Source organism: Mesoplodon mirus (genome assembly GCF_964341445.2).
Source record: "Mesoplodon mirus genome assembly, chromosome: 7".
Taxonomy (NCBI): Eukaryota; Metazoa; Chordata; class Mammalia; order Artiodactyla; family Ziphiidae; genus Mesoplodon; species Mesoplodon mirus.
The window spans coordinates 70,667,253-70,807,732 of record NC_138983.1 but is presented as its reverse complement, the minus strand read 5'-3'; the positions used below and the strand labels follow the sequence as shown (position 1 = coordinate 70,807,732).

Below are 140,480 nucleotides of genomic sequence, written 5' to 3'. Positions count from 1 at the left end.
CGCACGTGTGGGTTGGGCTGGAGGCGGGCTCCGGGCGGGGCGGTAGAGAAGCCCCGGCGGCTCGCGCGCATCCTGAGGACCCGCAGGCTGACCGACCCACGTGCGCCGAGACATCTAAAGGGCTGTCCAGAGCCACGCTACCTCCGCACGAAAGTCCGGGCCAGAGTCATCAGCCGGGGTCAAGCCGACCTTCAATTTCCTCTTCCATAAAATGTGAAAGTTACTCTCAAGGAAGGCTCGATCTGAATTTTTGCCGTCGTTGCCCAGTGCCCAGAACAGCTCCTACCACGTCATAGACACTCGACAAATATTTGTTGAAAGAAAGAAAATGCCTAGCACACCGTCAGTCTGGTTACCTAAGTCGAGCGATTTCCAAAAATTGACCCTGCTTGTCCCCCTACTGCTAAACCTTCCAAGTCCCACAGTTCAAAAGTAAAGCCTCAGCCTCTCTGGTCGGCACTCCCTACTGCCCGCCCCCCCACCCACCCCGGCCCAGCACCTTGTGTCCCAGCCACGCCTAAGAACAGTCTGGGTTTTTTTTGTTTTTTGTTTTTAGCATATCACGTTAATTTTACCTCCAGGCCTTTGCTCACGCTGGTTCCCGGCCGGCCTTCCTCCTCCACCTCTTCCAGCTGTACCCATCTTCTGCTACTCCCCCGACTCCCCCCACTCCCCCACCACATACACTTATAGAGTCGGTATCTCCCTCCTCTCTGCTTCCACCACACAAGTCTATACATCCTTCAAACCTCTTTGCCTTCGAGGTGTGTGGGGCTCTGCTCTCCCACCTGCGGGTGAGTCTCTTAAGGGCATGGGTGAGTCTATTTCCTCCCTGCACCTGGGGCACCAATTTAGCCGCCAGCTCTGAGAAAGATCCCTAATCATGGCTTCCTTGGTTTTGAAGGGAAAACTCTAACCTCATCTTCAGAAAAACAGGGCATCTCTCTAGCACATCCTAACCATTTTCCCGTCCCTCCAGGAGGCCCGGAGGAGCCAAGGAGGCCAGGAGGTTTGGGGAGGACCTAGGCTGTCTCCCCAAACATACAGCTGGAGGGGCTGAGGGCCAGCCACAGGTTCTCCAGGGTTCCTCAGGGCAGGGAGGACTGCAACAGTGTCTGTGGTTCCTCAGTCTTTGCAACAATGTCCTCATTCAGTCAGGGCTGGGCCCCTGGCTTCCTATCAATGCAACCGCAGCTGTCCGGAGGAGGAAGGCAGAGCATGGAGAGCAGACATTAGGCTGGGGAGACAGGTAGGAACCTTCCGCAGGAGGGCTCTGGCACAACCTCTGAAGATAATCTAGGCAGAAAGTTTGCAATCCCCTAAATTAAGGCACCTAACAACAGCTCACTCCAAGCACAGCTTCCCTCTTTTCATGTAGAACAGGAGCTTCTATTTAACTCTACAAATACGAATCAAACACGTACCATTTACTCAGCACCTCCTGTGTGTTAGGCAGCAAGCTAGGCAATCCCCATACTCATCGTCATTTTAATTCTTTGGAGCAGGCATAATTATCCCCATTTTTCAGATAAGAAAATTGAAGCTCAAAGAGATTACTGACTTCGCCAAGGTCCTACAGCCAATAATTGATTTCAGCTGGTACTTTAACCCAGGCTGATGACTCCAAAGCCTGTGATTTTTCTTCTGTATAGGATGTTGTCTCTCCCCCACCCCTTACCCCCCAATTCCACAAAGTCAAGAAATTATATAGAGGGCCCAAGCCAGTCCCAGGCTCAGTTTTCAGTGAGAGGCAGTGGGTGGCAGTGGGTGTCTCTGCCTGTCTGCTCGACCTGAGATGGGTCTCCGCATCCTCAGGCTGGGACTTACACCATTGGCACTCTTGCTTCTCAGGCCTTTGGCTCGGGCTGGAATATATACCACTTGCTTTCCTGGGTCTCCAGCTTGCAGACAGCAGATCGTGGGACTTCTCAGCCTCCATAATCGCATGAGCCAATTCTTTATAACAAGTCTCATTATATATATATTTTTTCTTTCTCTGGAGAACCCTGAGTAATGCAGTATCCTGACTAATGCAGTCCAAACAGAAGTATTTCTATATAAAAGTCAAAGCCGAGGGTGGGGCAGGAAACTGTTTCAGAAGGCAGAACAGATTTCTCACCCTGACCAAATGTTTTTTTTTTTGGGGGGGTGGCCTCTTTAAAAGGGAAAATCTCACAGAGAGGTGGTTTGACCAGGGGACAGGCTGGCCTCAGAGAATGGGTGCTACTCAACATCCAACATAAGATTTTCCTAAAGTGACCCTGGCCAGAGAATGGTGTCTACCCAAAACACAGAGTCATTCCTTTATCCAGTAAGTATTTATTATCTTCCTCCTCAAGAACATTCAATGGCTCCTCAGTCAGTGTCCTCCAGGATAAAATTCAAATTCCTCGGAAAGGCACACTAGGCTTTCTATGATCCAGTGCCCACATCCCTCTCTGGCATTATCTCCTATTTTCCTTCATGCCAGTCCCAAGGGTACTTACCACGTTCCCCAAATATGCCACCCACTTCCACGTGGGCGGTTCCTTCAACCCACATGAGGCCCTTCGCACCATCCCTGCCCACCCATACCCCACACCTCCATAGATCAAATGCTGTTCCTTGGGCTTTGTATTAAATTAGTTCTTATTGCTGTGCATCTCTTTCTCTCGGTACACTGTAAGCTCCTAATGGACAGAAACTTTCTCATTCATCTCCACATCACCAGCATTTATTTGTTTAATAAATGTATTTTGAATTATGTACCTGCTGTGTAAAGGGCACCATTCTAGGTGCTAGGGATACAAAAATGAATATGACAACTTTATAAGCCTTCAAAGCTTTCTCCACCATTTAGTGGAGAAAACCAACAACATCCCCCTCTATAGTTAAAGTGCAAGATAGAATGTAAACTAACACAAAAGATGTAGAAAATATTGCTCTAGTATTCAGAGGAGAGAGAGGTCCTTTGGCCAGGGAGACCGGCGAAGGATTCTTGGAAGAGGTGAGATTTGAGCTCAGCCTAGAAAAAGAGTTCAATTAATGAAGATCAGGTGTTGAGAAAGCAGAGAACAAACACCTGGAGACAGGAAATTCAAGGTACGTCTGGTGAATCTTTAGCTTTAAATGCCAGGCTGAGAAAGTTGGGGGTTTGGGTTTTTGGTTTTTGGTGAACAGTGGATGTCACTGAAGTTTTGGGGAAATGGGAGAGATAGGGTGAAAGCAAGGTGGTTGAAAGGTGATGGTTGAGGGTCCTGAGTAAGGACATTGTTACACAACAGAAAGCTTCAGAACACACACAGCTCCAACCACCTCTGCACAAAACATACTCTTCTCTGACACACCCTACATGTCCCCATGGCACCTCTGAACACTCGCTGACAGCCTGACATTTTTTCACCTTTTCCACAGTTGCAAAGCTGATGGCTTTCCTAAGGTGCAAGGTCCAAGATGCAGATAGCCTCTTCCATCTCCATCCCTGATAGGCCAGGGCCTGCAGCGTATGTGCCAAAGCAGAGGCTCCTCTCTCTGGGAAGAGAGCAGGTACCTGCCCCTGGGAGACTTCTTCATGTCATCCCCCAAATCGCATCTTCTTCTCGCATGATGGGAGGGGATGCTGAAGACTCCAGCCCGACTCCTCAAGTTCTCCTGGGTGCCATCTCTTCTGCTATCCTGATGTCTCCTTGCCCCCAACTCCTTCTTCTCCCCTCCTCCAAGCTGGCTCATCCTCAGGCACTAGGTGCTGCCTCTGTTTCCCTTTTTGGCTTAGACTGTCATTCCCTCCAGAGTTCATTCCTCACATGATCCCCTAAGAATCCCCTCAGAAACTCTAAACTCCCTTTGCTGTATACTGAATGTTTGTGTCCTGCCAAAATTTATATGTTGAAACCTAATTCCCAATAGAATAGTATAATTTTTAGAGGTGGGGCTGTTAGGAGGTGATTAGGTCATGAAGGTGGAGACTCCATGAATGGGGTTGGTGCCCTTATAAAAGAGACCCTAGAGAGAGCCCTTGTCCCTTCTGCCATGTGAAGACACAGCAAAAAGGTTGCCATCTATGAACTTGGAAACTGCCAGCATCTTGGTCTTGGACTCCCAAGCCTCCAGAACCATGAGAAATAAATTTCTGTTGTTTATAAGCCACCCAGTCTATGGTATTTTGTTATAGCAGCCTGAACGGACTAAGGCATTACCCTTCCAGCCACTTTCTACCCCAGGAAAGAGATAAGACCTGTGCCCTTTTCTCTCCATCCTTCCCTGGCAGGGAGTTAGGCCTCAATCTTAACATCCCATTGACGAGTTCCAAGGCAAAGACTGCCACCAGAATATAAGTGGCTCCCAAACTGAGGCCTTCCAATATCAGTGCTGCAGAGGGAGTCCCAGGGCCTCTCCAAGCCAGACAATTCCCAGTGTAACAGAAGATATCCCTTATCTAATCACAGCAGGGGAGGACTGCGGGAAGCTGCGACAGCCTTTCCCTCTGACAGGTTGGGTGGCAAGGACAGTGACAGTAGTGGCTTGGCAAAGATGAGTGAGCAACCTGGTGAAGAGGCAACCCTGACCTGGGGTTCTTGCCCCAGCTTTGTCATGGACCTCTGGGTGACATTATGGCAGTCACATTCCCTCTGTAGTCTCAGCATCCCTGCTTCTAAACATAAGGGGGGGGCTTCCCTGGTGGCGCAGTGGTTGAGAGTCCGCCTGCCGATGCAGGGGACACGGGTTCGTGCCCCGGTCCGGGAAGATCCCACATGCCGTGGAGCGGCTGGGCCCGCGAGCCATGGCCGCTGAGCCTGCGTGTCCGGAGCCTGTGCTCCACAACGGGAGAGGCCACAACAGGGAGAGGCCCGCGTACCGCAAAAACAACAACGACAACAAACCATAAGAGGGTCTCTCTCTTCCGGTTCAAACACCCCGGGAGGCTCTGAGCTAGGGAGTTGAGCCTCCACACACACCTTCATGTTTTCAGTTTTGCTCAGGACTCAGTGGCAAAGGCTGCCCCCTACTTTGGAAAGTGATTGGGGCTACTATGGGGGTGGAGACAGACATCCAAGGCTCCTGGCTCCACCCATGGCAACAGGAAATCCATGCCTGTCACTCTCTTGTCCCCATATTAGCTCCAAAACGGGGTCCAAAATTCCCAAGGCACTGGTGGGTATTGGATTGTTAATAAAAAACAGTCTCACAGGGCTTTGAAAGTGGATTACTGATAATAGGAACTCATCTCTCTTTGATTCCTGTGTAGATGTTTCAAACCTTTACCAGATGGAGAACTACATTCCAAAGCCTAACTCAAAAAAGAAGGGCAATTTCCTCTACAAGTCCAAGAGGATCAAGCCAATTGTAAATATGAATACCACCAGGGAAGTGTATTGGTAATTTCCTGGGGCTAGGTGTGGGAAATGAATGGAAGTCTTCTTAGCTGTGCAACTGCTGACTGCAGGGCCCCCTCACTGAAATTTGGGTCCTAGGTTTTTGTTCAAGCTGGGGTACACAGGCACTCATCTAGCTGCACCTCACAATGCAGGCTCTACTGGAGAAGGAGGCCCTCTGCCCTGTTGTTTGAGCCTGCTCAGAGCACCCTGACCCAAAAAGGTAGCCCCACCTCATTTTTCCAGGGTACCAGAAGGGAGCCTGGGATTCTGTTAAGAGGAACAAAAGAGAGCTCCTTTGAACCCCAGGAGGGACCACAGGCTGTGATGGGTACAGACATGGAGAAGGCTTCCCTGCAGCTGGGTAAAGTTCATCGGGCCTTCTTTTATGTGTAGCTTAGGGGGGGTTTTCATATCCATTCTCTCAAGGCATTTTTACCTCAACCGAGAGAAGAAAGCAGAACAAGAATTTTGACCTCTGTTTTACTGGTGAGACTACCAAATCTCAAAATATGTAATTGCTTCAGGCTCCTCATAGCTGGAAAGCAGCCAGGTGGATTTTAAACTCCTGGTCTAGTTTTTCTTCTCCTATGCTACTCTGACCCTCTGTCTTTTTTTTTTCTTTTTACATCTTTATTGGAATATAATTGCTTTACAATGGTGTGTTAGTTTCTGCTTTATAACAAAGTGAATCAGCTATACATATACATATGTCCCCATATCTCTTCCCTCTTGCGTCTCCCTCCCTCCCACTCCCCCTATCCCACCCCTCTAGGCGGTCATAAAGCACCGAGCTGATTTCCCTGTGCTATGCGGCTGCTTCCCACTAGCTATCTACCTTACGTTTGGTAGTGTATATATGTCCATGCCTCTCTCTCGCTTTGTCACAGCTTACCCTTCCCCCTCCCCATATCCTCAAGTCCATTCTCTAGTAGGTCTGTGTCTTTATTCCTGTCTTACCCCTAGGTTGCCCCTCTGTCTTTCCTGGGGTGCCTCACAGCCTGGAAAGCAGTTAGCCCTTTGCTCTCCGAATATCAAAGGACAAATGTGATAAATACTCCCCAAGGTCCAGACAGCTCATCTGCCCACAGGGCTGCTTCAGGGCCCTATCTAATAATCTAATCAGCCTCCCTCTTCCTGGTGCTCCATTAGCTTGGCAAAGTCCACATGTGTGCAGGGCCAAGCTCTGCCCTCTGTACAAACATACTTGCAGTGTCAGGCTGTCTTAAAGGACATTTTAACTGAGCTGATCTTCCAGTTTTAGCCACAGAAGGGATGAAAGCCTAGGAGAGGCCCTCACAGCCTTGGCCCTCCTTTACCCACTGAATCAGTGAGGGAGATTAGCCCCTCACACCTGCCCCTGCTTTGCTTACACTGCAGGGCCTCTCTGCAATCCGATTCGACTGCAGGGCAGACGTCATTGCGCAGTGGGGAAGTAGGGCTGGGAGAAGGGAAGGGAAGGGAAGTGCTCTTGACCCTACTGTAGTGTTTCAGGGGTGGTGACTAAGAAACAGGAACCTCCCAACTAGTCTAGCGTTTTCTTCCCTGCACCAGACACCACGGCCTTCTCTACCCGCCTGGGCTGCTTCCTTGGCACTGTGGGTATGGCTGTACTCCCGGCTTGGCTTCTGGGGTTTTCCACTGTACCAGAGCCGCTTCGAACAAGCCCTGGCTTGGGACTGGCAGCTTGGCGGAGAGGCGTCGCTCTGCAGGAGGCCACACCCCAGCCACTGAAGCCACAGGATTGCAGGAGGCCGCCTCAGCAGAGCGCTGCTCTCACAGAGCTCCAGGCCTCAGCCTCCTCTGCAGCCCCCTCGGCTGCAGGCTCATGATGTCACGGAGCCTCCCCCCAGGCTGAGCTAGTTCTCCAGCAACCAAATTTCTCCTCCTCATTTCCTAAGGGAGGCTGCCTGGCAGCCATAGATGGGCATAGCCTGTGCCAAGATCTCCATGGTAACCAGGGGCCACAGCTTCCTGCCTTGGGTGACCGATCCAGAGCCAGCATCCTTGGCAGGGCTCCCTTGCAGACTCCAGTGGGGCTGACTGTCATTCGGGCCCATCACACCCCACTGTCGTGCCTGGAACTTAGGAACAGCCTAGGGAGGAAGCCCAGCTGGGTTTCCCTGGAAGACTTCAGACCCAGCAGGAGTTCTCTGAGAAAAGTCTTGAAATGGGGCAGGCTAGGAAGGCTCTTCTTTGGAGTCCACCCGCTCCCTCCCACATGGAATTGATTTCTCAGGGCAGGCTGTGGGGATCTGGTGGTAAACCTTTTTTAGGGTAATGGGTGAAAGTTGAAAATTGCACAGTGTGTTAGTTGCCTTTAGACTTTGCTCTCCCTGGCAGAGGGGGTGCTGGCGATGCAGGAGATAGTTTGCCATGGATTAGGCAAGAATCCCAGGTCCTTGTTACCCCTACCCCATAAAGTGGCCCCTGATGCATTTGAGGAGCTGGCAGGCTCTTAACCAGGGTGGGTGTTTATCAGTGTGGAGTCAAAGACTCCAGAGTGACAGGGAAGGTAGGGTGGGTGCCCCGGGAGCAGAGATGGAGCTAAAACTCACTGCCACAGTGTCAAGAACTGGGGCGGCCTCTTCAGAGAGATTCCGTTTCCAGGAGAAAACCAAATCAGAATGCCAAATGGAACTGCTCCTGGCATGACCCGCTCCTCCTCTCAGCCCTCTGGGCGCATCTCCGGGAGGGAGCCTGCAATTCAGTTGTGTGGATAGTGGACCGGACGAGGTTCATAGCCTTCCCTGTGCCCTGGGGTAGTCCTTCTCCTGTTCAACTTCTTTTCCCAGTCTCTGAGGGGAGTTCGGTTTTTGCTCAACTTGTGCCTTGGGCTTTTGAGATGCAGAATCAGTACCTGGTTGGGGAAGACTGTGTATTTGGACTGGTAGTGGAAGGGAGGATTTGGGTCTACAGGATGTTAATCTGTATAATAAAGAGGAAGAGAAAATGTCTCAAGGGAATTTTGGAGGCAGTGGAGGTGGAAGACTGGAAAAGAGTTGCCTTAACTTCTGCTGATGAAGGGAGATTTGAGAGTAAGGAGAATTCTTGGTCAATGCTTCTATGGACATCACTATCATCTCCACTCTCACTTTGCCAAAGGGCGAGCCTGGGATTTGAGCTATTTTGAAATTACTTGTGATGCTGAAGGGTGCTTCCTAGTCAGTGCTAGGACACCAGACCTTGCGGGTGCAGACTTTGTGAACATTGCAATAATAATCACTCCCATGTTTATTGAACATTTAATATGTACGTCCCCAGCACTCCTACTAAACCCTTTAAAAGCACTGTTTAATCTTCACAGCTGCCCTGTGGAGTAGGGCACATCATTACTCCCGTTTTCCAGAAACAGGAACTGAGTTTTGGGGAGGTGAAGGCACTTGCCCAAAGTCACACAGCCCGATGTGCTATAGCCAGGCTTCAAAGACATGAAAGCCAGGTGGCATCTGGGCAAGTTCTCTGCAGGGAGACCAGGTGCAGCTACTGCCCGTGATAGCAATTTCCTCTCAGGAAATTGCTAGGCCGCGCTGAAGAGGGCTCTCTGTGGAAGCCGCAGCCTCTCACTGACCTAACGAAGCAGAAAATCAACGAAGTTGACACCAGGCACCTCTCCATGGAGGCTGTTCCCTCACCGCTCTGAGCAGCAGGGATGCGCCGGGGGCTGGCGTGATCATCCCGGACAGCTTCTGTCAGCCTGTTTTCCTGCCATTTTGTTAGTCCTGGGACAGAGACGTTGGGGAAAACAAAGCCCAGATTGACCCTTTCCGAGGAGGGCCCTGTCTATCTTTCTGTCCAGGCCTTTCAGAAAACAGACATCCCTGCAAACTCCTCCACTTGGAGAGATACTCTGCACATCTCCTCAGGGACAAGGAGGGGCAGATGGCAGAGCCTCCATCTCTACTGCATTCCTCTGCTGCACCAGATTTACTGTCCTTCAGGAAGGGGGTCTCCATGGGAACCTCAGCTTTGGGAGCCAGTCAGGTTCAAACCCTGACATGACTCCTACTGCCTGTATGTTTCTGGGCAAGTCACTTTCTAAGCCTTATGCATCTTTGAAATAGGAAAAACAAGGAAATTGCTCAATAAACCATATTCCTAACTCAGGAAATGAACTGAGGAGAGAGGCAAGTTTGTGGTCACTGCTCTGACCGTTTGTTTTATGTATTTCAGACTCTAATTGGTTCAGAGCATTCTTCCTGGCCCTGCACCCAGGCCGAGCCTGACCCCTTCCTCAGGTGAGGATCTTCTAGAACCTGCACATAATGCCTGCTTTATCCAACCTTTTTTTTTTTTTAAAGATACTTTATTACCTAGTACTAAAATTGGTTGTATATACAAGGCTGGGCTGGTCAGGGAGGGGCTGCAAGTTTCCTAGTTTTTTATGGCATACTTACCTTATGATGTAAAGCTCATGGCTGTTTCTGGCCACCCTACGCTGGCTGGTCTCTGCCCCTTGCATGGATTCAGAAAGGCAGCCCCTGCCCACGAGACCCTGGCCTCCCTCAGTTTTGGTTCTCTCACAGTTTGGAAAGAGAGGCAGCCATGCAATGTCCAGACAGCAGCAGGGTGAGGCCCATGTTTCCAGGGGCCAGGCCTGCTGTTGTCTTTCCCTCAGTATGGCTCTTTGCTTTGGCCTCACACTGCTCTGGGTTTGACTCCTGATTTCCACCACTCACTATGAGAACTTGAGCAAATTACTTCCTCTCAGGGGGCCTCTGTAGAATGGGGATAATACCATTTTCATAGGTTGTTGTGAGGTTTAAATGTAAAGCACCCAGCACCCAGTAGGTGCCCAATAAATGTTAGCTTCCTTTTCAATCCCTGGGGGGCAATCCGGAATGTTGAAATGAAGATACTTCTGGGAAGCTCTCAAGAGCCCCAATCTAAGAAGAGGGATGGCCTCCAGGAGCTGGGAGAGACCTTTGATACTACCTGTTGCCCCACCTGCGCTGCCTCACCTGGGCTGGAGCTATGCCAGGGGCGGTTCTGAGACAAGCGAGTGGCCTCCCTGAGGCTGAGAACTGAACGCTCTGTCAGTGACCAGCCCCTCCCATGTGCTCACCCTGCATCTCAGAGCCGCAGGAGAAAACGTGCGAAGGAATGGGGGTCTCTGGTGGCAGAAATGCAGCTCTAAAGAGGGAGGCAGTTTCTAAAGGCCAGCTTTGCTCTTCTAGTGCCCACACTCTGCAACTCACAACTGGCTAACTCCAACCAGACCTGAAGGATTTCTATGTCCATTCCACAAAAACAAACAGTGAGATGCCCACACCGGACAATCCTTAGTTTCCATTCCAGCTGGGGGAAGAGCACAGGCCCTAGGGCTTTTTTTTTTTTTTTTTTTTTTTTTTTTTTTTTTTTTGCGGTACGCGGGCCTCTCACTGTTGTGGCCTCCCCCGTTGCGGAGCACAGGCTCCGGATGCGCAGGCCCAGCGGCCATGGCTCACGGGCCCAGCCGCTCCGCGGCATATGGGATCCTCCCAGACCGGGGCACGAACCCGTATCCCCTGCATCGGCAGGCGGACTCTCAACCACTGCGCCACCAGGGAGGCCCCCTAGGGCTTTTTTAGAAAGAAATGTGCTTCTTAAGTCTCCTTTCTGGATCATGTAGCACTAGCTAGCTGCAACTCAGCAGCATTGTGTTTAGCAAATATCAGTCATTGTCACAATGTTTCCCATTCCTGAATAGCACCCATGCTACTCTATTCAACATGCTTCTTTAAATTGACTCCCCATTTTACTTAGCTTCATCCCTAGCAAAAATGTGCCTGATATGCCAGTTACATTAAATATATATATATATATATATATACACACACATTAAAATATATAACTATACAATTAGAAATTTGAAATGCTCAGTCATCTGATATTTACTCAACCCCCTGGAGGTGTGCTAACCACACTTTAGAAAACACTGGGCTAGTGAACAGCTTAGCAGTGGGATCATGTGATATGCTCACACACACACACACCAGGGGGAAAAGCACGAGCTCAGTAACTTTGGCTTGCTCTATGACAAGGAACGGACGATAGCTACTAGGGGTTTGGGTTGTGGACAAAGAACGCTGCTGGACAAATCATAAACAAAGGATGTTGTGGCCATCAAGTCATCAGCCACTGCAGGGTGACCCCAACGGTGCACCCTGAGTGGATTCAGGATGGAAAAGAATAGTATGCTGGCCCTAGATAGTTGAGGTGCATATCAAAGGAATGATTTCAGTGAGTCCAGACTCTTGTACCTTCCCATACAGAGAAAAGCGCTAACTTCCTTAACTTGAGATGTTTGTTTTTTCTTTAATTAGCAGAAACCTTTTGATGTTCAACTACCTGGTTTGTTTTTGCAAAACTCTTATATATTCTGGCTCCTCCCTTACCTCTTCAGAAGGATCCTTCAGAGCTATATGAGAGGCTGTCTCCCGGGCTTAAGTCCTCAGTATGTCTGCCGAATAAAACACAATGCTCCACCTTTAGGTTGCGCATTTTTTTTCAGTCGGTTTAGAGCAGTCATCTTACGGGGCCTTTAGCCACGAAATAGTGAGCATTCACCTCGACACTAAAACAACCAAGATTCAACACTAGTGGGTCTCTGGTTAAACGCTGCAGATTGAACTCATATGTTTATCTTAGTTCCTTCCCCAAATCCTACTAAAATAATGGGAAAAGAACATACAAACATGTAATCACACAAAGACCAAGAGACTGGAAGAGGAGACAACCCCAGCTGAGGTCTGTCAACCACATTTTAGAAAGCTGAAATCAGTGTGACTAACATGAGAGTGAAATCCAAGTGGCCACAGAGGGAGGTGGTGAAGAGATGGAAGCTGATTTGCACTAGACGGACTCAGGAGCTGGAGGGAGCAAGTTCTGTGGAAGATAGGAGTACAGTGTGGGCCTGAAACAAGGGATCTAAGAGACCAGAGACTCCTGGATTCCTTCCCCACCTGCGCAACAAAATGACTGCCTCCTGCCTCCACCCTCACTGAAAGTAAGGGGTTTACTCTTTGGGGAAATGCAATCAGGACGCAAGCACAGTGGTGAGAGGCACTGGGGCATAAGAGAATGTCTATAGACAGAGAACCCCCTTCCTGAGGCAATTCCCAGAAAGCTAGTCTCCAGGCTTATACTCCCAGGTAGAGACACAGAGCCTCCTTCTCTGGAGAGACAGAATGGTCTCAGAGAAAAGTTCCCCAAATACTGACATGTGAGAGACCTGGCTGGTAAAGCGGCTTCCCCCGTTACCCCGGTGGACGTCCTCTATTCGACAGACCTGCCTGTGCACATGGAGCTTCTAATCCACGTTAAATAACTTGCTCAAATATAAGGGCCAGCTGAGGGGTTTTACAGTCTGTTCAGAGTTTGGAGTGAAGTGGCCATAGGAGTGTTAGAAGATCAAGCCAACTGGAAACTGTGGTGAAAGAAAAGTTGGTCAAGAAAGTTAAGGGAACATTAGTACCCTGCTCAGCTGTGATGCTGGATATCTTCTATTTGCCCTGCCGGTCCACTCTCTTCTTCTCCACCCTGCTCTGGGTTCTGAGGGGCTGACCTGAAGGAACCACACAACAACGGTGCCCCTATGCCCTCTGCCTTCCCTGCAGAGACTGGGGGAGAGGGAAAGTGAGATGGAGCCCTCCCTGTGGGACTGTGGGTGGGTTGTGTCCCTTAACTCCTGTCAGGGTCTCTTCTCTCCTGGTAACCACTTCTTTCCATCGTCTCATCAGGCCTAGGCCTGGTAACTAGGATACCGCACTATAACTTATGGTTTCTCTCTACTCTGCCTACACTTTGGAAAACTGTCCCTTTATTAAGCTCCTTAAATCACCCAATTTGAGGGTGCCATTTATTTCCTGCCAGGACCCTAACTGAAGCACCAAACAATATTCACATTGTCAAAATGTGAACACTGTTGATCATCAAAAAACTGTGAAATAACTATATTGGGAGGCTGGAGAGAGGGAAATGGGAATAATGATAAGAACACTAAATCCTTAGTGACCATAATAGTGGAGAATAACAAAATTGATAAATTGAGAATGGTATAATATAAGCTAAAAGAGTTGAAAGTGGTTAATTCTGTGATGAGGGAAGTTGGTGGATTTGATGTTTTGGTATGCACCTTTTAGTGTTTTTGATTTTTTAAATTATGAGCATGAGTAACTTTGCTAAAAAACAAAATTAATTAATTTTTTTTTTTTTTTTTTGCGGTACGCAGGCCTCTCACTGTTGTGGCCTCTCCCGTTGCGGAGCACAGGCTCCGGACACGCAGGCTCAGCAGCCGTGGCTCATGGGCTCAGCCGCTCCGCGGCATGTGGGATCTTCCCGGACCAGGGCACGAACCCGTGTCCCCTGCATCGGCAGGCGGACTCTCAACCACTGCGCCACCAGGGAAGCCCAAAATTAATTTTTAAAAAGTAAAATGTCAGGAGAAAACAGGACAGCGAAGGTCCGTTGAATTCTTCTGAGGACCCAGCACATAATAGAGGCTTAGGCACCAACAGCAGGGTTGGAGCCTGGATGGCCCTCCCTTAGGGCTTCAAATCCAAGAATCTGTGTCCGTCACTGCTCTTCAGGAGAATGAAGCAGTCTCCCAGCCTCAGAGCCACATGTGCTTGTCAGTGTGTGGCCTGATAGCACAGATCTCCCTTTTTCCATTATTTAGAGCAGGGAGAAAAGAAAGTTCCAACCTGCCTGAGCAGGGTGGGGAGACAGTAAGGCGATTAGGGAGAGAAAGGTCAATAGTTCGCAGCTGCACAGATTTGCTTTGAAGAGCTGAGCCTGAATCTTAGCTCTCCACTCTCAAATTGGAGTCAGGGTATTTAGGCAAGTCATTTCACCCTTCTGAGACTCAGTTTTATTAAGTTCCATGAAGGCACAGTCTATTTTACCCATCATCTAGGACAGTGCCTTTTCCTGACCTGGAGATTTTATACAGTGGGGTCTGTAGACTGATGTATAGTAGGAGCTTGATAAATAATTGTTGAGTGAATCCTAAGGATTAAGAATGTACATATAACATGGCAAATATCTGGCAAATAGATCTAATAAATATTAGTTTTTTTCCCTTACTCTCTGGTCCCTATCAATGTTGACATTTTATGCCAGCCTGAGTCAATAAGCTTTGAGCTGAAGCCAGGTAAAGGTAAATAATAATAAATGGTACGAAGAACAATTTTTGAGTGCTTAGTTTGTGCCATGCAGTATTCTAAGCACTTACATTTATTAGCTTATTTAACCTTCACAATAAATCTGTAAGTACTCTCATTACGCCCATTTTAAAAGTGAGGAAACCGAGGCATGAAGTGATGGAGTAATTGCACAACTATTAAGTGGCAGGGTTGGGATTTGAACCCAGGTCGCTCAGCCGTAGAGCTTGAGTGCTTTCTCGTTTACTAGATTTTTACTATTCATGTAACACAGAAAATTGATCACTATTATGTTTTTAAAGAAATTCCTTCTTGCCTAACTAAGCTATACTTGTAATATGCAACTGTCCAGATGACAAATCACCATGTTTAGGTCTGGGGATGTGCTCACTGAAGCCTGTTAGTGACCTTGTTTTGAAGAGAAACCCCTTCACCTGTTTTATCAAGTTTCAAGGTTGCTCTCCTGCTAACTCAGCATATTTTCAACCTGTTTTTCTTTGATCCCAACCTCTATTTTTTCTCTTAATTTTTATTGGAGTATAGTTGATTTACAATGTTGTGTTAGTTTCAGGTATACAGCAAAGTGGATCAGTTATACAGATATCCACTTTTTTAGATTCTTTCCCCATATAGGCCATTACAGAGTACTGAGTAGAGTTCCCTGTGCTATACAGTAGGTCCTTAACAGTTATCTATTTTATATATAGTCATGTGTATATGTCAGCCCCCATCTCCCAATTTATCCCTTCCCCCGCTTACCCCCAGTAACCATAAGTATGTTTTCTACATAGATCCCAACCTCTATTTTTAAGAAAAAATTTTAGCAAGTACTTAAAAGATAACAGGATGTGCTTCCCTTCCCCTTCTCACCAAAAAAAAGGAAAGCTAGGGCTTCCCTGATGGCGCAGTGGTTGAACGTCCGCCTGCCGATGCAGGGGGCACGGGTTCGTGCCCCGGTCCGGGAGGATCCCACATGCCGCGGAGCGGCTTGGCCCGTGAGTCATGGCCGCTGAGCCTGCGCGTCCAGAGCCTGTGTTCTGCAACGGAGAGGCCCCAACAGTGAGAGGCCCGCGTACCGCAAAAAAAAAAAAAAGGAAAGCTTTTTTCCCTAAATATCAAACATAAGATATGAAATGAAACATTAATTTCAAATGAATTTTGGATTCTAATTTACAGTATCTTTTAACTTACAGTTGTCTTTTGATCTGTATTTTACATCCCAGGGAAGAACACAGAAACGTTCTCCTCACGTTCTCAAAAGAATGGCATTTATTTCATAAATACTGCAACTGAAGTGTGAAATCAGTTATAAGCAATTTTATATGTATATTTTAAAGTAATTTGGAGAATGCAGGGCACCACAAAAAAGCGACTATTAATCCATCTATTAAAGATAAGCCATGAATATTAGATTTGGGCAGTTTTTTGGGGGTAGAAGTACAAACGCAAGCACCTTTACTGTTCTTTGAGGGAATTGTCTTCCATTTAGATTTCTACACAGTGAGATCGAGACGATGCTGCCTCTCACCGTGTGGCTCAGTGAAAACCTGTATCAGCATCAAGGACAGCACTCACCCAGCACGTCAGGTGTTGGACTCTGCTCCAAGTGCCCCATATATACTCTATTGGTTATCCTCACAGTAATCCTATCAGTTAAGTACTCTAACACTCACTTTATAGATGAAGAAGAAACCAAGGCACAGATGAAGTCAAGTCACACATCTAGGGAGCTACGCAGCTGGGATCTGAACCCAGTGTCGGTCCAGTGACTGCTCTCATGGCTCTGCTACACCGTGTCTCTACTGCTGCTGAGGCTGCAGTCGATCCCGGGAGGGCCTGTTCTAACACTACTTTTTCTCTACTTTTTATATCTGTGGGTCTACATGTTCTTGGGTGATAAGAATCTGATTGTACAAGTAAAATTCCAAGGAATTTTTGCATTCAGGCCAGACATAGCCTGTTCTTATGGATAACCAGGTGCCAGAAGTAGCACACTAATGGATAAGATCGAAATTCACAAAAACTTAGCTTACAGAAATGGGACCATGAATGGGCTCTCTATGGAGATAAGCCCCATTGTCAGGGTTTATCTTAAAGGGTATAAATGTGTGCACACGTGTTTCTTTGCTAGAAAGATCTTAGATTGTAGGTAAGAAAAATAATTTTAAGCACATAGAAAAATGTCCAGGAGAAAATACACTAAGCATTACCTCAAGAGAATGAGATTTGGGGGTAAGGATACAGAAACATTTTCTATTATTTTATATATGGCAGTACTATTCAAACCTTAAAAATATTATACTTTTGTAATAATTTTAAAAATGGACATTAATGGTCAGTGATTTTGTATTTGTCATTCCTTTTTCACTGCTCTGTTCACCACTTAGGTCCTCGAACCAGAAAGATATAAATTTGAGTAATAAAGGTCTTTGAATTCTAATACCTAGTGAACCTGAATTTGACATGAGGGGAGGGCAAATCCAGTGAGCTAAGTATAGACATTTCTGTGATTATAACTAGCATGTAGTTGAGTCTTGTTTTTCAATCCAATCTGACAATCTTTGTCTTTTAGAGTGTTCAGTCTGTTTTAATTGCTAGTAAGTTGGGTTTAAGTCTACCATCTTGCTATTTATTTCTATGACTACAGATGAGTAAAATTTTAAATTTAAGCCAGTTTAGGGATTTCCCTGGCAGTCCAGTGGTTAAGACCCTGCAGTGGGGATGCAGGTTCAATCCCTGGTCGGGGAACTAAGATCCGGCATGCCGTGCTGTGCGGCCAATAAGCAAATAAATAAATAAATTCAAGCCAGTTTATCTTATGCGTCAATCTCACCCTACTTTTCTTTTTAAAGATAATTCATTTTTATTTATTTATTTATTGGCCACGCACACAGCTTGTGGGATCTTAGTTCCCTGACCAAGGATCAAACCCGGGCCCACAGCAGTGAAAGCACCAACTCTTAACCACTGCACTGCCAGGGAACTCCCTTCGGCCTACTTTTGTTATCATTCATCCCAACAAACACAGCAGGTTACCAGGTGGCCATCGAGGGTGTAGGTTTTTCATGCTGTTTTGTTAGGAGGAGTGGAAAGAGCTGGATCGCTGGCTCCACCTCAACAGGTTTAATTCCATGTTTGTCATAAATATTAGGGATTCTGCAAAAGACTATGAAAACAGGGCTCTGTGGTTACAAAGTTTGAATTCCAAGGTCTTTTCTGTGACTTAAATACACACCCAATTGAGGATATGGACTACAAGCTAAGGCTGATCACCCCTGAACCAGGTTCTAGGCAATGCTCCAGCTCTGGACAGTTTAAGAGCTGAAAATAACTAAGACACCCCTGGCCTCAGGAACTGGGAAAACAGCTGAGTCTTGAAGAAGCTAAATTGGGAAAGGGCAGAGGTAATGCACTGAGGACTCCCATACAAGTTCTGACACTGGAAATAGCAAATCTAAGTTTAAAACAGGCAGCTTTCCATACCAGGGCCACTGTTGGCTCCAGATGATATATGCACCAATAGGAAATCACTTTCTGGATTAAACCCTCAGCCTGGATGCGTGGCTTACCCTCCTAAGTTACAGGTGTTTAAGCAATCTTTTGCTTTCCAGACTGAAGCAGATGTCACAAAGTATCCTACTCATTTTGCAGTGTTAAGTCCAAAGTAGACTAGCACTACTGATTTTGTTTTTCCAGGAGAAACTCATTCTCCTAAGGCATGACACGCTTTCACTATACTATTGTATTTTGCAGCCCTTTGGGCTAATGGGACCCACTAGGCAGAATAACCCCATAATGTGATTTGCCGTGAAAGAAGTACAGAATAGAATCGGAGGCAGGAATGACTGACGGGGCAGTCAAAGGAAAAACTATGCAGTGGAAGCCTGGGCTGGGGAATAAAAGCCTCCAACTTCACAAGCGTCTTGTCCCATCTCAGTGACTGCAGAGGCTTAGCAGTTTAGAGTAAGCTCTGACACTTACTGGGGTAAATTACTTAACATCAAAACCATTTCTAAAGGTGCTAGGAACACTGCTGGTTTATCGCAGCTCTCAATCACCAGCGGCTATCGCTTTCCGCAATGGGAAGGTGGGGCCATAGTAGGTCTAAACAGCTGCCAACGTTCATTTTGAAAGGACTCCAAGGATCAAATATTTCAAATGTAAGCTGGACTTGAAAGTTAGAGCTACCTCTGGTGAAATCTCCCTTAAGTCCTTCATTCCTTATGAGACTTAATCATACACCTTAATGAAAGTCTTTATTCAGTTCCCTCCTATTTACCAGAATTCCACTTTAATTTGGACCTAGTCTGGATTATTGTTCCAAAGCCTTCTAGGTTTTGGCATCCCCAACTGCTGGACTTTTAATCCAACAAACCAAACAGAACAAGCAAAATACCCTCAGAAAAACAACTCATGTGCTTAATATTTTCTCCAAGGTCCCCCGTGCCTAATGGGTAAGGTCTGAATTTACCTTGGCCTTACAAAGCCATCTGAAACCTGAATTAAACTGGTTTTCCCAGCCTCTTGTCACCTCCAACTCTCCAATCCAACAAACACTCTTGTCCCAACACGCGGGGCGGGGGGTGCCTTTCAAAGTCTTCACATCTTCATCATGCACTTCCCTGTTCAACCTTCAAGGCTTAGCTAAAATGTTCCTACTTTAGTGAAGCCTACCCAATTCCCCCAATGGTTTCTTCCTTCAGGTTCCATTTATCACTTAATCTCTAACAGAGCATTTTCTTTCTTTACGTCTGCCTTTCCCAACAGACGTACTCTTCCTTCTATTTCAAACATTTTTCTATCTGCTCGATTGCTATCGCTTATAGAGTAGTTGTGGTAATAATTCATTTGAAATGCACTTTGTAAAACTGTGAAGTGTAACACACCATTACTAAACTGATCTGAAGGAGAAATGGGACGACTGTAGCAGAAGAAAGATGTTGCTACTTTTCTTTTACTGGTTCAAAGTCTGAACAGGTTTTCAACCTGTTGTAGCCATTTTATGAAAGATAACCAGCTTGTATAATGGCTTAAAAAAGTAACGAGTGGCCCTCGAGCAGCCCACCCAAGTAAGCACCACACATAAGGAGAATCCACAAGATGTGTTACAGTTAAAAGAGTATCTATAAAAAGTTTTACTTTTTTCTGTAATTTTTAATACAAGACATCTAAAGTCTTAGATAAACGGTGAGTTGATACTATCAGGAACAAAATATGGCAGATTCCAAAAACAAGAAAATATCTTTTTTTTTTTTTTTTTTTTTGCATTTAGGCTTTGCAGTCACTATGCAATGATTATCAATTCGCCAAGGACCGTAACAGTCAGATACTGGAGAAAAAGAGATATGAGAAACATCTTTTATTTTTTCTAAAGAGGTGAAAATAAGTAAGATTTCTTATATCTCTCACTCATAAGATTTTTAAACTCTTAAAAATGCAATTTCTTTTCAAAGCACATGCCATCTTAAAAAAAAAATCTTAGCAATGTACATTTGCACTCAAAGAAAAACATGCAGCGCATTGTCCTCTGACAAAATTCTGCATAAAAACCCCACACGACTTTCTGCAAATATGTCCCCTCTTTATCTTTTAGGGACTCCAAACCACAAACATTCAGTGCAATATTTATTGTTTCTTATTTCCGTAGGAAACACAGGACCAATGATGTCTTCTGACTACAACTGTTTCTGGATGGCTGAGCAACAGTCTCCCTCTGCTTTATTTTAAAGTACTCTCTTTAACTTGCTGATGTAAGGTACAACTAGAATTCAGCAAAACTTGAGGATCCAAGTGGAAGATGGAGGAGAAATACTTAAGGTGTACCCTGTGCCATAAACTTAGGGAAAAAAATTTACACAATAACAAAACAAAACCAAAAATCCTCAGATTTTATCAATGCACCCTTTTAAAAAGTTTTTTTTTTTTTTTAGATTCCTGAAAGCAGCTTAATGTGAATCAAAAGCAGTTCCTGAGTAACTGCTGTAAACAGTGTCTTTTTAAAAAAAAAAAAAAAAAAATATATATATATATATATATATATATATATTTGCAACTTAGCTCATTTTGGTTCTGCCTTAATTTACCTCTCTAGCTTTTAGTTTAATCATAGTTCCCTTCTTTTCAGTTCTCAATGTGCAAGTACAATAGCATCAGCTCCGAGTCGGCATGGTACAGATGTTTCTTGTCACTTTCTTGTCACATGCAGGTGTGATCACCTGCATGTCTGACAGGCCAGGTTTCCAGAGTCACTGCAGGTCACAGTTCTCTCAGTCTCACAGAACCTGTGAGAGCCACGGACACTTCACGTTTTCTTCATCAGACGCCGTGACTGCCACGTGTGGAGCTTGTTGTAAGCTGTCTGGAGCATCTCCTCTATGTGACTTACCAACTGAAAAACAGAGCAAGACACTTAGGCAACAATGGTAAAGCCTGGGGAAGTTACTGCTTCTGATTCAGATCTGGCACATACTTCAGTGTTGTTCGCAAGCTCTTTTTTGTTCCTCCAATGAGGCAACACACAAGTCCTCTGTGAAGGTGTTATCAGACACATTTTGTATAGAAAGGTAAGAGGGATGGTGGGGTATAGTAGAGGCTGGAAATTCACCTGCTTTGCCTGCACTGTATGTCTGCCCTGTCATTAACCAGCCATAGGACAACATGAAATCCTGTGTTCTAGGCTTTAGTTTCTTTTGTCCAATGAGAAAGGTGAACTAAACTGGTGATTTCTAGGTTTACACATTAGTCTCTTGACTACGATCAAGGGGGTAGTAGCGTCAACACTGACTTAGAGAAACTTTGACAACTGCCCCACTGCCCCGACGATTCTGAGGCAGCAGGTCTAGGATGAGACCCAGCAATCTTCTGAGTTTCAAAAGCTCCTCCACTTAATTCTGCTGCACAGCCAACCTTGTGAAGCACTTTTCTATGTTCTCTAGGGTCTTTTCCCGGCCTAACACTTCAGGATTTCAATGTAACTCAGCAGATTACAGAAAAATCTAAATGGTCTCAAAGCTTCACACAAGTATGACGTCACGCCTTAGGTCAGGACTACGTATCTTGAGCAGAAAAAAATTTTACCCTCGTCACAGACATAACTAGAAGTCAACAGGACCACACTGATCTAAGCTGATAAAGACTCCTAAGGCAGAGTGTCTTTGGATTATCTGTTTCCTCGGAAGTGGACAGAGTAATTTACATGGTTGGAAGTAAAAGTCTTATAAAAAGTCTGCAAGTCAATTTTGGCAGTATGGGGACAGAGACCAGGAAGTCTTAAATCCTTGTAGCATGCCAGTAACTTAGATTCAATCTGAGGGAGTTAAAAACAAAATAAACTCTTATTTACCACACCTGTTATCACTGTGTGTGTGCATGCGTGTGTGTGCATGCGTGTGTGTGTGTGCACGTGCACAAGGGGGAGTGTTATGTTATTTACTTCTGTCTGGGAACTACACTGCTCCTTAGGCTGCAGTGGCTCCAGAGAACCAGTTAGAAGAGATGAACGCCACAGCCTCCTGTAAGGCTGCACATGGCCTCAGAATTCTTTTGACTATAGTGCTCCAGGCAGGTACAGTCAATTGAGAAGGCACATAAACTGAAACCTATTTTTCACCCTTGCTCTGCTGTGGGAAGACACTTCAAGCTTCTTTTCTGATTATAAATAACATTGTTATATTTTAAGAAAAACCACTTAGAATGTTTAGAGAATAAAAACTTACTAAAAATATTACTGATGAAGATTTTTCAACTTTCAACTGTAAAACTCTGTTTTGATTATCCTACTTACCGAAACACTGAACTCTAAATTTGTACCTACTACTTTTTTCCCTGTCATCTCTGAGAAAACTTGCATTGACACATAGAGAAACAATCTTGTGTGGTTGCTCTAGCCTTGCATTAAAAACAACGCTAAAGGGTTTCCCTGGTGATGCAGTGGTTGAGAATCTGCCTGCTCATGCAGGGGACACGGGTTCGAACCCTGGTCTGGGAGGATCCCACATGCCGCGGAGCAACTAGGCCTGTGAGCCACAACTACTGAGCCTGTGCGTCTGGAGCCTGTGCTCCGCAACAAGAGAGGCCGTGATAGTGAGAGGCCCGCACACCGCGATGAAGAGTGGCCCCCGCTTGCCACAACTAGAGAAAGCCCTCGCACAGAAACGAAGACCCAACACAGCAAAAATAAATAAATTAATTAATAAACTCCTACCCCCAACATCTAAAAAAAAAAAAAAAACTATTAAAAAAACAACTGTATTTATTAAAAAAAAACAACAACAAACAAAACCACGCTAAAAATCCTGGGCATAAGGTGACACTTCTCATTGCCTTACCCACTGCCCTGCCCTGCTGTCAACCAGGGAAGCTGAAGGCAGACCATAATCCAGGAACTGTTCAGCTTACTTTCATAGAATGGCAATTCTACCTTTCTTTGCATTGCTACATTTGTACTTGCTACTCAGGTTTTCAAAATAAATACCTTTAGGAACGTACATATAGGTTGTAAATCTATAAAGAAAAGCATGGAGGTGATTATTCCAAATCCTGGTTAGTCATGGCCTTGAGAGAGTGGGACAGGGACACTCAGGGTACTGGTTCTATTTTTACCATGATTGGTGGGTACACAGATACTTGTTTTACTATTTAAAAGAGCAAATGTATTTTATACACTTCTGAATGTATGACACATTTTACAATTAAAAAACAGTATTCCTGGGACTTCCCTCGTGGTCCAGTGGTAAAGAATCCGCCTTACAATGCAGGGGACACAGGTTTGATCCATGGTCAGGGAACTAAGATCCCACATGCCACCGGGCAACTAAGCCCGTGTGCGGCAACTACAGAGCCCACGCACCACAACTAGAGAGAATCCCGTGCGCCGCAAGGAAGAGCCCGCGGCGCCGCAACAAAAGATCCCGCATGCCTCAAAGAAGATCCCGCGTGCTGCAACTAAGACCTGACGCTGCCAAAAATAAAATAAATAAATGCTCTTAAAAAAAAAGAAAAAAAAGCAGCCTTAAAAAAACCAAAAAAAACCCCCCCAGTATTCCCAGCAACAGAAAAAAAACAACATATATACTCATTTACAGGAAAACAAAGTTAATGTCATCATTTTACCACACAGAGAAAAATATTAGGCCAAAATTAAATTGTTGCCTTACATTTGTGCTTAAATACTGTCTCCGAATTTTTTCTTGGAATGGGCAGAGTTTTGTAACTTGGAATCGTTCCAAATTACTTTTCATTTTCACTACCTAAAAAAAGATGAGAGAAATAATGAATTACAGACTCTCAAAGAACCTACAGGGATCAAGAGAAAAACACACATAAGGTTTCTTTTTCTTTCTTCTTCTTCTTTTTTTTAAGATTAACTGGCTCCACCAGGCAGAGAAGCAATATCAAATATATTTAGATTCTTTTGATTTATAATTCATATCCTTCCTGATGTTTTTTGTGCATGTGTATAAATGCATATGTAGAAAATATACAGTATACACTGTTTTAAAATTCCACTTGGTTTAACGGGAACATCTTTAAGTTATTAAATACTAAGTCGTCATTTAAAATGGATGTATCTTTAACCAATCCCCTTCTGGTAGATATTTAGACCATTTCTACACAGACAGTGGTAGAGAAACATCTCTATGGCTCAATATTTGCATACATTCATTCTTAATTATTTCCTTAGGTTAAATTTCTAAATGTTGAATTTCTGGGTCAAAGCATGTCTTAAAAAGGTAGTACCTGTAGTGGAAGAAAGGACTGTCTTCTTAGCAACTTGGCCATCACTGATCATTCTAAGTTTTTTATCCTTTTACAAATTATAGATGACACAGGCGTTTTTTATGTAGCTTTAAAGATAATTTATTTGAATACTGAGTATGAAAATTTCCTCTTAGGTTTATTGGGCCACTTGCATTCTTTAGTGAATCGCCTGTTAAAAGTGTTTTGCCTATTATTTTAAATGGGGTATTTATCTTTCTCTTAAAGATTGTTTATAAGAGCAATCTATATAGTAAAGCTATTACTACTTTTTTAAAAAATTGAATTATAGTTGATTTACAATGTTGTGTTAGTTTCTGGTGCATAGCAAAGTGATTCAGTTAGCTTTTAAGATGCACGATTGTTAAGTTGTAGAACTGGTCTGGATCTCAAGTTTCTTTGTATACAAAATGGGTGTCAATACCTACTCATCAGGATGCTGTGAGGCTTAAATGAAACAATATATGCGAAGTAGTGTTTGGCACACGGTGAACACTCACTACAATTTTCCAACTTCAAGGTAACACTTCACTAAGTTACGCTACTACAACAGCTGGCTCTGTTTGGAATCGGTTCTGACCTTTTCTTCTAGGAAAGGCGTATTAACGGGAAAGCAGGACCAGAAGTGCCGTAGAAGTTCCCCAACAGCCACATACAGGTGTTTCAATTCAGACTGAATATCATTTGGCACCATCTCTGCAAAAGAAAAAGCGGTCCATAGGATAAAAGCTATTTTCCCATGTGTGTAGTCTCTGAAAGAATGACAACTCAGAGAATAAATCTGAATGCGCACTCTACCAATACTAAACCAGGATGTGCTATTCTGAGACAAGTTACTGATTTTGTGGCCCACAGACCACAGGATTCAAATTTCCTTGGGGTTTTGGAGGAATTTTCAGGTTTTGCTTTAAGAGGTAGGAGAGGAAAAACAACGTGTGACTAGCAATGTCACACACTACTAGTGTGACACAGCAATGTGCCACTGTTTGTAATATTAAAACAACACTGAAACATAAACTCTTGTCTAAATATGCTTCAGGATCTGGATGCATAAGAGCAAAACAAAAATCCCAGAAATGTCCCAAAGAGAAACCAATAAAACTTAGCACTCTTCTCAAATTGCTCTTTTGAGGTTATTCAGGTAAAGGGACAGCAACAGGAGGTCCAGCACATACGGTTTATGGCTTGCTGTGTCCCTCCCTGCATCAGTGCTCCTCCAGGTGACAGCGCTGTGATGGTACTACTGGCAGCACCGCTCGAGAGAACCTGAAAGACATTGAGACACAAAACGTGGCTTCTCGTCTTTGGCCACCTGTTTACTTAACAGTTCAGTTCTACAGCAAAGTGTCCAATAAGTCCTCATTCCTGTATAAATACGTCAGTTATAGCAACCAGAGTGAAGGCTAGAAACACAGTATGTGTAGAAACAGAATACCCACCAATCTTCCAGGAATACCACGCAAGTCCATAGGTACCTCAAGATACACACACTTTTGTCTAGTCAAGCCCCCCGCTTTTGTGTGTGTGTGTGTGTGGTACGCGGGCCTCTCACTGTTGTGGCCTCTCCCGCCGCCGAGCACAGGCTCCGGACGAGCAGGCCCAGCGGCCATGGCTCATGGGCCCAGCCACTCCGCGGCACGGGGGATCCTCCCGGACCGGGGCACGAACCCGCGTCCACCGCATCGGCAGGCGGACTCCCAACCACTGCGCCACCAGGGAAGCACCCCTCCCCCTGCCTTTTTTAAAGTATAGTTGATTTACAATATTGTGCTAGTTTCAGGTGTACAGCAAAGTGATTCAGTTACACATGTATATATCTATATCTATATTCTTTTTTTGATTCTTTTCCATTATAGTTTATCACAAGATACTGAATATAGCTCCCTGTGCAGTAAATTCTTATTGTTTATCTATTTTCTATATGGTAGTGTGCATCTGTTAATCCCATACTCCCAATCTATCCCTGCCCACCACCCCTCCTTCTCCTTTGGTAACCATAAGTTTGTTTTCTATGTCTGTGAGTCTGTTTCTGTTTTGTAAGTAAGTTCACTAGTACTATTTTTTTTTTTTAAAGAATTGGAGTGAGTTATTTATTTATCTATCTGTTTATTTATTTATGGTTGTGTTGGGTCTTCGTTGCTGCATGCGGGCTTTCTCTAGTTGCCATGAGCGGGGGCTACTCTTCATTGTTGTGCACGTGCTTCTCACTGTGGTGGTTTCTCTTGTTGCGGAGCATGGGCTCTAGGTGCATGGGCTTCAGTAGTTGTGGCACGCAGGCTTATCAGTTGTGGCGCATGGGCTTAGTTGCTCCAGGGCACGTGGGATCTTCCTGGACCAGGGCTCGAACATGTGTCCCCTGCATTGGCAGGTGCATTCTTAACCACTGTGCCACCAGGGAAGTCCCTGTACTATTTTTTAGATTCTACATAGAAGTGATATCATGTAATATTTGTCTTTCTCTGTCTTAGCCAAGCCCTTAAGTATCAAGTATCAACTTAACTTAGGAACTCTTAGCACTGAAGGTAAAACTGAGTTTAAGGAAAGAAAAAAAAGACAATAAAACAAATGTTAAATCCTTACTGGCAGCTGACATAAGAAAGTCCAGCAAAGCAGAAATATATCATTTGTCATTTTTCAAGGAAGTGAATACACCTAGCCAAAAGGGGAAAAAACCCCACATTCCCCACTGTATCCATATCAACATTTAGGGACATAACTGATCTATCTCTTCATTGAGTGCCTAACAGGTACCAAGGGATAGCCATGGAGAGGAACAAATCATTTGCTGAATAGCTCAAGCACAGGTTTAGTGTGTCTCAGTGGAGTTTTTACAAGTAGAAACCTATGTGTGTATGGGCTGGATGAAAAAAATATTTAACTTGGTGTAAAGAGCACATTATAGGACAACTATGAGTCAAGGGGACATGAATGTTCACTTTATTCCTACTTCCTTTTGTTAGAAATGTTATAGTGCATTGTAATCAGAAGTTTCAGTGACTGCTGAGCTTGCCGGCTGGTCACTGGCTACACTCAGGTATACACATCTGAGGGCAGATGACCTCTTCATGTGTCTCAGATAATGAAATCACTTTTTTAGGGGTGTGAGGAAGAATCTAAATATTTAAGACTGACCACAGCTTAAAAAAGTTAGGTGGACCTACTTTGGCCCAAGGGCCAGATGTTGGAGAAGTATAGTCTAGAAGGAAAGATGTAGTCAAACAATCCCATATTGTTACGTGAGCATAAGTATGTACAACACGTACTGCCTTGCTCTGTCCACTGAGGGGACAATGAAACCAGTAGCAAATGACATCCCAACAGTAACGAGTACACCTAGTACTCGCATCTTTGTTTCTAAATCTAAACACTTAAAGGAAGATTCTGTGGCTGGGCAGGGAAAGGATAAGATGAATTTGGAACATCTATCTCACTGTGCCATAAAGTAAGGAGGTGCTCAAAAACTGATGAAGATATTGTCATAAAGATACCGGAGCCAGTGTAAATAGCATGGGAAGCATCTGACTACAAAGGGGCAAGGGTACATTTTTTGGGTTGACAAAACTGTTTTTTATCGTGTTGGTGATTACACAACTGTACATGCACACTGAAAATCAAGGAATAGCCTGAAAAGGTGTATTTTACTGTAGGTAAGTTATACCTTAGTTTAAAAAAAGAAAAAACTGATAGCAACAATTTCTAACCCATAGAATAATATAAAAATCCATGCTTATAAATAAATAAATGTAAATAAATAAATACAGGAGACAGGAAGGGAAGCTCAGAAGGTCAACTGATGGGAGGATAGAATTAGAAAATCACCATTTAACCACCAATATGGTAATAACTGTTTTCAGCAATTATCAACAGATTTAAAATGCTAGTGGGTAAAAGTTTGATGGGAAATAAAAAATTTAGTGTCTCCCCACAAGATACTTATTACAAAGGGAAAAATAGTAAGTTTTTGGCGGAGAAACCAGGTAGACAGTACCTTAACCAAGTGATCAAACGTTAATATTGCAAGTTAGGACAAATACATACGTGCTTCCTGATATGATGCATAAGGGACAACATATCACTTACACATCATTCTGGTGGTATTTTTGCCAAAAACGCATAACATGAAATACACTCATGAGAAAACAGAGAAGCTGAAAGTGAGGGCATTCTCCAGAAAACTGGCTTGTACTCTTTCAAACACCAAGGTCATGAAAGACCAAGACTGAAAAACCATTCCATTTTAAAGGAGACTAAGGAGACATGAGAACTGAATGCAATTCATGCACCTGACTTGGGAAGCTGGACCAAAAATAAAGGTTTTCTTTTACTATAGGGACATTAGTGGTACAATTGGTGAAATTTTTGCAAGACCTACAGGTTAGATAATAATACTTTATCAATGTTAACTTATTGTTTCTATAACCATACTGTGTTATGAGAATGTCTTGTTTTAGGAAATATGGACTGAAATATTTAGCTGTAAAGGGATCTACTCTCAAAATGCGTCAGAAAACTTTTGCAACTTTTTGTAAATCTGAGATATTTCAAAATAAAAAGCAAAAAGTAAGTCCCAATATGTGATAAGCACTACAATACAGTATGAATTCAGTGTCTCAGTGTTTATGAAAACAAAGAAAAGAGAAAAAATAACTCATTACTGGGCACATTGAGGACTGCTTTACAGAGGCAATGGAATTTGAGCCGTCTTGAATTATTATTATTAGTTCCCCAGACACAGGCAAAAGGGCATTCTAAGAAGAGAGAAAGCATGAGCAAAAGTACAGGAAGCATGAGGATGACATGATTAAAAAACTCTGGGTAGTTTATAGTGTGTTAGGTTGGAGTATAGGACTCTTGGTTATGTGGGGAAGGGAACGGTGGAGACATGGCTGGAGCTGGGACTGGAGATGTGGGTTACAGCCAGATTACAGAGTTTGGCATGTCAGACAAGGACATCCAGACAATTACTGTGGGAACAAAGCAAAGGGAGGCAGTAAAGGTTTTTAAGCTGCAGAGTGATGTGATCAGAATCATGTTTTTAGCAAGATAACTTGCAGTGGCAATGTAGAAAACCAGTCAGGTTTGCCTAAGTCAAGGTAATGGAGTCAAGAAATACTGAGTTGACAGAACTTGCTGATCCACTGAAGTATGTACAAGGGCAGGGAAAAATAAAGAGTATCTAGACAGTGATGTCCAGAAATTTGGGGAAATCTGGGAGATTTTTCCAATAAAACTGTGTATATGGAAGAAAAATCAGCAATCACAAAACTCATTATCTTACTTTTCATCATCATCTTATCTTCAGGTATGCCAAATACCTCTTTTCTCTACCTCTGACTTTTTCAATTTATTAAGCAGAAATATGTCTTTAAACCCCATTAAAGTATTAGTTGTACAGTTCAATTTGAATGTGCTCATAAACTGAGAAAACGGAATGGGAATTCTGTTTTTCAAACAGTACAAGTCACCTACCTGAGTTAATTTGGGTGTATAAGCTTCCATTTCTTGTCTAATACTTTGAAAAGAATTAATAATGTCCTGACTTGTTGCATACTGTAGTGACTGGATGGGAGTTGGACCATGATAATACCTGAAGATTAGCAAAGAAGAAATTACTAATCATACAGAATAAAGGTGCTCAACATTTGTCTTTCAAATATTTTAGCAGTCTCAAGACAACATTCTCCCCAAAGTAAAGAGTTAAAGATATTTCAATAAAATAATTTAATTCCTGTCAGGGCAATAGGAAGAAAACAGCACAGATAGTCAAAATTTATTTTCTTGGCTTCCATCATTTAGGATCCTTTCCTGAGATGCACAAAGTAAATTTTTAAGGAAATAAGATACTGTATTTTATGGTAACAAACTAATTAAAACTTGAGTTCTATACTTGCAGAATATATTCTGCAATGACTTGTAATATAAAACTATTCTGTCTCAAGTTAATTTAATATTAGTCACCAAACTTACCTATCTGACTTCTTGAGGTTTAGTGCAATTGTTTTTATGGAATTATTTTTTCCCAAGTCTTCATATTCAATGGACTCTTGTAACTTCGCCTATAATTATCAACACAACACTTTTTATTGTAAAATTCTCTTACAAAAATAATGAACACGACTGAAAAAGCAAAACTGTACAGAGGGTAAAATATGAAGTCTTCCCAAAATGTCTCACTTCCTAGACATGACTGCTCTACAAATAGCTGAACCCATTTTTTCACCATCCACTTACACAGAGCACCTGTCTTCCTACACTCTGACCAAACTAAGCATTACTGAACCTTTAATATTTGAAAATCTGGTAGATGAACATCCCCCAAATAAATAAAAATTAATGTTTTTACGTGTTGCAAGTACTTTTCTTCCAATTTGGTGTTTTTCAATTTTAATTATTCCCTTTATGCTTATTCTTTCTGTGGGTTAATTTTTTGCTTAAATCTTTGATCCACTTAGAATTTATTTTGAAATAAGTAGTAAGGTAGGGAATCTGAGGGTTTTAAAAAATATTAAATTATTAATCAGTCCCCCAACACCATTTGTAGAATGTCTTTCCCCACTGATTCTGAAATGTCATGTTTACCATATATGCGTTTAATCCCTCCATGTAAATATTTGGGTTTACTTCTGGATTCTTTATTTTGGTTTTACTAATGTGTTTTCTCCTGGACTAGTAACAAAATGCTATGTTTCTATAGCCTTATAATAAAAACACATTAATTATAAGACACGATGACAATCTATGTAAACATTTGGGAAAACAATTTTACAATATTTCATCCCTACAGAGCTATGGAATTCATCTGGTTAGCTCTCATTTGTAGCTTCCCAAACTAGGATCAAAACGTTTAAGATATTAAATATACCTCAAAAAAGATCAATCTGAAAACAGTATTTTAAATTGCCCCTATTTTAAGAGTCTGAATAGTCCTCTTGTAGTATAGGAACAAATCTGACCTCAGCATGCTATTCAGAGTAACACATCAATCAGTCCCACCTTACCTAGACTCAGCCTAAGCTTTTATTACTTTCTCAGCTCTATACCCTTGAGCCAACTTCAAAGCATACTGATGTCATTACCTTTCCCATATGTCAAGCTCATTTCTACCTCTGCTGTTGCCTTACCCAAGTCATGTCCCAACCTAACCTCTTATATAAATGCAAATCCTAAGCCTCTGCCAAGGCCTAGTTATTCACCTAACTTTCATACTTAACTGAAAGCTCCATGAACATAAAGACTCTGTCTATTAATACTTCTGGATCTCTCATTCTATAAATCGCTTGCAGAACACACAGCAGACAACTATTGACTTGAAAAAATATCTAGAGTCAGTTTATCATTGAATATTGTGAAAATTCACACAATGATTTTTGACAATTCTTTCACTACCAAGAATCACAGGTACTTAGTGCAATATTGCAAAGAAAAGCCTCACTTCCTAGATTTCTTCTTTAGCATCTCTAACTTACATTTTAGATTCACTTTGCTTAGTTCAGAAAAGAAATATCTTACTGACTTTGTTAATTTTAAAGGTGTATATCCCTGTAGAAACATATTAAGTGACTGAAATATATAAAAGACTCGCCCATAATTCCCTTTTAAAAATCATAAACTTAATTATATCATATTAGTCTGTTCTGCGAACTTTATCTACTTGCTCACTCTTTGGTTCCTATTGTAAATCACACAATTACTATACTTTAAATTGTTTTATAATTATTCTTTTGATTTTGTTTTACCTGTAGACACTAAATTCTTTGAGGAAAAGAACCCAATCTTATTCTTTATTGTTTCCCACCACCTAATATGGCATGTAAGGCAACTCAAAAATGGTTTCTTGAATTTAATTTTAATGAACTGAACTATCGTATGGTATATGTGAACTCTTTTTAATTCAACATATCATTAATCCTTTTAAAAAGCCATTAATTGCTGCATGCATCAATCTCCATTGTATGGATGTATCACGGATATTAGGATGGTTGCTATTTTCTCAATTATAATACTGCCATGAGTATTTGTATCTGAATCTTTGCACACATTTTTATTTTTTATAAAAAATAAATGTCCAAAGTGGAATACTATCCAGAAGTGGAATTAAGGGTATAAACCTTTAAAAATTTAATACATATTGCCTGATTGCTCTCTAAGGAAGCTTTATCATAAGTTATTTTTATAACGAGGGAGGGAGGAACTTAAACTGAGGGATACTGAAGCTTGGCAAAGTTGCAGGGAGAGAAGAAACATACAAGTAGGTAACTGTTCATATTCCCCCACAACCTCTTTTCAGTATTTAATGAAAGACATTTCCAGTTCTGAAATGCCAGGTTTAACATGAGAGCCAATCTTATCTTTTAAAATCACATACACTACCTTTAGTTTTTTCTTTCTGTCATATTGTCTTTGTTGAATACTCTTTCCCAGAAAATAAAACTGTATGTTAATATGTGTATGTGTCTACAGGTGAAGGAAAAAAATAAAACAAAATAATAAAAAGTTAACAGACTTGAGTCCATGGAAAGCAGGCTGGCAAGCCAAAACTGAGGAAGTACTCTTTAAAATGTTCTACAATTTAAGCCAAATGCTTAACAACTTGGTCAGAAGGAACTGAGTCATCTGAACTGATCAAGGGTCAACATAAGGTACTCGCAGTTACATAAGGTATCTGGAGAAATGTGAGTTGTAAATGTCCCAGACTTTTTACCCATACCCTTTTTACTGCTGGCTGAAAGCTATCTACATCTCCAGAATTTCCATCAATGCTGCTGGGCTCGCCATTTTGCTCATTTTGTGCTTCTCTGAAAACAAAGGAAAAAAAATTAATGTTGAAAACCACAGGCAGAACAACAACAAAACTCCATCTGGCTTTCATGAAAAACCCAGTTACTGCATCTTAGCATATGTACTTAACTGTTTCCTGAGACCTGCTGCCAGGACCATGGCACTGTGATGGTTAAATCTCTTGATGATGGCAGCATTACTATTCTCTCTTATGGATTTAGAATTAGAAGTAGACGGCACAGAGGAAATGCCATAGCCCTGTGAGAAACAATTTAGTAGATTAAAAATTAAAATAAACTTCTGGTTTTCTTATCTATTATGAGAGACATGCTGAGCCATAAAAACTTTCTGGATGACAGGACTTTATTAATTCTGAGCATTATCAAATACTTACAGGTAAACATATAAAAATAAGTGACATTATACACACAAAAAATGAAGAAATACTACTAACTGCTTTTAGTATCACAAAAATACCTTAACTGTTAAGTGCTGCATTTTCTTCCTAAAGAGCAATTTTGGATCTAGATTAAAATACTAGTTAGAGGGACGCTGGGCTGTTAAGCCAGGATACTTAGTTAAAACTCATAGGGGCTATGAAAGAAGAAGTGGTCACTCCCACCGGAGTGGGGTGCACAGAAGGTAGGGTAGGTTCAAAAAAGCTTCATGGAGCACCATAAGATGAATAGGTGCTTGCAAGGCAAAAACGGAGACATTTCAGGAAGAGGATTATCAAATAATTACTGAGTGCCTAATACCTCCTATGTGATGGGGACAGGCCAGTAATACGAACAGTCAGCCTCATGGAACTTACAGTCTACTGATAGAAGACTGACAACTGACAAGTAAAACAAGGTAAAAATAAGACCACTTTTGAAAGTGACAGATGCTATGAAGAAAATAAAGAAAAGAAATGGAGAAAATAAAGACATAGTGTAGTGACTGGAATGGGAGGAGATACTTTAGATAGGGAGGTTAGGGAACTAGGTCTCACTGAAGAAGTAACATTAGAACAGATGTCCAAAAGATGGGTAGAAGCTAGTTAGGTAGAAGAGCAGGAAGAAGGAACAGCAAGTGCAAAGGCCCTGAGGTAGAAAAGGCTTGATATGGACCTTAAAGAAGGCAATTATGTTTGGAGCACGAATCGAGTGGAAACAACCCCAACTGAGGGAGAAGTAGGCAGAGGCCAAATCAAGAAGAGCACAGTAGGAGTTTTGATTTTATTCTAAGTTCAATGAGAAACCACTGAAGAGTTTTACATAAGGGGGGCATTATGATCTGATTTGTAACTCTTACTGCTAGGGAAGAATAAACTATAGGGAACAAAAGTTGAAATACGAAGATCAATTAGGAGGTTAATGCAAGCAATGAAGCAACGGTACCCTAAAAGCAAGAAGGTGTAAGTGTCTACGGAGACAGAGGAGATGTAGACAGATCAGAGATGTGTTGTTCATCAATTGAATGTTGGAGATGAAGAAAGGGGAGGAATCAAGGAGACTCCTAGGTTTTGACTTGAGTAACTGAGTCCATGGTAATGTTTTTTTTTTTTTTTTTTTTTTTTTTTAAACTGACATACGGATGACCCAGGAAGGAATAGGTTTTTGAGAATCGGAATCAAAGGTTCTATTTTGGACATGTTATGTTGAAGGGTGTCTGTGAACTACCACAGTGAAGATATCAAGTAGGGAGCTGGATATATGATTTTGGAGTTCTGGGGTTAGACAGACCAGGACTAACTGGGAGTCATCATTACATAATTAGAATTTGAAGCAATGGAATGGAAAGAATGTATTTACAAGGAGGCTCAAGTCTGTATCCTGGGACAGAACTACCAGAGGATGATAGGGGAAAAAGAGGCATTAAGGAACAATTGAATCAACCAACATTTTAATTAAAAGGACTGGTTATATAAATTTTTATATATCCCTACAAGGGAACACTAGTTGTAAGTCTGTACCCTTAAACAACATCTCTCCAATTTTGCTACCCTTCCCCAAGGTCAGAACTATTAACCTCATTTTACAAGAAAACTTAGAAAAATGTTTCTAAACCACAGTTTAAGCCAGGTAAGTCTATGTACTTAACAACTGTGTGGTATATTTAGCTCAGACTGATAGTGATAACAGGAAAAGTGAAGAAAGGTATGCATAACACACCACCAATTTTATTAAAAAAAAATTAAATTCCCCCTCCATCATATTAAGCTGTATCTTTTTTAAAAAAATATTTTTATTTTATTTTTGGCCACGCTGCGCAGCACGTGGAATCTTAGTTCCCCGACCAGGGATAGAACCCACGGCCCCTGCATTGGAAGCGTGGAGTCTTAACCACTGGACCGCCAGGAAGTCCCTTAAGCTGTATCTTAAGCTTCATTTTCTCCAGGTGATTAAAGAGGGCTACGTTTGTAATGTGTTGAGATTGACCAAGGAAGTGAGTGAATGGTGAGAATTTTCAAGAAAACAACTGAATTTCATTAGGGAAATGACTCACTGGGACACCAAGGATTACTTTCTGTTAATTTAATAATTTAGACTATAGGACACAATTTTAACATTGGTTTTCTCACGTGGTGCACGCATACACTAAGAGGAAAAAGGGGGGGGTACAAAAAAGAAAGGAATGAGCATGTTTATATGGCCAACACAATAGTAGCCAAAGGAAGGGCAAGCAAATTGAAAGGTAACAGTGTCAAGAGAATACCTGAGGAAAGCAGGTTCCTTCCTAGCCTAGAAGATAGAGGCAGGGATAGAATTAGCCTTGATCAGAAGGGATCACCTATTTCTCAGTGATTGGATAAACTTCTCAGTCTGGAGTCAGGATGCTGAGGTAGGTAGCTCATACTTGATGGTCTAGCTGTTGAAACATATTGGGGCTAATATAGGGTAAGGGTCATGACCGTGCTCAAGATCTGGCAAATAGTGGGCAACCAACAATGTTTGTTAACTTTTCCCTGTATACTAATATTTAGTCACATTTATTTAGATTAATGTTAGATACAGCATAAAAAACATCGTGTTAAACCTTCATTAATACCTAGGCAACTGTTGATGGGGGAGCTAGAAAATTCTTTAAAAAAATGTTTTACCAACTCATATGGAAATTTCAGTTCTCCAAGGCAATCTTAATAATAAACAGTGCTCTTGAAAAGCACTTTTGATAAACCACTCCAAATAACAGTATTTTGTTTACCTTCTAACAAGTAGAATATCTATACTCAAGGCAATTTTAAAATTATACAAATGTTGAAGACTAGGAAAAGACTATTTTCTCTCGTAAATCCTTTTACTACTACTTACCTCATCTAATGGTTTATCTTCCAAAGCTGTCAAATCAAGTAGTGGGTTTTTCACTCCCAATGAAACCATTGTTTTTAACCCTAGAAAATCAATGAAACAAAAAGTTGATTAAGTTTTCCTTTCTCAGAAATAAAAAAATTCACTAACAGCATTAATGACGAGAGCAGCAAATTAAATGCTAGAGTGTGCTTTCTGCCCATGGACGCCGCCGAGTAAGCATCGTTGATGTCTCCCCCGCCTCCACTGCCGTCATGTCTAAGTCAGAGTCACCCAAAGAGCCCGAACAGCTGTGGAAGCTCTTCATCGGAGGTTTGAGCTTTCAAATAACCGATGCGAGTCTGAGGAGCCATTGTGAGCAGCGGGGAGCGCTCACAGACCGTGTGGTAACGAGGGATCCAAACACCAGGTGCTTCAGAGGCTTCAGTTTGTCACATATGCCACTGTGGAGGTGGATGCGGCCATGAATGCAAGGCCACACAAGGTGGATGGAAGAGTGGTGGAACCAAAGAGGGCCGTCTCAAGAGAAGATTCTCAAAGACCTGGTACCCACTCAACTGTGAAAAAGATTTTTGTTGGTGGCGTTAAAGACACCGAAGAACATCACCTAAGAGATTATTTTGAACAGTATGGGAAAATTGAAGTGATTGAAATCATGACTGACCGAGGCAGTGGCAAAAATAGAGGCTTTGCTTTCGTAACCTTTGACGACCATGACTCTGTAGACAAGACTGTCATTCAGAAATACCACACAGTGAACGGCCACACTGTGAAGTAAGGAAAGTGCTATCTAAGCAAGAGATAGCTGGTGCCTCATCCAGCCAAAGAGGTCAAGTGGTTCTGGAAATTTTGGTGGTGGTTGTGGAGAGGGTTTTGGTGGGAATGGCAACTTTGGTCGTGGAGGAAACTTCAGTGGTCGAGGTGGCTTTGGTGGCAGCTGTGGTGGTGGGGGATATGGTGGCAGTGGGGATGGATATAATGGATTTGGTAATGATGGAAGCAGTTTTGGAGGCGGTGGAAGCTACAATGATTTTGGCAGTTGCAACAATCAATCTTCAAATTTTGGACCCATGAAAGGAGGAAACTTTGGAGGCAGAAGTTCTGGCCCCTATGGTGGTGGAGGCCAATACTTTGCCAAACCCCGAAACCAAGGTGGTTCCAGCAGCAGCAGTAGCCATGGCAGTGGCAGAAGGTTTTGATTACTGCCAGGAAACAAAGCTCAGCAGGAGAGGAAAGCCAGAGAAGTGACAGGGAAGCTACAGGTTACAACAGATTTGTGAACTCTGCCAAGCACAGTGGTGGCAGGGCCTAGCTGCTACAAAGAAGACATGTTTTAGACAGTACTCATGTGTATAGGCAAAAAACCTCGAGGACTGTATTTGTGACTAATTGTATAACAGGTTATTTTAGTTTCTGTTCTGTGGAAAGTATAAAGCATTCCAACAAAGGGTTTTAATGTAGATTTTTTTTTTTTGCACCCATGCTGTTGATTGCTAAATGTAATAGTCCGATCATGATGCTGAATAAATGTCTTTAAAAAATAAATAAATAAATAAATGCTAGTGTGTGTCAAGGATAAACAGTTACCTTTTTCATCTATTTTGGCACATTCTGCAAAGAGGTCCTTTGACCCAGTATTCAGCCGGTCCCTGTGAAAATAATGGGACTGAAAGAAACGTGTCCAGAACTCCTTTTCTGTCATGTTGTGGGGAACATTTTCTGCGTATTTCATTTTTACTGTGAAAAAAACCCATAATAGTTACATAGTGAATTTCCAATTCTTAAAACCCCTCAAATTAGTTTCAAAATAGACTAATAGCAAAACTAGATTATGAAAGTATTCAACTTTACAAACTGTATATAATAATTGTCAACATAACTTGGGAGATTAGGTGAGGCACTACCTTTATGAATCTTAACAAATTACAAACAAAACCTTATTTTGAATATTTATTTATTTGGCTGTGCCGGGTCTTAGTTGAGGCACACAGGATCGTCGTTGCAGCATGCAGGCTCTAGTTCCCTGACCAGGGATCGAACCCGGGCCCCCTGCATTGGGCGTGCGGAGTCTTAACCACTGGACCACGAGGGAAGTCCCACAGAACCTTATTTTGTACCAAGAAAATTAACAAGTTTCAAAGTTTTAGTGGAAACACCAAGCTTCTTGGAGTGGGACTTGAGTCTGCTTATTTGATCACTTATAATATGGACACTTTTAATCCAAGGCACCGTATTAGGTGCTGGAGAAATAATAAATAAAGATCTCCATAACCCACTGGGCTATCAGTTCGGCACTCCAGATGCTTACATTGTTCAATAAGCAAAGAGATTAAGAGGTTTACGTCTCTTAAGCTAGAGAGCCTAAGTTTAAAATTCTAGGTCCGCCACTTACTGTCTGTGTGATGCTGGACAAATTAATCTTTCTTTATCTTGGCTTCCTCATCTGTAATATGGGGGTAATGATAGGTACCTACTTCATAGGTACTATCTGTGATGATTAAACGAGTTAATACACATAAAGGCCTTAGAATGGTGTCTGGCACATAGTAAACGCTACATAATTATGTTATCAGAAAGATAAGAAAATAATTACATTATAATGTGGTAAGACACACAGCCCTATGGAAGGAATGGGGAGGGGGCTTATATCTGCCTAAGATAGTCAGGATTTTACAGAAGTGGCAATGAAGTGATGCTTGAGCTGAGTCCTGTGGGAGAGGGATGTTTCCTAAGGACTAAAGGGGCAGGAGTGAGGAAGTAGAGAGAGAGAATAGTGTATGGCTTGAGAGCTTTGTTTAGTTAGAATGACTGAAGCAGCTGCTCTCAACCTTGGCTGCACATCGTAAATCACTAGAGCTAGAATCAAAACATTTATACTCTTAGGATGATTTCTGCAAGGGAGGCAGCATGAAGGATGATTTGAGTTAGTGCTGTAGAGACTCATTTATTGATGCCTCTGGAGCATGTCATCTTACTCATGTATGTTAAAGGGTATATAAAGTTTAGGAACTTCCCTGGTGGTCCAGTGGTAAAGAATCCACCTTGCAATGCAGGGGACGCAGGTTCGATCCCTGGCCGGGGAACTAAAATCCCACATGCTGCAGGGAAACTAAGCCCGCATGCTGCAACTACGGAGCCCGCACACCTCAACTAGAGAGCCGGTGTGCTGCAAACTACAGGGCCCACACACTCTGGAGCCCATGTGCTCTGGAGCCCACGCACCACAACTAGAGAGAGAAAAGTCAGCAGGCCACAACTAGAGAGAAGCCTGCACGCTGCAACGAAGAGCCCATGTGCCGCAATTAAGACCCAATGCAGCCAAAAATAAAATAAATAAAATAAATTTTAAAAATATATACATAAAAAATATTAAGTATTAAAGAAAAAAAAAGTTTAAGAACCACTGGTGGAAAGAATGGTAAAGTCATCATACCAATGGATTGATGACAGCACATTATATGCTAAGCCATTAGTATCTACCACATGTCAGGCACTGGATAACGTACTTTACATATTTTATAGCACTTCATCACAGGAATAAAGGTAAAGCCTTTTGCTTTTCAATGATACATTACTGAATTCATCCAAACAAATATTTTAACTATATGAAAGAACTGATTCTTCTTACCTGCTGGATAGGTCCTAAATATGGACTCAATGATATCAGTTGTTAAATTGTATCTCAGACCATTACATCCATCTGTTTGGGGCCGGACATCAGCCTAAAATAAAGACCACATATATATCTGTATTTGTTAGAATATTGGGGGAAGATGTCTAAGAACCCAATGGACACTGGACAAAGGTGGTAAAACAGACTCTCTGAATGAAATACAGAGACAGAGGTAAGTCCCTCACCTATACTTTTGGCATAGAGACAGGGCTCACAGAAGCCTGACCTGGTTTCACGTAATTTTAGTGAACTGTAAAATCTGCTTTTTGAAAATACAACATGGTCAAATAGGCACATTTAAGTGTGGCCAAAGGCAGATATCTAGTGGAGCTTTAACATAAAACTTATACAGTTACCAAATATTTAACTATTTGGTTACTAAGTAGTTAAATATTATCTGATTGGTTTCTTTAAGAAGGCCTTATTAATTCAATTCACTGCTAAGCACTCACAAAGATGCCAAACATGTAACTGCTACTCAAATTTTTGTTAAATGTATAAATACTGCTTTGGTTTTACCAGAGTATAGACTGAATTTCACTTTCTAATTCCACACATAAGGTAGTCTCAATTTTCCTCTTAAGATACATTTTACAAATCTTACTTTTTTATAACCTGGTGGTCATTATACATTTAAACTTTGCATTATAAGTAAAATATTGCAATCATTAAAAAATGTAGCTGAAAGCCCTAAATTTAAAAGTATTAGGGGAAATAAGCATTAGTCCAGTTGCTAAAAGATTCTTTTTCAAAAGTCCATTTGATTTCCAGCATACTAGGGTCAAGTCCAAAAAACTAAGAAAATATAACTGGCAAAAAATATATAAATTAAAAAAGATACTGTATGTATATTTAAAATTACTTTAGAAGAATACCATGGATACTGAAGTATCCATTAATTTACTTGACGAAAATGCTAAATTTTACAAAAGAAGTGGCATCGTTAACACATACACCATGGTTTTTTTCCCTTTAGAAATCCAGAAGGGTCACATACCAGAAATGCTGCAGAAATGCCAACATCCTGCTTATGATTAGATGTGGAAGAACTCTCTGTTGCATTCACATTTAAACGATTGGCCCAGAATTCCTCAGCACTGATCACTTGACTCACAACAAGGTCTTTATAAAGCTGAAACAAAACAGGATCTTCTTGCAGCATTCTGGTGATAGAATATATCGAACATATTGAACTTTTAGAATAAAACACCATTTAGGTAACATTCAAAAAAGACTTTAGCCATGTGAAACACCCAACTTTCATTTTGTGATGATTGAGCGGCAGAGGTCATTTAGTTCATTTGTCAGTAATTAAAAGCAAAAAAACATTTTTGGAGGAACAAATGTTAAGTGCAGATAAATAGAAGTCAGTCTGAAGAAGCAAAGGCTAAACTCTTTGAAGGCATGGATTTGGTCTTATTCATCCCTATATTCCAGTGATACAAAGGCTGTATTTGTACTGTACTGTATTCTCTTTCACAAAAAGGTGAATGGGGAAGAGAGATTTTCTAGCAACTAGTTTTTCATGGTGATAAGCACCTGGAGCCATAAGCACAGAAAGATAATTCATCTTATCAGAAATTCTCATTATTTTAGATGTTTTCTCAACTTTTTTACAGTATGACTACTTTCAGGTTTCTTATTCACATACACACTTCTAATGATTTAGTATCTTCTCTGTGACAGAGAACTAGAGAATTAAGGGACCTTATTAGCACCTTCGAATCGCAGTTCTGTTCCTCATCAGACGTTAGGCTTGAGGCAGTTTGTCTGAGTTTATCTCATCTGCCGAAAGCCAACGCTAGCAAGATGCTAAAGTTAATAACCAAACACAGAGGTAAAGATAACAAAGCCCGTATTTTCCTAAACTACACTGTCAAAGCACAAGTGGTGAGAAATAAACTATTACTTGACTGGTGAGAACCTAGTATCTCTTTAAAAGGCTGTTCTTTTCCTCCTTCACCTGTTTTTCTCTTCCAGTTCTTTATTTGCTTTCCTCTTGAATTTGGGCAGCAGCTGCTGAAGAAGGTCTTTCACTGCATCTCGCTCTTTCACTGCTGTGTTTTCATTGGAAAAATGGAAGTTAGTTGTGTCCCCTGCATGCAGGACCAGCTGAAGTTGAATTTTAGCTTTTCCTTCTGGACTGATTTTCTGGCCTAAAAAGAAGCATGAGGCTAGTTAGATAAGGACACTCACACTGTGGAAAGTCATACAATAAGTTACTTCTCTCAAGACTCAGGCTTCCTTTGGGCTTTAGTTGCCCTATTCCAATCTTGATGCTTCAGCAGAAATGTACAATTCTCAAATAATCCCATATAACCAGAGCATGGTTCAACAAATTCACTGCTAACACCTGGCTTCCTTCTTCAGTATCCTTTTTGTGTGGCACTTCTCACCCACTGCTTCCACCTATGGATACTAAAGGGCTTTGTTTTCCACTCAACTGGGCAGCTTTCTCTAAAGCTTTCTAAACAGCCAACTCAGAGTCCTGAATCCACCCTGAACAGCTGCTTCCAACTGACATTATCATTAATAAAAATGATTCGTCACGATTCAAAAAACTCCAAAACATAGCCCATGGCTTAATTACTAACTGCGAAGGAAAATACGTAATTTTACATTTGAGAGATCAGGTGTCAGCACTTTAACCAAGTGATCAAACTTAGCCTCATTAAAAATGGAACAACCTGACACTATGGGCTTTCTGAGGTGACAGAATAGCAACACCACCATTTATGTGTTGTTCTTGCTGAAAATGTCTAACTTGAGTATAATCAAGCCCGTAGACCTGACTTTTAATTTATAAGAAATACAGGTATACAGGAAAAAAATTAAAACCTTGAGGAGACCATCAGACATAATCAGAATGTGTGATATTCTACAAGTCCATACTCTTAAAGAACAGACAAAAGAGACTACAACTACATACATGAACCTAGACTAGGTATTGGTTAAAAAAAAAATCACAGCTATAAAAAACTTTGGACAACTGGGGAAATGCAACAGTGGTCTGGATATTTATTAAAATTTTCTTGGTGTCATAATGTCACAAGCAGTCAAAGTGTACACTCACATAAAAAAGCAAATATGGCAACATAACTAATATTTAGATGGTATACAATATACACGTATACATTGTACTATTCTTTAAAGTTTTCTGTAACTTTGAAGATTTTCATAGTAAGTTGGAGCTGGAAATGTCAAAATATACCTACACAGTAGAGATCTTATATTATTAAAAAGTGGGCCTCATGGCTTGTCTTCTTCATAAGGGAAACAGAGAGGAAGGGCCTTTGTCTCACTAAATGGGTGACTAATGGTAGTATGAACACATTACCTAGAAGCTCTCTGCTCCAAGCAACCTACTAAAACTTAAATAAACAGAAACTTTTCCAATGAAGATACTGCTTCCAAACCAACAGTTTAGATGAAATACCTTACTGCCAAAAAGAGCAATAGGAAGCCAGCCTGTTCCATTATTCCATACCTCCAAAACAAACTGTCACTCCTCTCTACTACCTTTTCTCAGTCACTGCTTTATTCTTGCTCTATCTTAGCTCATGCCTCTGAGAGGCCTACTTTTGAAGTTTAACTATCTAACTGCTAATTTTCACCTTAGTAATGTATTATTGACAACTTTCAATGGCTTCTTTCAGAAATGAGCATTCTTTCAAATATTCAGCTTAAAATGAAAACTGATCTGGTGCAATCTAAATTTGGGTATGTGCTCTCCTCCCCAATAGCTGAGAAGAATTGGTGAAATACAGAAGATGGGCATATTCTTTATTGCATGCTGTGAGTATCACATTATGTGTTTTGCAAAGGTATAAGGCTAGCTTCCCGTTTAAGAGAATTGCTAATACAGGCAGTTCCTAATTTATGAGGCTATTGTAGAACAAATGTTAGTTTGTAAGACTACTATTAGAAACTTGGTGAGGCATTTCTCCACAGAAACAAAGTTTTGAAAGAAAGTAGTGTTACCAGGAGGGTGGACAAAGACCAGATAGCTTAGGCAGTACTGAATTATGATGAAGTTTAAACAGTATTTCCTTTTGAAAATTAAGATTCTAAGTTATTTCAGTGGAGAAAGATGAGGATCTTGGTCGTTTCCAGCAGCAAATTAGAGGTTAAGTCCTTAGGGCAACTGTTCATACACAAAGGACATTTGTAAACTGACCACTTATAAGTTGAGGATTGTCTATGTTTTGAGGTGTCATGTTCCTTGAAATCTGTTCAGGATTTTATCTAGGAGAATCATCTCATATCTAGGAAAATAAATGAATCCATATTAATGGTCACAGTTAAGATACCACAATTTGTTGAGGGCTTTGTTGCCCAACTCCCCTGGGGTCCCTCCTACTCAAGGTCTTTTAGTTAGGTGAATTGCAGAAATCCCTTTCAGAGTAAAGGTTCTAAATCCCAGGATTCACTTGGTGCCTTTAAACCTAATTATTATTGAGCCACAAAGTACCATTTCCTTTGGGTAATAAATTCAAAGTTAATTTTGCAAATTTGAAAAGAGAAGGGGTTTTGATGTTAGCCTTCATACTTGAAAATCATAAAAAAGATATAAAAATATTATGCTCTTTATTCCTCCCATCTACATTTAGTATAAAATTAAGTCTATTTTCTCAACAGATGATGGATGGCCACATAACCAAAGATTAATTAGACGACTTTACTTAAAAGATACAATTTTATTAAGGGCAATCTGGCATCATCTATCAAGATTTTTTAAAAAATAAGTTAATTAATTTATTTTTGGCTGCATTGGGTCTTCGTTGCTGCATGCAGGCTTTCTCTAGTTGCGGCGAGCAGGGACTCCTCTTTGTTGCGGTGTGTGGGCTTCTCATTGCGGTGGCTTCTCTTGTTGTGGAGCACTGGCTCTAGGCGCACGGGCTTCAGTAGTTGTGGCACATAGGCTCAGCAGCTGTGGCTCACGGGCTCTAGAGTATAGGCTCAGTAGTTGTGGTGCATGGGCTTAGTTGCTCCGCAGCATGTGGGATCTTCCCGGACCAGGGCTTGAACCCACGTCCCCTGCATTGGCAGTTGGATTCTTAACCACTGCGCCACCAGGGAAGTCCATCTATCAAGATTTTAAATGCATGAACCATTTGAACCTGTAAGTCCACTGCAGGAATGTATCCCATACATAAAACCTCAAAAAGATATTAGTGCATAGATCAATACTGCAACATTGTTTTCAATAACAAAATTCTGAAAACCTCCTAAATGTCCTTCAACTGTGGACTGGTTAAATACATAAGTGTAAATCCATTCAGTGGACTATTATGCAACTTTTAAAAGAAGGTATGTGTGAAGATGTTTATGTGAGGTGGATTTACACATGTAAAGCTGTACATACTCTATTGTTGTAGAAAAGGCAGGTTACAGAATATATATTCAATGATCCTACTCTGTAATTATTTTTATACAGTTGATTTTTTGACATTATAATAAAAACCCCACAAAGACTGTAAAAGCAGTCTTCTTATAAAGTCACTAACAAATATGACATACATCAGACTTAGTATAGCTGACTTACATTTAATATCTGTATACATATGGCTGATGGTAAATCTATCTTTGCCTTCAGGTGCCCAAGCAATTCTTTCTGCCATGAGGTACAGAGCTCCATCCTGCTTCTTTTGTCGCACCTTCTTTACAATCAGCAAAACTTCTTCAGATGAAGTTGCCATGATGGCTAGAAGGCGCTAAAAAAGACAAAAAGATTTCACATCTCAATTAGGATTGGATCCGTTGACTTGAGTCCCTTCCAAATCTAAAATGAGTAACAAGGAGGGAAAAAACTCTTTTCCCTCTTTCAGAGTTGAAGATAAAGCTGTATGGCGTTATTCCTTTAAAATCAAATTTCATTTTGCTCATACCACAGGTATGAATTTACACAACACTGAAAGCTGACAACACCTGGCAGTTTTCAAACCATTTCCACATATGCTAATCAGAGTATTTTCAATTTATTTTTATTTTCCTGTTATATTATTAAATCTTAAACACATGATTTGACTACAAATATGTGGTCTGTAACCTATATTGCAGAACTTTAGAATTACACAGCACTCTTGGATATTTAGTTCAAATTTGTTTCAAATGAAAAAACTAAGAGCCAAAGGGTTTGTGTGACCTTCCTAAAACCACTCCTAGATCTAAAACCCGGTCTAATATGCTTAAAAATAAAACTGAAAGAATTTAACACTTAACACTTCAGATGCTATCTTCCCCATCTTTTAACAATCAAATGCCTTCAACTGCTCTCCAGTCTAGGCCGAAGATTCATTTGTATATGGCTAATTTGTTACCTAGGAAGAAACAGCTTGGAGCTCCCCCCAACTTCACCCCATCCTGGGAATCTTAACCACCCAACCCAAATCCTAGAGTCTTGAGTGTAGCTGTCTGGAATATGAGGCTGAAAAGGATTTTGAGGCTGTCTGGGCTCAACAGGAAAGATGCCATGATTGATGAAGTCTGCCATGGGCTGCGATGGGGAAAGTTATGGCACAAATGGCACATATATGCCATTTCTGGTGAAGTTATGACATTAGCTTTCATTCCCAAAGGAATGATTTAAAATATAACTTAAAAATATTTACTTCTTCAGGTACAAATTATAATTTCAGAGAAGTTGGCATATCTAGGTGTCATAAGAATTAAATCTGAGCAAACAAGTGAAGCTTTACTGTAACATTTCTTATTCACTGAAACAGTGATTTAAAAATCAAAAATACAAGTAAAAAAAAAAAGAGTGAAATTTTAATTTCTCTGAAGTCGACTACCTGAATTTTGAATAGCGAGATCTTCCCTTTTAGTTTCCTTACAGGCTACTCCACCCCAAAAATGGAAAGGAAAAGGGTCAGTGTGAACACATTTATTCAATAGTTCTGTACTGAGCCAAGGAGTCTAGGGATTACCCGAAGACAAACAAATGTCTGCCAGTAGTGATTTCTGCTTTCAGAAAGCTTCCAGTCTAGTGAGCGAGTGTGTGTGTGTGTGTGTGTGTATACACAAATTAGAATGTGTAAAGTCCCAAAAGGGAGACAAAAAACAGTTCTGAATTAGGACTCAGAGGCAATTAACTTCTTCACGTGAGAGACTTTGTCAAATATTTGTCACAGATATCTTAGGGCAATAAAAAAAATTCAGTTATAATTAACTGAACAAACAAAATGCAAATCACTAAATGCATAGTCCTTAGGTGTTCCGTTTGATGCATTTTGGCAACTGTATACACCCGTGTACGATTACCCAAAACAAGACAGAGAACATTTCCATCACCCCCCAAGTTCTCTCACATCCCCTTCTAGTCAATTCTCTACCTCCCACCCTCGAGCAACTGTTTCCTGATTTCTATCACCACAGCTTAGTTTTTATCTGTACTAGGATTTCATATAAATGGAATTCAGGCACTATGTATGCTTTTGTCTCTGGGTTTTTGCTTAACATGTTTTTGGAAATCCACCACATTATTACATGTATCGGTAGTTTCTTTTTTATACAGAAGTTAGTTATGAATTGGGTCTTGAATGAGGGTTTTGACAGAGAAAAGGCAATAAGCATTATAGGCAAAGATAATGGCTTAGGGCAAAGGCTCCAGACTCTCTGCAAATGGTTAGTAGTCCACTCTGGATGTAGCACAAAGTTCATGATGGGGATCAGTGGGATATGAAGTTGGACAGTTAAGATGGAGGCAGATAGTGGAGAATACCCCCACTATGTGGCAGACAACAGAAAACATCTAAAGATTTGAATAAGGGAGTGATTCGTATTTTAGGAAATTAATCTGAGGCAATATGAGAGAGACTGAAGAGAGGACCAGAAAGGGTCTGAACCAGGCTGGTGGCAGTGAGAGTGGAGAGGAAGAGACAAGCAGGAGTACTGAGGAAGCAAGATGAATAGACACTGTGCTGAAGGAGGTATCACAGCTGCTTGCTCATACCCCACTTTTAAGCCTAACTCACATGAGTACAGTGATGCCACTCACAGAAACAGTAACAAGGAAAAACAAGTTTGAAAGTGAAGGCAAGGAATTCAGCTCTGAAAATGAGTGTGAGGTCCTGTTGAGCCATGCAGGTAGAAATAGTCTGTATTATGTGGGCATTTATAAATGTTGGGACAGAGCCTAGTAAGTTCAGTTAACAAAAAGGGATTTAAAAAATGCCACAATCTCACAACTTTAACATCAATTTTCTTAATTTTAAATTGTGCTTATCTGTACCCACCTTACAAATGTAATCATGAAGTACAGCCAATTATCTTGTTTATTTGTCATTGAAAACATTTTCCCATGTTACTTTACTATCTCCACAGTTTTAATATCCATACATTATATATGGTAAAGGGTCAAAATTCTTAATATAGAATACCATCTTTTAACTGATTTACTTATTTGATGTCCTCCAAAGATTTTGATTAGAGGATTACTGTCGCTTAAAAAGTTTGAAAACCACTGTTTTAAAGGACTATTTTTTTTTTTTGGCTGCGCCGCAGCTTGTGGGATTTAAGTTTCCCGACCAGGGATTGAACCTGGGCCCTCGGCAATGAACATGCGCAGTCCTAAGCACTGTACCGTCAGGGAATTCCTTAAATGACTATTTAATGACATGAAAAGATAAACTGTTAGGTGATCAAAGCAAGCAAAAAAAGCATGTAGTTTGATTCCATATTCTTAAATTTTAAAAAACCTTCTAAAATTTATTGAATGCTTGTAATATGTGCCAGGCATTGGGCTAAGTTCTTTACAGGCATTAGCTCGTTCAGTCCCCAGTTAACAATCCTGAGGTAGGTTCTATTATTAGTTCTATTCTGCAGATAAAGGAAACTGGGTCTGAGAGATCAAGATGCTTTCCCAAAGCATCAAGAAGTAGAACTGGGTTTGAATCTGGGTCAGTCTGACCTTAAGAGTTTCATTATACTATTTTGCAAATATATATGACTAGAGAGACATACACCCAATTTAACAGTGGTTACCTATGGTGATAGGACTACAGATGATTTGGATGTTCTTTTTGTTTTCTGGACTATCTACAATAAATATGTATTTTGTAATGAGAAAAGCAGTTACTAAAAATGTCTTTCCAGGAGTTTATTCTCTATCAAACCACATCTATAAGGTAACATGGGAAGGTGTTAGGGTTGGTAAGAATTAAAACTGTTATTTTCAATTTCTGTAATAAGTATTATTTTTATTTAGTATTAAAACTTTAATTTATAATAATTTTTATAACATCTATGGAACCATTAAATATTTTAATATTAATTTTATAATATTCATTATAATAAACATGTAACTATTAAAAACATTAAAAAACCTGTCTATACTATGTAAAATTAAACTGCATACCTATGAGCCACACTTTATGAAACATGAATTAAAATCTGAGAAAGATAGGAGAGGTGTGTGTGGAGGGGGATAAGTAGATAATTACAGGATAATTTTAAATATGTCCATATATGGAGGAAACACAAGGTTACAGCTGACAGAGCAAGTCACCAACTAACTGGGCTTACGGGCACAAATAAAAAGTGTTAACTTTGGAAAAGAACAAAAAAACCTTTCTGAGATGGGAAGGTAAGGAAGAAAGATGAATGAAGACAGAGAAACTGTAAAGTGGAGAATAAATTAGATTAATAGAACTATTAGAGTTGGCTACTTTAAATCAATTGGGGAAAAACATAGCCTCTTATGCATAGCATGTAAAACCATTCATATTAAAATCTATTTAGAGGGAGCTTTAAAAATAAATCAGAGATAAGTTATTGAACACTGGGAATAACTAGTGAATTGTCTCACAGCTAACCTGCTTGGCAAATTTCCCTGGTCATCTGTAGCACCTCTGTTAATTGTACAAGGACCAGTTTTAGGAAGTTTGATAGAACCAGTAGGACCATCCTACAATGGCTTCTATGATTTCTAGATTTTTCTTGAAGGTGGCTCCTTGGGTGGCAAAAACTTCTTTCTAGTAGAACTCTGTAAGAGCCACAGAATATTTTATGCAAAACATCGGTGCAGTTATATTTAAACAAAGCAGCTTGATGAAGATCTAGCTTTACTCAAAAGATTATTTACTTTATGAAATAATCTGTCACAAGACTTCTTTAAACAGCAAAATCCTCCAGTAAAGGCATTTATTCATTTGCAGTTAAATATTTACTTGCTTGAGGCTAAAGGCACATGCATGCCTTGTGCGGAGCCTCTGCACATTCTCCTCCCTTTCCATCAACTAGCTTTTACTCATTTTCTGTGTACTCTAAGTTTCAAAGTTACCAGTATTCTCCCCTTTACAACACTTATCACTGCTGCAATTAATTAAATTTTTTTTTTTTTTTGCATTACGCGGGCCTCTCTCCGTTGTGGCCTCTCCCGTTGCGGAGCACAGGCTCCGGACACGCAGGCTCAGCAGCCATGGCTCACAGGTCCAGCCGCTCCGCGGCATGTGGGACCCCCCCGGATCAGGGCACGAACCCGTGTCCCCTGCATCGGCAGGCGGATCCTCCACCACTGCGCCACGAGGGAAGCCCTGCAATTAATTTTTTTTAAATTAATTTATTTATTTTTGGCTGCGCTGGGTCTTCGTTGCCACGCACAGGCTTTCTCTAGTTTCCACGAGCAGGGGCTACTCTTCGTTGCGGTGCACAGCCTTCTCATTGCAGTGGCTTCTCTTCCTGTTGAGCACGGGCTCTAGGCACATGGGCTTCAGAAGTTGTGGCTCACGGGCTCTAGAGTGCAGGCTCAGTAGTTGTGGTGCACAGGCTTAGTTGCTCCGTGGCATGTGGGATCTTCCTGGACCAGGGCTCGAACCCGTGTCCCCTGCATTGGCAGGCGGATTCCCAACCACTGCGCTACCAGGGAAGTCCCTGCAATTAATTTTTTTGTTTGTTTGTTACGCGGGCCTCTCACTGTTGTGGTCTCTCCCGTTGCGGAGCACAGGCTCCAGATGCACAGGCTCAGCGGCCATGGCTCACGGGCCCAGCTGCTCCGCGGCATGTGGGATCTTCCCGGACCAGGGCACGAACTCGTGTCCCCTGCATCGGCAGGCGGACTCTCAACCGCTGCGCCACCAGGGAAGCCCAAATTTTTAAAGAAATTCTTTTAATGCCTTTCTCCCCAAAAGACTGCAAGCTTCATAAAGAAGGGCAGAGGCTGCATGTGTTGTGTTCATGGCAATACAGAGCTCAGCAGCATATTTTAGTCCATAGGAATAGTCCAATAAATACCTATGACATCAAGTTAAGATCTGTTGTTAAAAGAATACAGTCTTGGTTAAGACATAACAAGAAACCATTGTACATACATCCTCGGCTAAACTCCAGGAAGCGCTAAAGCTCTCAACTCACAGATCACAGTACCATTCCTCACAGATTCCAATAACTGGCTTATAAGTAAACAGGGATAGGAAGATTCTGAAACTATTCAGGAGAAATCTTTAAATTTCCATTTCCTACATCTCATGTCTCTGCATTTCCATTACCTACATCTCCTTCTCCAATGTGCAGAGATAAATGGGGCAGACGAAAAAAAGGCAACAAGTGAAATATAAACTCCTTATCACTCTCTAAAAGGAGGATTGTTATTAGAGAAAGCGCTTCTGTGTCTGCCAGCATACAAAATGGAGACTGGAATGCTGCTTGCCATCGGGCAATCCTAAAAAATGCTAACAATTCAGCACTACAGGGAATAAGACCTTGGAAGTATGTAAAAAGTGACCAAAATGTACTGTTTTAAGGATAGATACACACATAAAGAAGATATTAAAGGGAATAACTAAGGTAGCAATTTTAAGACTGAGCACTTTTTCATTTTACAGCAGTGATGGGAGAGGCAGGAGGAGGAAAATGTGACAGAGACGCAAGATAGAGGGAAGAGTATGCTCATATTCACTAATAAATACTGCATGCTGACAAAGACTACGATACCAAAACTGAGAGAGGAGCAATCAGTTGGTAATCATAAATGGAGCAAGGAGGGACTATTAGACGGATGCCTGACAGTGTCACATTGCAGGCAGGAAAGAGAGAAAGGAGGAAGGGACAAAGACATTTCTTTTTTTTTTTTTTAATTAAAAAAAAATTTTTTTTTTGGCCGTGCCATATGGCATGTGGGATCTTAGTTCCCTGAACAGGGATTGAACCCGTGCCCCCTACAGTGGAAGCAGGGAGTCTTAATCACTGGACAACCAAGCAAGTCCCCAAAGCCACTTCTAGTAGCAGCATCCATGAAGTAGAAATAGTGGTCAAAATGCTAGGAAAGCTCAAGGTACACCTGACAACATTCTGATGGTAAGGGAAAAACCAGCAGCACAGAAAAGCAGGGCTAAAAGGTGTAAAGACAGCCCAGCAGGGATAAGATATAAGCCTTGAGAGCAGTTCGTACAGGAAGCAGCCACAACTGACTGAAGCTGATCGTTGGGTGCATTCTTTTTAACCAATTCCTCTTTTTGCACCAACCTTCCTAGTATTTTTGAAGAGCCCTCTCTGCATTTGTGTGGATTTTTTTTAACATTAGCACTACTATATGTATTTAATATCACCTAGGAGAGACTCAAAGCTCATCAGTCTGATGCACTGCCAAGTGTTAGATGAATGAGAGTAGCAGAACAGGTTTAATGCCTCCAAATTCTCTCTCCCTTCTTTCCAAATAACAGATTTCGGTTTGCTAAAAGGTACAAAGTTCTTTCCAGAGTCTAGATCTTTTGCAAGCCATAAGCCTGATACTAGAGGTTACCTTCCCCTCTGTTGTGACCTCTCCATCTCATTTGTTCTAGTTTTGATTTTTTAAAATCGATCTTAGGGTTGGCAACTTTGGCTTAGTTACCAAAGCCCAGTTCATGATATTCACACTGTGCTCCAAGAGGGAAGGCTGAGCGCTCCCAAACTCAATTCCACCTTGGCATGCTGCTTTCTATGTTGGGGTTTCTGGTAAGAATTCAACGGGAAAAATTGTTTCACTCTTTTATGCAATCAGTACTCACTGCAAGGTATATTTTAAACCACTTAGTTTTTGTATGTTTTTAAAATGGGGTCTTCTGATGGGCAAAAGGTTGTTTTTATCTCTCTCCTCCCGCCCCCCATTTTACAGACCCTAAAGCGGCCATTTAAGAGTCGACTGAATACTCTTCCTTAGACAATGTAGTCTCTGAGAACACTGGGGAATTTCTAAATTATTTATTTATTTCCATGTGTTGGTGCTTAAAGATGATCAAATTGGGCACAGACCAAAATGTGATGTGTGTGTAGGGGGATGGCCTGGCACACGTGTTAAGAAGCTTTTAAGAGTGGTAAGTTTGACAGGTAAAGCAAAAGGTGTGTGGACACTAGGATAAAAGCTTTTCCCTTACAGAAACCGAAAGACTCAACAGCACATTTTCTAACGGGAAGGGCTCCTCAGCCCCAGAGAGGCCTCCGCGTCCTTCATCCTCATGAGCCAAGTCTGATCCCGGCTTTGAATAAATCTTCGAGTCCCTGCTTTCGGTGGAGAGGTAAGGCTTCCTACAGACAAGGAGATTAGGGGTCGCCTCTTCCTCGCTTCAGAATAATAAAGGGCTACGAGACCGCAGGCTTGGGAGTTGTGGCAACGGCGACAGGGACACAGGAAAAAGGGGCAGATTACGCGCCGTCCTGCGGCCCCCAGGCCTGTCAGCTCTTCACCCGCCCGCCCACCCCCATTCTTCGGTCTAAACTTACCAGGTGGGAGCTACGGCCTTGGGCAAGGAGTAAGTTACTGAGTTAGGTCGAGTCCAGTTCCGCTGCGCTTCTTAGAGACGCTGCCGGGAAGAGGCTGAAACCCAGCAGCCGCCGCCGTCGCCACCGCCTCTGTTACCAGGGGGTCTCGCCTCCATCGCTGGCTGCGAGAACTCTGAAGGCACGTGACCGGAAGTATCAAGGCGGGCCTACGGGGCACGTGACCCCAGAGCGCGGCCGCCATGACACCTTCCGCTAGTTCCCTCCCTTCCCCGCCGGTGCCCGCCTGTTTCATTTCCTCTCGCCGGCTTTAAGCGGTGAAGGTCCCGGGATCCTGCCTGGCTCACCCCTTTGGCCTAGAGCTCCTCCGCTCCCGATCGGCGCTGCGTCTTCGGCCGGCAGCGGCCCGCTTACTGCAGGCCACAGAGAGCGTAATCCCGAGCGCGGCCCGAGGGGGAGGGACCACGCGCCAACAGGGGCGTAACCTGTCACGTGACGAGGAAGTACAGTTAACAGCTTTGTCCCAGCGTCCCCGGCGCTCTGGGATGACGTAAGCCAGGGAGGGGAGGAGCAGGAGGGGAGCCTGAAGCTCAGGTGCGGCTCTTAGTGCGCGGTGAGTGTTAACGGCACCCAGCCGGGAGAGAGGGTGTGACCCATTGGAATTTGGGGGCTACCGGCCTGGAGATGTTGGAGAGGGGCTGAGACCTACAGGCTGTGAGCCTGGCTTTGAAAACTTGATTACCGAGGCACCTTTCAAGAGATCTGAGTATAGTATTAAAGTTACTGCTGTTAAAAAGTTAGGAGTTCCGCTAGTCAGGGAGCTTGTGGTCAGGAACTGTCTGCAGTGGGGTGTGCAAGGCATGCTGAGTGCATGAATGAGTGAGTCGCCATTTCTTGGTCTGAGGTGGAGAGTTGTTCTATGTTACTTGGGTTTAAAGATCCCCGTTACGGGAATGAGGGAATCTCATACTTCCCCTCCGCATAATATCTTTAATTTTTGCTTCCTTTCTTTTCTCTTTTGCCTCCTCTTCCGTCCACGCCCCTAGTGGGGAAGAAAGAAAGCTGTGATTTGCATTGGGTGTTTGCGCAGCAAACACGAGTCCATTAAAATGAATAATTAGTACTAGGACGAAGAGAAAAGCCTTTTCTTGATCCTACTGCTCCTTTAGTTACCATCAAGCAGTGTGGGGAAATGGAAAGGTAATTAGATTTGGACTCAGGATTAGTGGATTCTAGTCTCAGCTCTACTTGTGAGCTCTGTGACCTTGGGCAAGCCAACACTTCAAAAACTTCTTTCATTGACTTTGGTAAGCATTTATGACCACCTTCTATTTGCTTAGTTTTTTGTTAGGCTAACAGTGTGACAGACTTAACAGAAGTAATAGTTAAACTCGGTTCTGCAGGAAGATAGTGTTTTGTTAGATGGAGGAAGATTCAAGGAACAGCATATATTAAACCATGGAGGCACAGAAAGTTTATAGAATGAAAGGTTTGTACAGAGCTTTTTGTTGTTAAACACGTACTTAACAAAATCTTGAATGTATATGTGTATGACGAAATCACTGTGCTGTACACTTGTAACTAACACAACATTGTAAATTAACTATACTTCAATAAGAAATCTTGTTCAAGAAAATTTAAAACATAGACCAAAGTAGACAGGATAATATAACGAACCCTCATGTACACCTAACCAAACTTTAACAGTTATCAGCATTATGCTGTTCTTGTTTGAACAGTTTTAAATTTTCTAGGTACTTTTTATATCCATTATCACATTTATTAATGGCAGCTTTCAATTTGAGCTCGGTTCTACTGTATCTAGGTACTGGCTAGGAAGATTATATTCATTTTATTTGAAAATTTCTTTGGGTTTTAGTTAACTGCTTACTCTGTTGAATCAAAAGTGTGACATGGCACATTGTAAAGCAATTATACTCCAATAAAGATGTTTAAAAAAAAAGTGTGACATGGCTACTTTAAAAACATATCTGGAAAAAAAAGTCTGATACTATTTTAGGATGTAACATAGAAATTTAGTGTCCAGGTCAAGGAATTTAGTGTTTCTACTCTATTCTGTGTATCCAGCTACTTAAGGAGTTTTATGTTCAGTTCTGGAGACCACATTTTTAGGCAAGCTAAAGCTCTGTGTGGAAGGCTGATCAGAACAGAGAGGAACTTGGAAATTGTCAGGTCAGGAAGAACTGGGGTTGATGAATTTTTAGAAGACCTCATAACACTTTTCAAATACTGAAGGACTGTTTTGAAAGGAGTGAACTTATTTCCTTAAACTGTAGAAGCCACAGTTGGAAATAAAAGCTCCAAGTCATCAGGTTTCAGCCCAATAGTAGAAAAAGTACCTTATGACAGTGAGAGCTGTGGAGGAGTGGAATGGGCAGCTTCATGAGAGGGAGCAATTCCTTTCCCTTGCTGAAAATGTTCAGGAATCCAGGGCAAGACTAATTCCTGAATTACGTGGATGTGTGCACTGAATTACCTATGAGTCTTCCACTTTGAGAATTCTGGGAAGTGGGACTTATGCTGGGCCTGAAAGGCTGGGCAGATTTTAGTAAGTAGATCTGGAGGGAAAGGAGTCATTTCAGAGAGTAACGCAAAGAAAAATATAAATTTGGAGTTGGCTTAACACTATCACTAGCAACTTCTCTTGAGAACTGACATTGTTTATGCTATTCCTTTTTCATTCTCATCTCTATTAAGTCTTTTTCAGAAAAATAGAAACTTACTAGGTTTTTTACCCTGTTAGGTCATAATTTCCAGGTCATTCTCTCTTCACTGAGATCGAGACCAAATGGTCTATCCATCTCAGAGATTGTTTTAAGATTGCAAGTGGAAGAGATAGCCGCTGTGGTCCTGATGTCATTCCTTTCTGTCTTCCTTAGGATCTTGTACAGTGATTTTATTTTCTTTTTCTTGTATCTTCAGTCCCTTTCTTTTTAAAAAAATTTATTTATTTATTTGCCTGCTCCAGGTCTTAGTTAGGTCACACAGGATCTTAGTTGTGGCTGTGGAATCTTTAGTTGCAGCATGCGGGAATCTAGTTCCCTGATCAGGGATCAAACCTGGGCCCCCTGCATTGGGAGCACGGAGTCTTAACCACTGGACCACCAGGAAAGTCCCTTCAGTCCCTTTCATTCTAAAGCCCTTTCTTTTAGCTGCTACCTACAAATCTGTTTGCGTCTCCCCTGCTCACAAGGTCGAGAGGTTTTCTCCTTCTCCACCAGATTTCTTGAGTAATTGAAAGGCCTTGTCTTTAGTTCCTCACCACCCCTCCCGCCTTTTCTCAAGTCTTTGTTTTCTAGTGTCTACCCACAGTGCTTCACAGAAATTATGTGATCTCCCAACACCAAATTCTTCAATGCCTTTCTGTTGCCTACCAAATTAAAATTTGTGCAGGTTCCTTAGTTTGAGATTCACAGTGCCTTGTACCTTGTGACTGAATTACTGTTCCAGCTTTATCTTTCATTTTTCTGTTGCTTGTGTCCTGTGTTTCAACCAAAGACTAAATTTGTATTCTCCAAATATATCCTCTGTATCTTTGCTTATTGCTGCCCTACCTGCTACCCTTTCTTTTTTCTTTGTGATAAAACCTACTCAGCTCCAGTGCTACTTCCCTTAGGAAGCTTTCTATGGTTACTTTTAACTCAGTGTGATCCCTGTCCTCTAAGTTCCGACATAAGACCTTGCTTACGTTTCCCTTATGGGTGGGTGGGGTGTGTGTGTGTGTGTGTGTGTGTGATTTGAGTTGTGAGTTTAAGTTTTATTCAGGGTCTTGCTGAGGACTATAGCCCGGCTAACAGCCACTCAGCCCTGAGGAAACTGCTCTGAAGAGGTAGGGGAGAAGAAGTTTATTTTATGTTATTTTATTTTATTTTTAAATTTTTATTGGAGTATAGTTGCTTTACAATATTGTGTTAGTTTCTGTTGTACAACAAAGTCAATCAGCAATGCATATACATATATCCCCTCTTTTCTGGATTTCCTTCCCATTCAGGTCGCCACAGAGCAATGAGTAGAAGTTTCCTGTGTTATACAGTAGGTTCTCATTAGCTATCTATTTTATACATACTATCAATAGTGTATATAGAGAAGAAAGTTTATATATGATTTTTGGCTAGGAAATAACTGCAGTTAAGCCTACATCTTGGTAAAAAATTACTGCTAATCACAAAGAATAGATATCTCAAGTTAATGATTTTAGTGCTTTTCTATGTATGGGAAGGTGCAAAAATCTGGGGTGATTAAAGTTCTTCCTGAGATATACATCTACAAAGGGCCTGCTTTGTCCAAAGCAGAGGGCCTCATCCTGTTGTTAATTTCCTCTCAGAGTGCACTGGTGGTCAGCAACTGTAGTGGGTTATGATGTAACCCTTGTAGAACTGGATGGTGAGCAAAACTGTCTTAGCCATCCTGATTTTTCTGTATCTACAGTACTTAATAAAATGAATGAATGAAAAGGATGAGAGAAGATTTTTCTTAGATTAGGAATTCTCAAATATTTGAGTATAGGAGGACTACTAAAGAATTTTGTTTTTTCAGAACACCATTCTCCTTACAGAGATCAGCTGTATTACCAGCAGAAAATAAGACTATATTACGTGTATGCAGTAAAAAGTATTGTAAGCTTAGATATGGTTTGCCCCTGGAAAGTGTGCTCCATGAACGTTAGGACTTTGTTTTGTCCTCTGTTTTATCTCTGGGACCTAGAACAATGCCTGGCACATAGTTGGTGCTAAGTATATATTTGCTGAATAAATGAGTGAGTGAATACATGTGTTTCTGAAAAAAAAAATTAAAACCACAAAGTATAAATTAAAAACAATTAAGCATAAACAATTGTTTCTGAATTTTTTTGTAGTATTTTTTATTCTCAATTTGGTAGGTAACAAAGGATTGAGGAAAAGTTAAAATTAATGGATAGAATTTTCTTAAATTCTGCTTTCTTCTGGAAACTGGTATAATTTGACACAAATGTACACTTGAGAGTCGTTGAACAGGTAAGAACTCTTGTATTAGTTTACAAAGTCTTCACTAGGTAGTTGGCATTTGGTACCTTGTATTCTTATTCCTATTCTTTCCTATCAGGCCTCTTATTGAAGCTCTTATTCCTCTCTCTGCCTAATTCCCTATGCCCGACTTTTCACTTATTCACAGGCTGGAGAAAGCTATCCAGAGGCCCTTTCCTATTAAGCACGGTTAAACTGTGGGCTGATAACCATTGAATTTAACAAGAGACTTAAAAACAGAAGATTTACAGCTCAAAGAATTGCAGCTGGAGGTGCTATTTTACCACAGAGGAGCTTGACAAAATTTCCCCTTATATCCTGCAAGCGTCTACTCTGTCTGTTCACACTGTTAGGTAAATAGAATGGGATAGGATTGTGGAGGGCCTTGAGAATCTGGATTTCATTCTCTGGGAGTTTTAGGAGTCAGGGAATAATCAGTACCAGCTGATGCTCACCTATAATGTCACCTGCAGTGTGTTTTCTTTCCATCTAGAGGCCAAGGAGCTCCAGAATAGGGATCCTTGTCCCTTTCTTATGTTTCCCTGTTTTCTCCACCTGTTCATTAAATGCTTGCTGAAGGAGTGGTGAGCTTCTTAAATTATATTTTTGCAGGTTTTATTCAGGAATACTGTGCCTATCCCTCAACGTAGTTTCATCTTTCTGGGTAAATGACTTTCGTGCCAGTGATACCAGAGTCCTACAACCATGTTCTTGCAGAATTTGAGTCTCTGGATCCATTACTTTCAGCCCTGAGGCTGGACTCTGCTCGTCTAAAGGTGATTTTCTTGATCCTTTTATCAGTTTTATTTTCACGTTCATATTTTTGTGTGCTCGCAGTTACGTGCCCCCCCAACCCCCCGTTCTTTATGTTTTATAGAATCTTGGGTGTTCTTACCTGTGCTAGTAATACTTCACATAGAAGTAGTATGTTCATAGTGCTTTCTTGATTTATTTCTCAAGCAATCGTTTGAATTCTTCTTTCCCATCCTTGGAAACTATGATTTAGATGACTGAATTTTCCCGCCTCTAATCTTGCTGTCTTCTCTCAGAAAGTAATGTATTCAATTGAAAATGAAATAGTATAAATGAGTATACCCCATTGCATTTTGAGCAACACGAACCATTGCTATTAAACTAAGTGCGTTCCAAAACAAGGAGTTTGATGTACCCCCTCTGTTTTAGGGAACAGAGCTAAAAATTAGCTTTACAAAATTAGCTAAAAATTAGCTCTGTGGGAAGGAGTATGTGCTTCCCTCAAACCCTGAATTCATTTGATAAACTCAGGAATAACATGGTAAAGAACAGTTTCATAACCAATTCCAAAATAATTTCATTCTTATCCTTTTGTTCCCACCCCAAAGCACCTTTCTAGCCTCTGAGCAAAGGGAGAATAGGAGGTAATAGGCAAAGTAATACGGACAACAATTAAGAGGGTTGATATCAGACGTGTTTTAGCTGCAAGTTACAGAAAACCTTCTCAATAATAGCTTAAGCAGTAAAGGTGTTTATAACCTGGTTGGAGGTTATCATTTCTGGGTTTAGTGTAGTGGCCTTTGATATTCCTTAGGACCCAGGCTCTCCATCTTTCCTGTTCTACCATCATCTGTATATTGACTGTTGGTCACAGTTGCAAGATAAGTGTCCTGGCTCCAGTCTTGATGTCTCCATTAGCATCTCAAGCAAGAAAGAGGTGGCCGAGGACAAAGGCTTTTTTTTCTTCAGCTTCGGCCATTTATCTGGGAGGGCAAAGCTTTCCGGGAAGCCCTAGTAGGGCTTAGTCTTATTAGCTGGATTTGAGTCACAGGGCTCCCCCTAGCTGCAAAAGAAACTGGGTAAGTGAAGATTTAGGTTTTCCAGCTTCTACAGTAGAAAGCAACAAGGTCGAAGAGGATTGGGAATGCCTGTTCGTTCACCAACCAGTAATTTTTGTTACAGGGTATTGGGCACAGCCTGGCCACTGCTTTCTCTGGTGGGTAAGGAGAAGAATCAGTAGGCTGAAGGTGTGGGGAGACGTAATGGTAGAGTGACTTGCATTTGCGTCCTCTGCAGTCTCACTTGCTCTCAAAGCTGTGGACATTTTGTGCTGATTATACAGACTAGAAGTGATTTATGTGAGCAGATGATTAAAGTGTTTGCTTTATCCCCTAGAGACTTACTTGATCTTCCATCATTGTGGTCAGTATTGGAATGACCTAGCTGAATCGCACAGAAGATGAATGGGCTAGTAACTGGCTTTTGCCAAGGGAAAATTACTCATTTATACAATTGAGCCTATTCAGCAATTCTGAGATTCAATTAAAAATTTAGAACCAAAATGTTCTTTCTTCTGTATCTATCACTATCTAGAATAAGAGCTCGAGTGCCATTATGTGGTGTCTAACTGGGCGGGTGGGGCGGGTGTGGGGAGGAACCTGACACAGATCCTCAGTATTTATTTCCAGTACATAGTTTATTTGTTAAATGACTGTGACAGTTTCACACTTGTCTGTTGCCATGTTTTTTAGTGCACGAGCATAGCTGTGTCTCGAAAATGGTTGGCTTTGGGCAGTTCAGGAGGAGGACTCAATCTCATTCAGAAAGAAGGATGGAAGCACAGGCTTTTTCTTTCGCACAGGGTAAGATTAAGGGTAGCCCTGTCATGTACCATCCAGAGTATCTTTCATAAATTTGAATTTCTCTATTATCAATGATCATTTGGACTAAAAGAAGAAGGTAAAACTTGAGATTTAAAAATAAAAAATTACCCATTTTTGAGGAGCTGCTTAATATTTTTCCTTTTGTGCTCTAGGAAGGTGCAATTTCTCAGGTCGCCTGTTGTTTACATGATGATGATTATGTTGCTGTGGCTACCAGGTAAGAAAGTGTTCTAAAACTCTCTGATCTTTTCCAAACGCATTTGAAGTTGACAAATGGAGTTGTGTGTTTGTTAGGGTGACCAGCCATCCCAGTGTGCCTGGGCCTGACCCTGTTTTAGCCCTGAAAGTCCCATGTCTTAGGAAACCTCTTAGACGCAAGCAAACCAGGACGGACAGTTGGTCACCCTAGGGTCTGTGGAAAACACTAATATGAGGCAACAACATTTCTGTGACCTTAAAAGAGAAAGGTAACAGGGATAATTTAGAACATCTAAGTTCTCCTATTAAATTGGATTGGTGGACTAAAGCAAGGAAATTAATACCTTGGCTTTCTACTTCCTCTTTTCTGAATAAGAATTTGCTTATATATTTAACATAGTTGATATTGTGATGCATTGAAATTGTACCTTTTTCACCATTGCCAAAAATTTGCTTTTGTGTCTCAATTCTTGCAGTCAAGGTCTTGTAGTTGTTTGGGAATTAAATCAAGAGCGTCGTGGGAAACCAGAACGAATTTATGTGTCTTCAGAACACAAAGGCCGAAAAGTTACAGCTCTCTGTTGGGATTCAGCTATTCTTAGAGTTTTTATAGGTGATCATATGGGGAAAGTTTCTGCCATCAAACTCAACACTTCTAAACAAGCAAAGGTGAGAACCAGTCCAGTTCTTTGTGTATGTAGGTGAGATATAAGGTGTTGTCTTACAGAATTTCAATTAAAGACACAATTTGACCTACTGTATCTCTTGGGGACTGATCTAGAGCTCAGACTATGAATTTTGAGAAGACTTGTTTGCATGTAGTACATATGGTACCCTGGTTTAGCTTGACACTGTTACAGAATGGCTTCTGTGAGCTAACTTCAGTAATTTGCAGTTGTCTATTATATTACTCCATAATTCACCTGCATGGCTCATTTAAGTAAAGCATTCTTTTATTTATTTATTTATTTATTTATTTATTTTTGGCTGTGTTGGGTCTTCATTTCTGTGCGAGGGCTTTCTCTAGTTGTGGCAAGCAGGGGCCTCTCTTCATCGCGGTGCGCGGGCCTCTCACTATCGCGGCCTCTCTTGTTGCGGAGCACAGGCTCCAGATGCGCAGGCTCAGTAGTTGTGGCTCACGGGCCTAGTTGCTCCGTGGCATGTGGGATCTTCCCGGACCAGGGCTTGAACCTGTGTTCCCTGCATTGGCAGGCAGATTCTTAACCACTGCACTACCAAGGAAGCCCAAGTAAAGCATTCTTTAATACTAGGCTGTTAAGAAAGAAAAGATGGCTGGACTTCCCTGGCGATTCAGTGGTTAAGACTGTGTGATCCCAACACAGGGAGCACAGGTTTGATCCCTGGTCGGGGAACTAAGATCCCTCATGCCACATGGCGCAGCCAAAAAAAAAAAAGGAAAGAAAGAAAAAAGAAAAGATGCCTGTTTATTAGTTGTGTGAATAAAATAGCAAACATAGAAATGGTACCAATTGCCCTGGGTCCTATTCTCCTGGTCCCTGGTTAGAAGAAACTCATGGGTCTAGGTATATTTTCTCAGGATGGATGTAACTTGTTGTGAATGGAATCTTAAAGACACCTCCTGGATTACGCTAAGCAGTGTGGGTCCCCAGGCTTCCTGCCACAGTTGTTGGAGTAGAAAAGTTGAGTCTCAAGTTATCCTAACAGAATGCTCCAGTCTGTCATTAAGGCAGAGCCAGCCTGCTCCTCACTGTCCCTCTCCTCCAAAGCTATGATATCAGAAATGGGGGACTTGTCTCTCATTGACTTATTTGCATGTAGGATCCTGGTAGAGAAGAAGAGATCTAACTACTATTGGCTAAGTTATTTTAATTAATACATCAGAATATTCTTGATGTATTAATTAAATATTCATGATGACCCATCAAGGTTACTACTTGATTCCTAACATATTTTTGATATACATTTGGAATTCTACACTTATTATAGCTCTAATTTGTCTTTTTTCCAAAGGGAGGAGTACTGTCTACAGGTGAAAAAATTGTCTCACATATTCTAAAACTTGCTTCATCTTTTTCTTCCCAACTTCTAAGAATAGATAATCACAAACAGAGCCTTAAGAATTCTCTTCTGCAGTTATGTAGCAGATTATTTCACAAAACTTAAATGAGTGAAACTTGATATTCTAACAGGCAAATTAATTTTGGCCCATTTAAAGTTTTTATTTTGCTGTCTAAGCTGTTTTCATGTAAAAGGTAAAGAGAAGGGGATTATGTATATACGTAAAGATAAATAAACTTTATTTCCTTGTCACATCCCCTTTAGGCGGCTGCTGCCTTTGTGATGTTTCCTGTTCAGACAATAACAACAGTTGACTCCTCTGTTGTCCAGTTAGATTACTTGGATGGAAGATTACTTATATCTTCACTTACTCGATGCTTCTTGTGTGATACTGAGAGGTATATTGACTAACCATGAGTCATTGGAAATACAGAATTTTAGAACTGGAAGGGACTTAGAAGTCATCTCGCCCAAACCCCTCAATTCAGTTATACAGATATTAATAAGGAACCAGCTGTGTGCAAGCTGATGTTAGTGAGTAGAGAGGAGGTAGAGGAGAGTGACATAGTCCAGTGGGTGACTAAGACAAATATTCAGTTAACTCTACCAAGAAGCCTGGTCTAAGTGTCATGAGGGAAGACTGAACAAAGGCCTGTTTCTATATGGGGAATTGGGAAGTCTTCCTTGATTGAGTTTGCTGTTGTTGAAATTTTTTGTGTATTTAATAGAATTTTTACTATAGGGTAAAATTGGATGAAAAATAAGAACTTTATGAAGCTGACAGATATTTAATGAAATCTCAACAGTGGAACCAAAGGTCCAGTGAATGGCAAAGGAGTATATTGGCGGTAGCTGTGAAATACCAGAACAGAATAGGAAATGGTTTGAAATGAATGTTGTGTATATCCGTGTTTAAGTTCTTCAGCCATTCTCACCACAGGGAAATATTCACTGGGCATTTTTTCCCCCTCCATTAGCCCTGTCCAGCTACCATATTCCTCAGGACCGAGCCCCTCTGTTAAAAATTTATTGTGGAGAATTTTGAGCACACACAAAAGAAGAGAGAATTGCATAATAAACCACTGTGAGCCCACTAGCCAGCTTCAGTAATTTGTTGAGGATATTTAATAGGCAAAGTTTGAAGGAAGAGAGGTAAGAGGGGATAGGATATTCTAGCAGGAAGGAACAGCCTCTTGGAGAAAAGTGAGAAAGAATTAGGCATATTCTAGAATGTGTCCTCTGGCTTGAGTAGGGGAGTCGTGGGAGATCACATTGGTAAATTAGCACCACATGGAGAGTGACAGTCTTAAGTGTCACACTAATTAAGTATGTGGGTTCTTAGATCATTTTAAGAAAGTGTACATGTAGAAAATCAGGGTTTGGAAATTGATTCCCTTAGAACTGTCCAGGATTGGAAACTTTTTATGTTTTTCCAGGGGTTCTTGTATCTCAGTTAGAAGACTGCTGTTCTAGAAAGTAGGAGACTGGACTCCAAAAGTTTTGAAGGAATGTATGCTGACTGTCAGGGTTAGTAGAGGGAAGGATGAGGAGAGGATGCACTTTTTAAAAATTTTCTTGGGATGGGAAAGGTATGTGGGAAGGAGACCAGTAATAGTAGGTTGCAGATGTCTGGTATCAGAGAACCTAGCTGTACAGCAGAGGGGCAAGGCTTTGAGATGCGAAGGATCAGTTTACATGGAATTAGTAGGAAGGATGGTGTACTTGGTTCTGACTTATTTCAGACTGTAGATCGGTGATGAAGTTAGGCTTACAGAACTGGAGATCATGTAGTGTCACTCTTTCATTTTTGCAGATCAGAAAGCCTAGTGAGTGATAGAGCTTGCCTCACATCATGCAGCTGGGAGGAGGCAGACTAGAATCTTTCTGTCTTGATTTTGTGCCTTTCCTGTTACCTCAGTTACCTCTAGTATATTCTTTGACATTGGACCTTTGGCCATTAAATCCATCCTTGAGATTTTGATAAAATATTTGTTAGCTTCACAAATTTCTTAAATATTCTTCGTTTATAGGTTTTCGAGTTTACCAAACAGCCCAATTCAGAAATTTGGCTGAAATTCTGACAAGTGGTCAGAACACTGAATTGAATGAACACCTTATTGGGGTTGTTTTGAGAATCTAGTGAAATGGTATAAAGAGCTAAGTAAGTGGAGGCTTATTTTTCCCTGTGTGCAGTACAGTTGCTAATCATTTATACTCCCATTTTACAGGATTGTGGCTAGAGTTGGTTATGAGAATAACTAACTGCAAAAATAACATGTTTTAGAAATGCCTACTTTGTTAGCTAGAATTCAGTTTGGGGGTACATGGATAGTACAATAATTGAAAAATTTTATGTATGTTTTAAGTTTTGTTTCAAGGTATATTCCCTTCCAAACAAAGAAGCATTTTTCTTTTTTAAACAAAGCCTCCTAATAACTGATCGAAGTGAGATATGAGTTTGCTTTTCCTGCTACTTTCTGTCAGTATCATTAATGAACGGGGTGGATCCCAGGAGGAAATAGAACAAACAGAAACAAAGAATTATGTTGTAGTAGAGAGAATGTTGGATAAGGGAGCCTGACAATATGGTTTTAAGTTCTAGTTCTGCCACTTCTTAAACCTTGCCAAATGTCAGTTTCCCCATTCAGAATGTAGAGGTAGTTTTCAGGATTAACTAAGATAATGTATAGGAAATACCTAGCCTTGTGCCTGTCATGTGTCATTTGAAAATGTGGAAAGCAAGATTAATGAGCATGCAAATGAGAATGAGTTGACTGTATTGGTTTACTCAGGAAGTGTTTGTTGCACTCCTCTGAATTAGTAGCAGGGTTGTTAAGCACCATAGAGGATGTGAAATAAGCAAGAAATATATTTTATTTCCCAAATAAGGAACATAGGTAATAAAACCGTAACTTCTTGTATTGCTCTGTATACATTTTAAAGCACTTTCATATCCATATTCTTCTAGTAAAGCTGATGTTATATTTTATTCATAAAGCAAATAAGTACAGGGATATTTATTGAATTATCTAAGGTCACGTAGTAAGTTCATGCTAGAGACCATATCAGGCCTTTGTTCAAGTAAAGAGTTTGAGTATATGGAGCACTACAAGGCACTGAGTGCTTTCTGGGGGCCAGGTACTGTGCTGTGCACTGGGAGTTCAGCTAAAGAGGAAAAAGAAATGACGTTTGTCCTGAAGAAAGTCATAATCTACTGTTGAAATAGTCACAACTACCATATGTAATGTGGTGAACGCTTTGAAAACAGCATGGGAAGCATATCCTTCTGCTTATAGGGGTCAGGGAAGTCTGTCAGAGGAGGAATGGTGGAGTTAATTTATGAAGACTAAGTAAAGGAGTGTTTGGAAAGAGATATCCTCATTCTCAACTTCCATGTTCTCAGGAAGTTTTATATATGCAGTTCTTTTATATATCTAGCTCAGGTAACCCTTAGGGAACAGAATGTTCCAAGGTACAGACTTCCAGAAGGACTTAGCATTTTGAGGAAAGAGTGAGGCATTTATTGGGTATATGTGGCCGAGGAGTGGCCTGGAGACAGGGTAGATCAGTAGCCTCCATGGAGTGGCCGAAGAACAAGGTGATTTGGGAAGCAGTCAGTAGGATTTAAGGATGTAGGAAATGGTTTAGTAGCACTTCTTAGTTTTGAAAAGAGCGTTCACATTCTGTGGATAATAAACTGAGTACTAACTTGAAGTCATTTGCTTTCTGTAACAGAAATAGTTAATGGCAAATCAGAGCTAGAACCCTATTTTGACCTTTCCATTCTGTTCTTTCCAGTAAATTGCTAATACGAGGAGAGAGAGGACATTGTGGGTGGGGTTATTATGGCCATGCCGATATGTAGTGCCATTGCTTTTTACTTTTTTTGTGAGTAAACATGCTTTCTCTTTTCTGCGGGGGTTGGGTATTAGAGAAAAATTTTGGAAAATTGGAAACAAGGAAAGAGATGGAGAATACGGAGCTTGTTTCTTCCCTGGAAGATGTTCTGCCAGCCAGCAGCCCCTAATATACTGTGCTCGCCCTGGCTCCAGGATGTGGGAAGTGAACTTTGATGGAGAAGTTATAAGTACACATCAGTTTAAGAAACTCCTCTCATCACCACCTCTTCCTGTGATTAATCCAAGGTAATGATTTGTATGGCCAGTAGGGAGTATTTGAGGAACTTACAGGGAGGGTTTGGTTTGAAACCTCTGATATTCTGCATGCGTTAAAGATTTTATCATGCCTTTTAAGAGTGAAGTAGAATTTTTATTAAAAGATTCAGAGAAACCAAAAAGTCTTTAATCAATTATCTTTCATATGCTTAAAGCAAATTCAATAAGGGCAAATGCAGTTAGGCTCTTGAATTTGTTTTGGAGGCAGAAATTTTCCTATATAGGGAAAAAGATACTTTTATATTTTGATTAAATTATGAATCATGTTTACTTCCTAGATCAGAACCTCAGTATGATCATACGGTTGGATCCTCCCAGTCTTTGTCTTTCCCCAAACTCTTATATCTTAGGTAAGTTTCTCCCTTCGATCCTTTAAAAAAAAAATGAACACTTAACTTTTCCTCTTTGTTTCTTGTTCAAGGTAGTTAGCTTTTCAAGTTTGTTTTTGTACTAAATGATTTTTAGAAAATTAGGAAATGACTGTGTTATGTGAAGTGTTCTACATATAAGAGGAATGAAAAAAAGCATAGAAATACGCTTCCCTTTCTGTTGGTTTTTTTTTTTTTCCTTTTTTTTTGCGGTACGCGGGCCTCTCACTGTTGTGGCCTCTCCCGTTGCGGAGCACAGCTCCGGACGCGCAGGCTCAGCGGCCATGGCTCACGGGGGCCCAGCTGCTCCGCGGCATGTGGGATCTTCCTGGACCGGGGCACGAACCCGTGTCCCCTGCATCGGCAGGCGGACTCTCAACCACTGCGCCACCAGGGAAGCCCTCTGTTTTGAACTGGCCTAAACCAGTTGGACCCTTCACAGTTGTTGAGAACTTTTGACAAATAGAGCTCAGAGCTGTAGATACACATTCTTTCATAACCTCTCCCTAGTGGGATATTCCAATGAAAGCAAGTCTCAGACTGAAGTCTGCTGCATATGTATGTTTCTTAGCAGGCAGGCACAAAAGTAGTTGTAGAACTTGTTGTTGTAAGCTTGGTGAAATTTCAGCTCTCTATTCTTCAGGTACTTTGCATGAAAGATCTGCTCAAGGTGGATCCAGCCAGCCATATTCTAACATCCGAGTTCAGCTAGCCTTCTAGTTGGATTAAGTACAAAAAAGTCCACTATTAAGTGGCAGCACAGGGAGCCACTTAAAGCTATCAACTGCTGGGCTTGCCAGTTCTTACAACTTGTTCTACAAGCATGGGCATGCCAGTGTGTGATTTCCAGTCAATCTGTGTGTCTTGAACTCTTCTTATTTCAACAGCAGAATATTATTTCTAATATCTCTTAGGCTAATTAATAAGATCCCTAATGCAGATTCAGAGAATGTTATTTAGAGCTGGTATAGGGTACCCTGGAGTTTGGCTCCTGATCAAGTTCTTTCAAAGGCTAACTAACCGTGCTTTGAATGTAATTTTAAGTGAAGGTTTTGTTTTTGTTTTTGTTTTTTTTGTGTGGTATGCGGGCCTCTCACTGCCGTGGCCTCTCCCGTTGCGGAGCACAGGCTCCAGACGCGCAGGCTCAGCAGCCATGGCTCACAGGCCCAGCCCCTCCGCGGCATGTGGGATCTTCCTGGACCAGGGCACGAACTCGTGTCCCCTGCATCGGAAGGCGGACACTCAACCACTGTGCCACCAGGGAAACCCTGAATGTAATTTTAAAAAACACTTGAAATGTTAACTAACTGCCCCTAACTAACGTATGTGTATGTCACACTACCTATAATGCAATATTTGAAAATAAATTGTAAACAGTATAACTCTTTCACAAGTCCATAATTCATCCTAAAAGTTACTGGAGAAAGACCACTATTTATTTGCCCATAGTTAGATAAAGCATATTAAAAATTCTTTCTTTACGGCACTTATCACAGTTTATAATTACATATTCAAACAGTATTTATGCCTCTCTTACTCCTAGACAGTAAGGCCCTTGAGGGCATCATGTCTGTTTTGTTCACTGTGTTATTCTCAGTGTTTGGCATGATGCCTGGCACATCATAGACACTTAACATTTGTTGGCTGTGATGTGATATGTGGGGTGTGGGGAAGTCCCCTACCCAGGAGTATGTTTTCTAATGGCAAGGCCAGTCTGCTTGGTTCTCCTGGTAGTGTTTTTCCTTTGAGTTAAACTATTTAAAGCTCCCATACAAGTCCCTGCCATAGCAGGCAAAGCCCTGCATGATCTGGCTCCGCCTACTCCTCAGCTTAAGCAATAATGAATGCCACTTTGAAGCTTTTACTGACTCCTCCAGTGACTCACGTTAGACACTTATTCCCTTGCACTGTTGTCACATCTTGTTCATTTCTCTGTCACCACCCTGTTTCACTGTACTATGAATATCCATCCCAGTACCAGATTGTCAACTCCTTTGCTATGGGCACAGTGCTAGGCACATAGAATTTTCTCAAATAATGGCTAAATTAAAGAGTTTCACAAAGACTTTTTTGAAAAAACATGAGTAAGAGGGCTTTTCTTTACTTTTTTCCCCATGTGTACACTTGTGTTTTGGTAACCTTCACTGTTAACACCCACAAATTCTACGGGGAAGCAAATTTGTATGCTTCATTTTCTTTGGGGTACACTGGTGTCACTTTCTCTTCCTTAACTTTTTAAACAATGTTGTTAGACTTATGTCCCTGTCTGTTTATTATCAGTGAAGGGGAAGGGGATGAGGGGTGTGTAAATTACCAAGTCTTAGCTCTGATATTAGTCCCCCCCACCCCCCACCTATTCTTAAGGAATCTTTCCAAGCTGCATGTCAAGTTCAGCGTCAAAATCCTGATCCTGTGTCTCTTTATTCAGGGATCTTCTGGCCACTGCGTTTTTTTCCCCCTCTGGCTCCTAAAGGCAGCCTTCCAATTTTACTTATTTTGGACTAGGATTCTGACCATTTCTTCCTTCTTTGTGACAAAGATTACTTTCCCATAGGGACAGTGATCTGATCTTATATTGGCAAAATGTTTAACATTTGTGTGAGGAACGAATTCCTGTTAAATATCGCCCTTAGTTTCATCGCCACATTATACCTTTTTTAGTACTCTTGGAGGCATAAACTTAAAAAAAAGTCCCTGTTCTCAAGATTATAGTTCATTGGAGAGATGTAGTTTATTTCTAGAAAATGTTTAACAACAATAAAAAATAAGAGTTGTGACAGTGCAATACATGATTAAGTGCTGTTTGAGCGGGGTTGACGAGAAATAGGTTGCGTACAGGAGGGAGAGTGCTGTGGGCTGTCGGAGAGGATTTCAAAGGGCAGTAGAACTGCTGCTGATGCTTAAGTGGTGGCTAGAATGAGACTGTTATATATGGGGAATGCTCTGACTGGGGATTACCAGTGGTGTATAAAAAAATAATAGCAGCCTCGAGAGAGTAAATGAGATATATGAGCAAAGGAGTATAGAAGGAGATGAGCAGAGATGGAGAGCACCAGAGGACTGGAAAGGAAGGTGGACCAAGAAGTAGTGTCCAGAGTCTAGGAAGGCGAGATTCAGGAAGGAAGGAACAGTCTGCAGAGTTGGCCTCTGCTTGGGGATCAAGAAGGAAGATGAGAAAGTAGGTTATTGGGTTTGGCATTTAGGAGATCTGTGACTTTCCAAGAATGTAGTTAAGTGGGATGATCAGGATTCCAGATAACAGTGGGTGGGTCAGTGAGGATAAATGAGGGTAGAAGTAGCTTCTGTGAGGTATGGAGAAAAAAGTCCAGGTTTTGGAGCCAGACAGTCCTTGGTATAAATTCTGTCTCTTCTGTATTCATGCTGAATGGCCTTCAACATGTTATTTATCTCTCTGGGCTTCAGTTTTTCTTTTTTATAAAATAGGGATAACACTCGTGTCTTGATGAGATGCTACAAGGTTAGATAATATAGGTATAGCCTTTAATGAAAAAAATAAACTCCCATAGTTGACTGGTAGTTTTCAACCTTTTATTGCCCACATACAACGAAGGACATCAAAATATTACCCTCCCTGGGACTTCCCTGGTGGCGTAGTGATTAAGAGTCCACCTGCCAATGCAGAGGACACGGTTCAAGCCCTGGTCCGGGAAGATCCCACATGCCGCGGGGCAACTAAGCTGGTGCGCCACAACTACTGAGCTTGCGCTCTAGGGCCCGCGAGCCACAACTACTGAAGCCCGCGGGCCTAGAGCCCGTGCTCCACAGCAAGAGAAGCCACTGCAATGAGAAGCCCACACACCACAACGAAGAGTAGCCCCCACTCGCCGCAGCTAGAGAAAGCCCACGCGCAGCAACAAAGACCCAATGAAGCCAAAAACAAATAAATAAATAAACACATTAAAAAATATATATATTATCCTCCCTAAAAGTGGCTCACTAGAGCAGTGATTGGTGGTTAGATGTGATGTTTAGTCTTTGTTTTAGATGTCATACCAGATATGGGAAGTTTAGATACTTTAACAAACGTCAGGTAAGATACCAGCCTTTTATTTTTCTAGAAGATATTTCGTGTATCTGAATTTTTCCCACTTTGGTGTCATATTATGCTATCTTTTACTGGCCTGTTGTTACAGACAGAAAAGAGGTGGTAGGATGTGATTGGCTGGATCAACTGTTGCTTTCTTTGTACAGGCTGATTTTGCTTTAATAGCTAACGTGAGGGTCTGAAATCAGGGAATTATAAACTTCTAATTCCGAGCAAACTAGAATTCTCTTGACCTCTTCCATTTTCTCTTGCAGTGAGCACTGTGTGCTGACTTGGACAGAAAGAGGAATTTATATTTTCCTTCCTCAGAATGTTCAAGTTCTTCTTTGGAGTGAAGTCAAGGGTAATTGTGTTTTCCTTCATGTAATTTTTAATCGCATGCTTGTGAAAGATTTAATTATTGTAGGAGGATTCTCTTGCACTGTAAGAAGTAGAAAATAGAATGAGGTGACATTTCTTTTAAAGATTAACATCATAGATGTATCCCATTATAAGGTACTTACAGAAGTATACATTTGTGAATCTATGTATAGTTATTTAGTTATTTTAAATACAATTTTCATTTATTCTTAAATATTAGCAACCACTGCTAAGGATTGAATGGGTTAATTTTCCCCTCTACTTACCCTGAATTTTATCCCTGTTAGAAGTCTTGCTTTAACTCCTGTTTTGTGTCTTAATAATTTAGGGTTGAAAAGTCCTTGTGGGAACAATAGCCATTTTATGTGGCTGAGGCAGAGAAAGTCAATCTCTGTATTCTTCTGGTTTAAACCAGAAATGGAGGAAATAAATCATGACTGTTCAGAGAGTGTATCCTGACTTTTGAGTCATTTTCTACTTTGTAAAAGCATAAAAAAGGTGAAGGAACCATTACTTACTGATCTGACCAACATTGATTTCTCGTGAATTAAGTTTCCTAAGGGTGTCCCGTGAAAACTAGTTTTTTAGGTCATTTCATGGTGTTCTGCCAAGACAGGTGTTTTTTCATGAACAGTTTGTTGATTTACACACTGCACTGAAATCTGTTACTGGTATCAGATTTGTAACTCAGAAATGTGATAGTCTGGCCTCTGAAGTGCCCTCTTTTAAAGTCCCAATTTCTTTTCACAAAAAATAGCATTTTTAAAAACAGGATTTTAGATCAGAGACATTTCTTTCTCTGTATCTTTTATTCTTGATCTTTTTTAAAAGAATAGTGTCTAAGATATGATTTCTTCATTGAAATGCAAGTATAAAAATAGAGGTGAAATTCAATCAAGCCAAACCCTATATAGAAAATGAATTTATTAGAATAATTTCAGCCATCACGAAAATGGAAAAGGAGTACATGGTTAATGTCCTGTGTGTTCACCCCTGTGGTTTTTGTAGATATTCAGGATGTGGCTGTCTGTAAGAATGAGCTGTTCTGTTTGCACCTAAATGGGAAGGTCTCCCATCTTTCCCTGTTATCTGTGGAACGTTGTGTGGAACGCCTGCTAAGGAGAGGCCTGTGGAACCTGGCTGCTCAAACTTGCTGTCTTTTCCAGAATTCTGTCATTGCCAGCAGAGTGAGTCAGAAAGCTTACATGTTCATCTGGGTTGCTAAAACCATTCTAGCTTGCAGGATTGTGCTACACAGTTGCTTGTCTTTACTAGCCTGCAGATTAAGCAGCAGTAAATCCCCAAAGGAAGCATGACAGATAAATCTGGAGTGGGGATGGGGATGAGAAAAACTGTATACTTTCTATTTAACAAATCAAATTTACCCACAAATTTATTTGAATTTCAGGCCTTGTTTTTTTTTGTTTTTTGTTTTAGATATTGGGGGTAGGAGTTTATTAATTAATTAATTTATTTTTGCTGTGTTGGGTCTTCGTTTCTGTGCGAGGGCTATCTCTAGTTGTGGCAAGCGGGGGCCACTCTTCATGGCGGTGCACGGGCCTCTCACTGTCGCGGCCTCTCTTGTTGCGGAGCACAGGCTCCAGGCGCGCAGGCTCAGTAGTTGTGGCTCACGGGCCTAGTTGCTCCGCGGCATGTGGGATCCTCCCAGACCAGGGCTCAAACCCGTGTCCCCTGCATTAGCAGGCAGATTCTCAACCACTGCGCCACCAGGGAAGCCCAAGGCTTTGTTTTAAGTGAAATTATTATATGTACAGTAATTCTAAATTCTTAATTCCTAAGAGAATTCTTATTAAGTCTTTTACTAACTTTTAAAGCCCTTTGAAAGCACCTTTGAGGTTTTATGTTCTATGTTTGACCTCTTTCAATGTATTGGCCATTTGAATATAGATTTAGTTACAAACCGAAAGCTCTCCTATTGGTTCTACTTATCCTTTTATTAGGGAAGAAAAACTTTGACTATAGATAAATTGGAACATTTGAAATCTCAGCTGGACTTAACAACCTATGGTGATCTGATTTCCCAACTGGAAGAATTGATCTTAAAATTTGAACCTTTGGATTCAGCTTGTAGCAGTAGAAGAAGCTCCATTTCATCACATGTAGGTATTCTCACTTTTAAAAGGGTTTTGCTGTACAGTAAGATTGTTCTACATTAGTTTGTACTCATTTACCTCTAGTATCCCAAAACTTACCTTCCTTTCCATGTTGTATATTGTTTGGGGGGGGTGGTGAAGAGGGGGCTTTCTTTCAGGTGTTGGACAACCTTATGAAGCCTTCATTTAGGTGTGTCTTAGAGCCGTATTTTGTTTTGTCATTGTTTATTATATTCTGTTTGAAAATATACCTCATATAGCCTCCAGAACAAGTTAAGTTACCCCTAATATGTGATTTCAGATGCTTCATGCCAGCTTGAGTCTCAGTGCAGCTCAGGATTGTCTCATTTAATCCTCATTCTCACATTCTCACAGCCAGACTTCATGGAGACCCACTAGAGAAATATGGTAGCATGATGCCATGAGCAGGTGAGAGGGACCTGGCTGCCAGGAGCCTAGACCTTGCTCACCATTTTGTTCTAATAAGCCATAATTGTCGTTAATGACTTGTTTCTTTTAGTGTTGATTTTTCTCTTAAAAAGCTATATCGTGTTATAAAAGTTTAACTTTTCTTTAATTCTTTTTCTTTTTAGGAAAGTTTCAGCATCTTGGACTCTGGTATTTATCGTATCATTAATAGTAGAAGAGGCAGTCAGTCAGATGAAGACTCTTGTTCCCTTCACAGCCAAACCCTCTCAGAAGATGAGAGACTTAAAGAATTCACCTCACATCAAGAAGAGGACCAACCAGATCAGTGTTGTGGCTCACACGGAAATGAAGGTGAGGAATGTGTCTTTTATTGGTTGCTGATGTGAAGCAGTTATTTTCTGTGACTTCTGTTTGCCAAGATTTTCTCACGCATAGAGTTTTCTACAAGGTGTTAATAATTTTTATTAAGTTGTTAGACTTTCCATCCAGACCTATTGATCTGTTCACCATTAGAAGAATGGATTTATGTTTAGTTGGGTTTTTTTCCCCTTCTGTTTAGGCTAACATTGGTAAAGTACCTAATTATTATCATGCATCAAAGTGCTGGAAAGGTTAAGAAAGGAGGTCATTAACCAAAAGAGTGGAACGATTTTATCCTAACCAAATTATTTTCCATTCGGAATGAAAAATTACTACAGTTTTGGGGGTCATTGCCTTCACTTTTTTTTTGTTCAAGTATTCCTGTGACCGAACTGTTGAGAAGAGATTAATAGCGACTCTAAGCTTCCTTTCTGACTTATGGGGATTCAGGGTTAGTAGGAAAAATGAAGGTACCTGTCCAAGTGTTTTATATGTGGACCATCCTGTGCATGTTGTAAACCTGTGTTCCACTCATTTGTATTTGGGTCAGTTGTGATTTTGGTATTGAATCCTTCATTTCCTTTGCTTTATTCATTTCAGAATTTCTTTAAAGGTTAAAAAACACTTCATGTGATTAGATTTTGTTTTTTCTCCCCAATTCCATTCATCAGACAGTGTTTCACACGCTTCAGTGATGTTTGAGACAGATAAGAATGAAACTTTTCTCCCCTTCGGCATTCCACTGTCATTTCGTTCTCCATCTCCTCTTGTGTCTCTTCAGGCTGTCAAGGAAAGGTAAACTCATTAGTCTTGTCATTTAATCCCACTTCTGGTTTTACTTCAGTTGTCATGTTAGGCACTTTTGCGCTGAGAATGGAAAGACATTTTAAATGAGGAACAAGAAAGTCTCTAGATTATTCCTCATATAGCCTGTTATACGAAGCCGTTTACTTCTCATTTCAATCTTGGGGAATTTATCTTCCCTGTTTGTTTGAGTACCTGGATATTTGAGTTGTTACAAATGTGGTTTTTTTTCCCCTCAGGCTGAGTGAAAGTTTAAAAATGTTTTTTCCTCGTCCCTGATAGGAACAATTTCCATATATCATTAGTCATTTCTTAGTTTGGGCTCAGAATTGAAGACTCTTCAGAAGTCTTTCTAGCTACTCCATGGGCCCAGAATTGACTAATATGAATTTATGTCCAAGTTTTTCCACTTAAACGTTTTACCATAATAGGATAAAGGCTTCATAATTATAACTTAATACAATACAATGTGTCATTGAGTCCCTGTATTATGAATAAACTAATGATTTCTGTAAAAAAAAAAAAAAAGACATTTGAGTTTGAAAGAGAAGACTTCTGCAGCTCCTTCATTGCTAATGGGAGTTTTACTGGATACAAATTTTGCGTTTTCAAAGGATATATTGTGACAAATCAGCAGCTGAGTTTCCTGAAGAAATTCTTTGGCTAGGATGGGGCAGGTTTTCACATGGCCTTCTTTGCCTAAGTAGACAGAAACATTGCAGGCACAGCTGCAATTAAAGACCTTTTCTTTAGGATTGAATCAGAATAGTTTAGTAAATGAAGTAAATCCTTATTATAAATTTTACATGGGCCTTATGTGAAATATGTAATTGATTAAGGAAGTTGCTGTAAAGAGTCTTTCTTTATAGCAAGTAAAGAAAGACTTGCTAAGTCCAAGCTGCCTTCAGGGACTGACAGGAACATAGAGAACTCAGATACTGAAATTTTCATTCTTGGCAGTAATGAGATTCTTTTCATATTAGTTTATTGGTATTTGACTTCCAGCGTTTCTAGCTTTGTGCGTAAAACTACTGAGAAGATTGGCACCCTTCATACGAGCCCTGATATGAAAGTGAGACCAGAACCCAGGGGTGATGAGCAGTCATGTGAAGAGGATGTGGGTCCAGTCACTTGCCCAAAGGAGGAAGACACTGAGTAAGCCGTTGCAGAGAAATCTGTGTAAATTCTAGAGGACACAGTTGTCGGATTGAAGAGAGCCATAAACCATGTCCTCTTGAAGGAGACACATGTATGACTCTGTTCATTGTAGATTATTTGCATAGCTTATAAAAACTGTGAATACCACAGAGTAAGTGTTGGAAAATTACATCAACCCATAACAAGTCTGTTGAGACAGAATTTTAATTTAGCACCTCTTCTTCCATCTTTCCCTGAACGACTTCCCTCACCTCCAAATCTCTTCAAACTTCTGCAGTGTTAGAGAAGGAGTATTAGAGTAAGAGTAGGATAACCAAGGATATAGGCCTTGTTCTGGTTCTGCTTCTGACTAGCATGTGACGTTGGTGACTAATGCCCTCTGGCCTGTAAGATGAGAGCATTGGCATTAATGTTGTCACGTGCCTTCCTATGAAATGCTGGTGGCATAGTCCTCATGTAGTGGAGTTGTAGCAGAGCCCTTGGTCTGGCACATTGTGAAGTATCTTTTTTTTTTTTTTTTTTTTGCGGTACGCGGGCCTCTCACTGCCGTGGCCTCTCCCGTTGCAGAGCACAGGCTCCGGACGCGCAGGCTCAGCGGCCATGGCTCACGGGCCCAGTCGCTCCATGGCATGTGGGATCTTCCCAGACCAGGGCACGAACCCGTGTCCCCTGCATCTGCAGGCGGACTCTCAACCACTGCGCCACCAGGGAAGCCCAGTGTGAAGCATCTTGTCCATCTGGTCTCTGCCTTTTCTCATAATTCAGGGGACCTGGGCATTGGAGGCAGGCAAGCTCAGCACTCACCCAGGAATTGAGATAGACCCACAGGGCCAGTGTATACTGACTGGACATTCAGATGAGAAAAAAGGTGTGTTACCCTTAGAGTAACTTAGTTATGAATCCATACGTGTATCGGGAAAAAAGTGTAGATAGTGCTGTGGCATTTAAGGCAGCCCTCAGTCTGACGTTAGCCCACCTTTCCAGCTTCATTTCCAACCACATCTTTCTAAGCACTCTAAATTCTAGTCCTGGCAGAGAGGTGGGTGTGTATACCTCACTACTTTTCTTCATGCTGTTTCTCCCACGTGCAGTATTTTCCTCCCATTTTTCCTAACGCAGATACACCTCCTCAGGAAAGCTTCTCTTGATTGCCTAGTCAGAATAATTATTCCTTTTTCTGTGCTTTCAGATCACAGTGCTTGTGCTGCTCTTTAGCATTCATTCTATTCTTTTTTATATTACAGTTGTTTTCTTGCCTTTCTTTCTGACTAGGGCTTACTCTGACTTGAACTTACTCTTCTTGAAGCCATGGACCATTTTTTATACTCATCTGTTTGTTTCATGTATCATTAAGTACAATACCTACCACTTAGTGAGCACTTAGAAATATTTGCCCAAGAAGGTTCTAATCCCCTTGAACTCTTCTCACACTTTTCTAGGGGACAAGAAGAAGTAACTAGTCAACCTCCAGAAGAGGACAAGTTTCAAGAGCTCAAAATGGCAACAGCAGAAGCAATGTGAGTATTTATGGGTGAGAAAGTTTTATAGTGAGTGGGAATGACTTTTTGAGATCATTAGTAGTAGTCCTGAGACAGTGTGGGCAAGAGGCAGTTTCATTTGGAATTGAAATTCATGAATTAATACAAAGGTAATGTTCTCTGTGTTGTTGTCTTGCTACTGAGATAATTGTTATTTAACGAGTTGAAAAGCAACATTTATTCTGGATAAGCAATATTGTATCTGTTAGGCTTATTTAGCATGAAACAGTTTGTTTTTGAAAAACCACGTAAAACATAAATTTCATACTTGTCTGCCTTATATAGGACCAAGCTACAGGACCCACTGGTATTGTTTGAACCACAGTCTCTGAAAATGGTTTTACAGGAGTGGCTTTCACAGTTAGAAAAAACATTTGCCATGAAGGACTTTTCAGGCATTTCAGATACTAGCAACTCATCCATGGAATCAAACCAGGGTATGCTATCGCTTGATGAGTCAACAAAGGGAATATTAGACGAAGAAGATGAAAAAGCAAAAAGGGACTCTTTAGGCAATGAAGAAACTGTTGATCAAGCAGCATGTGAATCTGTGAATAGTCTGAGGGAGTCCCTGGATGATGACATTTTTCAAGTATGTTCTCCATGCAGTATACCAGGCAGTCTTCAGAAGGACCTGGCTGAAGTGACAACATTGTGTTTGGAACTGAATGTATTGAATTCTGAGATCAAAAGTGCAAGTAGACATGTAGACCACACTTTGCAACAGTGCTCTCCTGAAATTCTGGCTTGTCAGTTCCTAAAGAAGTACTTTTTTCTTCTGGACTTGAAAAGAGCAAAGGAGAGCATCAAGCTGAGTTATACTAACAGTCCTTGTGTTTGGGATACTTTTATTGAAGGACTGAAAGGTAATAATCAGATTGCCTTACCAAAGATAGAAGTTTATATAGAGGACAGTAGCATCTTGGCATTTTTGAGTTTAAAGAAGAAGATTTAAGTAGAAAATCACCTCTGTTCTGGTCAACCATCCATTCAGTTTTCCACTCAATTTAGTCTTTTGTTGTTTTTTTTTCCCGTTGAGATTGCTCACTTTTTTTTTTTAATTGAAGTATAGTTGATTTACAACTCAATTTAATTTGTAATAGTTCTTGCAACTGTTATAAGAAGTTAGTTTTATTTCTCTCACAGTCATTCAGAAAATGATACAGCAATGTTGGAGAAGTTGGGTTTAAGTAAAATTTTATAAATGCAGATATATGAAAACCAGAAAATCCCTCATGTAACTTACTAATATAGAGATAATATATACCATTTATTGAGTACTCACCAAGTGCCAGATAATATGCTAAACACTTTGCCAGCATTCTTTCATTTCGTCCTTACAACACTTTGGAGTAGATGGTGTTATTCTGTTTAATAGGTAAGGAAACTGAGGCACAGAGAGATTATAATAGTTGAGTAGGCTAAACTGCTGTAATATCTCATAATAACTCAGATACAATATAATAACTCAGATATGGTAGTTTATTTCTTGCTCATATATCAGCCCAGGACAGATGTTCCAGGTCAGCGGGCAGCTCTCTTGCATGTGGTAACTCAGGGTTCCAAGTTCCTTCCATTTTTTTGATCTCTATCCTCCCTTAGGGCTGATGATTAAGACTGGGTTGCTATGTCCAGGGGGAAGCATGTGGAAGAGGCAGACAGGCTCTTACAGGGAGGTGTGGCCTGGTAGTGGCTTACATCTCTTCTATTGGTGAGAATTCTATCTCATGGCCCCACCTAACTGCAAAGGAGTCTGGGAAATGACCTCTCCAGGTGTCTAGAAGGAAGAGGATGGACATGGGTCAGGAGCTTGCATGTCTGCCTCAGAGATTTTGGTGGGCAGTCAGCAGCCTCTGCTTCACACTTGATTGAAGGTTACACTGTTGGTCATCCTCATGTAGAAACCAGCTTTCATACCCTAGAGGCCATGCCTGGCCTTTCTACTACATAGTCCCATGTTTTTGAACAGGTGGATTTTCTTAACTCAAAACTCTGAATAACAGGTGTCATGTTTCTAATAATTGATGTAGACTTTAAGCAAACTTTTTATTCATTACCAAAAGTGAGTAGTCACAAGTAGAGATACATTTTTATATTATCTGACTTAAAGATCGTTAAGGTTTCTAGAAACAAGGATCTTTGGTTACAGTTCTACCTCAATTCACATTTAGCAGTTAAAAGCATAAGAAATGATTTCAGCTTCTTTTTCTGAATTGAGGTAGACTGTCTTTTATGTTGAAGTAAGAAGAGTTATTTCTTTTCGAATAAGTTCAAATGTTTGATATTACTTACTGGAAATTTGTTATATCTGTCTCTATTATGTGATTGTACCCAACCTTGGTTACAGGAAAATAGCAAAAAAAAGTAACCACTTCATCAACCTGAGTGGTTAACTTATTGCTGGAGCTGGCTGGAGCAAGTGTGGTGGGTGTTTGAGATGATGCAGCTGCTTCCAAATTGAATTTAAGGGGATAAGTTTGGCTTAGCACCCACCCAATCATAAAGCTTTCCCTTACTTCATATGCTCTAAATGATGACCTTCTCCTCTGAATCCCTTTAAATACTTACTGTCTGACCCAATCAAATTGGAAATAATGAAACTGGGAAAAATTGATATATTTTTTTAAACAAATATATCAGAAATTGAAGGTTTGGCTCTTTAGAAATGGTCTATTGAACAGGTTCTACTCTTCTAATGATGTTGTAATCATGAAAACAGCTTTGGAACTGTTCTTTGGGATTTATCTTCAGAGCTAGTTGAAAACTTCTTGAAAAAACTCATTTTACTTTAGATTCATATATATGTAAACATATATTTTTTAACTACAAGTAGTTTTAACTAGATCTTCACTCACTTTATTTACACACTTGGCTTTAAATGACTTGGCTATTCCCCAAAGTCAGATCTTCCTTTGGAGGAAGATTTGCTATAACTGATGTTTTTAAAAAATAGGTCAAATATTTTAAAGTTAATTTAATTAAATTTAATTAACTTATTTTGTTCCAAAAGATGGATTAGGGATATCAGTTCTAGAAAAAAACTGAAGAATTTGGTATTGATGGTAGAAATATAGCTTATATATATATTAGCTTGCATATATAATAGCTTATATATAATAGCTTATATATGTAATACATATATTACATATATAAAGGGGACATTTTCAATGGTAATAGTCACGTATTGGTTATCTGTTCCTTTATCTTGTTTAAAACTTCCAATATGCTTTGCCTCCCAATTTGATTTTTTTTTTAACATCTTTATTGGAGTATAATTGCTTTACAATGGTGTGTTAGTTTCTGCTTTATAACAAAGTGAATCAGTTATACATATGCATGTGTTCCCATATCTCTTCCCTCTTGAGTTTCCATCCCTCCCACCCTCCCTATCCCACCCCTCTAGGTGGTCACAAAGCACCTAGCTGATATCCCTGTGCTATGCGGCTGCTTCCCACTAGCTATCTGTGTTTTTTTTTTTTTTTTTTTTTTTTTTTATTATTAGTTTCTGCTTTATAACAAAGTGAATCAGTCATACATATACATCTGTTCCCACATCCCCTCCCTCATGCATCTCCCTCCCTCCCACCCTCCCCATCCCACCCCTCCAGGCGGTCACAAAGCACCGAGCTGATCTCCCTGTGCTCTGCGGCTGCTTCCCTCTATCTATCTACCTTACGTTTGGTAGTGTATATATGTCCATGCCTCTCTTTCGCTTCGTCACTAGCTATCTGTTTTATGTTTGGTAGTGTATATATGTCCATGCCACTCTCTCACTTTGTCACAGCTTACCCTTCCCCCTCCCCATATCCTCAAGTCCATTCTCTAGTAGGTCTGTGTCTTTATTCCCGTCTTGCCCCTAGGTTCTTCATGACTTTTTTTTTTCCTTAGATTTCATATATATGTGTTAGCATATGGTATTTGTTTTTCTCTTTCTGACTTACTTCATTCTGTATGACAGACTCTAGGTCCATCCACCTCACTACAAATAACTCAATTTCATTTCTTTTTACGGCTGAGTAATATTCCATTGCATATATGTGCCACATCTTCTTTATCCATTCATCTGTTGATGGACACTTAGGTTGCTTCCATGTCCTGGCTATTGTAACCAGAGCTGCAATGAACATTTTGGTACATGACTCTTTTTTTTTTTTTTTTTTTTTTTTTTTTTTTCTTTTTGCGGTATGCGGGCCTCTCACTGTTGTGGCCTCCCCCGTTGCGGAGCACAGGCTCCGGATGCGCAGGCCCAGCGGCCATGGCTCACGGGCCCAGCCGCTCCGCGGCATATGGGATCCTCCCAGACCGGGGCACGAACCCGTATCCCCTGCATCGGCAGGCGGACTCTCAACCACTTGCGCCACCAGGGAGGCCCACATGACTCTTTTTTTTTTGCAGTGTGTGGGCCTCTCACTGTTGTGGCCTCTCTTGTTGCGGAGCACAGGCTCCGGACGCGCAGGCTCAGCGGCCATGGCTCACGGGCTCAGCCGCTCCGCGGCATGTGGGATCCTCCTGAACCGGGGCACAAACCCGTGTTCCCTGAATCGGCAGGCGGACTCTCAACCACTGCGCCACCAGGGAAGCCCGATGACTCTTTTTGAATTAGGGTTTTCTCAGGGTATATGCCCAGTAGTGGGATTGCTGGGTCGTATGGTAATTCTATTTTTAGTTTTTTAAGGAACCTCCATACTGTTCTCCATAGTGGCTCTGTCAATTTACATTCCCCCCACAGTGCAAGAGGGTTCCCTTTGCTCCATACCCTCTCCAGCATTTACTGTTTGTAGATTTTTTGATGATGGCCATTCTGACCGGTGTGAGATGATATCTCATTGTAGTTTTGATTTGCATTTCTCTAATGATTAATGATGTTGAGCATCCTTTCATGTGTTTGTTGGCAATCTGTATATCTTCTTTGGAGAAATGTCTATTTTGGTCTTCTGCCCATTTTTGGATTGGGTTGTTTGTTTTTTTGATATTGAGCTGCATGAGCTGCTTGTAAATTTTGGAGATTAATCCTTTGTCAGTTGCTTCGTTTGCAAATATTTTCTCCCATTCTGAGGGTTGTCTTTTGGTCTTGTTTATGGTTTCTTCTGCTGTGCAAAAGCTTTGAAGTTTCATTAGGTCCCATTTGTTTGTGTTTTTATTTGCATTTCTCTAGGAGGTGGGTCCAAAAGGATCTTGCTGTGATTTATGTCATAGAGTGTTCTGCCTATGTTTTCCTCTAAGAGTTTGATAGTGTCTGGCCTTACATTTAGGCCTTTAATCCACTTTGAGTTTATTTTTGTGTATGGTGTTAGGGAGTGTTCTAATTTCATACTTTTACGTGTACCTGTCCAGTTTTCCCAGCACCGCTTATTGAAGAGGCTTTCTTTTCTCCACTGTGTATTCTTGCCTCCTTTATCAAAGATAGGGTGACCATATGTGTGTGGGCTTATCTCTGGGCTTTCAATCCTGTTCCACTGATCTATATTTCTGTTTTTGTGCCAGTGCCATACTGTCTTGATTACCCAATTTGATTTTAAAGTCCTTAAAAGCAGAGCTTGTCTCTTGTTCTGTTTTTGTCTCTCCTATGATGCTTTACAAATGTTGGGACTTGCACACAGTCGGTGCATGACTAATGATTGTTGATTAATGTGTTCATGAATAAAATATTTACCGCTATGAGATGAAGGGAAAGGGGTGTGCTTTGTCTTTTAGAAATGGCAAGTTCCAATCCTACATATATAAAGATGGAAGAAGGAGACCTTCCAACAAGATTAAAGTTATTGGATGACTTGGTCTCTTTTGACAGTCCTTTGTTGATTGCTTATGCTACCCGGTGAGTGGTCCTGTATGTTGTTCATGTGAACTAAAGCACAGACATTTTCTTCGTCTCAGTCTGTAAAGTTTTACTTTGTTACATGTTGAGCAGCTTCTTGTTAGTGTATTTATTTTCATTTCTAATAAATACGTAGATAATGTAACCAAGTTATATTATCTTACTGAAGTTGGAGACTAACATGTTTTGTTTTTAAATGCAGATTGTATGAGAAATTTGGAGAATCTGCCCTTCGATCCTTAATCAGGTTTTATCCATCCATTTTGCCTTCAGATGTCATGCAACTTTGTCATCATCATCCTGCTCAGTTTTTGGCTTATTTAGACAGTCTGGTAAAATCAAAGCCTGAAGATCAACGGTGAGAAGGAGAGAATATTTGCAGACCCTCCTTTTTTTTTTTTTTGGACTCTCTTTTGATAGGGCACTGTTTCTCTAGTATAAGCAGTTGGAACATTTTTACTATTAACTGCCACAGGATTGAGGCACCTGGTATGGAAGAGGAGGATTTTGGCAGTTATGTTCCATTCTTTCACAATTCACAGCACACACCACAAATGTGCGCATAACCCACACTTCTCTTTCCTCCCTCTCTCCCTCTCAGAGATTCTCAGATCAACAGTGTAAAATTAAACTCCGTTTCAAGGCCTAGGCTAAGAAAGATAAGCTTCCTTGTTGTCTCTGCCAGCGAGTGGATTTTCTGCCACCTTTTTATTGGTGATATATCCCAGCTTTCTGTGGGTGGATCTCAGTTACAGCTCTTAACTTCTTTGGGCTGAGGCCTCACTTCCTATCTCCACATGGCAGTAAACACACATGTCCTTTGGTTATTGAGAATGGCAACTTCCCCCCTCTGTTTCTTCTGATTGGTTCACATTTGCTATACTGGTATTTATTTCTCCTTTTTTGGGGGGGCCCTTTGGTATTTTCCTTATTATCTTGAAGCTCAACTGTTCAGTTAAAAGGCTGTTAGATTTTCACCAGCATTTCTTTACATTTTGTAGCAGAAGAGTTTTCAAGTTATTTCATCCACTGTCTTGATCCCTTAATAACATTTTCTTCACATCTGCACATTTTATCTTTCCTTTCTCAGCATGAATATTGGTGATTTTTTCCCCAACTTTCTCTTAGGCCATTCTTCCTTGAGTCCCTCCTACAACCAGAGTCTTTAAGATTGGATTGGCTGCTGTTGGCAGTGTCCCATGATGCTCCCCCAAGCACCAGCACTATGGACGATGAAGGAGACCCCAGGTATAGAAGGAGTCCTGTTTCTAAGCTCTGCTGCTCCTTTGGAATGGAACCAGTTTATTCACATATAGCATTCTGGGCTTACTTCAGGAACAGCTATGGAAGCGACTGACTCAAGTCATGGTAGTAATCAGATTGAGTGTACTGCTTAGTGGTTCTGAACATTTTTTGAATCACAGACCCTCTAAGAATCTAATGATTCCTCTCAGAAAAATGCACATTTATGCAGAATTTTGCACATGATTGCAGAGAATTAAACTGGGCTACTGAAACTCTTTCATGGACCAACATTAAGAGACCTTGGTGACTAAACCTGTGTTAGAAGAAAATTGTTAGAAAATTGTGTGTGTGTGTGTGTGTGTGTGTGTGTGTGTGTGTGTTTTCTTCCTAGAAATTTGCCAAGGGATGTTTAGATGTAACCTGATACAGGATTTTTTTTTAACTTGGACTCTTTTTTTTTTTTTTTTAAAGCTTTTCTAGTACTTTTTAAAGCTTTTAATTATTTTTTGGCTGCATTGGGTCTTCGTTGCTGTGCACGGGCTTTCTCTAGTTGTGGTGAGCAGTGGCTTCTCTTGTTGAGGAGCATGGGCTCTAGGTGCATGGGCTTCAGTAGTTGTGGCACACGGGCTCAGTAGTTGTGGCTCACGAGCTCTAGATTTGCAGGCTCAGTAGTTGTGGAGCACGGGCTTAGTTGCTCCGCGGCATGTGGGATCTTCCCGGACCAGGGATCAAACCCGTGTCCCCTGCATTGGCAGGCGTATTCTTAAACTTTGCGCCACTGGGGAAGTCCCTGATTAGGAGTTTTAAAAAAACAGAATTCATAAAAAGTACACACTGTTACTTGTAATCTATCAGAAATATTCCTTGTGTTTTCCTCCAGGAGAAACTTTTTAAAAGCTCCCAAAATGCCTATCTTATATGCCTAGGGAAAAAGGTCTGGAAGGATATAAAATGGCTATCTGTGAGTGATGGAATTATGAGCTTCTTTCTTTTGCTTTTGATTACTCAAATATATAATTTAAAAAAAAACAGGTATTTGTCATTGGAAAAATAGCTGTTTTAATTTTTCAAAGGCCAAGTAGAAATGTTTGAAAAATATAATAATGGAAAAAATATAATTAAACTCTGATCTTACCTATCAGCTGACGAATAAGCATTTTTGTAGAGTTTATTTCCTGTCTAATTTACTGATATGTTTTTCATTTTTCAGGCCTCATTCCCACTTGTTTTCCTGGGGTTACAGTCAGCTAATCCTTCATCTAATTAAACTTCCTGCAGATTTTACAACAAAAGAGAAAGCGACTGACATCTGTAGGTCTCATGGGTAAGTGAGAATTTTCCTAGAAGCTGAAGTTAAGATTAGAATCATTTTAGTTAGTAACTTTGTAGTTAGGGGCCTGAACGGATATGCTGTGTCATTTGGGATTTTTTTTTTTGCTGCATAAAGGTGGCTTTTTGTTTTAAGTGATAATAAACATCTTTTTTTGTCTTTAAATTTTGAGTGTATTTTGTGTGTGGAAGAGACTGGTCCTTGCTCATTCCTCTCTCCCCCTTTTGCTTAGTTGTTAGCCCCAGTTCTCAGGTTTATTTAATTAAGCACCAGACTGTGTGATACAGTTATAATTGATATAGTTTCGGAGAAGGGAGAGATCAGAATTGGCTTAGTAGAATGGCTGGTGAAGGACTCAGGGAGGAGGTGAGACTTTGAGGTAAGCCCTAAGGCTGGGTAGGATTTGTATTCAAACAGGAGCCAGGAGGAGGGCAAGTCAGGTGAGAGAAACAGCAAGAGCAAGGCCATGAAAAACTGACATTGCTTTTTATCTGTACCACATATTCATCAGTTATTCATGGCCTGAAGATGTTATCTTATGGCTTTATCTGGATTACAGTCTTTTGGAGATAGGGACATGTGCCTTCCTTTTCCCTCATGATGCATACTTCATAAAGTGGTAGGCACTTGGTACATATTTGTTCACTGATAATGAGGGATGAGACTGGCCAGGTTGTGGGTCATGAGATCATATAGGACCTTGAAAGGTGGTTAGAAGAATTTAAGCAGAGACCCTTTTAGCCTTTTTGGTACAAAAATGACATGATAAAATGGAGGTTTCTGGAGATCATTTCTGGTTTCATACATGAGAAAGATTGGAGACGAGAAAGGAAGGCCAGCTAGGAAACTGGTGCAGTAATTCAGGTATGACCAAATTGATTCTAGGTCAGCAGAAGGAGCACATCTAATGGCACATTTCAAAGGAAAATGCAGTGGGACCTGTAGATACTGGGTATAGCAAATGAAGGAAGGGGGAGTCAAGGAGAACTTCCAAAGTTTGCATACTTGGGGAAGAAATATGCTAGTTTGTTATTGAACCTTAAAGTTTATGAAGTGTATAAGCTTAAATGTCTCATAATTGGGGCTTGGCCTCAAATGTCAGTACTTATCGCTAGCTTTATTTATTTTCTTAAATGCTCTAGATCAGGGCTGTCTAATAGAATTTTCTGAGGCAGTGGAAATATTCTATCACGCTGTCTAGTATGGTAGCCACTAGTCACATGTGGCCATTAAGTACTTGAAATATGAATTGGTCAACTGAAGAACTGACTTTTAAATTTTATTTAATTTAAATATAAATAGCCACATGTGGCTAATATCTACAGTATTGGACCACACAGCTCCAGATAAATTCACTGCCTTTTATTCCTCTCTCTTTGAAGTTTCTGGCCTGGATATCTTATTCTCTGTTGGGAGCTGGGGAGAAGAAGAGAGGCCTTCACGAATATTGTGTATCTGAATGATATGAGCCTGATGGAAGGGGACAATGGTATGTAAATCCCAATCGGTTATTCTTGGTTATAGTATTTTAGAAGTCACTACAGACTATTCAGTAAAGAAATTTGATGGACTTCCCTGGTGGCGCAGTGGTTGAGAGTCCGCCTGCTGATGCAGGGGACCCGGGTTCGTGCCCCGGTCCGGGAAGATCCCACATGCCGCGGAGCGGCTGGGCCCGTGAGCCATGGCCGCTGAGCCTGCGCGTCCGGAGCCTGTGCTCTGCAACGGGAGAGGCCACAACAGTGAGAGGCCCGCGTACTGCAAAAAAAAAAAAAAAAAAAGAAATTTAATAAATATTTCAATGATCATTTATGTTATTCTAGCTAGCTGTCTCATTTTTGGAGGTTTTTTTTGTTTTTGATCTGAACTACTTGGTATACCATGAAATCATAACTAGAAATAAACTACAGGCAACTTTTCTGTTTCATGAGTGCCTACCATGTGAGGCATTATATTGATACCTGATGCTTTTCCATATGCTGTTTAAATGAGATATTAAACCTGTGGGATAGTTACTATTATTTCAGTTTTTAAAAAGTTATGATTGAGGCCCAGAAAAAAGGGTAATTAGTTTCCCCACAGTCATACAACTAGTTAATGCTGGAGCTGGTGTTCAGACCAGGTCTGACCATCTCTAAAGCTTGTGCTCAGGTTTTTTGATCTGCATCATGTTGCCATTTTACACAGCCCAAAGTTAGGTATCACTAAGACGAACTTACAGTAGAGTAGCAGTCAGATTTTCCTAAGCCTTTACAGGTACTTAGGGTTTTTTTTTTTTTTTTTTTAATTTTCGTCAATTCAATACAGATAAAATGGGAGTCAGGAGGCCAGGGCTTTGACACACTGATTTCTGAAGTCTGAGAGTTCATCCTGCACTCAGAGAGGTGGTCTTGGTCTGTTTTGTAGTGTTACTTTATTCATGTCAATGCAGAGACGCCAGCAGCATGACATCAGGATCCTTCATCTAACAGTGTGACCTACAGCCTTTTTCAGCCCTATTGCTGTAGAAGAAGAAAAGTTACAACCAAGCAAAGAAACCAGATGACTGGCAAAGAGATAGCCTCAGGTGTCACAGTTACAGCAATAATAACTGAATCATCTTTGTTTCAAAAATGAAACAAGAGGGTCACATGGTTTTGTAGAACTATAGATGAGTTCACTTTGGAAAAATAACCAGAAAAGTTAAGATATAAATGATTTATGCTTTTAAAGTTACAACATGATGTTTGTTACAGAAAAAAATGGAAAATCTAGGAAGAATGAAGATATCACCTAAAATTCTTCCCACCCAGATAAAAGTACTCTTAATATTTTGTTAATATAATAATAATAGCTATTCTTACCCTTGGTATATTAAATGGGAGTCTTTTCTTGACATTTTTCTCTCCTAACTTATATTTCACTTCAAAGAATGTTGCTTTTGCTGCCAAATATATACCTCATATCTATCTACTTTCTTTGGCTCCACCACGGTCATTCTGATCCCAGCTATTTGCCTGGTTATTGCAATAACTTTATGATTGGCCTTCTGGTTTCCATTCTTGCCCATCTTTAACCGATTTTCCTTATAGCAGCCAGAATGGTTCTTTTTTTTTAATTAAAAAAATTTTTATTGAGATAACATTGGTTTATAACATTATATAAGTTTTATGTGTACATTATATTTCCACTTTTGTATACCCTGCAGTGTACTCACCACTAAAAATTTAGTTTCCATCTGTCACCGTGTTTGTTCCCTTTTACCCATTTCACCCTGCCCCTGCTCCATCCCCTCTGGTAACCACTACTTTGTTCTTTGCATCTACAAGTTTGTTTTTGTTTGGTTTGTTCATTTATTTTGTTTTTGTTTGTTTTTGTATTCCACAAATGAGTGAGATCATATGGTGTTTGTCTTTCTCTTTCTGACTTACTTCACTTGGCATAATATGCCCAAGGTCCATCCATATTGTCACAAATGGCAAGATTTCTTCTTTTTTTTAATAGCTGAGAAGTATTCCATTATGTGTGTGTGTGTGTGTATCACATCTTCTTTATCTATTCATCTATTGATGGGCACTTAGGTTACTTCCATATCTTGGCTATTATAAATAATGTTGCAGTGGACATAGGGGTGCATATATCTTTTCCAATTAGTGTTTTCATAATCTTTGGATAAATACTCAGAAGTGGGATTGCTGGATCATATGGTAGTTCTATTTTCAGTTTTTTGAGGAACCTCCATGCTGTTTTCCACTGTGGCTGCACCAACTTACATTCCCACCAACAGTGCACAGGGTTCCCTTTTCTCCACATCCTTGCCAACATTTGTAGACTTTTTGATGATAGCCATTCTGACAGGTGTGAGGTGATATCTCATGTGGTTTTTTTTATATAAATTTATTATTTTTTATTTATTTATTTTTGGCTGCGTTGGGTCTTCGTTGCTGCATGCGGGCTTTCTCTAACTGCAGTGAGCAGGGGCTACTCTTTGTTGCGGTGCACAGGCTTCTCATTTTGGTGGCTTGTTGTGGAGCACGGGCTCTAAGTGCACAGGCTTCAGTAGTTGTGGCTTGCAGGCTCTAGAGTGCAGGCTCAGTAGCTGTGGCTCATGGACTTTGTTGCTCTGCGGCATGTGGGATCTTCCTGGACCAGGGATCGAACCTGTGTCCCCTGCATTGGCAGACGGATTCTTTTTTTTTTTTTTTTTTTTGTGGTACGTGGGCCTCTCACTGTTGTGGCCTCTCCCGTTGCGGAGTACAGGCTCCGGACGCTCAGGCTCATCGGCCATGACTCACAGGCCCAGCCGCTCCACGGCATGTGGGATCTTCCCGGACCGGGGCACGAACCCGTGTCCCCTGCATCGGCAGGCGGACTCTCAACCACTGCGCCACCAGGGAAGTCCTCCCATGTGGTTTTGATTTGCATTTCCCTAATAATTAGTGATGGGGAACATCTTTTCATGTGTTTCTTGGCCATCTGTATGTCATCTTTGGGAAAATGTCTATTCAGCTCCTCTGCCCATTTTTTCATCCAGTTGTTTATGTATTTTTGGTTATTAACCTCTTATTGGATATATTATTTGCAAATATCTTCTCCCATTCAATAGGTCATCTTTTCATTTTGTGGATTTTTTTTTGCTGTGTAGAAGCTTTTTAGTTTGATGTAGTCCTATTTGTTTATGTTTGCTTTTGTTTCCCTTGCCTGAGGAGACCTAGCTAGAAAGATATTCCTAGGACTGATGTCAGAGAGTGTCGTGCCTATGTTTTCTTCTAGGAGTTTATGGTTTTGGGTCTTACAATTAAGTCTTTAATCCATTTTGAGTTGATTTTTGTGTATGGTGTGAGGTAGTGGTCTACTTTCATTTTTTTGCATGAGGCTGTCCAGTGTCCCCAACACCATTTATTGAAGAGACTATCCTTTCTCCATTGGATGTTCCTTATTCCTTTGTTGTATATTAATTGTCCATATATGTATGGGTTTATTTTTGGGCTCTCAGTTCTGTTCCATTGATACATGTATCTGTTTTTCTGCCACTACCATGCTGTTTTGATTACTATGGCTTTATAATATAGTTTTAAATCAGGGCGTGTGATACCTCCAGCTTTGTTCTCTTTGCTCAGGATTGTTTTGGCTATTTGGAGTCTTTTGTGGTTCCATGTAAATTTTAGAATTTTTTGTTTTATTTCTGTGAAAAATGTTTTTGGGATTTTGATAAGGATTACATTGAATCTATAGATTGCTTTGGCAATATGGACATTTTAACAATGTTAATTCTTCCAGTCCATGAGCAGGGAATATCTTTCCATTTATTTGTGTCTTCAGTTTCTTTCAGCGTACAAGTCTTTCACCTCCTTGGTTAAATCTGTTCCTAGGTATTTTATTCTTTTTGTTGTGATTGTAAATGGAATTGTTTTCTTAATTTCTTTTTCTGCTAGCTCATTGTTAGTGTATAGAAACGCAACAGATTTTTGAATGTTGATTTTTACCCTGCAACTTTATTATTTCTAGTAGTTCTTTGGTGGAGTCTTTATAGTTTTCTATATATAAATCATGTCATTCACAAATAGTGACAGAGTCATTTCTTCCTTTCCAATTTGGATATCTTTTCTTTTTCTTGCCTGATTGCTCTAGCTGGGACTTCTGGTACTATGTTGAATAAGGGTGGTTAAGAGTGGGCATCCTTGTTTTGTTCCTGATTTTAGAGGGCTAGCTTTCAGTTTTTCACCATTGAGAATGATATTTGTTGTGAGTTTGTCATATATGGCCTTATTATGTTGAGGTATGTTCCTTCTATACCCACTTTATTGAAAGTTCGTTTTATCATAAATGGGTGTTGAATCTTGTCAAATGCTCTTTTTTTTGCATCTATTAAGATAATTATATGGTTTTTATCCTTCATTTTGTTAATGTGGTGTATCACGCGAATTTATTTGTGGATACAACCATCCTTGCATCCCTGGAATAAATCCCACTTGGTCATGGTGTATGATTCTTTTTATGTATTGTATTCGGTTTGCTAATATTTTGTTGAGAATTTTTGCATCTATGTTCATCAGAGATACTGACCTGTAATTTTTTCTTTTTTTGAGTCTTTGTGTGGTTTTGGTATCAGGGCTGTTGGCTTTGTAAAATGAGTTAGAAAGCATTCCCTTCTCTTCAAGAGTTTGAAAAGAATAGGTATTAAATCTTTTGAATGTTTGGTAGAATTCACCTATGAAGGCATCTGGTCCTAGACTCATGTTTTTTAGGAGCTTTGATTATTATTTCAATTTCTGTACTAGTGATCAGGCTATTTAGATTTTTTATTTCTTCATGATTCAGTCTTGGAAGGTTTTATGATTCTAAGAATTTGTCCATTTCTTCTAGGTTGTCCAATTTGTTGGCATGTAGCTGTTCATAATATTCTCTTATAAGCCTTTCTATTCCTGTGGTATCCATTGTTATCTTTCTTCTTGCATTTCTAATTTTATTTATCAGAGCCTTCTCTAAGATTAGTGAGTCTAGCTAAAGATTTGTCAGTTTTGTTTATCTTTTCAAGAACCAGCTCTTAGTTTTATTGATCTTTTCTATTGTCTTTTTAGTCTTTATTTCATTTATTTCTGCTCTGATCTTAATTATTTCCTGCCTTCTACTGATATGGGGCTTCATTTGTTCTTTTTCTAGTTCCTTTATGTACAGGGTTAGATTGTTTATTTTAGATTTTTCTTGTTTCTTGAGGTAAGCATGTATTGCTTAAACTTCTCTTTTAATATCACTTTTGCTGCATCCCATAGATTCTGGTATGTCATATTTTCATTTGTCTTTGGGTAACTTTTGATATCTTCTTTGATTTTCATTGACTTGGTAGTTGTTCAGTACCATGTTGTTCAGTCTCCACATATTTGTAATTTTTCCAGCTTTCTTATAGTTGATTTCTAGTTTTATAGAAATTGGAAAAGATGCTTGATACAATTTCAGTCTTCTTAAATTCACTGAGATTTGTTTTGTGTCCCAACATATGGTTTACCCTTGAGAAAGTTCCATGTCCACTTGAGAAGAATGTGTATTCTGGTGCAATTGAATGGAATGTTCTGTACAAATCTATCAAATCCATCTAGTCTGATGTTTCATTTAAAGCTGCTGCTTCCTTGTTGACTTTCTGTCCGGATGATCTATCCATTGATGTCAGTGGGCTGCTAAATTCACCTACTATTATTGTGTTGCTGTCAATTTCTCCTTTTAAGTCTGTTAATAATTGTTTTATATATTTTGGTGCTCCTGTGTTAGGTGCATATATATTAATAACATTATGTCTTCGTGATGAATTATCCCCTTTATCATTATATACTATCCACTTTTGTCTCTTGTTATCTTTTTTGGCTTGAAGTCTATTTTGTCTGATATAAGTATGGCTACACCCACTTTCTTTTGGCTGCCATTTGCCTGAAGTGTCACCTTCCATCTCTTTACTTTGAGCCTATAATTGTCTTAAACTCTGAGATGAGTCTCCTGGAGGCAGCATAAAGTCGGCTTTTTTTTTTGTGTGTGTGTGTGTGTGTGTGGTACACGGGCCTCTCACTGTTGAGGCCCCTCCTGTTGCGGAGCACAGGCTCCGGACACACAGGCTCAGCGGCCATGGCTCACGGGCCTAGCTGCTCCGCGGCATGTGGGATCTTCCCGGACCGGGGCACGAACCCCTGTCCCCTGCATCGGCAGGTGGACTCTCAACCACTACGCCACCAGGGAAGCCCGGCTCTTGTTTTTTAATCCACCCAGCCTTTCTGTGTCTTTTGATTGGTGAATTCAATCTATTTACATTTAGGATGATTATTGACAGATGAGGATTTGGTACTGCTATTTTATCTTTTGTTTTCTGGTTGCTCTATATCTTCATTATTTCTTTTTCCTTGTATTTCTGTCTGCCATTTTGCTTTGGTGGGTTTTTTTGATGTTTTTCTCACTTTCCTCTTTTTTAATGTTTTGTGCCTTTGCTCTAGATTTATTTTTTGTGGTTACCATGGGGTTTGTATAAAACATGTCATAGATAAAGTAGTCCTTTTTCTGCTTATAGCATCTTATCTTTATGTACCTGTATGAGTTCCACCCTTTTCCTCTCCCCCTTTTGTATTTTTCTTGCCTCAAATTATCCCTTTTTATGTTGTGAGTTTGTTACCAAATTGAAGTAGCTATAATTACTTTTTCTACTCATCTTTGCCCTTTAACCTTTATGCTGTAGTTAAAGTGTTTAAAAAACCTATTCTGATAAAGAGTTGCAGTTTAAAGCTTCTGTCTGCTTATCACTTTACTCAAAGATTTGTGTACTTTGCTTTTTTTTGTTTGTTTGTTTCTGGTAAAGAGCTCCTTTCAACATTTCTTGTAATGCAGGTCTAGTGTTGATGAACTGCCTCAGCTTTTGTTTGTCTGGGAAAGTCCTTATTTATCATTCATATCTGAATGATAACTTTGCTGGATAGAGTATTCTTGGGTGATGGTTTTTATCTTTCAGTATTTTGAGAATGTCATTCCACTTTCTTCTGGACTGTAGAGTTTCTGCTGAGAAATCTGTGAATAGCCTAATGGAGGTTCCTTTGTAGGTTACCCTTCCTTTTTCCCCTGGCTGCCTTAATTCTTTGTCATTGACTTTTAACAGTTTTTTTTTGCGGTACGCGGGCCTCTCACTGTTGTGGCCTCTCCCGTTGTGGGGCACAGGCTCCGGACGCACAGGCTCAGCGGCCACGGGCCCAGCCGCTCCGCGGCATGTGGGATCTTCCCGGGCCGGGGCACGAACCCGCGTCCCCTGCATCGGCAGGCGGACTCTCAACCACTGCACCACCAGGGAAGCCCTAACAGTTTTAATATAATATGTCTTGAAGAAGGTCTTTTTTAAATACATTTATTTATTTATTTATTTATTTATTTATTTATTTATTTATTTATTTATTTATTTATGGCTGCGTTGGGTCTTCGTTGCTGCATGCGGGCTTTTTCTAGTTGCGGTGAGCGGGGCCTACTCTTCGTTGCAGTGCTCTGGCTTCTTATTGTGGTGGCTTCTGTTGTTGCAGAGCACGGGCTCTAGGTGGGTGAGCTTCAGTAGTTGTGGCATATGGGCTCAGTAGTTGTGGCTCGTGGGCTCTAGAGCGCAGGCTCAGTAGTTGTGGCACACGGGCTTTGTTGCTCTGCGGCATGTGGGATCTTCCTGGACCAGGGCACGAACCCATGTTCCTTGCATTGGCAGACGGATGCTTAACCACTGCACCAGCAGGGAAGGAAGTCCCTTGAAGAAGGTCTTTTTGTATTGAGGTAATTAGGTGTTCTCTTAGCTTCATGGACTTGTATATCCAGTTCCTTCTCTGGTTTGGGAAGCTCTCAGCTATTACTTCTTTAAATTAACTCTCTACTCCCCTCTCCCTTTCTTCTCCTTCTGGGATACCCATTACCCTAATGTTGTCTTTTCTAAGGAGTTGGATAGTTCTCATAGAATTTTTTCATTTTTTAAAATATCTTATTTCTTTCTTCTTCTACTTGTGTCATTTCTAGAGTTCTATCTTCAAGCTCACTAATTCTCTGTCCCATGTGATCTGCTCTATTTTCAGTGCTTTCTAATGTATTCTCCAACTCATTTATTGAATTGTTTAGTTCTAGAATTTGTTTTTCTTTTTTAGAATTTTAATCTCTTTTGTAAAGTATTACTCTGTTCATTAATTTCGTTCCTGAGTTCATTGAACTGCCTATCTGAGTTTTCTTGTAGTTCCTTGACTTTCTTCATGACAGCTATTTTGAATTCTCTATCAGTTAGACCACAGTATTGTGTGACTTTAAGTTTGGTTTCTGGAGAATTGTCATTTTCCTTTTGTGGTACAGTGTCACTATGGTTCTTCACTGTGTTTGATGAAGTTGTTCCTCTGCCACACATTTAAAGTAGCAAGTACCTTTCTGCTTGATTCTAATGATCCAACAGGTTAGAAATTTAGAGGCCTTTCTTTTGTTTTCCAGTAGGTGGCGCCATAGCACAAGTTTTGGGTTTCTCTTACGTCATCTGCCTCTGGTTATATTTGCGAGTCTGCACTTTGTGCCCTCTACCATCTCCATCTGTGGTGTGGCCCGATGCCTGCATTATCACTTCCTGTACCTGCAGGGTCGCCTTACTTCTGCCAGTGTTGCTAGCATTGCCACCTGGTGCACCAGGATGGTGGGCTCCCTCCTGTCCAGGAGCCCTTGAGCGACAAGTTCCACTGCTGTTGGGGAGGAAGGGGCGGGGGCAATAGCTAGGATTGCTCAGGTGGCCCTGCCATGTCCAGTGTTGTAAGATTCATGGGCTTGCTACTTCGAGTGGGGGGCTGGGGGCTGGGGTCATGTGCACTGCTTCCCCTGCTACCATCAGCTTCTCTGGGGCTGGAGGGCTGGGTCTGCAGACACCACCTCCACTGGTTCCCTGGTTCTGCCTCTTCTATGTGTTCCAGTCCATCACCTTTAGTTGTATAAATATGTGGAGAATTCTCTGGTTTCTTGGTGTGTCGGACACAAGAACCTTTGTTGTGTTGTGGATGTTTTACTGGTTGTAGATTAAGGAGAGAAACAAAGGTAGCTTTTCACTCCACCACGTTGCTGACTCTCAGAATGGTTCTTTTATTTATTTATTTATTTTTGCGGTACGCGGGCCTCTCACTGTTGTGGCCTCTCCCATTGCGGAGCACAGGCTCCGGACGCGCAGGCTCAGCTGCCATGGCTCACAGACCCAGCCGCTCCGCGGCATGTGGGATCTTCCCGGACCGGGGCACGAACCCGTGTCCCCTGCATTGGCAGGCGGACTCTCAACCACTGCGCCACCAGGGAAGCCCCAGAATGGTTCTTTTAAACAAAAATTGGATTATGTGGCTCTCCTCCTTGAGGCCCCTTACATTGGACTCAAAATAAAATCCAGGTTCTTAAGCTGTTCCCTTATGGCCTGGCCCTGTCATCTCATTCTCACTCCTCACTGCCACCTTTGTGCATTGTAGGCCTTTTTTGAGTTCCTTGAACTCACCTAGTTCCTTCCTGTGTCGAGTCATTTTCCATGTTTCCTTTGTCAGAAATGCAGGCTCCTTCACCCTCCATTCCTGACCCCTTCCCTGCACATTTGTGCACATATGGGCCACAAGCACATGCTCACTAAACTTGTCTCATCTTTTAGCTCTCTGCTTAACTGTCACTTCTCATAGAGCCCTTCTCTGAGCCTCAAAAAAAAAAACAAAAAAAAAAACCCAAACCTGCCAATCTCTCTAATGGTTCTTTGATCTTTTCCTTTATAGCAAGCACTTAGCACAGTTTATAAGCATAGATTTATTTACGTGTTTGTCTAAGTTCTGTCTCCTTTACTGGACCCTGAGTTCCACAGGAGTGCAGGCAGGGCTCATCATGTCTGTTTGTTCCTCATTCACATTCAGTGCCTAGTATGGAGTGTGCCCTGGGTAATTAATTACTGCGTGAGCAAATGAAGGAATGTTGAAGCTAATTTTATGGCTTCTCCTTTTTGTGAGCTATTTGTTCAACAAATATTCAGAAAACAATTCTGTGTTGGGGGTAATGAGGTTATATTCTTTAATATTTTTATGTTTTGGTATGAAACATTTTCACGAATGGTTTCTCCTGTATGCAGGCAGAGTGCTAAGAGTGATCAGAGCCCACATTGTTTCTCTGTGTTTGAGTAGGTTGGATCCCAGAGACTGTGGAGGAATGGAAGCTTCTCCTACATCTGGTACAGAACAAGAGCACAAAGCCAGCCCCCCAGAAGTCACCAAATGGGAACTTCAGCGATGGGCCTTCCCCTATCAACGTGGAGAATGTGGCTCTCCTGTTAGCTAAGACCATGGGCCCAGACCGGGCCTGGTCACTGCTACAAGAATGTGGTTTGACCCTTGAGCTGTCAGAGAGATTTACCAGAACCTGTGATATCCTGAGGATTGCCGAGAAAAGGCAGAGGTAACGTATGTCTGTCCTGCCCTATCCACAGGCACCTGGGGAATGTAGAATTGCACAGATTTTCAGAGGTGGATGGGACTATAGAGATCGCATAGTCCCAACCCCTCATTCATAGATGAGGGGACAGAGACTCCTCTGTTGATGAAGGTGATTAAGGGAAGAGGCTAAAGTAATATTTGGTCCACAGTCATGACCAAAACACTGTTTAGGTTAATGTGAATACCCAAATCTCATGTGTGCTCAATTTTTTAGGAATATTATTGGTACCGCATACCTAATTGTCTCAGTCAGGGGTTTTTTTGTTTTTGTTTTTTTTAAACTGTGGTAAAATACAGATAACATAAAATTTCCTGCCAACCGTTTTTAACTACTTAGTTCAGTAGTGTTTAGTATATTCATATCAGTGTGCAGTCAGTTTCCAGAACTTTTTCAACTTACAAAACTGAAACTCTATACCCATTAAACAACAGCTCCCCCTTTCTCCCTCCACCTAACCCCTGGTAACCACCATTCTACTTTCTGTCTCTGATTTTGACTACTCTAAGTACCTCACATAAGGGGGATCATACAGTGTTTGTCTTTTTGTGACTGACTTATTTCACTTAGCATAATGTCCTTAAGATTCATCCATGTTATAGCATTTGTCAGCGTTTCCGTCCTTTTTAAGGCTGAATAATATTTCATTGTATGTATGTAACCACATTTTATTTATCCACTCACCTGTTGATAGACACTTGGGTTGCTTCCACCTCTTGGCTATTGTGAGTAATGCTGCTATGAACATGAGTTTACAGATATCTCTGAGACCCTGCTTTCAGTTCTTTTGGTGTGGAATATACCCAGGTGTGGAATTGCTGGATCAGATGGTACTTCTATTTTTAATTTTTTGAGGAGCCTCCATACTGTTTTCCATAGAGCCTGCACCATTTTACATTCCCACCAATTACAGCACATCCCCACCAGCACTAGTTATTTTCTGGGGTTTTTTTGTTTTGATTTTTGTTTTGTTTTGTTTTTTTGGATAGTAGCTATCCTAATGGGCATGAAGTGATAACTCATTGTGGTTTTTATTTGCATTTCCCTAGTGATTATTGATGTTGAACATCTTTTCATATGCTCGTTGGCCATTTGAATGTCATCTTTGGAGAAATACCTGTTCAAGTCTTCTGCCCATTTTTAAATTGCATTATTTGTTTTTTGTCATATGAGCTCTTTACATATTCTCAATATTAACCTCTCAGATATGTGATTTGCAAATATTTTCTCCTGTTGTATAGGACAGGATGCCATATTCACAGGATGCTTTTTCACTCTGTTGATTGTGTCTTTTGATGCACAGAGTCAGTCAGCCTTTGTAATCCTTTCTTCTGAAAAGAATGAACAATGACAGCTAAATTTGCCTGTTTCTTTTCTTTGGGATTTCAGAGCCTTGATACAAAGCATGCTTGAAAAATGTGATCGGTTTCTCTGGTCTCAGCAGGCCTAATTGAAGAAGATTCAGCAGGGTGTCATGACATTTTGAGAAAAACGGAATCGTGCTCCGGAACCTTCTGAATGCATTTGTTATTGAAGGAAAGGCCCCACCTGAGATCCCTGCCACCTTATTGGGAGCACTTTTGTCCGTGTCTGTAACCTCTGCATTTGTGGCTCTATCTGTACCTCAGTGTTTTTCAACTGAAGTTGAATTTTGAAAGGAATCAGTCCTTATTTGCTGACATGAAGTGCCCTGGAAGGAATCAGAATGTGAATATCCCCAGCTATGCAGTCCTTATTCTGAGCCACAGTGTTATTTGTTCCGTGCTGGCGGACTGGGGGAATTCTTTTCTCATCGTGACTGCCATGTAGGGAGCAGAAGTTTCTCATCCTGGTCACATGAAGACATACAATGTAATTGACAGAAATTGAATTCTTTTTTTATCTTCTCTGGGACACTTGAGAAATTACCAGTGTAAGATCTGGTATAATGGAATTAACACATAAAATGAGTGAAACACTGAAGATGCAAATCAGATGTTTAAATGAAATGGCCCCATATTTAAATTGAGCTAATTTAAAATGTATTTTTTTTCCAGTGCTTGACATTTTCTAATCTGAACCTATATACAGCTAATTCATTACTGGAAATGTTTTACTCCAGTCTTTCCTAAACAGTAGCTTAAAGGAATCATGCACTTTAAAAAATTTTTTTTTAAAGCCATAAGAAAGGAAGGCTGAGTACTGATAAAGATTGCAGCAAGTGCTTGTATTATTTAAGCCAAGTACTAGACTGCCATTTTCAGGCCCCTGTATACTTACACAGCATGTTATATTAATAATAAATGTAAAATCTAATCTAAAAATTTATTTGAGTAGAATGTAGACATGAGGTTTATAGGAGCAATTTGCAGGAAGGTGTGGTGTAAACTCAGTGTGGAATAAGCAAAGTGTTGGGTACATTGAATGATTCACTTCTTTCTTTCATTTATAACACAGCCAGAGAACTGTAGACACAAATTGCTGTCATACTTCCATGGGACATTTGGATATGACGTAACCAGATTAGTTGAAGAGATGATCAGAGAAGGGAGGCTTCACAAAGCTTCTTAGCATTTTGGGAAGTGTGGAAAACCTAACAATTTTGGTCACCAGTGTGTGGCAGAGTGTATGTGGTATGTCTCCCCACGCCAAGCAATTCTCCAACACCAGCTGGGTGTCCTACAATTCAACTCAATTGAAAGTATCTCCCTGGAGATAGCATCCGATTTCACAGGTTAGGGGCTCAGAACCACAAAACTGCCCACACTTCAGATGCCAGTCACAAGTCCAGGTTGTTAACCGTACAGGCATACCTCTTTTTATTGTACTTTGCTTTATTGTGCTTCACATATACTGTTTTTTTCTTTTTCTTTTTCTTTCTTTTTTTTTTTAACAAATTGAAATTTTGTGGCAACCCTGTGTTCAGTAAGTCTATCAGTACAATTTTTCCAACAGCATTTCCTTACTTTGTGTCTCTGTCACATTTCCCTGATTCTTGGAATACTTCAGTCTTTTTCACTCTCATTATTTGTCAGGGTGATCTGTGATCAGTGATCTTTGATGTTACTATTGTAATTGTTTTGTGGCACCACTGCACCCATGTTTGATGGTGAACTTAATCGAGAAACGTGTGTTGTGACTGCTCTAACTGGCCATTCCCCATCTCTCTCCCTCTCCTCAGGCTTCCCTATTCCCTGACACACAGCAATATTCTTACGTATTCAAGTGAAAGGAAGAGTTACACATCTCTCACTTTAAATCAAAAACTAGAAATGATTAAGCTAAGTGAGAAAGGCATGTTGAAAGCTGAGATAGGCTGAAAGGTAGGCCTCTTGCATCAAATAGCCAAATTGTGAATGTAAAGGAAAAGTACATGAAAGAAATTGAAAGTGCTACTCCAGTGAATACAAGAATGAGAAAAAAGTGAAAGAGCCTTATTGCTGATATGGAGAAAGTTTTAGTAGTCTGGATAGAAGATCAAACCAGTCACAACATTCCCATAAGCCAGAGCCTAATCCAGAGCAAAGCCCTAACTCTTCAATTCTGTGAAGGCTGAGAGAGGTGAGGAAGCTACAGAAGAAAAGTTTGAAGCTAGCAGAGGTTGGTTCATGAGGTTTAAGGAAAGAAGCAGTCGTCAACATAAAAGTGAAGCAGCAAGTGCTGATGTAGAAGCTGCAGCAAGTTATCCAGAAGATCTAGCTAAGATCATTAATGAAGGTGGCTACACTAAACAACAGATTTTCAGTGTAGACAAAACGGCCTTATATTGGAAAAGGATGCCATCTAGTACTTTTCATAGCTAGAGAGGAGAAGTCAATGCCTGGCTTCAAAGCTTCAAAGGACAGGCTTCCTCTCCTGTTAGGGGCTAATGCAGGTAGTGACTTTCAGTTGAAGCCAATGCTTATCTACCATGGTGAAAATCCTAGGGCCCTTAAGAATTATGCTAAGTTTACTCTTCCTGTGCTCTATAAATGGAACAACAAAGCCTGGATGACAGCACAAGTGTTTACAACATGGTTTAATGAATATTTTAAGCTCACTGCTGAGACCTACCGCTCAGAAAAAAAGATTCCTTTCAAAATATTACTGCTCACTGACTGCACCTGGTTGCCCAAGAGCTCTGATGGAGTTGTACATTAAGTTTAGTGTTGTTTACACACCTGCTAATACAACATTCATTCTGCAGCCCATGGATCAAGGAGTAATATCAACTTTCAAGTCTTTTTTTTTTTTGCACTACGCGGGCTTCTCACTGCTGTGGCTTCTCCTGTTGCGGAGCACAGGCTCTGGACGCGCAGGCCCAGCAGCCATGGCTCATGGGCCCAGCCACTCCGCGGCATGTGGGATCCTCCCAGACCGGGGCACGAACCCGCGTCCCCTGCATTGGCAGGCAGACTCTCAACCACTGCGCCACCAGGGAAGCCCAAGTCTTATTTTTTAAGAAATACATTTTGTAAGACTATAGCTACCATAGATAATGATTCCTCTGATGATTTGGGCAAAGTAAATTGGAAACCTTCTGGAAAGGATTCACCATTCTAGATGCCATTAAGAACATTAATGATTCATGGGAAGAGATCAACATATTAACATTAATAGAAGTTTGGAAGAAGTTGATTCTAACCCTCATGGATGACTTTGAGGGGCTCAGGACTTCAGTGGAGGAAGTAATTGCACATGTGGAAATAGCAAGAGAACTAGAATTAGAAGTGGAGCTTGAAGATATGACTGAATTGCTGCAATCTTATGGTAAAACTTCAACGGATGAGGAGTTGCTGCCTTTTTTTTTTTTTTCTGCGGTACACGGGCCTCTCACTGCTGTGGCCTCTCCCGTTGCGGAGTACAGGTTCCGGACGCGCAGGCTCAGCAGCCATGGCTCACGGGCCCAGCCGCTCTGCGGCACGTGGGGTCTTCCTGGACCGGGGCACGAACCCATGTCCCCTGCATTGGCAGGCGGACTCTCAACCACTGCGCCACCAGGGAAGCCTGAGGAGTTGCTTCTTATGAGTGAGCAAAGGAAGTGGTTTTTGAGGTGGAATCTACTCCTGGTTAAGACTGCTGTGAAGATTGTTGAAATGACAACAAATGATTTAAAATATTACATAAACTTAGTTAATAAAGCAGTGGCAGGGTTGAGAGGAAAATGACTCTAATTTTGAAAGAAGTTCTACTGTGGGTAAAACGCTATCAAACAGTATTGCATGCTACAGAGAAATCATTTGTGAAAGGAAGAGAAGGAAGAGTCAGTGATCTGCCAAAATTCACTGTTGTCTTATTTTAAGAAATTGCCACAGCTGCCCCAACTTCAGCAAACACCACGCTGATCAGTGAGCTACCATCAACATGGAGGCAGGACCCTCCACCAGCAACAAGATTACAACTTGCTGAAGGCTCAGAAGATGGTTAGCATTTTTTTTTTAGCAATAAAGCAGTTTTAAATTAAGGTATATAGGGCTTCCCTGGTGGCGCAGTGATTGAGAGTCCGCCTGCCAATGCAGGGGACACGGGTTCGTGCCCTGGTCCGGGAAGATCCCACATGCCGCAAAGCGGCATCAGGATTAAATGAGATAATGAATGTGAACCAGAGGTACCTCATAGTGACAATTAAATGAGACTAAAATGCAGAGCATGGTGCCTGTGGCATAGTGTCTGGGTAATAAATATTAGTTGTCGTTTGAAAGATTTGGAATATCGTTTCACCCAGTAGTGATCAGACCCATGTACATTGGTTTTCATGAATGAAAGAGAGTGGGAAGACCAAAATTGAAATAATTTCCTTGCATGTGTTTAATTTGTCACTGCCCTGGCCAAGGCTCAAAACCTTGTCATCATCCTTGCCCCCTTCCTCAACCCTCACTTCCAATTACTAGGTAAATTCCCTCAATTCTACATTGGTGGTGTTTTCCATTAGTCATATATTTTTCCATTCTCTATTGCCACCATCCCACATTCTCATTACTTCTTGCCGAGACAATTACATCAGTCTTCAGGGAACTTTCTTCACTTCTGTTAAAAAAACAAAATTCAACAGTACATTTGAAGATCTAGTTGGCTTTATTCAACGACTCATGAATCAAACAGCATCACATCTAGCAACTAGAAGAGTGCTCTGAGTGGGTGTACGAAACAGCTTTTATAGGAAGAAAGATGGGACAAGGGAGTTATTAACAAAAGAAAAAAGATTATTTCTAGGTCAGGATGTCTTCTTTTTGGGGGAAAGGGATCATCAAAACTTTTATCATGCATGTTACCTCTTCTGGTGGGGGGGTGGTGCGTGGATGGAGAGGGCCCACATGCAGATTACCTGTTTGGTGCCGACCAGAAAATTCCACTGGTTAAGATTACATTTCTGGGGAGGGTTGAAACTGCAACTAAGCCAAGTATTAAGTCTAGGCTTGGTATGGGAGCACAAGTGGCACCATTTTGGGCCTGTGGTTTTCTCGTTAACACTTCTAAAGGCTGCCTTCCCCACCACCACCACTGAGTCTCAGCACATCACAATGGAACCAGCATTAGGTACCACCCAGTCAGGTGATTCATGAGCTTGCCATGCATCAGAATCATCACAGGAGCTCTTTAAAAATACAGACGCTGGGATCCTGCTCCAGACCTGGAACTTGTAGATCTAAGGACTAATTTAACCTCCTTCAGCTTGTCTCCTACCCCCACGTTATTCCTAAATTTAGATGTAGAGTTATCCTAGTTTGTAGATAAACCTAGGCCCCTGAGAAAGAGTGTTTCCCTGGGTCTCATGGGAAGTTAATTGGAGATATATTGTCAGAATCCTTGTCCTCTGAGGCACAGCCTTAAGCCACTTCCCAATCAGAAACTTTCAGTGGCTCTCCTCTGCTTTCAAAATAAAGCCCAAATCCTTGAGATTGACATTTAAACTGATGAAACAAAATTATTTTAAGGCAGGACAAGAAAAAAATCTAACGTAAAATTTTCTCTGCTTTTTGAACCACTATCCCCTCCCCTTTAGTGTACATTGTGCATCTGTATTACACATTAACTAGGTTCCCTTAAAAGACACAGGAATGCCTACTTGCCAAAAAGAAAAAAAAAAAACAATTTCCTCCTGGCACCAGCAAGGTAACCCTTTTTTTTAAAGTTATTTTTATTTATTTTTTTGTGTGTGTGGTACACGGGCCTCTCACTATTGTGGCCTCTCCCGTTGTGGAGCACAGGCTCTGGACGCACAGGCTCAGTGGCCATGGCTCACGGGCCCAGCCGCTCCGTGGCATGTGGGATCTTACCAGACCGGGGCACGAACCCGCGTCCTCTGCATCGGCAGGCAGACTCTCAACCACTGTGCCACCAGGGAAGCCCCCAGCAAGGTAACTCTTTAGGAGTTAACATTTCCTTTTAATCCTGTAAGGAGTCACAATGACCCACTGCTTGCCTGTTGGACTACATAGTCAATATGTCACTTTGATGTATAACCCTTTGCCTCAAAAACTTATATAACTGCTTTGACCTCTAATGGGTGGAACGGCTTGCAGGATCTTAGTTCCCTGACCAGGGATCGAACCCACATCCTCGGCTGTGAAAGAGCAGAGTCCTAACCACTGGACCACCAGGGAATTCCCCTCAGAGCTTTCTGAAAGACTGTCTCCTGAGTTATAATCTTCATATTGGCTGGAATAAAATTCTCTATTTCTTTCTTAGATTGACTGCTGATTAAAATTTTTTTGTCGACAAGGCCCTCTGTGACTTGTTCCCGGACTCTCGTTTTCAGTTTCAGAGCCCAAGTTTGTCTCTCATCCTGGGCTCTCTGTTCTTGGACACGCTCTGCACTTGCCCTCCAGTTGTGCCCCTGCTCAATCAACCCTGAGCTGCCGTTTGCCCCAGGGCCCACCTGCTGAAATTCCACCAGGGTTCTGTTTCTTCAGGTTCCACATGTCAAGTTGTTTTTTTAAATTGTAAACCACAGATACCATAAAGTTTACCATTTTGACGATTTTGTGGCACAACAAGGGACTGAAATCATCCCTTGCGCCAGGAACAGTAACTTTAGAGTAAGGTCAGAGCTAAACCCAGCTTTTCCCTCCTCTTCATTTAGAAGAAATCTGGATACAATGAAACTTCTTGAGTAACAGTACAGAATTACAACACAACGCTGCTGTGCAGAGGCGACCAGCCTGGAGTTTCCAGTCAACCCCGGTCTAGTGGATCAAATACAAACCACAAGAGAGGCCTGGAAAATTCCTGCTTGGCATTTCTTCCTAGAGGGTTCAGAAAAATGCTAACTGGCACCGCCGTGTCCTAAATACAGAGAATGTTTTCCCAGATTGTAGTTTTCCCATCTTCCCCAGGTAATAATACATTATTCCAGATGGACGACTCTGAATCATTCTGAATATTCAAGTTGATATATTCTTCTAGCAATCTAAGCATGATTTTATCTGATACTAATAGGCAAAGCCTGGGTTTAGTGACTTTGTATCAGAGTTTTTAATCCCCTGGCTGGCTGTGTAGCTTTTCCTAGGAAACTGCCCATCTTTGTGGCATGAGGCTTGTGCAGCTGTGCAGAGCCTCATGCTTAGCACGGCCCAGTGCTTGGTTAATACCCTGCTTTCACCATCTTAGAATTTTTAATAATTTCTGAACAAGGTCCGCACATTTTTATTTGTCACTGGTACCACACATTATGTAACTGGTCCTGGCTGCATAGTAGATCTGAGGTAGAACTTGAGATTTTGCATTTCTGGGAGGATCCCAGGTGACAGTCTCACAGCTTGTTCTGTTCTCAGTTTATTTAGACTTAAATAAACTTTCTGTGCCTGGGGACTTGACTCCAGCTGGATCAAACACAAGCTCAGGCTCTCTGGTCCCTCTCTTCCAGTGATTCTGGATGCTGATTAGAATGGCCTTTATTATTATTATTATTTTAATTGAGATATAATTAGCACATTACATTAGTTTCAGTTATACAGCATAATGTTTTGATACTTGTACATATTGTGAAATGATCACCCCAATAAGTTTAATTAACATCAATTACCATACACAGTGACGAAATTTTTTTCTTGTGATGAGAACTTTTATATACTTACATGTGGAATCTAAAAAATAAAACAAACTTGAATATAACAACAACAAAAAAACCCAACAGACTCATGATATAGAAAACAAATTAGTGGTTACTAGTAGAGGGAAGGGCATGATAGGGGTAGGGGATTGAGAAGTATAAACTACTATGTATAAAACTACAAGGATGGGGCTTCCCTGATGGCGCAGTGGTTGAGAGTCCGCCTGCCGATGCAGGGGACACGGGTTCGTGCCCCGGTCCGGGAAGATCCCACATGCCGTGGAGTGGCTGGGCCCATGAGCTGTGGCCGCTGAGCCTGCGTGTCTGGAGCCTGTGCTCCGCAACGGGAGAGGCCCACGTACTGCAAAAAAAAAAAAAAAACTACAAGGATGCACAGGGAATAGTAGCTAATACTTTATAATAACTATAAATGCAGTATAACCTTTAAAAATTGTGAATCACTGTGTTGTACACCTGAAACCTACATAATATACATCAACTATACCTCAATTAAAAAAATTTTTTTAAAGATACATGCACCCCTATGTTAACTGCAGCATTATTTACAACAGCCAAGATATAAAAGAAACCTAAGTACTTAAATGTCCATCAATGGATAAATAGATAAAGAAAATGTGGTATATATATATATATAATGGAAATATGTTTTATAAGAAATGTAATGCATTTCTCTTACCTTGAAAAAATTCCCTTCTTACTAGTAAGTTAAAAAATAAATTCTCTCAATCGTTCATGTATTCAATAAGTGTTTGTTGAAGTCCTATTATGTGCCAGATACTTTTCTTGGTGCTAGATAAATGAGACAGAAATTGTTACAATCTAGTCTGGAAGACAGACCAAGAAAACAATCAAAACCAAAAAACCACTCAAATAACAGAAAAAGTAAACCGAGAAATGAATAAAATCATCCCACATATTGATAATTGCTAAGAAAGAAAGAATAGTCATGGTAGGTCACTCAGAGTAGTCAGAGAAGGCCTTTCCGAAGAGGGATTTCAAGTGAGAGGTACAGGGAAGATGGAAGCAGCCATGTGAAGGGGAGGTGGGAAGAGTGTTCTAGGCAAAGGCAATATCATGTGTAGACACCCTGGTAAATTAGAGCTTGACTTGTTGTTAGGACTGAGGGAAGACCAGTGTGGCTGGAGAGCAGTGAGCTGGGAGGGTGTGGCATGAGATGATGCTGGAAGGTGACCAGGGACCAGATCTGCTAAAGGGTTTTAAGCAGAGGGACACATGATCAGATTATGGTTTGCAAAGATCAGTCTGAATGCTAGACAGACAGGCCTATTTTGATCAGAACAGTTCCAGTTTATTCCTGTCATCCACATACAATTATCAATAATGTCCCTTTCACAATGGAAAGTGACTTGGTTTAGATGATAAACTATACAGTCACACTTAAGCAGAGGCAGAAGCCATGAAGATGGGGAGACTCCTGAGACAGCTGTTGCAGGAACCCAGGTGAGAACAGGTGTGGCCAGGGGCACTGAGGTGCACATGAGACCAAGCTAATGGACTAGAGATGAATTTTGGAAGTAGAATCACAGGGCTTGCTAGTGGATTGGATGTGGAGGTAAAGGCAAGGGAAGCATCAAGCACATTTCCCAATATCTGGGGTGAGCCACAGAGGGAAGAGTTGTGTCATTTGCTGAATTGGAGGGGCCTGGGGGTGAAGAGTTCTAGAGGGAGATGAGTGTTCCCTTTGGACATGCAGAGTGTGAGATCTCTGGAAGCCATCCAATCAGCGGTTTCAGGAGACCAATTAGATCAACAAGCACGGAGCTTGGAAACCAGGTTCTGAGGGGGAGATATAAGTTTCAGAGCCGTCAGCATGTAGATACTATTTGCTGTGTTTGTTGGGGAGAATACAGAGAAATAAAAAGTGAGAGCCCAGAACCAAGTCTGAGGGACACTTAGAGTCTGGGGAGATGAAAAGACCCAGCTAAGGAGATAAAGGAAAACTGAAGGGAAGCAAAAGGAGAGTGTGGTACTATGAAGCCAAGAGAGAACCTTCCAGGAAGGAGGGAGAGGACAACTGGGCTGAGCACGGCTCAGAGGCCTCCTGATAGGAGGAGAGAAACATGTCAGTTGTTTTGGCAACATGGAGGTCAGTGGTGACCAGAGCTGTTTGGCTGAGTGGTGGGGACAGAGGTCAGGCTGGTGGGGATTCAAGTGTGAGTCAGAAGCGAGGAATCAGAAAGTGCAGATGGGCAGGTTTTCAACAAGTCTGACTGTAAAGAGGAAGAGGAAAACGTGCAAGAGTGAAGAGTGATGTGGATTGAAGTCAGGGTTTTCAATGTGGTGCTTTATTGGGAAAGCTGTTACTGACGGTCTGGACTCTGCAAGGTTTTGCCCATGTGAAGAACAAGTACATTCTCCTCCCTGGCGTGAGTGTCACTGGGTGTCCTGTGCAAGAGAAGACCACCACAGGAGCTGGGCAGAAGGAAAGCACAAACCAGGAAGTGTTTGAGTCCTGCAACGTCCCTCCTGCGCCCTCAAAGGACAGAGATTAACACCGTGCCCAGCTGGCACAGGAGAAATGTTCACAGGGTCCAGTTCCAGTATCACAAGCGGGGCAAGGAAGGGTGGATGTGGAGCTCAGAGTAAATAAACTGCTAACCGGCACACACTCCTGCTCTGAACGTGGGATTCAGGAGCACTCCTAAGGGGAGACGATTCATGATCTCTGTAGGGGAAAGACAAGTTTAATTTCCTTGTCAAGGAGGAAGAAAAAGTGTGTCTATAAGGTAGTTAGTCACAGGAGAACTTTCTCATACAGGTCCCATCAGAAGGCACTGTCAGAGGTGTACGTGGAGGAGGCCCTCTTAAGGAGGATTCAGGCTGTGTCTCAGAAAAGTGGGTCTGACAAAATAAAGCAGGAGCAGGGTAACTGGGATTAGGGAGAGTGCGGTGGCAGATTGGCTGGCGAGAACAGGCTCACAGCACTGCTGAGTTTAGGGTTCTAGTGGTAAAGTCTCAACAGACCCCACGTTGTAAGGAGACTCCTGTTATGACAATGTTCACTATTAGATTTCTATCCCAGGTGCTGAAGGTATGGATTTTTGCAAAATGAGGGGAAAGAAAGGAAAAGTAGGAGAAAGGATGACTTGAAAGTTTGGATAAAGCAAGTTCTCCAAATTATTGTAAATAGGAAAAATTTAATAATCACCCTTTTTATTACTTGAAATAAAAGTTGGATACAGAAGCCTAGTCACTATTCTTTTTTTTTTTTTTTTTTTTTTTGGCTGCATTGGGTCTTCATTGCTGTGCGCGGGCTTTCTCTAGTTGTGGCGAGCAGGGGCTACTCTTTGTTGCGTTACGCGGGCTTCTCGTTGCAGTGGCTTCTCTTGTTGTGGAGCACAGGCTCTAGGCATGTGGGCTTCAGTACTTGTGGCTCGCAAGCTCAGCAGTTGTGGCTCACGGGCTCTAGAGTGCAAGCCCAGTAGTTGTGGCGCACAGGCTTAGTTGCTCCGCGGCATGTGGGATCTTCCCGGACCAGGGCTCAAACCTGTGTCCCCTGCATTGGCAGGTGGATTCTTAACCACTGTGCCACCACGGAAGCCCCTATTCACCACTCTTTAAAGTGTTAGATCATTTTAGTTCTTGGAATCTGTAATCTGAAAAAACCAAACACCAAAACCAAAGTTTTTATCCAAGGAAGAAGGTTATTGGTTTATCTAGGAATTTGTGATTTATTGAGTCACTCATAATTCCTGTGCTCTAACAGGCCCAAACCCCTTTTATTAGACACTGTTTTCCTCAATAAGAAGTAACATGCTGGGACTTCCATGGCAGTCCAGTGGTTAAGACTTGGAGCTTTCAATTCCGTGGGCCTGGGTTCAATCCCTGGGGGGGAGAACTAAGATCCCACGAGCCGTGCGGCATGACCGGAAAAAAAAGTAACATGCTGCTGGCTTTCCTCTGTTGGGAAGGGTCCAGGGAGAGAAAATGACTTCTTCTCAAGGACCTGATACATATCCAAGGCAATACAAAACCTCCTGATACTTGATCTTGATGTTGTGCCTATGCCTCCGTTTCTTGACATGTTTATTTCTGGACACTTGCATAAGGCAAGGAATATAGAGTGAAGGGAAACTGCTTTGGAGGCACTTCTGGATGGCACAGACAGAAATTGGTTCATAGATGGATTTGTACGTGTTGCTGAGAAATGAACAGAAGATCAAGGTGCAGTTGCTGGAGCAGGATTCCACGATCCAGTCCTCCCGAGGCTGTGTCCCCTGCCCGCACACAGACACCACTGAGGACGAACTAAGGGGACTAGACCCCAGGGCAGAGAAGCTGACAGGACACAACTGCCAGGGCGTGAAGAGGCCTGAATACAGAAGGGCCTAGAAAGAGCACCACTGTAACCAGAGGGGCCTGGAGGGGAGCGGGTCTGATTAGGGGAAGGGGTGGAGCAGGGTGTCTGCCCTGTATGATGCTGAGACTGTGGCCCCGACACCCAAGACATAGGCACAGACTCGGCCTTCATGTGGGTGTCCAGCCATCACCCCTTGGGAACTAACAGGCTGTCCTTATATCAAAGAATAACACACGGTTTTCAACATTCAATCTCTTAAGCATTTATTAGATCTGCTGGCTTCTGTGGACAGAGAACACACTAGCTCAGCGTCCCTGCCCTCGGGGGCTCACAGCCCCGTCGTCTCCTGAGCAGAGTGAGAAGTAGCTCAGTACTTGTCGGGCAGGCCTGCAGGTCTGAAGTGATTGGGGTCTTTGCCGCTCCGGCCCCATTTATTGGCCTCCTGGTCGGCCCTTGAGTCCTCCAGTCCGTGGCCACTGTCTCCAGGCTTAAAAAGGTCTGTGACTCTCTGAATATTCTCTCTGGCATCGCTGGAATGGAGGAGGGCAGGTAGGGGATTACTCCAGGGCTGACGAGCAACAGCCCACCCTCCCCATCTCTCCTCTTTCCAAGGAATCAAGGACTCTGACAGGAGCCAGGAAGGAGGGGATGAAGCCTGAGGCTGCCCGGGCTCAGCCCACCTCAGCCCTGCGGGTCCCCTTATGCTGGGTGAACAGTACCCATGCGGGAGGCTTGGGAATCGTCTGTGCCACCAGCCTTGCTGTGCTCTTCAGCCACTCAGACCCCACACAGGACACAGAGGGTGAGGGTGGATAAGAGGAGGAGAGGCCACAGCCCTACAAGAAGTCCTCCAGGGCTTGGCCCCTCCTGCCTGTCCGAGGCTCTCACACCCATCCCTGCATCCTCAGGGCCCCTGGTACCTGATCACTTCAGCAGCCCAGGCGCCCCCAGGTCCCCTTCGGGCAGCGTCATAGTTGCCCCGGGCATGGAAGTACTTGTCTGAATTTTTGTAATTGGCTTCTCTCATGTCAGAGTAGGCTCTCCACATGTCTTTAGTCCCTGGGAGGAAAGCACATAGAGAAAGGATTGTCAGGTGGACAGAAAACTGTGCCGCACCTCAGAGAAGAATCAAGGAATGAAAAATCTTCCACTGACTCAGTTTCATCCTGTGGCGAAAGCACCATGAGTACCATGGCTTGAGAAGAGCATACTTCGTGCCTAGTTTCCTGCTCCCGGTAACTCGAATGAGAGTTGTTACGGGGGGAGGAGCACAGCTGTGTTGGACCTGGTTGTTGGGCCCCGACGATGCTCTCTCTGGACTGCATCTCACTCAGGGCTCTATGTGATACGTTTAAAGGAGAGAAGGGAGCTCTCATTATAGGGCAGGATTCCTCAGCTTCATACTATTGAAATTTTAAGCCAGATAATTCTGTGTTGTTCAGGGCTGTCTGGGGTATCGTAACACGTTTAACAGCATCCCTCACTTCTACCCACTAATGGGCAACCTATTCCCCAAATGTGACAAACAAGAACGTTTCCAAACATTGCCAAATATCTCCAGGACACAAAATTGCCTTGGCCCTGAACCACTGTTATAAAAGGAAGCTGCATAGGCTAAGATCCAGGGGACTTGGGTGAGTGAGCAGGTGACATGGAGGACAGATTCTGAGAAAGGGGCAGACGTGCAGCACCTCTGCCCTGACGCCTAAGAAATGTATTTCTGCTGCGCGAATGCACTAAATGTGACTTGATTCCCCTGCCTGTTAGGCATGTGAATGGCATCCTGAGAACTTTCTAGTGGCCGGTATTGATGATGTGGGCTGCGTGAGGAAGCAAGCCCTCGAGCAGTGGGTCTTTTCCTCAGCCTGGTTACACTTTCCAATCAGCTGGGGAGATACTGAAAGTCCCATGAGACCTACCTCACACCCCAGGCCAATTACCTCACACTCTCTGGGGTGCGTCTCAGGCATCAATAGTTTTCATTGCTCCCCAGGTGAATCCAACATGCAGCTGAGATTGATAAGCCCCCAGCTTGAGGAAGTGGTACTGGGACAAGTCTGCCCAGCAAGAGCTTTGGCCTCATGCACAGCTGGGTTCAAACTTCTCTCCTGCCACCTGCTGACTGGCACGTAGTCCCTGGGCAACGGACTCGGCTCCTCTAAGCCTTGGTTTTCTCCCCTTCAGATGGGGGAAGATGCCTCCCTCACGGAGGTATTCTGCAGGTAAGTAGGTGACCAACTGTCCCAGCCTAACCAGAACTGCCCCTGTTTTCCTGGATCTGCCCCAGTTAGCGTTGAAAGTGTCCTGGAAAACTCCTCAGACCTGGGCAAAGCAGGAGAGTTGGTCACCCTGAAGTGCATGTAAAGGCCGAGTTCCTACTGGAAGCTTGATATATGTTATTAGGTTCCCCCCCGACCCCGGTCACACACGGGTTTTTTTGTCAGTTAAAAGGCTAGAAAAGGGTAGGAAACAGACTAAACCAGGGACAGTGTCACTGAGTATAGGAAGCAGGAGCAAGAGCTAAGCTGAAGGTCCCTGAATTATCCAATTAAGAAATGAAAGGTAAGAAGGAAGAGAAGAAGAAGAGGGAAGGAAGGAAGGAAGGAAGGAAGAGAGCAAGGGAGGGAGGAAGGGAGAAATGAGTGGAGGGAGAGAAGAAGAGAAGGGAAATAGATGGATAGCTTTCATCCTACTTCATGCAATTGGTCTGAGGGAAATGCTGTACCATTTCAAGACTTATTTTATGTCTTCCATTCAAACTTCCATTTCAGCTGGGAATGATGACTGTTCTTCCTCTAGTAACTGATAGACATAAATGCTGTGGTTTTCAATCAGTCTGAAAAAAAGCTCCCCAAACACCTGGCGCATTCTACCACATAGGGCAGCACCGCCTAAGACAGTAGCTCCAACCCTTAAGAGTGCTCATGGTGAATCCCAGAGGCCCTTGGGTGTCATGCCCCCTCCACCAGCCTTACCTTCATAAGCCTCACCAAGGAAGGAAAACCATCCGCTGTGGACTCCCAGCACCAAGGAGCAGAGAATGAGGCCTGTGAAAAGCTTCATTGTGCTGAAATGAAAAGAGAGGGTCAGGGAGACACGGCCAAGCCTTGTACACCCACCTTGGGATTTGTATGTCAAGGAGGGCCCGGCTGTTCCTTCCACTTGTTCTCATTAGACCCTCAGTGGTCCACCTAGGGAACAGTGCAGTAGGACCTCACTCGGAGCCGCTAGCCCTCAGCTCTGAACCTACCAACCCTGAACCCAATGCTGTCTAAGAGGTCCCCAAGGTGTCTATGGTGGTAGAGGAGGGCAGCTGGGACCTAGATGTGTCTTGCTAAAGCAGCCTGTAATTAATCAAAAAGCATTTCCCATGCACCACTCTGCCAGCACTGACCTCATACAGGACAAATACAAAACAGAAGAATTGAAGTAAGTGTGTTCAAAGAAATCACTCCTTGGAGAAGTTTCTCACCTGAACCAGGTGGAGCAGACCTGCTGGGGACAGGTGGCTGTATTTATACTGAGCCATCCCTGCTGGGGTCATGGGGTGAGAAGGAAAGCTGGACTGGTGCCTGGGGGAGAGTCCCTGCAGGTCATTTCTCCTACAAAACTGCAAAGGGTAACTTCCTGGAGACCAGTGGCTGTCCTCATCCACAGGTCATAGTTCTCATTGTGCAACCCTGAGAAAATAGGTAGGCCTGTTCTGCCTGGTGGCCACTGTCAGGGGTGGAGGGGCTGAGGCCCAGGCCACCTGGGCTGTGGAGAAGAGGGTGTGGAGCTCCAGGAAGGAGGCCCCCAGGCTGCAGGAAGGTGTGTGGTTAGAGGATACTTCTCCAGCCTGGACCTTGCTTTCCTGGTCATTTCCTCAGGATGGTCCCTTCTGGACCAGACAGCAGCTGTGTCAGAAATTAAATCCTTTGAACTCATGTGTAAATCCCTTGAGCTTCAAAACTGACAGGCCACCCCACCGAATGTCGTGGGTGCTCTGAGCACTTTCCACCACTCTGTGTACCTGTGCTGAGCTCTCAGCTCCAGGGCAGAGAAAGCCCTCTCAGCCTCTCAGCCATGCATTTCATAAGGGTTCACACCTATTATGACAAAAAAAAAGAGAGGTATTCTAAAATAATGAGAAGTTTTTTGACTCGATAAAGGTTAAATACCAATAATCTATAGCAGCAGTTCTCACAGTGTGTTCTAGGGAAACCTGAGGGTCTCTTAAGACCCTTTCAGGGGAGTCTGTGAGATCAAAACTATTTTCACAGTAGCACTAAGATATTCTTTTCCTTTTTCATTCTCATTTTTTTTCATGAGTGTACTGGGTATGAAATATTCATTGATATGGTTTTAGATTTCTACATTGCAACTGACCTTTAAGAAACTACCACTAGTCAAGTTTTGGTATCGTATCAAAGAATTGCCTGAATTATCTTAAAATGCTATTAAAATGCTCTCCTGTTTTCTACCTATATGTTGTATCTGTGTGATGTGAATTTTTTTGTATACTTCAACCCAAATAATGTATTGTGACAGATTGAGTGCAGGATCAGACATGAGAATCCAGCTACCTTCTATTAAGCTAGATATTTAAAAATTTTCAAAAATATAAAGCTACTATTGCTGTTATTAATTTTTTTGTTTTGGAAAAAGATTATTTTCATTAAAATATATTATTTATGTTAACATAATGGATTTATTATTGTGTTTTTATTTATTCATTTATCTATTTGACCATTTTTTAGATACTCTGCAAAGGGTTTTTCATAAATTAACTCAATCCTCATAAAACTTCATAACAGCACAATATATTATTGTGTTTTTAAATGCTTAAACATTTTTTCCTTCCAGTGTGTTAAATCCTGATAGAGTCAGGATAAATAAAAGTTCTTTGAGGTCCTCAATAATTTTTAAGAATATAATGGGACCCTGAGACAAAAAAGCTTGAGAATCATTGCTCTACAGCAAATATTATGTGTAAAGAAGAAACTTTAGGTGCGTTCTCAAGAAGGCCAAGAATGAGACATGGATGTCCTATTCTGATCACCTCAGTTTCACATTCTCCTGGAGGACCTGCCCATTGCTAAGACAAGAAACATGAGGAGGATGAGAAATGGAGGAGAAGAAATGAAACTATCATTATTTCTAAATGATGCAGCATTTTACGTAGAAAACCCATCAGAATCAAATGGCACAGTAATGAAGCCATTAAGAGAATTCAGTGAGATTGCCATGTTTCACATAAAAAATCAATTGAGTTTCACTACACCAATTCTTTTTTTGTTGTTTTTTTTTGGCTGCGTTGGGTCTTTTTTGCTGCCTGCGGGCTTTCTCTAGGTTGCAGCGAGCGCGGGCTACGCTTCAGTGCAGTGCACAGGCTTCTCACTGCGGTGGCTTCTCCTTTTGCGGAGCACAGGCTCTAGGTGTGCAGGCTTCAGTAGTTGTGGCTCACGGGCTCAGTAGTTGTAGCTCGTGGGCTCTAGAGCACAGGCTCAGTCGTTGTGGCGCATGGGCTTAATTGCTCCACAGCATGTGGGATCTTCCCGGACCAGGGCTCAAACCCATGTCTCCTGCAGTGGCAGGCGGATTACTGACCACTGCGTCACCAGGGAAGTCCCAACACCAATTCTTAACAGTTAAAAAAATACAATACAAAATAGTACCAAAAACATTAACTATCTAGGGAAAACTTTAAAAATACACAGATATTTACAGAGAAAATTTAAGTTTGTTAAAGGATAAAAAGTGGGGGGTGTATGTCACGTTCATGGAGAGGATGTTTTAACTTAGTAAAGATATCAGTTCTCCTTGGATTAATTTATAAATTCATTGCAATGCTAATCAAAAATTCTCAGTGGAATTTTTTTAGGGACACAACAGATTTATTTTTTATGGATGAATAAAGGTCCATGAATAAGTAAATTAAAAAAAGTAAGGGCCAAGAGAAGACATGCACTGGTCTCTAAGATGCGCGATCTTGGGACTTACCCCAAGGGGGGGGACAACTGTGACTGCCGTCTCTGTCTTTGGGCCAGAGGGCATCCCCAGGGACCAAGAGAACTGAGAGATGTTTGCAGCACCAGTTACATCCATAATAGGCACCAGAGAAGTAGAGCCATACAGCTTTGAAGATCGTCCTTAACCCAGGTCTGGATGAAACCATTTCACATCAAGCAATGGGTACCCATGGAGAAGTGTGTGTACCATCCTCCATGTCACCATCCTACAGGCAATGTTAAACTGGTGTTGGACTGCACCTGGGGACGGTCCATGAGAGGTGTGGCGGAGATGGTGAGGACCCAGTGGGCATCCGCTCTCATCCTCCCTGCACAGGCACAAGTAATGCAGCCAGTGCTCTGTGGCATCAAAGTGACCGGATTGTTACTTGAGGTGTGGTGCAGACCGGGGAAAGAAGAGTGCGGACAGTGGATGGAACACACTGAGGATGTAGGAATGGAAGCTTCCGCGGGATGGATGCAGGGTGGCGGAGGACATAGAGAGTGCACTTTTTGGGTTGTGATTGTGGAGTGGCAGGCTGGGGAGAACGATGTGTAAAAGCCGAGAAGGGAGGAGGCCCTTGCACTTTGACTGACAAGGACTCTAGAACATAGTTGAACGTGCCGTTGAGGAGTTCACTAGGTCCTTGACCATTCTGCAGAGGGGGAAGAGTGGACCGCTGGGTGTGGATTGAGACTGGAGACGTTTAGGTAGAAGAGTAGAGGTTACAGGGATTTACATCAAGATAAAGCAAGCCAGGCAAGGATCCAACATCCACTGACAAGAGCCTCATACAGCCCGGCTCATCTGACAGCAGTGGGATGCCTGAGCCACTCCAAGGATGCCTCAGAAGTTGTGTTAAACATGTTTTCATTCTGTATCTGTGTTTTTGATGCTTTCACATCCTGGGGCCTCCCTGCCCCTGGAGGGACTGCTTCTCCCAGAGGTAGCCAATTCTTACAGATTAGTAAACTAACCTGTGATGGTAAACTAACCTGTGAGTGAGCCTTTCAAATACAAACCAACCAATCCAGAGCTCACACTTCAACCACCTCCTTTATTGCTCCCTCACGCTCTGGGCCACTATCCACCTGCCCTGATCACACCAGAGCCAGGTACCAGACAACTAGGAACCAGCCCCTATGCCTAGCGAGATCTGAAAGTATTCAAAGGAGCCAGTCCTAAACCCGCTCACCCTGCCTCACTGGTCCTCCCACAGAAACCACAATAAAGGCGTTTGTCACGTTTTCTCCCACTCTCTCTGTCCCCTGGCCCACCCTGGGTGCTTCCTCGTGTGGCCACCCCGTCCCCCTTGGTGTGATGTGCCCCCTTCCTTGGGGATCTGTGAGTAACAAACTGTCTTTTTAATGGCAGTTGTCTCCTGATCTGTTGGCCTTACCATCCATACCTGAATAATAATAAAACCTATATTTTAAACAGAAATCGTCTTATTGTTACAAGTATTTCAAGAAGAAAAGAAAGCCAAAATGTTGAAAATAGGAAAAACAGAAACAACAACCAAAAACCCCACACACATCATCAGAGGGACAGGAAGCATCCTGAGTCAGCCAGGCGGGAATACTAGTTGAGAGGCTGGGTGAGGTGTTAGCCCTGACGCATTACAAAAAGTCAGGATTTTTTTTTTTTTTTAACTTTTTATTTTGTATCGGAGTATAGTTGATTAACAATGTTGTGATAGTTTCAGGTGTACAGCAAAGTGATTCAGTTATGCGTATACATGTATCTATTCTTTTTCAAATTCTTAGAGCTTATAAATCTCATTGGAGTTGGGATGGGATTGGGGTGAAGGTCTGAGGAAGCACAAAGTATTTCCTTCCCCAGTTGATGACTCCCCATCTGTCTGAGGGATCCCACAGGATTAGAGTTGGGGAAAAGGGAAGTCTTGGTGGAAGTTGGGAAGCACATTTTAGGACATGCGGTAGCCAGCTGGACCACAGGAAGCCATGACTGTTTTTCCTTGACCCTAAAACCTTCTGACTGGTCCAAATGCCAGTAATTCCAGGCCTTTCTCAAGTGTACAGGTCCTGGAGGTGGGTAGGTCTGTGCGCCAAGAAGGGCAGGTAGGCCAAGCAGGGGCTCACATCATTATCCCCAGTCTTTCTCTGAGTGGCACCTGCCCCAGCTTCCCTTCTGACCTGGGGTCAGTTCTCCATGCTGTGAGTTCCCCATCCCTGGAAGTAACCGGTGAGCCTGGAGCTCCTGAATCAGGCTGGGGGCTTCGGAGAAGTGGGGTCTCTGTTTCTGGGCAGTATGCTCATCCAGCAAGTCTGACCAGAGGATACACTGCTGGGAGTATGGAAAGACGCAATGTATCAAGAGAGATGTGAGTCTCCATTTAGGCAGAGAATCAAGTTAGTTCAAAGAAAATTGGAAGGCAAATCACTTGGATCTGGACATACTTTGTTTATTGAACCACTCACTGTGTTGTAAGTCACATTTCTCAGAAGAAAGACTAAGAGAAACCAGGGAGGCCAGGATGTTTAGGACACAGAGAGCTAAACAAGCACTCCTTATTTTGTTAACCAGGTTGAGACAGACTCTCCCGTAAATCTAAATGTTTGACTTTGCTCAATCATAAGCAGTAAATTTTCCCAAGTTGGATTTTCCTGCCAATGAATGTAGAAGGAAAAGGACTCTCTTTTTGACATAACATTTTATTGTTCATCTAAAATGAAAAGCTTTTCTATTTTATAAAATTGACAAACATGCTTAACAATTTGAAGAGCCTAGCAAGTACAGAAGGTTTAATATGATTCATAAGATATACTTATTGTTAATCACTTGAAATTTAAACTAAACTTAAGAAGAATTATTGGGACTTAAAAAATTTCCCCTCCCACATGATATCACACATATGGAGTCTAAAATATGATACAAATGAACTTATTTACAAAATAGAAACAGACTCACAGACATAGAAATCAAACTCATGGTTACCAAAGGGGAAAGGGGGTGGGGGAAGGGATAAATTAGGAGTTTGGGATTAGCAGATACACATTACTATATATAAAATAGATAAACAACAATGTCCTACTGTATACACTGTATAGCACTGTATACTGTATAGGAACCATATTCAATATCCTGTAATAAATCATAATGGAAAAGAGTGTGAAAAAGAATATATGTATATACACAAATATATATGTGTATAACTGAATCACTTTGCCATACATCAGAAACTAACACAATATTGTAAATCAACTCTACTTCAATAAAAACAACAACAACAAAATTATCCCCTCCCCAAATGAGTTCTTAGTTTCACCAATATTACACAATTCCACAAGAGATTTGGAGCTTTGCATTGTCTATGATTCAGTACTCCCTTTTGCAAGTGTTTAAAAAGAACGAAAATAAAATATTTTAAAACACAGTGCAGAGCTTTTTGGTATGTTGACAACACCAGTTGCCGGCCCTGAGGGTGGCCTTGCTGTTGCTAACAGGGGGCTGGTGACATAACCCCACAATGCTCCCCTGCACGTCCATTATCTTGATCCATTCCATCAGTTAGAATCCAGGAGCCTTCAGAGGAGCAATACAACAGCCTTTGGGGGAAGAGACTCAGAACTAAGTACAGACAGGTTCAAACTGGGATTTCCTGGTGCCTGGAGGATGCAGACTGGAAACTCTATGCTAGTAGGAGAGTGTTCTCTCTAATGAGGGGTGTGGGCTTTGCAAGAAGGGACACACACCAAACAGAATTAGGAGTCCATATCCTTAAGTAAATTGTTGGTCCTGGACTTCCCTGGTGGCGCAGTGGTTAAAAATCTGCCTGCCAACTCAGGGGTCACGGGTTCGAGCCCTGGTCTGGGAAGATCCCACATGCCACGGAGCAACTAAGCCCATGCACCACAACTACTGAGCCTGCACAACTACTGAAGCCAGAGCACCTAGAGCCCATGCTCCGCAACAAGAGAAGCCACTGCAATGAGAAGTCTATGCACCACAGCGAAGAGTAGCCCCCGCTTGCCGCAACTAAAGAAAGCCTGTGTGCAGCAACAAAGACCCAATGCAGCCAAAAATAAATAAATAAATTTATCAAAAAAAAAAATTGTTGGTCCTTTTACGTGCTTAATGATGAGCATGTTAAGTAGAAGAAACAGGTGGAAAATCATTTCCCCTGTCCTCCCTACTGCAGTAATGGAGAGCCTACTGGCTGGAGGAAGTAAAGGGGCAGGAAACCTTTGACACCTGAGCCATTTCTGATTTTATTAATTTTAAGGAGGAAGGATGGGAATGAGTCATGAAGTTAATATCTGAGGATTGTTGTTCTTTGGGGGAGATAACAATCTTAGGGGGATGAGTGACACCTTGCCTTCTCTTTTCTTTCACTATACTTTTTGTACATAGTCTTTCCATTTTATTTATTGGAATCTTACTGATTTTATCATAAAATAAGTATGAGCTTTCTCTCTATGCATGTATAATCATTTTTCTCCCCAATTACAAGTCTCATTTTCATGAAGGCATAGCCTGGACCTGGTTATTTCTTGTCCCCTCTCCCTGCAATATATGCCCAACACCTAGCATAGTGGCTGTTGCATTGAAGGTTGAATAGTTGATGAATGAACATATTGTAGGAAATCCTAAAAACCCAGAATAAGATGAACACTTCTCACTACCTAGAAACATGGATACCATTTGATATACAACTTCCTAGCTTATGTTCACAGTGAGAGAATGTCTTTTAACAAACACGGGATCATATTCTATTACATTATTTTCTCCTTAGATGTTAACTATGCTTCTCCAGGTCAGTAAATGCTCTTCCACAATATGAGTATATGACAGAGCAGAAGTCATGCTAGGTGCATCCAAATCCAGGGCTTGGCTCTTAACGCTGCCTCTAAGTCCAGGTGGCTGGGTTTTAGGGTCTGTGATGGGAACTCAGTGACACAATCTCTACTGGGAAGGTATTCTGGTGTTTTGTAATGAATCTTTCTATCCGAGATAAGCGTGGAAAGATGGAATGGGCAAAGTTCTGGTTTCTACTGCCAGAAGCTCAGACTGCTGTGTCCAGTGGCGTTCTCCCAAACCAAATAACGCAACCTGGAATTACCATAAACCATCCATCATATTTTTAAGAGGTTTGCCAGTTCTCAGAAGAGAGAATTTGTTTAGCTATGGAGGCAAGGGGCTGGAGTAGACAGGGCACCGGCCAAGGCTTTGTGTGCATTCTTGGTTCTGGTACTTGAGTAAGCCATTTATATTCTCTACAGCTTCTCCATCAGAAAGGAGTTTGGAAGTGGATTGTTTCTTTCTTTTTAAAAAATTTTTATTGGAGGATAGTTGATTTAAAATGTGTTAGTTTCAGGTGTACAGCAAAGTGAATCAGTTATACATAAACATGTATCCACTCTTTTCTAGATTCTTTTCCCATATAGGCCGTTACTGAGTATTGAGTAGAGTTCCCTGTGCTATACAATAGGTACTTATTAGTTATCTATTTTATATATAGTAGTGTGTACATGTCAATTCCAATCTCCCAATTTTATCCCTCCCCCACCCCTAACCCCCTGGTAACCATAGTTTGTTTTCTATATCTGTAACACTATTTCTGTTTTGTAGATAAGTTCATTTGTATGGAAGTGGATTGTTTTCTTAATGAGTAAAAGAGAGGCATTCCCAGGAGACCTGGTATACATGTGAGAAAGAATGAATTGGCTGTGACTCTATAAAAGATGAATTTATAAATAAATAGAGCACCCCTGTCCTAAGGAGAAAATTGGGGTCCTCTTCCCAGTAATTAGAGATCTCGGGTGGTAGAAAGACCTGGCCTATTAGGCCTATGGACACTAAGTTTGAACACTGTGGGTCAACTTGAAAGACCAACTTCTCATAAATATTTCATAGTAAACATGTGTTGGGAGTATACCTTACCTACTCTCTCTAACCTCTCTTTCCTACCCTGCTCCTTTGTTGTTCTATTCTCTCTAGAACTTCCGTTATTAGGAGGAGGGGGAGATCAGAAAGGCAACCCCATTGTTTCATTTTACAGTCCTTTTGGACTTTGGAGTCGGGGGCAGTTCTACTGGCTCATAAGTATCCGCCTTCCACAGCACAGCACTGCACACTCAGCCCAAAGCAGTAAATGATCCCAGCCTGCCGTCACTAAACAATACGCTAAACCACTATTTCCTTTACCCCTGTCATCCTGTCCCTTCTTTCACTTAACAAAAACTAATTGCTCTATGGGTCAGCCTCAGACCTCTTTACATTCTACCTGCCTTTCCTCTGAGCCCTGGGTGAGAAGGCTCTGTGGTGAGTACTCCCCTTTATCTTTGCCTATTTCTTTTCCCTGTTAGAAAAACCTGAAACTTGCCTTTCCCATATCGATTCCACTTTATTGTCACCTTCTCCCCTGGGGTACACCTCCTGCAATTCCGGAACAATAGAATGGGAAAGAGGGGGGTCTCCCTCCTCTTTTTCCTCCACTGCCATTTCCACAGAATTTACCCCCGATGCTCTTTGGAGTGTCTTCTCCTAAGTCCCTGTCAAATTCTTTACTGCTCTCTCTCCAGCCTTACCAATGTTCTCTACACAAGTGATTTCCAAAACAGGGAGATTTTGAAACACAGGCATTCAAACTTGCTGAATCAGAACCTTCAAGATTCTGGCCCACGACTCTGCATTCTTCAAACGCCCACAGGATGCTTCTGAAATAGACAATCTGATTAGCAATATTTGAGGGCAAAGCATGTCTCTATTATATTTGCTGATAGATCTCCCCAGTCCTCTCCCACCTTCCTGGAAAATGTCCTCATGTCACTTACAACCCTCATTTCAACATATTTGCTGCCAGCACTCTTAGTGACTGTTAATTATATCGTTGAACCTTCCTGCATCCTGAAATTTAAGATCTTGCTCTTCCCAAAGCCCCAATATGCAAATATCTGGGAAAAGAATGTTCCAGATGAAAGGAATAAATAAATAAGCCCCTGGGGTGAAATGCGCCTGGAGTGTTCCCCCCCACCCCGGTACACAGGCCTCTCACTGTTGTGGCCTCTCCCGTTGCACAGCACAACCCCGGACGCGCAGGCTCATCGGCCATGGCTCACGGGCCCAGCCGCTCCGCGGCATGTGGGATCCTCCTGGACCGGGGCACGAACCCTTGTTCCCTGCATCGGCAGGCGGACTCTCAACCACTGCGCCGCCAGGGAAGGGAAGCCCCGCCTGGAGTGTTTAAAGATCAGGGAGGAGACCAGTGTGGTGAATGGAGGGAAAGGAGTGAGAGGAGAGACATAGGCCATGAGGTGTGCGTGAGACAGAGCAGAGTATTGTAAGCCATTGCAGGGCTTTGGCTTCAGCTATAGGTAAAACTGAGATCCTCTTGAGCAGAGAGTGACATGATTTATCTTGTGTTTTAACAGTCTGGTTGCTGTATTGAGAAGAGACTAGTTGGGAGCCAGGGTGGAAATATGGAAGCCAGTTAGGGATTCATCACAGTAATCTAGATGATGGTGCAGAATAATGAGTTGGAAGCTGTAGAGGTGGTGAGAAGGGTTTGTTTTCTGGATATATTTTTTTGACAGTAAGTTCAGCCATTCAAGTAGGCTGGGTTTTCACTGCATATAAACAATGTCCGTATTCATCTCTAAATGACTGATACTACACAGTGCGCATCATTTCAAAGCTTTCTCATTCTTCTTAACTTCCAAACTCCACCTACACAAGACCTCTAACAGTCTCCTCCTTCATTCACTTACTGATTCATTCAATCAATAAAAAGAACCTGTTATAGTTGGAGTGCTGTGCTAGGTGTTAGAGATACAGCAGATTTCCTGTCAGTAAGTCAGACAAGGTTCTTACCCCTGGGTTTTGTGCACTGTGGTGCCAAACTCAGAAATGCACACAGGTAGAGAGTGATGAGTCCTGTGACAGGTAAAGACAGGTGTTCCTGGTTTCCCTCAGTTCTCTCTCCTCCATCTCAAAATACATCTTCCTCATCCTCTCTCCTTTCCTTCCCTTATTAGAGAAAGACCTGCTCCTACTACACCTGGGCAACCACATCCCTAGTGGTCCTGTGGACTCTTGGACCTTGGAGTATCTGTTATGCTCATCTTTCACTCTCAGTCACTCACTCTCCCTTTGTTAACTCTCTCCCTCTATACTTTAACCGTCCCTCATCTTTAAATGAATCCTCCTTTGACCTTTGCATGTATTAATTCATCCAATAATTCAACAAGTATTTAATGAGTGGTGATATCCAATTCCCCACTTACTTCAAGTCTACACTTTGGCAACTGAATGTGGTCAGAGAAAAACACACAACCACAGTGACTAGCCTCACTTTCAATTCATGGTCATTAACCTCGAGCTGCCTTGCAATCTGACTACACTTCCTCAGTTCATTCCCTGTGCCGTTCTCCTAGATGATGATTTTTCACTTCTCTCCTGAAACTTCCAACACCTATTCCTCCTCCATCCTCCTCTCAGTTGATGACTTTGCTCCATATTTCACTGAAAAATAAAAGCAATCAGAAATGAACTTCCAGGGCTTCCCTGGTGGCGCAATTGTTGGGAGTCCACCTGCCAATGCAGAGGACACGGGTTCAAGCCCTGGTCTGGGAGGATCCCACATGCCACGGAGTGACTAAGCCTGTGTGTCACAACTACTGAGCCCATGTGCCATAACTACTGAAGCCTGCATGCCTAGAGCCAGTGCTCTGCAACAAGAGAAGCCACCACAATGAGAAGCTCGTGCACCGCAACGAAGAGTAACCCCTGCTCGCTGCAACCAGAGAAAAGCCAACGCACAGCAATGAAGACCCAAGGCAGCCAAAAATAAAATAAATAAAATAAAATAAATAAATTTATTTTTAAAAAAAAGAAATGAACTTCCACAAGGTCCCACCACCAAATCCACTGACTTACCTGCATTTATTCCCAGATACTCTGCTATCTCTCTGGTATGTGATATGTGTGATGTGTGTCAATATCACTACCTAAGGCCACCCTTGGGTTTAGACCCTGCAGACAACAGTGATGCCCAATGCCAGAGTGATCAAGACACATTAAACATTAATGTCTATTCTATTCAAAAATTTAACTGCAAACACAGTCTCATATTATCAGGGTGATAAAAAGTAAAGGCAATATAAACAGTCGTCCACTTAACATGTTTGTGTGTGCGTGTGTGTGTGTTTCAATAATTGCATCACCTATAACTTCAGACCATTGTTTACAACCATGTGTATACAGAATTTCCAGTGCCAGGTAGAAAAGACTGTCACCCAGCTCCTTGAATTTGGACAGAGATTACTCTTAGATGTGTATTTTTAAAGTTATTCTGTCGCCAATATTCCTGTATATTTTATTATACAAAAATTATTGGCATTATCTTTAAAAATTTTTTAATTTTTAAGATTTACCGTGCATATTTGTTGCCGTATAGGAAGAAAACAGAATTTGTATTCACCTTTCTAGAGTATTAGCGTGGATTTCACACAAGACACCAACAAATGGGCTTATTAATTATTAAAAAATTAGGCAATTGGTATTTTGTTTTATACTGTGTATATATTATTGATAGATTGTTAAACAGGTGCTCGAGTATTTCTGATATTATTTGTAAAAATTGGCTAGGGAGGGATTAGTATTTTTTCTCTTGTAATATAATTGATATTCAAAAATTTGCTACCCTTGACCCCTAAAAAGCCACTGCTCCGCAACACACTGTCAGGAATGGATTAGATTTAGATAATGAGGGATGTCACTATTTGTGTTATATACTTATTGATTAATCACTACAACATAAACGCCATGTGGCTAGAGACATCCAGCACCCGGGTGAGTGCTGGCATGTAGGGACAGCTCAGCAAGTAACTGTAGAATGAATAAAGTAATGAAAGAGTGCCTGTTATTCACCAGATAGCGTGATAAAAGACAGACATGGTTTGTGTTAACTTAAATTTAAATTGGTCCTTGGAAGAGGTTTTTTAAAATAGTCCTATAAGGCAATTGGACTTGAGAAATTGTTTGCATTTCTTGTACTTTTTTTTTTTTTACATCTTTATTGGAGTATAATTGCTTTACAATGGCATGTTAGTTTCTGCTTTATAACAAAGTGAATCAGTTATACATATACATATGTTCCCATATCTCCTCCCTCTTATGTCTCCCTCTCTCCCACCCTTCCTATCCCACCCATCCAGGTGGTCACAAAGCACCAAGCTCATCTCCCTGTGCTATGCGGCTGCTTCCCACTAGCTATCTCTTTTACGTTTGGTAATGTATATATGTCCATGCCGCTCTCTCTCTTTGTCACAGCTTCCCCTTCCCCCTCCCCATATCCTCAAGTCCATACTCTAGTAGGTCTGTGTCTTTATTCCCGTCTTACCCCTAGGTTCTTCATGACATTTTTTTTTTCTTCTTAGATTCCATATATATGTGTTAGCATACGATATTTGTTTTTCTCTTTCTGACTTACTTCACTCTGTATGACAGACTCTAGGTCCACCCACCTCACTACAAAAAACTCAATTTCGTTTCTTTTTAATCTCCAGGTGAGGATGAGGCACAAGGGATTTTCTCTTGAGAGTTGAAAGCTCTGCACATACATACACAGGCCTCATCTGCTGGGAGGACCCTGCTGATATTTTTGACTCACAGTGGCACCCCACATACACCCCTACCAGGAAAATACAGCAGACACCTCGACCATTCCCCTGACTAGGAGCCTGGCACTTCCCCATTTGGGCTGCCATTTTCCATAACAGCTGTTACACCCCTATGTCCCTATTAGAGGTTTCTTAGAGTTTACACACTAGCCCCTTGCACCAAAACACTCTCACTCCCACTATGATGCATCTCCAGGATGCAGGAACTAGCAGGAACTCCCCTCTACTAGGATTACCCCCATCTCAAGAGCCAGCTTAGATAATACACCTCCTGTTGGCTAGGAGGTTGAGAGGGCTCTCTATTGCCTTGGAGCTGAAAGGTCAGCATAGGCACACAGAGTGGTGGAAGGTGCTCAGGGCACACATGTGAATCGGTGGGGCTGGACTGTCAGTTTTGAAGCTCAAGAATTTGGACATGAGCTCAAAGGATTTAATTTCTGGAACATCTGCTATCTGGTCCAGAAGGGACCATCCTGAGGAAACGACCAGGAAAGCAAGGTCCAGGCTGGAAGAGTACCCTCTAACCACACACCTTCCAGCAGCCTGGGGGCCTCCTTCCTGGAGCTCCACACCCTCTTCTCCATAGCCCAGGTGGCCTGGGCCTCAGCCCCTCCACCCCTGACAGTGGCCACCAGGCAGAACAGGCCTACCTATTTTCTCAGGGTTGCACAATGAGAACTATGACCTGTGGATGAGGACAGCCACTGGTCTCCAGGAAGTTACCCTTTGCAGTTTTGTAGGAGAAATGACCTGCAGGGACTCTCCCCCAGGCACCAGTCCAGCTTTCCTTCTCACCCCATGACCCCAGCAGGGATGGCTCAGTATAAATACAGCCACCTGTCCCCAGCAGGTCTGCTCCACCTGGTTCAGGTGAGAAACTTCTCCAAGGAGTGACTTCTTTGAACACACTTACTTTAAATCTTCTGTTTTGTATTTGTCCTGTATGAGGTCAGTGCTGGCAGAGTGGTGCATGGGAAATGCTTTTTGATTAATTACAGGCTGCTTTAGCAAGACACATCTAGGTCCCAGCTGCCCTCCTCTTCCACCATAGACACCTTGGGGACCTCTTAGACAGTCTTGGGTTCAGGGTTGGTGGGTTCAGAGCTGAGGGCTAGTGGCTCCGAGTGAGGTCCTACTGCACTGTTCCCTAGGTGGACCACTGAGGGTCTAATGAGAACAAGTGGAAGGAACAGCCGGGCCCTCCTTGACATACAAATCCCAGGGTGGGTGTACAAGGCTTGGCCGTGTCTCCCTGACCCTCTCTTTTCATTTCAGCACAATGAAGCTTTTCACAGGCCTCATTCTCTGCTCCTTGGTGCTGGGAGTCCACAGCGGATGGTTTTCCTTCCTTGGTGAGGCTTATGAAGGTAAGGCTGGTGGAGGGGGCATGACACCCAAGGGCCTCTGGGATTCACCATGAGCACTCTTAAGGGTTGGAGCTACTGTCTTAGGCGGTGCTGCCCTATGTGGTAGAATGTGCCAGGTGTTTGGGGAGCTTTTTTTCAGACTGATTGAAAACCACAGCATTTATGTCTATCAGTTACTAGAGGAAGAACAGTCATCATTCCCAGCTGAAATGGAAGTTTGAATGGAAGACATAAAATAAGTCTTGAAATGGTACAGCATTTCCCTCAGACCAATTGCATGAAGTAGGATGAAAGCTATCCATCTATTTCCCTTCTCTTCTTCTCTCCCTCCACTCATTTCTCCCTTCCTCCCTCCCTTGCTCTCTTCCTTCCTTCCTTCCTTCCCTCTTCTTCTTCTCTTCCTTCTTACCTTCCATTTCCTAATTGGATAATTCAGGGACCTTCAGCTTAGCTCTTGCTCCTGCTTCCTATACTCAGTGACACTGTCCCTGGTTTAGTCTGTTTCCTACCCTTTTCTAGCCTTTTAACTGACAAAAAAACCCGTGTGTGACCGGGGTCGGGGGGGAACCTAATAACATATATCAAGCTTCCAGTAGGAACTCGGCCTTTACATGCACTTCAGGGTGACCAATTTTGTGTCCTGGAGATATTTGGCAATGTTTGGAAACGTTCTTGTTTGTCACACTTGGGGAATAGGTTGCCCATTAGTGGGTAGAAGTGAGGGATGCTGTTAAACGTGTTACGATACCCCAGACAGCCCTGAACAACACAGAATTATCTGGCTTAAAATTTCAGTAGTATGAAGCTGAGGAATCCTGCCCTATAATGAGAGCTCCCTTCTCTCCTTTAAACGTATCACATAGAGCCCTGAGTGAGATGCAGTCCAGAGAGAGCATCGTCGGGGCCCAACAACCAGGTCCAACACAGCTGTGCTCCTCCCCCCGTAACAACTCTCATTCGAGTTACCGGGAGCAGGAAACTAGGCACGAAGTATGCTCTTCTCAAGCCATGGTACTCATGGTGCTTTCGCCACAGGATGAAACTGAGTCCGTGGAAGATTTTTCATTCCTTGATTCTTCTCTGAGGTGCGGCACAGTTTTCTGTCCACCTGACAATCCTTCCTCTATGTGCTTTCCTCCCAGGGACTAAAGACATGTGGAGAGCCTACTCTGACATGAGAGAAGCCAATTACAAAAATTCAGACAAGTACTTCCATGCCCGGGGCAACTATGACGCTGCCCGAAGGGGACCTGGGGGCGCCTGGGCTGCTGAAGTGATCAGGTACCAGGGGCCCTGAGGATGCAGGGATGGGTGTGAGAGCCTCGGACAGGCAGGAGGGGCCAAGCCCTGGAGGACTTCCTGTAGGGCTGTGGCCTCTCCTCCTCTTATCCACCCTCACCCTCTGTGTCCTGTGTGGGGTCTGAGTGGCTGAAGAGCAGAGCAAGGCTGGTGGCACAGACGATTCCCAAGCCTCCCGCATGGGTGCTGTTCACCCAGCATAAGGGGACCCGCAGGGCTGAGGTGGGCTGAGCCCGGGCAGCCTCAGGCTTCATCCCCTCCTTCCTGGCTCCTGTCAGAGTCCTTGATTCCTTGGAAAGAGGAGAGATGGGGAGGGTGGGCTGTTGCTCGTCAGCCCTGGAGTAATCCCCTACCTGCCCTCCTCCATTCCAGTGATGCCAGAGAGAATATTCAGAGAGTCACAGACCTTTTTAAGCCTGGAGACAGTGGCCACGGACTGGAGGACTCAAGGGCCGACCAGGAGGCCAATAAATGGGGCCGGAGCGGCAAAGACCCCAATCACTTCAGACCTGCAGGCCTGCCCGACAAGTACTGAGCTACTTCTCACTCTGCTCAGGAGACGACGGGGCTGTGAGCCCCCGAGGGCAGGGACGCTGAGCTAGTGTGTTCTCTGTCCACAGAAGCCAGCAGATCTAATAAATGCTTAAGAGATTGAATGTTGAAAACCGTGTGTTATTCTTTGATATAAGGACAGCCTGTTAGTTCCCAAGGGGTGATGTCTGGACACCCACATGAAGGCCGAGTCTGTGCCTATGTCTTGGGTGTCGGGGCCACAGTCTCAGCATCATACAGGGCAGACACCCTGCTCCACCCCTTCCCCTAATCAGACCCGCTCCCCTCCAGGCCCCTCTGGTTACAGTGGTGCTCTTTCTAGGCCCTTCTGTATTCAGGCCTCTTCACGCCCTGGCAGTTGTGTCCTGTCAGCTTCTCTGCCCTGGGGTCTAGTCCCCTTAGTTCGTCCTCAGTGGTGTCTGTGTGCGGGCAGGGGACACAGCCTCGCTAGGACTGGATCGTGGAATCCTGCTCCAGCAACTGCACCTTGATCTTCTGTTCATTTCTCAGCAACACCTACAAATCCATCTATGAACCAATTTCTGTCTGTGCCATCCAGAAGTGCCTCCAAAGCAGTTTCCCTTCACTCTATATTCCTTGCCTTATGCACGTGTCCAGGAATAAACATGTCAAGAAACGGAGGCATAGGCACAACATCAAGATCAAGTATCAGGAGGTTTTGTATTGCCTTGGATATGTATCAGGTCCTTGAGAAGAAATCATTTTCTCTCCCTGGACCCTTCCCAACAGAGGAAAGCCAGCAGCATGTTACTTTTTTTTCCGGTCATGCTGCACGGCTTGTGGGATCTTAGTTCTCCCTGCCAGGGATTCAACCCAGGCCCACGGCAGTGAAAGCTCCAAGTCTTAACCACTGGACTGCCACGGAAGTCCCAGCATGTTACTTCTTATTGAGGAAAACAGTGTCTAATAAAAGGGGTTTGGGCCTGTTAGAGCACAGGAATTATGAGTGACTCAATAAATCACAAATTCCTAGATAAACCAATAACCTTCTTCCTTGGATAAAAACTTTGGTTTTGGTGTTTGGTTTTTTCAGATTACAGATTCCAAGAACTAAAATGATCTAACACTTTAAAGCGTGGTGAATAGGGGCTTCCGTGGTGGCACAGTGGTTAAGAATCCACCTGCCAATGCAGGGGACACAGGTTTGAGCCCTGGTCCGGGAAGATCCCACATGCCGCGGAGCAACTAAGCCTGTGCGCCACAACTACTGGGCTTGCACTCTAGAGCCCGTGAGCCACAACTGCTGAGCTTGCGAGCCACAAGTACTGAAGCCCACATGCCTAGAGCCTGTGCTCCGTAACAAGAGAAGCCACTACTATGAGAAGCCCGTGTAACGCAACAAAGAGTAGCCCCTGCTCACCGCAACTAGAGAAAGCCCGCACACAGCAATGAAGACCCAATGCAGCCAAAAAAAAAAAAAAAAAAAAAAAGAATAGTGACTAGGCTTCTGTATCCAACTTTTATTTCAAGTAATAAAAAGGGTGATTATTAAATTTTTCCTATTTACAATAATTTGGAGAACTTGTTTTATCCAAACTTTCAAGTCATCCTTTCTCCTACTTTTCCTTTCTTTCCCCTCATTTTGCAAAAATCCATACCTTCAGCACCTGGGATAGAAATCTAATAGTGAACATTGTCATAACAGGAGTCTCCTTACAACGTGGGGTCTGTTGAGACTTTACCACTAGAACCCTAAACTCAGCAGTGCTGTGAGCCTGTTCTCGCCAGCCAATCTGCCACCGCACTCTCCCTAATCCCAGTTACCCTGCTCCTGCTTTATTTTGTCACACCCACTTTTCTGAGACACAGCCTGAATCCTCCTTAAGAGGGCCTCCTCCACGTACACCTCTGACAGTGCCTTCTGATGGGACCTGTATGAGAAAGTTCTCCTGTGACTAACTACCTTATAGACACACTTTTTCTTCCTCCTTGACAAGGAAATTAAACTTGTCTTTCCCCTACAGAGATCATGAATCGTCTCCCCTTAGGAGTGCTCCTGAATCCCACGTTCAGAGCAGGAGTGTGTGCCGGTTAGCAGTTTATTTACTCTGAGCTCCACATCCACCCTTCCTTGCCCCGCTTGTGATACTGGAACTGGACCCTGTGAACATTTCTCCTGTGCCAGCTGGGCACGGTGTTAATCTCTGTCCTTTGAGGGCGCAGGAGGGACGTTGCAGGACTCAAACACTTCCTGGTTTGTGCTTTCCTTCCGCCCAGCTCCTGTGGTGGTCTTCTCTTGCACAGGACACCCAGTGACACTCACGCCAGGGAGGAGAACATACTTGTTCCTCACATGGGCAAAACCTTGCAGAGTCCAGACCGTCAGTAACAGCTTTCCCAATAAAGCACCACATTGAAAACCCTGACTTCAATCCACATCACTCTTCACTCTTGCACGTTTTCCTCTTCCTCTTTACAGTCAGACTTGTTGAAAACCTGCCCATCTGCACTTTCTGATTCCTCGCTTCTGACTCACACTTGAATCCCCACCAGCCTGACCTCTGTCCCCACCACTCAGCCAAACAGCTCTGGTCACCACTGACCTCCATGTTGCCAAAACAACTGACATGTTTCTCTCCTCCTATCAGGAGGCCTCTGAGCCGTGCTCAGCCCAGTTGTCCTCTCCCTCCTTCCTGGAAGGTTCTCTCTTGGCTTCATAGTACCACACTCTCCTTTTGCTTCCCTTCAGTCTTCCTTTATCTCCTTAGCTGGGTCTTTTCATCTCCCCATACTCTAAGTGTCCCTCAGCCTTGGCTCTGGGCTCGCACTTTTTATTTCTCTGTATTCTCCCCAACAAACACAGCAAATAGTATCTACATGCTGACGGCTCTGAAACTTATATCTCCCCCTCAGAACCTGGTTTCCAAGCTCCGTGTTTGTTGATCTGATTGGCCTCCTGAAACCGCTGATTGGATGGCTTCCAGAGATCTCACACTCTGCATGTCCAAAGGGAACACTCATCTCCCTCTAGAACTCTTCACCCCCAGGCCCCTCCAATTCAGCAAATGACACAACTCTTCCCTCTGTGGCTCACCCCAGATATTGGGAAATGTGCTTGATGCTTCCCTTGTTTTTACCTCTACATCCAATCCACTAGCAATGCCTGTGATTCTACTTCCAAAATTCACCTGTAGCCCATTAGCTTGGTCTCATGTGCACCTCAGTGCCCCTGGCCGCACCTGTTCTCACCTGGGTTCCTGCAACAGCTGTCTCAGGAGTCTCCCCATCTTCATGGCTTCTGCCTCTGTTTAAGTGTGACTGTATACTTTATCATCTAAACCAAGTCACTTTCCATTGTGAAAGGGGCATTATTGATAATTATACCTGGATGACAGCAATAAACTGGAACTGTCCTGGGCAAAACAGAGCATGTAGTGACCCTACCTCTCAGTCTAGCATACAAACTATACTCAGATCATGTCTCTCCCCTGATTAAAATCCTTCCATGGATTCCCATGTCCCTTAGAATATAATCCAGGTGCTTATCATGGCTTACAAAGCCCAGTGTGATCTGTCCCTGGCCACCCTCCAGCAGCATCTCACGCTACCCCCTCCCAAGCTCCCCACTCTCTAGTATCACCAACAAACCAAGATATTATTTGGCACAGAACGTTTGCAGGTGACATTTTCTCTGCCCACACACTCCTCTGCTTGCTTTTCACATGGATGGGAGTGTCTCACCTGTGTGGCTCTCCCGAATTCACTCTTTCTTGAGAGAGGCCTTCCTGATCATCCTGGCTGACCTACTCTGGTTATTCTTTACATTTTACCAATTTTTAACATGTGGGATTCTTTTACTAAATTTTTGGCGTATTCTTCTGATTTTTGTTTGGATTTTCTTTTGGTCCATCTTCCTCCCTTGTATTATAGAATCAGTGAGAGAAGTGACCATTTCTCTCTTATTCACCCCTAATATCCAGTACCTGGCATATAATGGCATCTCAACAAATGCTTATTGAAAACGAATAAATGAATAACTTGACCTAATTTTTTATTTTACTAATACAAGAAAGGTTTTCTTTCAAAGAAGGTCAGGCTAGTTATAAGGAACAGGAAGGAGCTAAGGAAGAGGGAGATAACAAAGATAAAGAAGAAGGAATAAGAGCAGAGTCAAGGGGAAGCAAGAGGCAGAGGGATCAAGCTCACAAAGGATGGTTAACCCCAAGGGGAGCAGAAACTTCTCTGGCTCTGAGAAAGGAACGAGGGTGAAGAGAGTGGGGTCAGGGGATGCAGCACATTTGAGATGGATGACAGGGACCTGCGGGAATCTGGTTGTACCTGCTCTTGCTGTAGGTGAGTGTCCCCAGGACTCGTCACACTCCAGTGTGTTTGCCCGTTTTCTTGTCTGTCTTTAGAGCCAGTAGGTAGGGAACCCAAGGGCAAAGGCCTGTCTCTTTTATTGTGTGTTGTCATTGTATCCACAGTGCCTGTCATAGGGCCTCACAAATAGTAGCTGCTGTATAAATATTTGTTGAAATGAATGAATAAAAAGTCTAAGAAGAGTGTTGTTCAGAAGTGGACAGAACTGGGGGGAGGGTTTGGGAGTTGTAGAAAGTATGGATGTGGTTTGGATCTGCATAATGTGATAATGAGTCACTTTGAGGTGACTACTAAATCTGTACAAATATCATACGGACAACAGCCAAAATGATGTAATTTTACTTCATCATAGAAAATATTTAGTTTTCTCCAATGATACTGTGCACACTCTCTCATAGAAATGAAAATTAGAAATGCCATGTGCAAATAAACTGTTAGACATTGTGGTAGCTGATGAGAAGCCTTGGGAGAAATAAATGAATATTTTGAATTTCCAAAGTACTGTGCTGATTATCAGAGGGGCAAGTTAGCAGAGAACACTCTGTGAGACTAGAGGAGGGGAAAAAGGACACACTGTATTTCTCTGAGTCTAAGACCCCTAGACTGAAAGATGTGTTACTATTTATACATCATCAAGAAAAAAGATGCTACCATTTAGATTCAGACATAATGTTTTCTTATCACTCTGAAGTTTTATTTTACACTTACTGAGAGAGTTCTTTTAAACTTAGACATAGATTTTAATCTTACATCACTCTTGTGTATAAACAAAAAGGAAAGCATACACAAAATTAATCCTAAAGCAATGACAACAATTTCATGAATGCTGCCTGGTCATTAGTGAATGTAAGGCATGTCCTAATTTCAGAAATGTATAATCAAGAAATGTGTGTCTTAGAAATGATGAAATATGAGACTTAAGTGTAAACCTATGCAAGTTCTCTCTCTCTCACTATATTTACTGAGAAGAAATAATAATAAGCTTTGAGCTATTATTAATCATCAGGTGTGATGGGGGTGCTCCTGAGGTGAGGTTCAGCTTCATACCAGCCCTTCAGCTATGGAGGACCTCCCCAGAGAGGAGCAGGTTATCCACAACCGGTCCTGATGATGGTCCATGTTCCAAGCTCCCTCCCTAGCTGAGGTGTCGCCTCACCTGGCGCAGCACTGCCTTTACTCTAACCTCAGGGGTCTTTCCAATGGATTCCAGTGGAGCCCCCAGAATGACTGAGGGCCTCTTCTCTTCCTGCAGAGATGGCAGATGGGAAAGAGCTCACCCCATCTCCTTCCTAGTCACACTCCACCACTGCCTCTTTAAACTCTGCTGGCATGGGTGCTCCATCCTTTAGAAATCCCCAGAACAGTCACCGGCTCCTACACATGTCAACTCTCTCAAGAACTCCCTCACCACACTCCCTTCTGCTTTGATAGGGGCACCAGAATGAGCTGGGAGCGTTTGCAGTGAGCATGCACCCAGCTGAGAACTGAACAGGCATTCTTCTATTCTTCTTGGCACCCTGAACCAATCTGAGGAAATCACCTATGTCCACAAATACTGCACTCCCCACAAGACTGGCAACACTGCCGTCTCTCCCCCACCCTTTCCTCTGGCGTTTCCTAAGTGGACCAGAGGTGGAATGGGTTAGAGAGATGTTGATTGCAGAGGCCGGCACTGCTGCCTCTTTGTCAGCCTTGGGAGTTTCCTGAGGTCTGGCCCTGCTTCCTGGATGCCCTCTCTAGGATGTGGGGTACTTGGAGCCACTGTGTCCTCAGCTGTGGGTGATGGAAAAGAAGCATCACTCAACAGCCTGTTTTTCACTCTCGGGTGCATAGGGAGCACTTTCACCATTCTCTAGTTTCCCAGGTTTGCTTTTTGAAATCTGTAATTATGGGAAAGAAGACCCAGGTCCTCTCTGAGAATAGTGTGCTTGGTTTACACACACATTTATTACCTGTGGAGTCCTGTCAAACCACTCTGTTGAAACCATATTTGCAAAATCTCCCGTCAATGACCCACTGATACGTTTCCTGAAAGGGTTGGGCAAATGGACAATAACTCAGGCTGGCCAGCGTGCCTCGTTCCTGAACCATCTGACCTGGGAGGGAGCCAGTGCCCTGAGATCATCCTTTATTCTCTGCAGGATGGACTTGGGACTGTCCAAAATAGTCTAACAAAGAGTCTCTAAAAACCTCAATTTATTCTTCCAGTAAAGATGCCTACAGAACTCGTTAGTCCTTTTATTCACTATTCAACACCCGTTTAATGATTCCCCCCAGTATGTGGCAGGAACTGTTCTGGGCCCTGGGAATCTGAGATAGACAAGATCAGTGCTCTCATGTGGGTAACATTCCACTGGAGAGGTATTATTAAGCTAATCAGTATTTAATGAAATTGAATTAAAATATATCATCCAGTTATTTGTTTATGTGCTATAACGGCTGCCAAGTTCAGGTGTCAACTCTATAACCTATGGCTAAGAATCCAAATGCTCAGTCTTCACAGGCTGGATTTGAATTTCGGCTTTGCCATTGACTTTGTGGTAGGTAAGGGTAGTAACATGCAAAAATGATTATGATAAGCTGTGGAGTGAAAAAGCAGAACATAAAATGATAGTATTATATCACCCTGTTTTTGTTTATGGGTTCATATGTCTACATGCACTGAGACAATAGATTGGAAACATGACGTTTCTACAGAGGTTCTTCCTGCACACCGGCCCCCCACCCCCACCCCCGCCCCTGCCCCGTCTAGGCTGATGAAATTAGTATTGCTTTTATTTTCATCTTTATACTTATTTAAAATTTTTCGATTTTCTTCAGTGAACATGTTTGTCCAATAAGATTCATTAAGTCTGCCTGTGTCTAGGCATTTTCCTAGTTACTGAGTATGATGATGAAGGAAACCAACAACCCAGTTCCTGTCCTGATTGGGATTCCAAGGATGAGATAAGGAAAAATAGCAAATGTCTATTTATAATATAGTTGACCTGTATATGCCTCTCTCTCTTTACACACACATCTCACCACAACAACACTAAATATGCAAACACATACGTACACATAAATAATGCACCCAAATTAACAACAATTATAAGATAAGAATCGATAAACGTGTCAGAGTCACATAAAAAATTTATAATGGAAGATAAGAGGAAAAAAGATGTTCCTAATCTTCATGTGCCATATTCCATCTGTTAATAATCCTATTCTGACCTTTTCTTTTCCATATGATTTCTTTTTCTCTCAGGACTGCATCTCTTTCAGTGTTAAACAATGTGTTTCCAGCACTTGACCTTGAAAACTACAGGCCCTACTCGTCTCTGGCAAAAGAAGTCTCCTCAAGATAAGAAATAGAAAATATTCCCTCTCGCCTGGAGCTGCAAGAATAGCAGATAGGATCACAAAAACTGTATCCAGAAAAGTTATTTCTAACAGGGGAGTTTTTTTAAAAAACAACAACAAAAGAGACATCAGAGATTGTCACTGTGTCCTGTGAGAGCAACCCTGTAACACTTTATTTATTATTTAGACATTAATCTGTGTATTTGAAGCAAAATTCTTTTTTGATGGAAGCTTTTAGACTGGAAAAGCGGATAGCTGGGTCATGCCAAGGCAACGTCACTGAGCTATAGAAATC

The 140,480-nt window shown here is 42.0% G+C and overlaps 4 protein-coding genes and 1 pseudogene across 10 annotated transcripts; 3 read left to right on the top strand and 2 right to left on the bottom strand.

The window, feature by feature from the left end:
- Positions 1–19,838: 19,838 nt before the first annotated feature.
- Positions 19,839–53,814, bottom strand: GTF2H1 (general transcription factor IIH subunit 1). Its single transcript, XM_082628924.1, has 15 exons — positions 53,693–53,814; positions 45,540–45,708; positions 41,958–42,150; positions 40,992–41,157; positions 39,950–40,043; positions 37,909–38,058; positions 36,325–36,404; positions 33,159–33,286; positions 32,958–33,045; positions 30,218–30,306; positions 29,720–29,837; positions 25,426–25,516; positions 24,831–24,946; positions 23,650–23,742; positions 19,839–20,882 (listed from the first exon to the last, which is right to left on the bottom strand). Exons 2-15 carry the CDS (start codon positions 45,691–45,693, stop codon positions 20,796–20,798), a joined length of 1,647 nt encoding a protein of 548 aa, XP_082485050.1. The 5' UTR covers positions 45,694–45,708; positions 53,693–53,814; the 3' UTR covers positions 19,839–20,795.
- On the top strand, positions 36,523–37,872 carry LOC309807845 (heterogeneous nuclear ribonucleoprotein A1-like; annotated as a pseudogene). The gene has a single exon. The product of its transcript is annotated as a heterogeneous nuclear ribonucleoprotein A1-like (transcript).
- A 406-nt stretch (positions 53,815–54,220) lies between the features above and the next one.
- On the top strand, positions 54,221–101,754 carry HPS5 (HPS5 biogenesis of lysosomal organelles complex 2 subunit 2). 6 transcript variants are annotated; one of them, XM_082628913.1, is made up of 25 exons: positions 54,246–54,302; positions 57,702–57,742; positions 58,590–58,704; positions 59,326–59,489; positions 61,218–61,328; positions 61,502–61,566; positions 62,024–62,216; positions 63,852–63,985; positions 67,520–67,732; positions 68,041–68,112; positions 72,451–72,539; positions 73,565–73,743; positions 74,518–74,676; positions 75,264–75,450; positions 76,131–76,254; positions 77,269–77,418; positions 78,861–78,938; positions 79,245–79,825; positions 84,654–84,774; positions 84,977–85,132; positions 85,903–86,022; positions 87,230–87,343; positions 88,732–88,838; positions 98,992–99,262; positions 100,688–101,754. In XM_082628913.1, the coding sequence occupies exons 4-25, from the start codon at positions 59,382–59,384 to the stop codon at positions 100,746–100,748; spliced, it is 3,393 nt and encodes a 1,130-aa protein (XP_082485039.1). In that variant the 5' UTR covers positions 54,246–54,302; positions 57,702–57,742; positions 58,590–58,704; positions 59,326–59,381; the 3' UTR covers positions 100,749–101,754. The 6 variants fall into 6 exon arrangements, with proteins under 6 accessions (XP_082485040.1, XP_082485043.1, XP_082485044.1 ...); XM_082628915.1 differs by lacking the exon at positions 54,246–54,302 and adding an exon at positions 54,322–54,996; XM_082628916.1 differs by lacking the exon at positions 54,246–54,302 and adding an exon at positions 55,040–55,178.
- Positions 101,755–113,501: 11,747 nt separating this feature from the next.
- Positions 113,502–116,135, bottom strand: LOC309807560 (serum amyloid A protein-like). The gene is made up of 3 exons (XM_082627366.1): positions 116,045–116,135; positions 115,626–115,717; positions 113,502–113,709 (listed from the first exon to the last, which is right to left on the bottom strand). The coding sequence occupies exons 1-3, from the start codon at positions 116,047–116,049 to the stop codon at positions 113,555–113,557; spliced, it is 252 nt and encodes an 83-aa protein (XP_082483492.1). The 5' UTR covers positions 116,050–116,135; the 3' UTR covers positions 113,502–113,554.
- Positions 116,136–130,169: 14,034 nt separating this feature from the next.
- LOC309808558 (serum amyloid A-2 protein) lies at positions 130,170–132,615 on the top strand. Its single transcript, XM_082628938.1, has 4 exons — positions 130,170–130,232; positions 130,560–130,651; positions 131,794–131,932; positions 132,323–132,615. Exons 1-4 carry the CDS (start codon positions 130,228–130,230, stop codon positions 132,483–132,485), a joined length of 399 nt encoding a protein of 132 aa, XP_082485064.1. The 5' UTR covers positions 130,170–130,227; the 3' UTR covers positions 132,486–132,615.
- Positions 132,616–140,480: the final 7,865 nt, after the last annotated feature.

What these genes read in the sequence shown, in the direction of transcription:
- GTF2H1 (XM_082628924.1), bottom strand. Translation starts at nt 45,693, where the DNA reads ATGGCAACTTCATCTGAAGAAGTTTTGCTGATTGTAAAGAAGGTGCGA. An exon ending in TGCCAAAATAGATGAAAAAG is followed by an intron (nt 36,405 to 37,908) that starts GTAACTGTTTAT and finishes TTGATTTTCTAG; the next exon opens with GGTTAAAAACAATGGTTTCA. An exon ending in ATACACCCAAATTAACTCAG is followed by an intron (nt 25,517 to 29,719) that starts GTAGGTGACTTG and finishes AATGTCTTTCAG; the next exon opens with GTTCTCTCGAGCGGTGCTGC.
- HPS5 (XM_082628914.1), top strand. Translation starts at nt 59,382, where the DNA reads ATGACTTTCGTGCCAGTGATACCAGAGTCCTACAACCATGTTCTTGCA. An exon ending in CTTCCTGTGATTAATCCAAG is followed by an intron (nt 67,733 to 68,040) that starts GTAATGATTTGT and finishes TTTACTTCCTAG; the next exon opens with ATCAGAACCTCAGTATGATC. An exon ending in ATTCTGTCATTGCCAGCAGA is followed by an intron (nt 73,744 to 74,517) that starts GTGAGTCAGAAA and finishes TCCTTTTATTAG; the next exon opens with GGAAGAAAAACTTTGACTAT.
- LOC309807560 (XM_082627366.1), bottom strand. An exon ending in CCTTGGTGAGGCTTATGAAG is followed by an intron (nt 113,710 to 115,625) that starts GTAAGGCTGGTG and finishes CTTTCCTCCCAG; the next exon opens with GGACTAAAGACATGTGGAGA.
- LOC309808558 (XM_082628938.1), top strand. An exon ending in CCTTGGTGAGGCTTATGAAG is followed by an intron (nt 130,652 to 131,793) that starts GTAAGGCTGGTG and finishes CTTTCCTCCCAG; the next exon opens with GGACTAAAGACATGTGGAGA. An exon ending in TGGGCTGCTGAAGTGATCAG is followed by an intron (nt 131,933 to 132,322) that starts GTACCAGGGGCC and finishes CCTCCATTCCAG; the next exon opens with TGATGCCAGAGAGAATATTC.